We start from the raw sequence: 121,896 nt of genomic DNA, 5'->3' as shown, positions 1-121,896 counted from the left end.
TCCAGTCAGCTGATGTTCTGAAAGAGCTGCAAAATCTGGACCCCTACAAATCAGCCGGGCTAGACAATCTGGACCCTCTCTTTCTAAAATGATCTGCCGAAATTGTTGCAACCCCTATTACTAGCAACCTCTCTTTTGTGTCGTCTGAGATTCCCAAAGATTGGAAAGCAGCTGCTGTCATCCCCTTCTTCAAAGGGGGGGGACACTCTTGACCCAAACTGCGACAGACCTATATCTATCCTACCCTGCCTTTCTAAGGTCTTCGAAAGCCAAGTCAACAAACAGATTACCGACCATTTCGAATCCCACCATACCTTCTTCGCTATGCAATCTGGTTTCAGAGCTGGTCATGGGTGCACCTTAGCCACCCTCAAGGTCCTAAACGATATCTTAACCGCCATCGATAAGAAACGATACTGTGCAGCCGTATTCATTGACCTGGCCAAGGCTTTTGACTCTGTCAATCACCACATCCTCATCAGCAGACTCGATAGTCTTGGTTTCTCAAATGATTGCCTTGCCTGGTTCACCAACTACTTCTCTAATAGAGTTCGGTGTGTCAAATCGGAGGGCCTGTTGTCCGGGCATCTGGCAGTCACTATGGGGGTGCCACAGGGTTCAATTCTTGGGCCGACACTCTTCTCTGTATACATCAATGATGTCGCTCTTGCTGCTGGTTAGTCTCTGATCCACCTCTACGCAGACGACACCATTCTGTATACTTCTGGCCCTTCTTTGGACACTGTGTTAAAAACCCTCCAGACGAGCTTCAATGCCATACAACTCTCCTTCCGTGGCCTCCAACTGCTCTTAAATACAAGTAAAACTAAATGCATGCTCTTCAACCGATCGCTGCCTGCACCTGCCCGCCCGTCCAGCATCACTACTCTGGACTGCTCTGACTTAGAATATGTGGACAACTACAAATACCTAGGTGTCTGCTTAGACTGTAAACTCTCCTTGCAGACACATCAAACATCTCCAATTCAAAGTTAAATCTAGAATTGGCTTCCTATTTCGCAACAAAGTATCCTTCACTCATGCTGCCAAACATACCCATGTAAAACTGACCATCCTACCGATCCTCGACTTTGGCGATGTCATTTACAAAATAGCCTCCAATACCCCACTCAATAAATTGAATGCAGTCTATCACAGTGCCATCCGTTTTGTCACCAAAGCCCCATATACTACCCACCACTGCGACCTGTACACTCTCGTTGTCTGGCCCTCACTTCATACTCGTCACCAAACCCACTGTCACGCTCTGACCATAGTTCTTTTGTGTTTTCCTTGTTTTAGTGTTGGCCAGGACGTGAGCTGGGTGGGCATTCTATGTTTTGTGTGTCTAGGTTGTTTTTCTGTGTTCGGCCTAGTATGGTTCTCAATCAGAGGCAGGTGTCGTTATTTGTCTCTGATTGAGAATCATACTTAGGTAGCCTGGGTTTCACTGTGTTTTTGTGGGTGATTGTATCCGTGTCTGTTTCACCACACAGGACTGTTTTGGTTTTCACATTTATTTTTTTGTATTTTTGTAGGTTTCTCGGTTATCGTCTATTAAAGATGTTTAACACTACCCACGCTGCATTTTGGTCCTCCTCTCCTTCAGCGGAAGAAAACCGTTACACCCACTGGCTCCAGGTCATCTACAAAACCCTGCTAGGTAACGTCCCCCCTTATCTCAGCTCGCTGGTCACCATAGCATCACCCACCTGTAGCACGCGCTCCAGCAGGTATATTTCTCTGGTCACCCCCAAAACCAATTATTTCTTTGGCCGCCTCTCCTTCCAATTCTCTGCTGCCAATGACTGGAACAAACTACAAAAATCTCTGAAACTGGAAACACTTATCTCCCTCACTAGCTTTAAGCACCAGCTGTCAGAGCAGCTCACAGATTACTGCACCTGTACATAGCCCACCTATAATTTAGCCCAAACAACTACCTCTCCCCATACTGTATTCATTTATTTTTCTCCTTTGCACCCCATTATTTCTCTCTACTTTGCACATTCTTCCACTGCAAATCTACCATTCCAGTGTTTTACTTGCAATATTGTATTTACTTCGCCACCATGGCCTTTTTTTTGCCTTTCCTCCCTTATCTCACCTCATTTGTTCACATTGTATATAGACTTTGTCACGGTCTGACCATCGTTCGTATGTGTTTTCCTTGTTTTAGTGTTGGTCAGGACGTGAGCTGGGTGGGCATTCTATGTTGTGTGTCTGGTTTGTCTATTTCTATGTTTGGCCTGATATGGTTCTCAATCAGAGGCAGGTGTTAGTCATTGTCTCTGATTGGGAACCATATTTAGGTAGCCTGTTTTGTGTTGGGTTTTGTGGGTGATTGTCCTTAGTGTCTTGATGTCCTTGTTCTGTGTGTATGTGCACCAGTATTAGGCTGTTTCGGTTTTCGTTACGTTTATTGTTTTGTAGTGTTTGTATTTAGATTCGTGTTACGTTTGTTGAATAAACATGGATCGCAATCTACACGCTGCATTTTGGTCCGACTCTCCTTCACCACAAGAGAACCGTTACAGACTTCTTTTTCTACTGTATTATTGACTGTATGTTTGTTTTACTCCATGTGTAACTCTGTGTTGTTGTAGGTGTCGAACTGCTTTGCTTTATCTTGGCCAGGTCGCAATTGTAAATGAGAACTCGTTCTCAACTTGCCTACCTGGTTAAATAAAGGTGAAATATATATTTTTTAAATGACTGAAAATGTATAAAACACAATTTACTCAGTGGATGAAATATATCCCTGTATCAGTCCTATTTGCTGTATAAACCATGTATTCCATGTTAATAGGCCTAGCTGTTTCTCACTTGTATCCCAACAATCATATGAGGGACTTGACAAAATTCGTTAGAGAAAAATGGTGATGGAGAATGTGAAAAATGCTCCACAAAATGGATCCGTGTAGAACAGTCTGGTTTTCCCTCTCAGCACAATGAGGGAACGAGACTCTGTTCATCTCCATAGTTATTCTGTAGCCGGAGGATGTTAACCTTTAAAACTCTGTCGTCTTGACCTTCACCATGTTTGACGTAAACTGCCCCAGTCTGAGTGTGACCTTACCCTGATGGAATTACTAGAGGGAATAATGGCCTCCACACTCAAACAATTACACACCAAAAATCGAACAGGCTCATATAAGGCACTTAAATATAATGGAGAATGGAAGAGCTCACATATCATTCTCATGTTATTCTCATCCCGAGTCATGGTTAATAGTAGCATATTACATACTATTCTGTACAATGTAACATAGTAATCTGACATTCTATCAGATTGTGCCTCAGTTTTGGATATGGGTCTTTGTAGTTATGTCCCAAATATGCACACAATACAATTCATACATAACAGATGAGTAAGTAAAAAAAGGGGTTTAGTGTTTGCATGCTGGAGTCTCTGCAGAGACTCCTACTGACCACAACACAAGCATGTCTGCAGCTTCCACCCCATTTGTCACATCCACTCCCGCTCCCCCTTTGTCACATCCACTCCCACGGCACTTGACATCACCGGCCTGCTAACCACCGGTCTTGGCGACCCATCTTTACTCACACCTGGCAACCATCATTACGCACACCTGCGTCTCATCTTCAGTCACACCTCCCATTACTCCCTTGATTACTTACCCTTTATATAGCAATCTTTTGTTATTAGTCATCAGGTAGTATTGTTTGTTTCTATCTCAGGCTCTTCTATTGTTTTGTATCGCTCCATGTTCGTTATTAAACTCACTGCACCTGCTTCGTGACTCCCTGTGTCTACGTTACACCATTAGACTCCACACCGGTGGAGGATGCTGAGGGGAGGACGGCTCCTAATAATGGCTGGAGTAGAGCGACTGGAATGGCATCAAACACGTGCAAATTCCGCTCCAACCATTACCATGAGCCCGTCCTCCCCAATTAAGATGCCACCAACCTCCTGTGCTCCACACATCATTATTACCATATAATTGAATGTATCTCTGATTACATTGTGTTTATTGTCTGTGATCAGTCATTTTTATTACAGTAAGCATTATATTCAAAGACCTCGTCTCTCCGTGGTGACAAACAATGCTAAACGTTGGCCCATTCTTTTGTCACTTTGTGATTGGTCTTTTAGACACAGAGCATTGATCATCTGAAGCATTAACCAGTATTCAATGATGGCAGCACAATGGTATATGATACCCAGAACCATATTTAGAGCTACTGTATCTGATGCCTGTTTATTACTGTCGTATCATTTGAGAAGGGCAGCTTTATGGTATGTCTAAAAGGGATAGTGACTAGACGGTTGACAAATCTGTTGGGATGTAAGCGTGCAACCTGAGGGTTGCTGCTGATATCACTGTCTCAGGTGCTATATACTGCCAATGTGCCCTTGAACAAGAAATGTAGCCCATCAACTGCTCCAGGGGAGCATCTCTGTCTGCTTCCATTCTTCCGGCGCCGACAGAGATGGCCGCCTCGCTTCGCGTTCCTAGGAAACTATGCAGTTTTTTGTTTTTTTACGTGTTATTTCTTACATTAGTACCCCAGGTCATCCTAGGTTTCATTACATACAGTCGAGAAGAACTACTGAATATAAGATCAGCGTCAACTCACCATCAGTACGACCAAGAATATGTTTTTCGCGACGCGGATCCTGTGTTCTGCCTCTCAAACAGGACAACGGAATGGATCCCATGCAGCGACCCAAAAAAACGACTCCGAAAAATAGGGAAACGAGGCGGTCTTCTGGTCAGACTCCGGAGACGGGCACATCGTGCACCACTCCCTAGCATTCTTCTCACCAATGTCCAGTCTCTTGACAACAAGGTTGATGAAATCCGAGCAAGGGTAGCATTCCAGAGGGACATCAGAGACTGTAACGTTCTTTGCTTCACGGAAACATGGCTCACTGGAGAGACGCTATCGGAGGCGGTGCAGCCAGCGGGTTTCTCCACGCATCGCGCCGACAGAAACAAACATCTTTCTGGTAAGAAGAGGGGCGGGGGCGTATGCCTTATGGCTAACGAGACATGGTGTGATGAAAGAAACATACAGGAACTCAAATCCTTCTGTTCACCTGATTTAGAATTCCTCACAATCAAATGTAGACCGCATTATCTACCAAGAGAATTCTCTTCGATTATAATCACAGCCGTATATATCCCCCCCCGGCAGACACATCGATGGCTCTGAACGAACTTTATTTGACTCTTTGCAAACTGGAATCCATTTATCCGGAGGCTGCATTCATTGTAGCTGGGGATTTTAACAAGGCTAATCTGAAAACAAGACTCCCTAAATTTTATCAGCATATCGATTGCGCAACCAGGGGTGGAAAATTGTTACTCAAAATTGTTACTCATTGTTACTCTAACTTCCGCGACGCATATAAGGCCCTGCCCCGCCCTCTTTTCGGAAAAGCTGACCACGACTCCATTTTGTTGATCCCTGCCTACAGACAGAAACTAAAACAAGAGGCTCCCACGCTGAGGTCTGTCCAACGCTGGTCCGACCAAGCTGACTCCACACTCCAAGACTGCTTCCATCACGTGGACTGGGATATGTTTCGTATTGTGTCAGATAACAATATTGACGAATACGCTGATTCGGTGTGCGAGTTCATTAGAACGTGCGTTGAAGATGTCGTTCCCATAGCAACGATTAAAACATTCCCTAACCAGAAACCGTGGATTGATGGCAGCATTCGCGTGAAACTGAAAGCGCGAACCACTGCTTTTAATCAGGGCAAGGTGACTGGTAACATGACCGAATACAAACAGTGCAGCTATTCCCTCCGCAAGGCTATCAAACAAGTTAAGCGTCAGTACAGAGACAAAGTAGAATCTCAATTCAACGGCTCAGACACAAGAGGCATGTGGCAGGGTCTACAGTCAATCACGGACTACAAGAAGAAATCCAGCCCAGTCACGGACCAGGATGTCTTGCTCCCAGGCAGACTAAATAACTTTTTTGCCCGCTTTGAGGACAATACAGTGCCACTGACACGGCCTGCAACGAAAACATGCAGACTCTCCTTCACTGCAGCCGAGGTGAGTAAGACATTTAAACGTGTTAACCCTCGCAAGGCTGCAGGCCCAGACGGCATCCCCAGCCGCGCCCTCAGAGCATGCGCAGACCAGCTGGCCGGTGTGTTTACGGACATATTCAATCAATCCCTATACCAGTCTGCTGTTCCCACATGCTTCAAGAGGGCCACCATTGTTCCTGTTCCCAAGAAAGCTAAGGTAACTGAGCTAAACGACTACCGCCCCGTAGCACTCACTTCCGTCATCATGAAGTGCTTTGAGAGACTAGTCAAGGACCATATCACCTCCAACCTACCTGACACCCTAGACCCACTCCAATTTGCTTACCGCCCAAATAGGTCCACAGACGATGCAATCTCAACCACACTGCACACTGCCCTAACCCATCTGGACAAGAGGAATACCTATGTGAGAATGCTGTTCATCAACTACAGCTCTGCATTCAACACCATAGTACCCTCCAAGCTCGTCATCAAGCTCGGGACCCTGGGTCTCGACCCCGCCCTGTGCAACTGGGTACTGGACTTCCTGACGGGCCGCGCCCAGGTGGTGAGGGTAGGCAACAGCATCTCCACCCCGCTGATCCTCAACACTGGGGCCCCACAAGGGTGCGTTCTGAGCCCTCTCCTGTACTCCCTGTTCACCCACGACTGTGTGGCCACGCACGCCTCCAACTCAATCATCAAGTTTGCGGACGACACAACAGTGGTAGGCTTGATTACCAACAACGACGAGACGGCCTACAGGGAGGAGGTGAGGGCCCTCGGAGTGTGGTGTCAGGAAAATAACCTCACACTCAACGTCAACAAAACTAAGGAGATGATTGTGGACTTCAGGAAACAGCAGAGGGAACACCCCCCTATCCACATCGATGGAACAGTAGTGGAGAGGGTAGCAAGTTTTAAGTTCCTCGGCATACACATCACAGACAAACTGAATTGGTCCACTCACACAGACAGCATCGTGAAGAAGGCGCAGCAGCGCCTCTTCAACCTCAGGAGGCTGAAGAAATTCGGCTTGTCACCAAAAGCACTCACAAACTTCTACAGATGCACAATCGAGAGCATCCTGGCGGACTGTATCACCGCCTGGTACGGCAACTGCTCCGCCCACAACCGTAAGGCTCTCCAGAGGGTAGTGAGGTCTGCACAACGCATCACCGGGGGCAAACTACCTGCCCTCCAGGACACCTACACCACCCGATGTTACAGGAAGGCCATAAAGATCATCAAGGACATCAACCACCCGAGCCACTGCCTGTTCACCCCGCTATCATCCAGAAGGCGAGGTCAGTACAGGTGCATCAAAGCTGGGACCGAGAGACTGAAAAACAGCTTCTATCTCAAGGCCATCAGACTGTTAAACAGCCACCACTAACATTGAGTGGCTGCTGCCAACACACTGACACTGACACTGACTCAACTCCAGCCACTTTAATAATGGGAATTGATGGGAAATGATGTAAATATATCACTAGCCACTTTAAACAATGCTACCTTATATAATGTTACTTACCCTACATTATTCATCTCATATGCATACGTATATACTGTACTCTATATCATCGACTGCATCCTTATGTAATACATGTATCACTAGCCACTTTAACTATGCCACTTTGTTTACATACTCATCTCATATGTATATACTGTACTCGATACCATCTACTGTATCTTGCCTATGCTGCTCTGTACCATCACTCATTCATATATCCTTATGTACATATTCTTTATCCCCTTACACTGTGTATAAGACAGTAGTTTTGGAATTGTTAGTTAGATTACTTGTTGGTTATTACTGCATTGTCGGAACTAGAAGCACAAGCATTTCGCTACACTCGCATTAACATCTGCTAACCATGTGTATGTGTCAAATAAAATTTGATTTGATTTCTTGTGTATGTGTAGACTGTGTCCCAGGGTGCTGGGTATTGTATTGTGACAAAACAAATGCACATTGCCATTCAATGAATGATAAATGTCCAAAGGTGCATCATGTTTTGCTTTCTGTTACAGTGTTTGTGTAACAGAGGTAGTTTCTCTGATTCACTTTTATCCCTGAGACCTTAAGACATGTGATAGCTGCCATCTCTTACACCTAGGCTTAAGATCAGTGGGTTAATAGTCTTGAGCTATGTAGATTTCCTAGATTTGATAAACGGTTGGTTAGAATAGTCAGAGGATTGATCTAAGCCTACCAATCAACTAAATGTCAGGCCTTGGGTTTCTCTCCCTTTTATTTTCTGTTGGGTTTCTACCTGGGATTTTCATTGCATTATTGCCCAAAGCAAACTCGTGTGTTTGTGACAGTGCCTTTCTGTAGGCTGCTCTTTGATAAATATGTTATGTGACTATGAGTGACATAAATTCCAAAAAGTACCTTTTACTTTTGGATGAAATCTGTTCCTGCATCAGTTCTACTAGCCATATAGGCAATAGGCACTGAAGCAGTGTCATTCCATAATAAACATATGCAAGAGGGCCATAGGCTTCAGAATTGTTTTTATACATTGAAGGGTAGAACTTTTTTGGGTTCCCTGTAGAATCCTTTTCACAGAGGGTTCTACATGGAACCCAAATGGAACACACCTGGGTGCTCCTGTGGGGATAGCCAAAGAGCCTGTTTGGAACACTTTTTTTCTAAGAGTGTACTACTGTGTTGTGTGTACATTCATAAGCTTTAATGAATGAGCTTTTAGAGGTAAAAGAGTGGACATGTCACATGATCAGTATAAAAGAGATGCAGTAGTGCCGAGGGGGCATGAAATATAATCCAAGACTTAGTGATACACACACACATCCCCCACGCACCAGAGTGTTTTTTTGTTGTCTAAGTTCAAGAGTGGTGCTATGGGTTTCATTCTATGGTGGGATGCCCCTTTATTACACATTTCCCATGAAAAATGATGGTCCACTCATCTGTGTGTGAGGAAGAAAAGACCAGTGAACAAAGCAGTGCTCTTCTGTTTGACTCTATATGGAGAAATGCCCCAAGGTGCCAAAGGAAATGAGGTCACTCTAATATCCACAGCATCTGATTGCAGTGTGGCCACATTTAACTTCAGACTTCCTCTTCATAAGAAAAGATAAAGCCGGCCTCGTATTTCCACTAGCCACTGGCTTCTGTACTGTTTGATGCTTGTCAGTTATGCAGTGCCAGACCAGAGCGGTAACATAAGTTACCGATAGGCAAGAATGTAATTGTCTTGGAACATGTGTTGCAAACATACAGGATAGGTAGCCAAACTATATATTTGGCTCTAAAGCAATACTGTTATGGATCATCATCTTTCTTTGTAACATAGACACCGACAGGGAGATGAAAGGGGTGAGTGGTTTAGGCCTTCTGTTAGTATGGGTGGAATCAACCAGTCTTACAAAGCAACCCAATAAAATAACACATTTCTAATGATGAGAGATGTGTACTCTTTTAGGTTATAATTGGTTGGATGAATAAGTTTACAAATCAGTGAATGCATGTGATATAGGCTACATTTCACATTGACAGGGCTGTAGAAGGGTGGGTCGAGAGTTTCAAGTTCCTTGGTGTCCACATCACCAACAAACTACAATGGTCCATTCACACCAGGACAGCATGAAGAGGGCATGACAACACCTTTTCCCCTTCAGGAGATTGAAAAGATTTGGCATGGGTCCTCAGATCCTCCAAAAGATATACAGCTGCACCATCGAGAGCATCCTGACCAGTTACATCACTGCCTGGTATGGTAACTGCTTGGTATCCGACCGTAAAGAGCTACAGAGGGTAGTGTGTTTCCAAGCTTCCTGCCATCCAGGACCAAAATATTAGGTGGTGTCAGAGGAAGGCCCCCAAAAAATTCAAAGACTCCAGTCACCCAAGTCATAGACTGTTCTCTCTGCTATCGCACGGCGGTACCGGAGCGCCAGGTCTAGGTCCAAGAGGCTCCTTAACAGCTTCTACTCCCAAGACTCCCCCCACTTGGTTTTTACACTGCTGATACTCGCTGTTTATTATCTATGCATAGTCACTTTACCCCTACCTACATATACAAATTACCTCGACTAACATGTACCCCCACATATTTACTCGGTACCGATGACCCCCGTATATAGCCTCGTTATTGTTACTATATTGTGTTACTTTTTATTTTTGTTTTTACTTTAGTTTATTTGTAAGTCTTTTCTTAACTCTATTTCTTGAACTGCATTGTTGGTTTAGTGCTCGTAAGTAAGCATTTCACAGTAAGATCTACAGTTGTTATATTTCGGCGCATATGACTAATACAATTTGATTTGATTTGACCTGCTGCCTAGATCAGAGTTGTCTTTCAGCGACTTCACTGCCATCTAGTGGATAATTGTTTAAGTGTTTTAGTACTGACGGGACACCACCAGCTGACAGCGGAGATGGGAGTCAGACCAAGACCTGACCAAGACCAGACCTGACCTGACCAGACCAAGACACAGCCTCTTGACACAGAGAGACCTACAAGACCCGGTTTATCAAGACAAGACCCAGACTTAGACCTAGAGACCCAGCCTGATATCAAGACTAACACTCTTGACCAGCATGCCATTTATAGTAGAAACATGGTCAAGATTAGTGAAAAGGGGTGACATCCTCAGTTCCAAATGCTCACCAGGCTGTTGTTCATCTTATTAACAAAGAGGTGTAATAGCTTTGCACTCAAAAAGATCAGGGATAGCGTTTCAGCTTTATCGCCTTCTTCAGTGTGTAGGTACAATTTTCTTTGAATTCAAAAAGGCATTTGTAAAGAACCACAGATGAGCAGCAGGTGCTTCTAATCAGGTTTGCCCCTCTTCTGCCAATCAGGCATGTGGTTTTTCTGGAGTACCTGTATACACATTAGTCACAAAGAAATCAAGAATTATAGGGTGTGCAAGGGGCAACTCACAAATCAATCATATTACTACCACAAAGGGACATTGTTTCACAACATGATGGTGCAACTAGCAGTTCAACCTCCTAAAAGTCGGAGTTACTCTCTCAGACAGTGATTTGTTCTCATGGTAACCCCAACACACCTTGTTAGTGTATTTGAATAATGACATGGGATTATGGGTATAGTTTAAACAAAATAGTTTAAAGCTGCAGTTAAATGTTTTGTGGCCAACCCTGTCTTTAGAGGGCTGTGGTTGTGACAACTTTTGTTCCTGCTCAGCACTACTAACACAACTAATCTAAATAATACACTAACCATGGTCAATTAATCATTTATTCAGATGTTCTAAAGCTGGTTTAGAACAAGACTGCACATACTGTGGATCCTCTGGACTTGGTTTATCCACCTCTGCTGTATAGCAAGGAGTTACTGGTCCTGGAGTGAGGGAGAAAAGGGGGTCGAGTAGAAAGAAAGACAGAAGAAATGGATATAGACAGAGCATTGAGAAAGGGTGGAGAGAGATTGTGAGGGAGGGTCGAGAATGAGGAATCTCATCCCTCAGTGGGAAGACTATGTAACCCCTAAAGGAGCCCTAAAGGAAATTGAATAGAAACATATTGGGCTGTCTGTGCATTTCTTTCCACCCTGTGGGACCCTGTGCACATTACACAGACGTCACACACACACACACTCTAGTCAGTCCCACGTGGAGATCATGTTCTCTTGGGAGCATAATAAGTACCACAGTGCTAGCAAGGCACTAATTTAAACTCTCCATTAACCTCACACATACACACATACTGGGGGTGCAATCACTTACTGCTAAAAGAAAGCACAGCTTAACTGGAACCTTAGTGATAGGGTTGTTCACATGGCAAGCCTGTGTATAACTTAACAAGTCTCTTGCCCTGTCTTCGCCCCCTAAGAAACCAGTACAACTCCTATTCACAGATTTAACTCACGGTGTTAATCTCACTAAAAATCACAGACCATCTTTATACTTTATAACAAGTTTGTTTACTCAAACGCAAGTAGACACTGGTATGGTGTTGTAGATAATGAATTTGAGGTCTAAAAGCAGTAAATTGTCCCTTCAGATTATAAATCTGATGAGGGCACAGAAATGTGTGACAACAGAGAAAAAGGAAATGTAAGCCCCTTGTGTTGAGCCCTACCAAGTCTTTGTTTTTGTCTGTGCTCTCTAATCCTGTGTGGTTGCTTAGGAAAATCTTTCCATGTGAGTGGATCGAAAAAATTCTGCCACTTGTTTGCATGTAAGGCCCCATCTGAAATGGAAATGCCATGTAAAGCAAGGAGGAGGATTATGACCATATCTCCCATTGCCTTTTTTTTATATATCTAAGCATTGCACCTGTGTGACTATATCTATGGTGAAGCCATAGATATATAAACAATAGAATGAAGCCACATATTTACACAATATTTAATGGATCTGGAATATGCCATAGCTGCATGTGTGAAGAACTGAAAGAGGCACAGTATTCTGAGCAAAGATGAGATAATCAAACATTCCAAATAGTCAGCCGTGACCCATTAGGACTGTGGTGGTCCACACACCACAAAGAGTTGCTTAGATTGGAACGTCCTTTGTCCATTCTACTCATTCTACTTCTATGATTGAGGTTCACTCTCTCTGTATTCTATGACCCATTAGGCATCTGTCAGGATACAGTCATTTGAATGTCTAATCCCTCTGGATGTGGTTGGAGTGAAGAACTACCCAAGGGTTATGTCCCTTATGACAGGGTCATGTCAGTAGGCAAGGTGTAGAAACAGTGAAACAGGAAGTTAGGCTACTACCTGAACATGTCCAATAAGAAAGCTTATTTTTGCTTTCAACCAATAGCCCTGAATAGCATCTCTGTCTGACAGTATATAGGGCTGCTGTGTATAACTCTTATTATGGCTGTAGCTTTCAATGCAAATCCACTCCTGCTCATAAACTATGTCAGTTACTATGACAGCATAAATGAAATATGAATTAAAATCTCCACAAACACTTGCACGCAAAACATCTACTACGTATGAACACAAACGCACACATTGAATGGAGATTTGAAATTTGGCCCAACATATGACTGTGAAACATAGGCTACCGTCTTCAGATATATTAATATTCAGATGTATTAACACTGTTTTTCAGGGAGTCTTGGGATCCATAAAAACATTACAACGTGTCATCATCTAAATGACTGAGCATCTTGACTGGGCACAATGCCCCGCAGCAGCCAACAAACAAACAAACATCAGTCATGCAAATTAAGGCATTCATTAGTTAACTTAATACCTAATCTCCATTAGTCTCCGTTAACTCTCGATAATCCATTTTAGATTACGGTGGCTAGCCTGTCTGGATCCTCTCCATAGGCCCTACACAGTCAACCTCATGCATTTGACATTATAAAGCTTATAATCACATATCAACACATAATCAACTATATTGTGAATTATTAGCATTTTCTAAATTAGAATTTAACATTGATGATGTTAAATCAATGACTATTAAAGTGCAATTGAACAGGGAAATGGACCCTCATCCAGATACTGTATCTACACTGTTTGTAGGGTATATAGTCAAATCTTTGGGCCAGCTGCCACTGTGCCGACAGAAAATAAAATTTTGAGCAAAGGGCTGCGCGCTATCACGCATGCGCAGACATCGGGTACGTGAACAACGGGAAACAGTCCATTGATCAACAGCTCAAAACAGGCAAAAAAAACGCTGCTTAACCGTTGCTCTTTTTAAAATTGTGAAATGATCATCTGAGTACTTTTAAATCGTTTTTAGAAGATAAATAGAAACCACAACGAAAAGCTTTTTTGAAGGAAAGTAATTTTAGAAGTGAGGCTGAGAAACAATTTATTTGGCTAGACTGGGTGCGAGGCAAGGGCGTGTTTGAATCGCAGAGGGAGACACCCTCCTTGTTTTAGCTTGTGCATGTTATTGCATTGTGTATATTTGGTATTTTTAACTGTTACGTTTTGGGAATCGGCTTGAAGATGGGGTGTACTCTGAGCACGGATGATAAACAGGCGCAGGAGCGCAGTAAAATGATCGACAGAAATTTACGGGACGACGGGGAAAAAGCAGCACGGGAGGTTAAGCTGCTTCTGCTCGGTGAGACCAAGACGGAGTGTTGAACGAATGGTTGAATGAAAAATTAGCTAGTTCGCTAACCTTGGTTAACTAGCTAGCTATATACCCAGCTAATGTTAACTAGTTTTATACAGGTGGTGTACAAGAGTTTGATAGTGCCAATATTGGCAACTTTTTATGAATGGAATAAAAATGAACACATTCAAATTTCTAGCTAACGTTAGCTACTTAGCTAGTCCTGTTGAGTTAGTCCTACTGGCAATGAACTAACTAAACTTGCTAGGTAACTATCCCTAGCCTTATTGGCTGGCTAATCCCTAGCCGACTACAATGGAGTTGAGCGGGGATTAGTGTGAGCGGACTAGAGCTCTGACGTCACATAATTGTTTTATCATATACTATTGTACTGATTTCAGCACCTAAAGAACATCCCGCAAGTACACACAACAATGTCGTGTTTAATTGCGGAAAATTCTTTGGGCGATGAAATCAATAGTTTTTAATAAAACATACATTTTATGTGACGTATGCGCTCCAGTCCGCCTACACGAGTTGCTGCTCAACTCTATTGTAAATGGTGGAATTGAGTTTAAACGCCTAGCTAATCCGTCTAGGTATCTCAGTGACTCAGGTGTCACGGCTAACTAACGTTAATCTCAAAGATCAGATTAACTAGGTGGTTTACATTACCTAGCTAGTAAACCAAAGTATTCAAAGTATCCTGTCTTGATTTGCACTGCCTTAGCAAAGCCGTTTGAAATTTTCAGCTGTGTGTGCACTCAGATAGCTTGAAAAATAATGATTCATAGCTACACTATATATACAAAAGTATGTGGACATCCCTTCAAATTAGTGGATTTGACTATTTCAGCCACACCTGTAGCTGACAGGTGTATAAAATCGAGCACACGACCATGCATTCTCCATAGACAAACATTGGGGGTGGATGGTCTTACTGAAGAGTTAAATGACTTTCAATGTGGCACCGTCATAGGATGCTACCTTTCCACCTGCTAGAGCTGCCCCTGTCAATTGTACGTGCTGTTATTGTGAAGTGGAAATGTCTAGGAGCAGCAGCTGCTCTGCCGCAAAGTGGTAGGCCACACAAGCTCCCAGAACAGGACCGCCAACTGCTGGAGCACTTAGCGTGTAAAAATTGTCTGTCCTTGGTTGCAACACTCACTAGAGAGTTCCAAATTGTCACCACAAGAGCTGATCGTCGGAAGCCTCATGAAATGGGTTTCCATGGCCGGGCAGTGCACACAAGCCTAAGATCACCATACGCAATGCCAAGCATTGACTGGAGTGGTGTAAAGCTTGCTGCCATTGGACTCTGGAGCAGTGGAAACGTGTTCTCTGGCATGATGAATCATGCTTCACCATCCGGCAGTCCGACAGACGGATCTGGGTTAGCCCAAAGTTTTGAAATGAGATGTTAGACGAGCAGGTGTCCACATACTTTTGGTCATGTAGTGTATCTGGCAAGCTGATCTGGCTACAAAACTGCAATGAATTCATCCAATGGTTAAGTAGTCATATAGCTAGCTAGCTATATGGAATTGCATATACAGTAACATAGATAGCTACTAGTATGAGCCATATGACAAATCGTAGTAGATAAAAGTATGAATCATTAAACTCTTGCTGAAAATGGACATGGCTTCTTCCACCCTCCTTTTTGCTGTAATAATAGTTCTAAGATTCCCACAGCATAATAATGTGTCTGTTTGTCAGTCAACTACCCACGTTATTTGTGTGATGGTCAGGCTTTATCATTTATTATGTTTCTCAGTTTGCTTCTCGAATAGATGTATGTTTTGTGTGTACTATTAAAATATTACATGTTTTATTTATTTTAAAGATAGCCAGTAGGGTTGCACATTTTGGGGAATATTCAGAGGTGGAAACATTCTGTGGGAATTAATGGGAATATATGCAAATTAATATTAATACAATTTAAACGTACATGTTTTTTGCATTGCATATATTTACCATACCATATGGAGACAAACAGCAATCTTTTGCCTTATAAGTAGACATAATTGCAAATGATTAAATCCTTCCAATAGAAATAAAAAAGAAACAATTTAGTTACGAATATTGAATGATCCATCGCATCTCCCAAAAATGTTTTCAACATACATCTGTAAAATGATAGTATAGAAACTAAAGCTTTGGTTGTCTTCCTCTCAGGCTTCCATGTTTTCCTCCTCAATGTCCACCTCTTGAACATCTGATTCTGAGGCCTCATCTTCACTGTCACTTTTCAACCTTGTTGAGGATGGCTCGTTGTCAGGCTCAAAAAGCCTCAAATTTGCCCGGGTGGCCCCTAATTTTTCAACCATTGTATTGGTCAGCCTGTTGCGTGCTTTGGTGTGTGTGTTCCCAAACAAGGACCAGTTGTGCTCTGAGGCGGCTGATGTTGGTGGGATTTGGAGGATGATGGAGGCAACAGGGGAAAGAACCTCAGATCCACAAGTCCCTTCCACCAGGTGGCTGATGAGATATGTTGGCACAACTGCCATATTGCATCTCCATCCCAAACCCGAAGTGTATTTCACCAGACTGCCAAGAACCTTGCCCTCATCTAGGCCAAGGTGGCGAGACACGGTAGTGATGACACCATAGGCCTTGTTGATCTCTGCTCCAGACAGGAAGCTCTTGCCAGCATAGTTGGTGTCCAACATGTACGCAGTGGCGTGTATGGGCTTCAGGCAGAAGTCTTCATACTTTTTGATGTATTCCAGAACTGCAGTTTCCTCTGCTTGGAGCAACAGTGAAGTGGGCAGGGTAGTACGGATTTCTTCCCTTACATCTGCAAGCAGAGTCTGAACATCAGACAGGATGGCATTGTCTCCCTAAATCCGTACAATGGCTACTGCTATAGGTTTCAGGCTGCTTACCACTCTCCCAAAATACATCATCCAGGAGGATCCTCTTGATTGGGCTGTCCATATCGGCAGACTGTGATATGGCCAGTTCTTGGAGAGACTCTTTCCCCTCCAGGAGACTGTCAAACATGATGACAACGCCACCCCAAATGGTGTTGCCGGGCAGCTTCAATGTGGTGCTCTTATTTTTCTCACCTTGCTTGGTGAGGTAGATTGCTGCTATAACTTGATGGCCCTTCACATACCTAACCATTTCCCGGGCTCTCTTGTAGAGTGTATCCATTGTTTTCAGTGCCGTGATGTCCCTGAGGAGCAGATTCAATGCATTAGCAGCACAGCCAATGGGTGTGATGTGAGGGTAGGACTCCTCTACTTTAGACCAAGCAGCCTTCATGTTCGCAGCATTGTCTGTCACCAGTGCAAATACCTTCTGTGGTCCAAGGTCATTGATGACTGCCTTCAGCTCATCTGCAATGTAAAGACCGGTGTGTATGTTGTCCCGTGTCTGTGCTCTTGTAGAATACTGGTTGAGGGGTGGAGATGTCGATAATTATTCTTTGCTCACGAACATTCGACCACCCATCAGACATGATTGCAATACAGTCTGCTTTATCTGATTTCCTTGACCTTCACTTGTAGTCTGTTGAACTCTGCATCCAGCAAATGAGTGGATAAAGCATGTCTGGTTGGAGGGGTGTATGCTGGGAGAAGAACATTCAGAAATCTCCTCCAATACACATTGCCTGTGAGCATCAGAGGTGAGCCAGTTGCATACACAGCTTGAGCAATACATTCATCAGCATTTCTCTGACTACGTTCCTCCATTGAGTCAAACTTCTGATTCCGGGAGGACCATGAGCTGTTGCTATCGATAAGGTGTCTGATTCATCATTTTCACCTTGATAGAAGTAGAGGGACTTTTGTCAGAGGTTGCTTGTTGTGAGCGCTGAGGGCACTTGATGTACTTGGCCAGATGATTTTGCATCTTTGTTGCATGATTTGGCACAGTATTTGCAAATGTACACAGATTGTCTTTCTACAATAGCTGCAGTGAAATGTCTCCACACATCATATTGTGCCCGTGGCATTTTCCTGTAAAAAAAAAACAAATACAACTCCATGTACAGATAAATAGTTTAGCAGTTAGATTAAACAACTCATTTGTAAGAAATGTATGGAAGCAGGTCAATTACCACTCAGTTAACAGGCTCAAGCAAGCTAAAAGCCCACATGGTAGCAAAAACTAACAAGTTAGAAATTATTTACACTTTGCTATAGGCTACTATTTACTAGTTAACAAAAAATTATTTATGTCATATAAAATATATTCACCCCACCAAGTATTGTAATCAAAACTTACCCGAAAGCATGTAGTCCTCGGCTCAGACAGTGTAGTAGTGTGTGCTCAATAGCATCTCATTAGTGTGCAAGCTCTTGAGAATCCGCTGTACATGTGATGTAAGAGTGCACTGTGCATGCAGAGGGTTGCAATTCCATTGAATTGGGGATAGTTTAACCAAAATATGCCACAAGACCTAGAATTGCCTTGTGTACCCCACAAAAAAGGTTCACTGTTATAAGCTAACTTTTTTTAAATGAATTTAAGCAAAATTCCCGGGTTAAACTACCCATGGAAAAATTCTGGAAATTCACCTGAGAGTTTCCGATCCTTTGCAACCCTAATAGCCAGCTTCAGTTCGCCTCACATTCCAGGTCAGGCTTCATCCGTACTACAACGGTGGATATTGCTTGGGGCTTGGAACTGAAAGAAAGGGCATCTTTCAAATTCAGCAGGCTATGGTGTGATATAGGCATTTAGAAGTGCTGTCTTTAAAAAAAAATGTGCTCAGGTTATCGTTAATGCAGTCTTTGGTGTGCTTATCAATGCACAAGCACTTTTCCCCCCACTCCTATCTGTGGAACAGCTTGTTGTGTTGTGGCCATAGACGTAATCCATAAAAGGGTTGTGGAACCTGTAACACTAGCACTTTTACTGTTAAACTCATGAGTACGCTAGCAATAGCTGCCAGTCTTGACTTGAATGGGAACTGCCATCCATTATGTCTATATTTGGTTGCCACTGTTGGTTTGGCTTTCTCAGATTTCTAAATACAATCGTGTGAAAACGTAGTAATGACAGCATTTGCTTCCAAACTAAATGTGTAATGTGATAGGTATTTTAACAGTAATATTTTTTTCACACATTTGATTAATAACATATTTAATCTGTTGTCTTTCTCAAATGAACGGGGTGATAATACAATCTTTGTGACCGGGTGGGTATCAGATTTCATTGGTCCTCAACTTGTGTCTCAGGCACTTCATTCAGGATAAGTGGAGTTAGCCCTGTATTAGCCTGCCTCGGAACAGTTCTGAAGTTAGTTCTGAAGGATTCATTGCTATAGAAATGTACCTGGATAAAAGGTGCGCCACTTTTGTGGTACAGGTTATCCCATTTTGAAATCAGTTGACCAAAGTTACTTTGCCAATACCTCAAACCTGATTTGTAGTATAGGGCTCAGGAGTGCTGTCTGTGTGGTGTGTTTACATGCAAAGACTCCGCCTCCACACCCTGGCTTCCCAGAGAATGTCCATTGACAACTCAGGTAGTCTAGTGTTAAAGTTTTATTAGTTATAAACTCAGCAAAAAAAATAATTGTCCCTTTTTTCCAGACCCTGTCTTTCAATGATAATTTGTAAAAATCCAAATAACTTCACAGATCTTCATTGTAAATGGTTTAAACTCTATTTTCTATGCTTGTTCAAAGAACCATAAACAATTAATGCACTGAGTTACAACAGGAACTGCCCGAGTTACACCAGGAACGCACAATCCCTCCATCAGTGCTCAGACTGTCCGCAATAGGCTGAGAGAGGCTGGGCTGAGGTATTGTAGGCCTGTTGTCTGGTGAGGACCTGTCTTACATCACCGGCCACAACGTCGCCTATGGGCACAAATCCACCGTCGCTGGACCAGACAGGACTGGCAAAAAGTGCTCTTCACTGACGAGTCACGGTTTTGTCTCACCAGGGGTGATGGTTAGATTTGCGTTTATCGTCGAAGAAATGCGCGTTACACCGAGGGCTGTACTCTGGAGCGGGATCGAGGTGGAGGGTCCGTCGTGGTCTGGGGCGGTGTGTCACAGCATCATCGTACTGAGCTTGTTGTCATTGGAGGCAATCTCAACGCTGTGTGTTACAGGGAAGACATCCTCCTCCCTCATGTCAGGATGAGCCTGCAGGAAGGGTACCACATGTCCCTCCAGCATGACAATCCCACAAGCCATACTGCTCATTCTGTGCGTGATTTCCTGCAAGACTGGAATGTCAGTGTTCTGCCATGGCCAGCGACGAGCCCATACTCAAATCCACTGAGCACATCTGGGACCCCCCAGAAATGTGGAACTTGCAGGTGCCTTGGTGGAAGAGTGGGGTAACATCTCACAGCAAGAACTGGCAAATCTGGTGCAGTCCATGAGGAGGAGATGCACTGCAGTACTTAATCCAGCTGGTGGCCACACCAGATACTGCTACTTTTGATTTTGACCCCCCCCCCCCCCCCTTTGTTCAGGGACACATTCAATTTCTGTTAGTCACATGTCTGTGGAACTTGTTCAGTTTGTCTCAGTTGTTAAATCATATGTTCATACAAATGTTTACACATGTTAAGTTTGCTGAAAATAAATGCCGTTGACAGTGAGAGGACGTTTCTATTTTTGCTGAGTTCATGTACGGAATATGCATGGTATACATTCAAAAGAATGTACGTTCCGTATTGACAATGCAGCAACAATAAGGAATAGTACATTTTTAAAAATAGGAATACGAACATAGTAAATTGCAGAATATAATAAACATTTTAGCTTAAGTATAGTACAGGAAGGCACAATTTTATAGAACAATATTTACATGTGTATTGGAGATGTGGGGGTCAAGTGTATAATAGGAGTCTGGTAGCAGCAGTTGTGACGTGTGCTAAGGTGCGGAGAATCAGAGCAGGTTGTCGTTCAAGTGTTCAGCAGTCTCACTTGTAGATCATTTTTAGTAACTTTTACATGTTCAGTGGAACTCAATTTGAGACCTGTCTCATTTTATAATGGTACCCTAAGGACCAAAAAATTCATTCGATACAACAACAAATAACTTCAAGATGGCTAAATGCATTGTATCAGGTTATTACAAGTTGTACAAATCAATTGAAACCGTTGCACTCTTCAGTGAACTTATTCAACAAGAGTTTTAAACTGCCCTATCAGCACCAGGAAAATCAGTTTTAATTTGTTTTATAAGGTATTCCATAACTGTGCTGCGTTAACTACCAAACTGTAGAGACAAGCAGGACCTCTCATTCGAACGGGTTTGGTATCTCATATTTTTGTGAGCTATGTTGGAAGCTTGTGGATCAGATTTTTGTAAACGAGAAGGGAGTAATGAGGTGATCTATGGGATAGTGAGGTCTATAGTGAGGTCCAGCAGACCCTCTGATACAGGATGCAGTGATGAGTATCAAAACTGTCACCTGTAATAAAGCGAAGTGCGCTATGGTAGACGGCATCCAAAGGTTTAAGAGTAGTGGCTGCTGCATTCTGGTAAATGGTGTCGCCATAGTCAAGAACTGGCAGGAACGTTGACTGTACAATCTGCTTCCTGCTGTTCATGGAGAGGCAACATTTTATTTCTTAAGTCCACTTTAAATTTGAGCTTCTTAACTAGCATCAGTGTATATATATATATATTTTTTAAACATTAGATCTTTATCAATCCAAACACCCAGATATTTATAGACGGGAACCCACTCGATGAAAGAACCATCCAATGAGTGAATATGTAGCCCATCTGACAAATACTTCTTTGAATTAGAGAACATCTATTTAGTTTTGCCCGCATTAAGTACAAGTTTTAAATCAACAAGGTTTCTGTATGTAACAATCGGATTGCAGCTCTAACAGCTTGGTCAACAAACATTTGGTGCAATGGCATACATAAACTTATCTTCTGCATACAGATGAATATTACAGGATATAATACATAGACCAATATTTATTAAAATTGTGAAGAGAATAGGTTTTAAAATTGACCCCTGCAGTACAACTTTCATAGTAGAGGAAACTGGACTTGACACCATCAGAAAGCACACAGTGTGTCTTGTCTGTCAAATATTTCTTAAACCATTTGCACGACTCCTTATCCAGAAACTGTTCCTAAGCCTGTTTGTATCAGACGTCATGCTCCGATGTTAAGGGAGAGAATAACTTGTTGCTGGGGTGTGGGGGTTCCTTGATGATGCTGCGTGCCTTCCTCAGGCACTGTTTTGAGTAGATGTTCTGGATGGGTGGAAGCACGGGCTATCTTCACCAACCACGGGAGGGCCTTGCGGTTGTGGATGGAGCAAGTCCCGTACCAGGCCATGATCAAGCCGGTCAGGCCCGCTCTCAATGGTGCAGCTGTAGTATTTGGAGAGGACCTGGGGCGGTATGCCAAACTTCTTCAGCCATCTTAGGAAGTACAGACGCTGTTGTCTTCTTGACAAGAGTGGTGGTGGTGGTGTTGGTCCATGATAAGTCCTCGGTGATGTGGAACTTGTGAGTCTCTACTACAGTCCCATTGATGTAGATTGTAACCTCTTCTGCTTCCTGAAATCAACAATCAGCTTTGCCAATCCTCACAGCCTGCAGTCTGCCCGTCAGGAAGTCGAGGATCCAGAGGCTGGTGTCCAGACCCAGGGCTCTGATCTAGGTGTCGATCTTGGAGGGGACAATAGTGTTGAATAGGGATGCACAATATATCGGTGAACATATCGGAATTGGTCGATATTGGCTGAAAATGGCAACAATCGGCCCGATTATCTAGTTTAACACCGATGTTAAAAACTGATGTCAAAGCTACCATGCATACCTATATAACGTACATGACGTAATAACGCCACATAAAATGTTGTGCAACACAGCATTCCTAACCTAGCCCACACAATGTCTGCTGTGTGGCTCGAGTAGTGAAAAAGTCGAGCAGTCATTTAGAAAGAGCAAGAGAAATTCAGCGAGACGACTTGAATGCAAAATCCATTAAAGCCAAGATAATAGAATTCATTGCCCTTGACAATCATCAGTTCTCTGTCGTGGGTGATATTGGCTTTAGCCGACTGGTCGAGCACCAGTACACACTACCACGCTATTTTTCAGATGTTGACCAACCGGAGTTGCACAGTAATATCGTCACTTCTATACTATAGAATGCCGTTTGGGTCTTTGCGTGTCAAAAAAGATACAGTAGCACTGTCAAAGCTGTACAAAAGTCTGCAAACACCGGCCACGAACGATATGTTTACAATACCGTGTTGGTAATAACGCAATTTGTTGGACCGCAACTTCTGGGGTAGCTAGCTTTAGCTTGGTACCTAGCTAGCTCCAATACAACCAGCCTGAAAATAATGACCAGTAGAAACTGCAGTCATTTTCATTATTTTTAGCAATGATTTAGGAATCCTTGTGTGTAAGCATTAGCTAGGTGGCCACTTGTTGTTCGCCTTTTGAAATTGAACTTCAGTTTATGAAAATAAATAGTTAGCCAGTTAACCCTGTTGCCCAAAGCTAACTTTATCTGGCTAGTCAGGCTCGACCGGGTTATGTGTTGTGAAGCTAGCCACAATAAGGATTAGGCAGAATAGTGGAATTTGCAGTTTGCATTCAAAATAAAAGTATGCCATTGACAGTGATGCAAATGAATACAAATAGTATAATTTTATTTTGAAGGCTAACCGCAAAGTCCGCTATTGTGGCTAATCCTTATTGTGGCTAGCTTCACATAATCAAATAAGGACTGTCTTATAAATGAGGGTTATTTTAGGTGACACCTAGATTGTCGTTTTGCAATGTTTTTGGGGAACATTGTTTGCATCCATGAGCTAGCTAGCTTTTTTTAATGACCAGCACTGTAGGTGCACAAGACAACTTTACCAGCATCATAGCATACGTATCGATGAATCGATGTGACATATGGAATACGAGTGATGGTGTAATAACTACGTAAAAAAATGTATGAAAGTGTTAAATAAGTGTTCTATGACACTCAAAGACCCAAATGGTGTTCCATAGAAATCCTGGTTGAGAATGAAACAAATGAACAACAAAACAGCACAGCAATTAAGTGAAAGAAATAGGTTTTGACTATGTTTAGAATCACTCTTGAGAGCCCTCAGCTGGCCACTGACGCAATGTAGTCGTTTATGCTCATCCTTCAAAATAAAGGCCTGAAACTACGTCTAAAGGCTGTAGACACCTTAGGGAAGCCACAGTAAATCTGGTTCATATCCCTTTCAATGGGCAATAGGGATGCATAGAAAGACAGGGGCTTCAAAATAAGAGTCACTTCCTGATTGGATTTTTCTCAGGATTTCGCCTGTAATATCAGTTCTGTTATACTCAGACAATATTCTTACAGTTTTGGAAACTTGAGAGTGTTTTCGATCTTAAGCTGTCAATTATATGCATATTCTAGCATGTGGTCCTGAGAAATAGGCGGTTTACTTTGGGAACGTTATTTTTCCAAAATTAAAAATAGTGCCCCCTAGTTGGGGACATATATACATTTTGGTCAGTGTTTGTGTGTGTAACCTTTTATTTAACTAGGCAAGTCAGTTAAGAACAAATTCTTATTTCAAATGACTGGCCAGACGACGCTGCACCAATTGTGCGCTGCCCTATGGGACTCCCAATCACGGCCGGATGTGATACAGCCTGGATTCGAACCAGGGACTGCAGTGACATCTCTTGCACCGTTTACACGCAGTGCCTTAGACCTCTGTGTCCGTGTGTGTGTTGAGCATTCTAGTACAGTTAAATTGTTAAAAGGCCGCACATTTAAAAAAAATATTGGGTATGTTTTTTTTTTGGCAAGGGAAATATTGGATATCAATATCGGCCAAAAATGTCATATCGGTGCATCACTACTGTTGAATGCTGAACTGTAGTCAATGAACAACATTCTCACAGGTGTTCCTTTTGTCCAGATGTGCTACGGTCGTGTGAATGGCAATGGCATCTTCCGTGGATCTGTTGCAGTGTTAGGCAAATTGGAAGGGGGCCAGTGTACCTGGCATGCTTGCCTTTGAGGGCCATGACGAGCTACATTACACACATCTGTTGCAAAAAGTGCTACCCAAAGCCTCTGTAGGAAATGTCTACCCCAGTCTTTCTTCCCTAAACTTGTGATTTAGGCTAAACTTTGGATTGCCATAAGTATTTTTATTGCATCAAACGAACATTGTACAGAACAATATACAAATATCACAAAGACCAAAGAAAAGTAAATATACTGAACAAAAATATAAACGCAACAATTTCAACGGTTTTACTGGGTTTACAATTCATATCAGTCAATTGAAATAAATAAATGAGGTCCTAATCTGTGGATTTCACATGACTGGCCAGGGGCACAGCCATTGTCGGGCCTAGGCCCACCCACTGGGGAGCCGGGCCCAGCCAATCAGTGTGTCTTTACCCACAAAAGGGCTTTATTACAGATAGCTGATGAAACTGAGGAGTATTTCTGTCTGAGTGATTGGTCTCAAACGATCCCGCATGTGAAGAAACCGGATGTGGATGTCCTGGGCTGGCGTGGTTACACGGTCGTCTGCGTTTGTGAAGGCGGTTAGACATATCAGAGAAATTAACATTTGGTAGAGAAATTAACATTCCATTCTCTGTCAACAGCTCTTGTGGACATTCCTGCTGTCGGCATGCCAATTGCACGTGACTTGTTATGTGACACAACTGCACATTTTTTTGTGGCCTTTTGTCCCCAGTACAAGGTGTACCTGTGTAATGCTCATGCTGTTTAATCAGCGTCTTGATATTCCACACCTGCCAGGTGGATGTATTATCTTGGCCTTGGAAAAATGCTCACTAACGGATGTAAATCAATCTGTGCACAAAATTTGAGAAATAAGCTTTTTGTGCTCATTGGATCTTTTATTTCAGCTCATTAAGTGGTGCAGTGGTCTAAGGCTGTGCTGAGGCAGCCTCCGGTTCAATCCCAGATTGTGTCACAGCCGGCCGTGACCGGGAGACCCATGAGTCGGTGCACAATTGTCCCAGCGTCGTCAGGGTTAGGGGAGGGTTTGGCTGGCCTGGATTTCCTGGACTCGTGCTCTAGTGTCTTGTGGCGCCTGCAAGCTGACATCGGTCGTCAGTTGGACAGTGTTTCCTCCCACACATTGGTGCGGCTGGCTCCCAGGTTAAGCGAGCAGTGTGTCAAGAAGCCGTGCGTCTTGCAGGGTCGTGTTTTGGAGGACGTTTGCCTCTCCCGAGTCCGTAGGGGAGTTGCAGCGATGAGACAAGACTAACTACCAATTAGTGAAATAAAACAAAAACATGAGACACTTCACATTGACTTTTATTTTTGTTCAGTATAATAAATACAACCAGAGACACAAGCATATTACTTTGATCATTTCCTATTATTGCCTTTCAGGGATGTTATAATATTCTATATCAATTAGAAAAATATGTAAGTTTATTTTTTACCCATGAACTTCATTTATATCTTTGAGTATATTGTGTTAGTCACCTCCCTCACCCATTTGGTAGTCCTGTCTCTCCAGTTGGTGGTTGGCGGTTGCTTGGCAACATGCACAGGCTGGTTCACATTACCAGCAGTGAGGTCAACAGCGGGCTGAACAAACGCAACTGGGGCATGATGAACCACTCACCTGACTGCTGCTGGAAGACCTAGGCATTATTAATTAAACTTACCTGGCTCTAAGGCTTGGGGATGAACTGAACTCGCCTACAGTGCCTTTAGAAAGTATTCATACCCTTTGACTTATTCCACATTTTGTTGTTACAGCCTGAATTCAAAATTGATATTTTCTCACCCATCTACACACAATGACAAATTGAATACATGTTTTTAGAAATGTTTGGAAATTTATTGAAAATGAAATGCAGAAATATCTCATTTACATACTGTAAGTACCCACACCCGAGTCAATACTTTGTAGAAGCACCATCGGCAGCGATTACAGATGAGTCTTTCTGGGTGAGTCTCCAAGAGCTTTCCACACCTGGATTGTACAACATTTGCCCATTGTTTTTATTTTCAAAATTATTCAAGCTCTGTGAAATTGGTTGTTGATCATTGTTAGACAATCATATCTTGCTGTAGATTTAAGTCAAAACTGTAACTCTTCCACTTAGGAACGTTCTCTGTCTACTTGGTAAGCAACTTCAGTGTAGATTTGGCCTTGTTTTAGGCAGTGTTGGGGAAAAAGTACTCCATTGTCATAAATAAGTAAAAGATACCTTAATAGAAAATGAGTCGAGTGAAAGTCACCCAGTAAAATACTACTGGAGTAAAAGTCTAAAAGTATTTGGTTTTAAATATACTTAGGAATCAAAAGTAAATGGAATTGCTAAAATGTACTTAAGTATAAACTATTTAAAATTCCTTATTATGCAAACCAGACGGCACATTTTCCATTTTTTTTATTTTTAAATTGACGGATAACCAGGGGCACACACCAACAAACGAAGCATTTGTGTTTAGTGAGTCCGCCAGATCAGAGGCGTAGGGATGACCAGGGATGTTATGTTGATAAGCGTGTTAATTGGACCATTTTCATGTCAAAACGTAACGAGTACTTTTGGGTGTCAGGGAAAATGTATGGAGTACATTATATACTTTAGGAATGTTGTGAAGTAAAAGTTGGCAAAAATATAAATACCACAAACTACTTAAGTAGTATTATAAAGTATTTGTACGTAAGTACTTTACACCACTGGTTTTAGGTTATTGTTCTGCTGAAAGGGGAATTAATCTCCCGGAGTCTGGAAATCAGAATGAACCAGGTTTTCCTCTAGGATTTTTGCCTGTGCTAAGCTCCATTATGTTCATTTTTTTTATCCTGAGAAACTCTCCAGTCCTTAATGATTACAAGCATACCCATAACATGATGGAGAATGGTACTCAGTAATTTATTGGATTTGCCCCAAACAACTTTTTTTCCTGAAAACGGTGTTAATTGCTTTGCTACATTTTTTGCAGTATTACTTCAGTGCCTTGTTGCAAACAGGATGCATGTTTTGGAGTATTTATATTCTCTACAGGCTTCCTTTTCACTCTGTCAATTAGGTTAGTATTGTGGCATAACCGTTTTCTCCTATCACAGCCAATAAAGTATGTTTTTAATTCCATCTGCTTTTTAAAAAGATATGTTAAACACTATTGCACTCATTGAGTCCATACAACTTGTGACTTGTTAAGCACATTTTTACTCCTGAACTTAAGGCTTGCCATAAGAGGAATTTAATACTTATTAACAAGACATTTCAGCTTTCCATTTTTTACTTGTCAAAAATTCTAAAAACATAATTCAATTTTGACTATGGGGTATTGTGTGTAAGTCAGTGACACAAATATTGAATGTAATCCATTTTAAATTCATTTTGTAACACAACAAAATGTGGAAAAGTTTCTGAAGTCACTGTAGCTCTAAGATTGGTGAACCAAACTTACCTGACTGCTGTGAAGTTGCCCCAATTAGCCAGTAGGGTCTCTGGCATTAAAGCAGCTTTTCCCAGCTATTGGGTTCTCTGCATATCGGGCATGTTCTAGGCCAGGGCTTAATTGCAGTATCAGGTGCTGTATCCACAGTGTCTCAAGTATAGAAAATTGGTCATAAGTACTGAGAATAGACATTTTACTTGTATGAGTAAAAATAAAAGCTATGCATGAATCTTTTTAGTAATGAGTTCCATCTAGTCGACATATTAAGTAGGCAGTGAGTCAGTGGTTCCTGCACAATAGACAGACTTTCTTTGTAGTTGTACAATTTTGGGGGGGGTCTTTTGTAATGACGGACCCATAAATAATCTAGGCCTATATGCAACAGTATTTCGCATGAGGCCTAATTCGCATGAAATGCCAAAATACGTATCAACTAGGCTTATTTTGATTATTTCAGTAAACTACATGTTAGTTCAACTTATCCCTTTGGAGTGCAATATCACTTGTATTTTATTTTTAGATGTCTATACTTAGGCCCTAGGATGCTTTCAATTGCCCAATGTTAACCTTTGATTGTTTTCGGTGAAAATGATAAACCTTTCAAACATTTTCTGCAACATTATTGACAAGTGATTTGATGCCTACTGTGCCAAAGTGATTTAGAGTTAGGGTTTTAACAAAATTCTGCCATTAAAAACCATGTATGATTCAGTGCAATATGCCTATCGCATAAAAAATATCAGAATTGGTTAAAAGGTTATTCATGCCAACATTAGGCAAGAAAAAAAGTTATTGTTTTATTTCTAATTGATGAACTCAAATTCTATGTAAATGTGATAAGTATTCAAACCCTTTACTTGGTACATTGAAGCACCTTTGGCAGAGATCACAGCATTGAGTCTTCTTCGGTATGACACTACAAACTTGGCACACCAGTGTTTGGGGAGTTTCTCCCATTCTTCTCTGCAGATGGAGAGCGTAGCTGCACAGCTTTTTTCCGGGCTGTGCCACTCAAGGACATTTAGACTTGTCCCGAAGCCACTCCTGCATTGTCTTGGCTGTGTGCTTAGGATCGTTTGTCCTGTTGGCAGGTGAACCTTCACCCCAGTCTGAGGTCCTGAGGACTCTGGAGCAGGTTTTCATCAAGGGATCTCTCTGTACTTTTCTCCGTTCATCTTTGCCTCGATCCTGACTGGTCTCCCAGTCCTTGCCGCTGAAAAACATTCCCACAACATGATGCTGCTGCCACCGTGCTTTACCGTAGGGATGGTGCCAGGTTTCCTCCAGATGTGACGCTTGGCATTCAGGCCAATATTGATTTCATCATACTCAGAGAATCTTGTTTCTCATGATCTGGGAGTCCTTTAGGTGCCTTTTGGCACACTTCAAGCGGGCTGTCATGTGCCTTTTACTGAGGGGTGGCTTTCGTCTGCCACTCTACAATCAAAGCCTGATTGTTGGATTGCTGGGGAGAGTGTTGTTCTCCCATCTCCACAGAGGATCTCTGGAGCTCTGTCAGAGTGACCATCGGGTTCTTGGTCACCTCCCTGACCAAGCCTTTATCCCCTGATTGGGCAGTTTGACGGGGCAGCCAGCTTTAGGAAGAATCTTGGTGATTCCAAACCTCTTCCATTTAAGAATGATGGAGGCCACTGTGTTCTTGGGGACCTTCAGTGCTGCTGAAGGTTTTTGGTACCCTTTCCCAGGTCTATGCCTGGACACAATCCTGTCTCTGTGCTCTATGGACAATTCCTTCAGACCTCATGGCTTGGTTTTTTCTCTGACATGCACTGTCAACTGTGGGACCTTATAAATAAATAAATAAATAAATATATATATATATATATATATATATATATATATATGTATGTGTGTGCCTTTCCAAATCATGTCCAATCAATTGAATTTAACACAGGTGAAATTTATTGAATCTACTTTGGAATAAGGCTGTAACGTAACAAAATGTGGAAAATGTCCAGGGATCTGAATACTTTCCGATACTTTCCACTGTTTATCAAAAGGTTTACCATTGCAACATTCAATGTACAGTCACATTCACTGTGGTTGTCTAAATTGTGCTATAGAGTTCACATCTGGCAACGCCTCATCGAGTTTGACATTGTTGCAAATGAGGAAGAATAACCAATGACTGCCGTCATCACTAGCTTTCCTTTGCGTTACCTCAAACTGTCGTGATTACTAGCTGAGATACCTTTTTGAGTTGTTTTTAGTCCTGGCTCAGTTTGCCTGAGCAGTGCCTTAAAACATCATTCTAAAACCTACTCTGAGTTGGGATTTTTTTGGGGGGGTTAGCAGTTAAAACAATAGTGTTATCACCACCACTTTGGTAAAAAGCTGAGGGATAGGGCTGGATAAATGTAACCTCTTTTGAATTGTTAGAGCTATGGATGCAAGGACTGATCCACGATATAAAAATGTGTAGTTTTAACCATGTTTTGAGACTATAGTGTTTGTTTACATTTACTTTGTTTCCAAACAGTAAAACAAGCTTAAGTTTTAGTTCTGATGGAGTACGACTGTTGAAATAAGCTCATATCTGCAGGAGCGGCAGGGTAGCCTAGTGGTTAGAGCGTTGGACTAGTAACCGGAAGGTTGCAAGTTCAAACCCCCGAGCTGACAAGGTACAAATCTGTCGTTCTGCCCCACTGTTCCTAGGCCGTCATTGAAAATAAGAATTTGCCTAGTTAAATAAAGGTAAAATAAAAAAAATATCAGAGGGGGCTGCTGAGGGGAGGACGGCTCATAATAATGGCTGGAAAGGAGCTAATGGAATGGCATCAAACAAATGGAATCCTTGTTTTATTTGATACCAGTCCACTTTAGCCGTTAACACAAACCTGTCCTCCCCAAATTAAGGTTTCACCAGCCTCCTGTCTGTAATAGCCAGAGTTTTTTTGTTACAGTGCGTTAGCTAATATGATAACATCATGGTCAGAGTAGGAGACCTTAACATTGCACATTACGCTCACTGCAGCAGCAGTATGGGGATCAGAGAATGTGAGCAGAGCTGGAGCAAAGTATTCCCAATTTGCCTGGGCCAAGAGGCCTATCCATTTTCACTCCAGTAGCGCTCACATCACAAGCTCAGGGCATGTCTGGGCCAGAATGCATTTGTAGTTTATTTCTTTGCTGCTATAACCCCTTGCTTTAGCTATTGTCATGGAGTTCACTAAATGTCTTTATAAAGAAACTGATACAAGACACAGGTGAAAAATCAAGGTGACTTACAAAGATGAGGACTGCCGAGTGCAGTGATGTAGTGTCCAACTATAGAATTGTGGAATCTGGAAAGACCCTTGTCCCGAAAGCATGATGGTGTACTATGTGAACATTCTAAAAGAAAGGAAGGAGGTGGGTAGCTCCTAGTATTTCTTTTTTTCTATTATATAGGCTGTAATTGATTTTGGCCCAATAGGCCTGGCATATTCCCACTTTCAAGGAGCTTTCTGTTTTGTTTGGGTTATTTTGCCTTAAAACCTTTAGGCCTACCTATGTAAAAAAAAATATGCATATCTGCCCAGCCTGGCAAGAGTGTCCCGAAGGGTGTTGAGCATTCCCAGTGGTTCTCCAAGCGTGGAGAGGATGTTCTCCACTGCTGGCCTGCTCTCCAGGCACTGTTGCAAAATAAATTCAAAGACACTGCAGGCTAAGGCATTTTTTGTTTAATTTGTATTTAATTCGAAGTAGGTCACAGCACATATGCGCAATTTATAGACTATAATGATTGAGTTCAATGAAATGCTGAGTGCTTTATGTCCCTACCAGCCTAGTGTCGCACTCGCAAGTGCTTCAGTGTATTTGTTTGTAGGCTATAGCTTTGAAGTAATATAGCCAAAATAATTCATTTTTGTTCCTTCTTAGGCTCCCTATCTGGTTCCTGACTTAATTTAGTGTTTATATGCCGTTTTAATACGACATGTAGCCTATTTGAAATGATGAGCGCTTCTTACATTCACCTTTTCATGTACATTAAAATACTTTTTCTTTCAAATCATATGGCTTGGTTTCAATACTTCAAAACCAAATGGTAGGTCCAGGTAGTCACAAAAATAGATGGGTGTTGGTTAAATTTACATTTTATGAATGGCGTGATTTTGAGTGGCAGTTCTTTTTTTCTTCTCTTTCTTGTGAGCGGAGTGTTTAGCCGAGCGGTTGGAAAGAATGTGGAGCACCAAGCTCCACTCCATGAGTGATGAGTGGGATTTCCGACCTCTCACATACTCTGATGGTGATGTGTAGACTACGCGTCATTTGAGATGAGCCTAATTAGAATTTTTATGGCAGGTTCTTTTCCTCACCCACAGTAGCACCTGCATGGGGCATGTGTGGGGGCTTGGCTGGCTGGCTCTGAGCAGTTCAGGAGCACTCCACAGGAGGGGGTATGTGGACAAGTGTCTTCAACAGAACATTTTGTTGACTGTAATCTTAAATCTTTAACACGTTGATCCACTACAATGCTTTAAATGGGATATCCTTTGTGTGTGTGCAGTCAGACTATGACTCATACACACATTGATTTTCCTATGCCAGGGATTGCGCTGGGGGTGTCTGCATGAATCCTCAGATGAAATCTGTTTTGAATGGGTGGGTCGTCACAGATTGTGAGTTGTCTCATTGTGTATTGTGCTTAGAAGAAATGTTTCTATTTCAGATGCTCAGAAGGACATTTCCGTCCCCTGGGCCAGTGGTGTTCGTGTTGACCTACAATAAAGTCAGCAAAAAAAAGAAACGTCCCTTTTTCAGGACCCTGTCTTTCAAAGGTAATTCGTAAAAATACAAATAACTTCATAGATCTTCATTGTAAAGGGTTTAAACACAGTTTCCCATTCAATGAACCATAAACAATTAATGAACATGCACCTGTGGAACGGTCGTTAAGACACTAACAGCTTAGACGGTAGGCAATTAAAACCTCTTAGAGCTCCCCCCTACTTTGTGCAATTTCCTCCTGAAGACATACCCAAATCTAACAGCCTGTAGCTCAGGCACAGAACCAAGGATATGCATATTCTTGGTACCATTTGAAAGAAAACACTCTGAAGTTTGTGTAAATGTGAATTGAATGTAGGAGAATATAACGCAATAGATTTGGTTTAGATAAAAACAATGAAAGAAAACATGTTTTTTTTTTGTATCATCATCTTTAAAATGAACAAGATAAAACAAACATTCAGGATGATTTCAGTGAAAAATATAAGAGGGCAACAGTACTTGTGCAAAGTTTCAGAATGGTAACATCCAAAATGAATGTGCTACATGACATTTATCATGAAGTCACCCAGGTATCCCACACAAGTAGCCCAAATGTGGCCAAATTGGTGGTTATACATTTTGAAACAAATCACTATATACAAAATACCAAAATGGTATTCTAACCCCCCCCCCCCCCAAAAAAAATGGGGAAAAATATAATTATTGATAAAAAAATATATGGAAAAAAAAAATATATATATATATATATTTACAAAAGAACATGGGTAACTATTTACACACTTTTTCAATATTTGGAAGACCCTCAGTACTCAATCAAATCAATTTATATAGCCCCAGCCTAAAACCCCAAACAGCAAGCAATGCTGTTTCTCTAGAAACCTAGAGAGGAACCAGGCTATGAGGGGTGGCCAGTCCTCTTCTGGCTGTGCCGGGTAGAGATTGTAGAGGGTGCAACAGGACAGCACCTCAAGAGTAAAAATGAACAGTTTAGGGTTCCATAGCCGTAGGCAGAACAGTTGAAACTGGAACAGCGGCAAGGCCAGGTGGACTGGGGACAGCAAGGAGTCATCATGCCAGGTAGTCCTGACGCATGGTTCTAGGGCTCAGGTCCTCTGAGAGAGAGAGAGAGAGAGAGAGAGCGAATTAGAGAGAGCATACTTAAATTCACACAGGACACCGGATAAGACTCCCATTCGGAGTCAGTGTCACTGTGAAAGAAAATGTTCAGTTAGAATAGTTTCACATATGAGCCCTGTATCAACAGGTATAATAACTATATATATATATATATATATATATTCAATATTATTTGTGATTTTTATTTTAGAAGCAATATATTAAGGGGGGAGGGCAGGCCCACAACAATGGCCAAAGTGAAATGGAGACAGTAGATACAACTGGTCCGTTGTAATATAATATATATATATATATATATATATATATATAATATATATATATATTGTAATATAATATATATATATATATTATATATATATATATATATTATATTACAACGGACCAGTTGTATCTACTGTCTCCATTTCACTTTGGCCATTGTTGTGGGCCTGCCCTCCCCTCAACAGCCTCAAATAGGCTATTTCATCTGGGGTGGGGCGGCAGACACGCGCATCTCACATTTCATGACATTACATGTTAATATATTGCTTCTAAAATAAAAATCACAAATAATATTTTATATTATTAATTTCAAACAAGGGCATTAGCATGATAAGAACTTACCAGTCCAAAACGATGTCCTCTCCCGTTCAAATAATATTCCTCCACAATCGCTAAATGATTCATCCTACAACAATCTCTGTCTCACTTTCCCAATCAATTTATTCTAAAATTGTGTGTACATCTGTATATCTATACTTAGATGTAGCTTTCCCTGACTTAGTTGCCATACTGATTGATATATAAAAAGCTGAATCTGCGCGTTTACCAAACAATGCGGTGCGTAATGTGTGTTTCTCCTTCCGGTATGAAACTTCAATAGCGACTGACTCTCGTTACGCTGGAGCTTACTACATGGGTTGGTCTTGCAACACATAAACATGACCTATTGCCGTTTAGCTCAGCTCATTGGCTATCTACCCAGCTAGATTTCAAGACGATCGGTGGTCATTGGGTTAAAAGACAGTCAATCAACAAAACAGTGGGCAAATCATTGGTGGACAATGTTGTCATGACTTGTTATCTTCAAATCGGTTTCTGCGTTCTGCGAAATAGCCCATCAGGTTTGGTTGTGTTACAAACAAACCAGTTGATTGCAGTGAAACCAAACATGACTGGAAAAGTCACGTTCTGTGTGGGTTATTTACCTGGAATGTGTCGTCAAATGGAATGAGACGGAATTCACGACTCAAGCTGTTCGCAAAATGTTTCGTGTTAGGCTATAAAACTGGATTTTATCAAACAAAAGATCATTCATTGCGTCACAATGAGCATTGGAATTGCAAACAGACGAAGATCGTCAAAGGTAAACCATTTATTTTAATGCAGTTTGTGATTATGTTACACCTGTGCTGTTTATTTGTATTTTTATGGGGCTCCATGCTCAGATAATCGCATCGTTTTCTTTCGCAGTAAATCCTTTTTTAAATCTGACAACGCAGTTGGATTAGCAAGATTCTAGGCTTTCGATACATGTGAGACACTTGTATTTTCATGAATGTTTAATATGACTATTTATGTAGCGATCACTGTATGTTGTGGAATTTCAGCCCGCTAGCGGGTTCCGTGCGCAGAGGGGTTAAGGTCACAGTTATGAAAACTTAGGACACTAAAGTGGCCTTTCTACTGACTCTGAAAAACGCCACAAAAAAAGGCATGAGGACTGCAGATGTGGCCAGGGCAGTAAATTACAATGTACATACTGTGAGACGCCTAAGACAGGGCTGCAGGGAGACGGGATGGACAGCTGATCGTCCTTGCAGTGGCAGACCACGTGTTACAACACCTGCACAGGATCGGTACATCCGAACATCACACCTGCGGGGCAGGTACAGGATGGCAACAACTGCCCAAGTTACACCAGGAACTCACAATCCCTCCATCAGTGCTCAGACTGTCCGCAATAGGCTGAGAGAGGTTGGACCGAGGGTTTGTAGGTCTGTTGTAAGGCAGGTCCTCACCAGACATCACCGGCAACAACGTCGCCTATGGGCACAAACCCACCGTCGTTGGACCAGACAGGACTGTCAAAAAGTGCTCTTCACTGATGAGTCGCGATTTTGTCTCTCCAGGGGTGATTCAGGGTCGGATTCGCATTTATCATCGCAGGAATGGGCATTACACCTAGGCCTGTACTCTGGAGCAGGATTGATTGGAGGTGTAGGGTCCGTCATGGTCTGGGGCGGTGTGTCACAGCATCATCGTACTGAGCTTTTTGTCATTGCTGCCAATCTCAACGCTCTGCGTTACAGGGAAGACATGCTCCTCCTTTATGTGGTACACTTCCTACAGGCTCACCCTGACATGACCCTCCAGCATGACAATGCCACCAGCCATACTGCTTGTTTTGTGTGCGTGATTTCCTGCAATACAGGAATGTCAGTGTTCTACCATGGTCAGTGAAGAGCCTGGATCTCAGTCCCATTGAGCACATCTGGGACCTGTTGGATTGGAGGGTGAGGGCTAGGGCCACTCCCCCCGAGAAATGTCCCGGAGCTTGCAGGTGCCTTGGTGGAAGAGTGGGGTAACATCTCACAGCAAAAACTGGCAAATCTGTTGCAGTCCATGAGGAGTTGCACTGCAGTACTTAATGCAGCTGGTGGCCACACCAGATACTGACTGTTACTTTTGATTTTGACCCCCCTATTGTTCAGGGGTGTTAAGTTCGCTGAAAATAAACGCAGTTGACAGTGAGCGGTCGTTTCTTTTTTTTGCTGAGTTGATGTGCAATTTAGCAGACGCTTTTATTCAAAACTACTTAGTTATGGGTGCATGCATTTTTACATATAGGTGGTCCTGGAAATTAAACTCACTATCCTGGTGTTGCAAAGGCTATTCTCTACCAACTGAGCTACAAATTGAGCTACAAGGCCTGCAGTCTTATTTGTCCATCTAGCCAACTCGGTGTGTCTTGGGCTGTGTTTGAGCTCTGACAGACTTTTAGATTAAATAGTAATGTAATCAGTGAGGTTTACTGAGGTGTGTGCATGACATGTGCTTGTGTGTGTTACCTCTGAGTGAGACAGTTAACTGTGCGTTACTTAAGTGACAAATTAGCCATGTGTGTTTCCTATACGGGATGTGTGTGTTGTCATGTGGGACAGCGAGTTGGAGAGCAGTGCTCTCCAGGGAACCCAAGCCCTCAGCAGAGCGGAGGTAATTAAAATGTGTGAGGAGCTCAATACACCAACCAAGGCTTTAGAGGATGAGAGGCCACGCTTCAAGGTTTGCTACTTTATCTTTTGCTTTTATCAGAACTGTTAAAGGATGTTTTAGGTCCTTCAAACGCAACTCTAGACCTCGAAGCCAGTCCTACTTTAAAAAAAATGTATTGTTCCTTTCTAATCAGGGACTGATTTTAGACCTCAGACACCAATTAATAATCAGGTAGAACAGAACCAGCAGGCTCCGGACCTCGTAGGGTAAGAGTAGAATATCCCTGCTAGGTAATATCTGAACTGCACCAACCTTTAATACTGAGCTGTTTCTCTGACTTTACCATACCTTAAATCTGAAAGGTATTGTCGGTATCAAAGCTGATTTTTTTTATTTTTTTCCCCCCCGCCTATCAACCTAGTAATCATTTCGGTAAACATCTGCCTACAGCTTAGTGTGAAACTAATGCTGAAGGTGGCATTGGCACGCACTACGCTTTTAAACTCTTGATGGTTGCTAGGCAGCACCGTCCTCCTTCCAGTTCTAAAAACTTTGAGGCATGTCACTTCTCCCATCTCTTCGCATAGCCCACCACTAAGCATGCACTGTTTTATCACTGAAATATCACTGAATGATGAAAATATTGGAATAAAGTACGCTAATGCAATTGAAGGCATGTATCAAATTATTTCTTACTGAAAATCCCAAAGTCATCCAATCGTAATATATTTGAAGCAATAGCCTACCTGCATGTGGTCAACTAGATGACAATTTCGGCACCGTTTTGATTGGGACAGCGCCATCGGGCTGCTTTGAGACAAGGGTGGGGACTCTTGTCAGCTTTTTGTGTACACTGAATCTCCGTTTGGATATTGGTTAGGCTACAATTAAGCTGGGGAAATGTTAGCTAAGTTGAGGTGAGTGCTGCTCATGATCATCTTATCTAGTTGGCTCAATTTATTAGAAAATTTTGCCAGCGTGTTATGTACACTGAACAAAAATATATGCAACATGTAAAGTGTTGGTCCCATGTTCCATGAGCTGAAATAAAAGATCCCAGAAATGTTCCATATGCACAAAAAGCTTATTTCTCTCAAATTGTGTGCATACATTTGTTTACATACCTGTTAGTGAGCATTGCTCCTTTTCCAATATAATCCATCCAACTGACGGGTGTTGCATATCAAGAAGCTGATGAAACAGCATGATTATTACACAGGTGCACCTTGTGCTGGGGGCCATAAAAGGCCACTTTAAAATGTGCAGTTTTGTTACACAACACAATGCCACAGATGTCTCATTTTTAGGGAGTGTACAATTGGCATGCTGACTGTAGGAATGTCCACCAGAGCTGTTGCCAGATAATTGAATTTCTCTACCATAAGCCGCCTCCAACGTAGCTTTAGAGAATTTGGCAGTACGTCCAACCCAGGATATCCACATCCAGCTTCTTCACCTGCGGGATCGTCTTAGACCAGCCACCAGACAGCTGATGAAACTGTGGGTTTGCACAACTAAAGAATTGCTGCACAAATTGTCAGAATTCGTCTCAAGGGAGCTAATCTACATGCTGGTCATCCTCGACAGGGTCTTGAACTGACTGCAGTTCGGCGTCGTAACCGTTTTCAGTGTGCAAATGCTCACCTTCAATGTGCTCTTCACAGCTGAATCCTGGTTTTAACTGTACCGGCCATACGGCATGTATAGTGTCGTGTGGGCAAGTGGTTTTCTGACGTCAACGTTGAACAGAGTGACCCATGTTGGCGGTGGGATTATGGTATGGGCAGTCATAAGCTACTGCCAATTTTCATGCCATTCATCCGACGCCATCACATGTTTATGCATGATAATGCATGGCACCTTGTCGCAAAAATCTGTACAAGCTGAAAATGTCCCAGTTCTTTGGCCTGCGTACTCACCAGACATGTCACCCCATTGAGCAGGTTTGGGATGCTCTGGATTGATGTGTAATACAGCGTGTTCCAGTTCCTTTATAATATCCAGCAACTTCACACAGAAATTGAATAGGAGTGGGACAGCATTCCACAGGCCACAATCAACAGCCTGATCAACTCTATGGGAAGGAGATGTGCCGCGCTGTATGAGGCAAATGGTGTCACACCAGACTGTGTAGGTCTATTATTTTGCTCGGTCACTTTATAGGAAACTCCAAAGCCCGCAGATGTTGTACATAGGGTTGGAAACTTGGGATGAAATTTCTGGAAATTTTCCATAGGAAGTTAAGCTGGGAATTTTGCTTAAATTCATCAAAAAAAGTTAGCTTCTAACAGTGAACCTTTTTTTGTGGGGGTACACAAGGCAATTCTAGGTCTTGTGGCATATTTTGGTTAAACTATCCCCAATTCAGTGGAATTGCAACCCTCTGCATGCACAGTGCATTCTTCCACCACATGTACAGCTGATTCTCAAGAGTTTGCATGCTAATGAGATGCTTTTGAGCCGACACTACTACACTGTCCGAGCCAAGGACTACATGCTTTCTGGTAAGTTTTGATTACAATACTGGGTGGGGTGAATATATTTTATATTACATTATTTTTTGTTAACTAGTAAATGGTAGCCTACAGCAAAGTGTATTTAAATCATTTCTAACTTAACAATTTCTGCTTGTTTAGTTTTTGCTACCATGTGGGTTTTAGCTTGCTTGAGCCTGTTAACTAAGTTGCTAACTGAGTTGCACTGTTGCTCCATTCACCTGTTTCCATGCATGTTTCATTTAAATAAATAAAAATCTTACTAAAGAGTTGTTTAATCAACTGCTTAACAATTTATCTGTACATGAAATTGTATTTGGGGTTTATTTACAGGAAAATGCAACACAGGTACTATATGATGTGTGGAGACATTTCACTGCAGCTATTGTAGAAGGAAATTCTGTGTACATTTGCAAATACTGTGCCAAATCATCCAAGAAAGATGCAGAATCATCTGGCCAAGTGCATCAAGTTCCCTCAGCACTCACAACAAGCAACCTCTGACGAAAGTCCCTCTACTTCTATTTGAGATGAAAATGATGAATCAGACACCTTATCGATAGCAACAGCTCATGGTCCTCCCGGAATCAGGAGTTTGACTCAATGGAGGAATGTAGTCAGAGAAATGCTGATGAATGTATTGCTCAAGCTGTGTATGGAACTGGCTCACCTCTGATGCTCACAGGCAATGTGTATTGGAAGAGATTTCTGAATGTTCTTCGCCCAGCATACACCCCTCCAACCAGACATGCTTTATCCACTCATTTGCTGGATGCAGAGTTCAACAGACTACAAGTGAAGGTCAAGGAAATCAGATAAAGCAGACTGTATTGCAATCATCTCTGATGGGTGGTCGAATGTTTGTGGGCAAGGAATAATTAACGACATCATCTTCACCCCTTAACCAGTATCTACAAGCGCACAGACACAAGTGGCAACGGACACACCGGTCTTTACATTGCAGATGAGCTGAAGGCAGTCGTTAATGACCTTGGACCACAGAAGGTGTTTGCACTGGTGACAGACAATGCTGCAAACATGAAGGCTGCTTGGTCTAAAGTAGAGGAGTCCTACCCTCACATCACATCCATTGTCTGTGCTGCTAATGCATTGAATCTGCTCCTCAAGGACATCATGGCACTGAAAACAATGGATACACTCTACAAGAGAGCCACGGATATGGTTAGGTATGTGAAGGGTCATCAATTTATAGCAGCAATCTACCTCACCAAGCAAGGTGAGAAGAATAAGAGCACCACATTGAAGCTGCCCAGCAACACCATTTGGGGTGGCGTTGTCATCATGTTTGACAGTCTCCTGGGGGGGAAGGAGTCTCTCCGAGAACTGGCCATATCACAGTCTGCGGCTGTGGACAGTCCCATCAAGAGGATCCTCCTGGATGATGTATTTTGGGAGAGTGGTAAGCAGCCTGAAACCTATAGCAGTAGCCATTGCACGGATTGAGGTAGACAATGCCATCCTGTCTGATGTTCAGACTCTGCTTGCAGATGTAAGAGAAGAAATCCGTACTACCCTGCCTACTTCACTGTTGCTCCAAGCAGAGGAAACTGCAGTTCTGGAATACATCAAAAAGTGTGAAGACTTCTGCCTAAAGCCCATACACGCTGCAGCATACATGTTGGACCCCAAGTATACTGGCAAGAGCATCCTGTCCGGTGCAGAGATCAACAGGGCCTATAGTATCATCACTAACGTGTCTCGCCAACTTGGCCTGGATGAGGGCAAGGTTCTTGGCAGTCTGGTGAAATACACTTCCAAGCAAGGGCTTTGGGATGGAGATGCAATATGGCAGTTGTGCCAACATCTCATCAGCCACCTGGTGGAAGGGACTTGTGGATCTGAGGTTCTTTCCCCTGTTGCCTACATCATCCTCCAAATCCCAACATCAGCCACCTCAGAGCGCAGATGGTCTTTTGTTTGGGAACACACACACCAAGGCACGCAACAGGCTGACCAATACAAGGGTTGAAAAATTGGGGGCCATCTGGACAAATTTGAGGCTTTTTGAGCCTGATAACGGGCCATCCTCAACAGGGTTGGAAAGTGACCGTGAAGATGAGGCTTCAGAGTCTAATGTTCAAGAGATGGACATTGAGGAGGTCCAGGGACAAGACATGGACAACCAAAGCTTTAGTTTCTAGACTGTCATTTTACAGTTGTATGTTGAAAATGTTTTTGGGAGATGCGATGGATCATTCAATATTCCCTTTTGTTGTTCAGTGAAATCATCCCATGTGAAGAGTCAACTTGTTTAATTAAAGTTAAATTTGTAACTAAATTGTTTTGTTGTTCCTATTGGAAGGATTTAATCATTTGCAATTCTCTACTTATGATAATGTAAAAGGTTTTTCTCTCCATATGTTATGGTAAATATATCCATTGCAAAAAACATCTACCTTTTAAAATGGTATTAATATTAATTTGCATATTTTCCTGTTCATTCCCATGGCAAGTTTCCACCTCTGAATATTCCCCAAGATGTGCAAGGCTAGTTGTACATGAGACTCACATGCTTTTGAAAATAGGATTGCTATTATTTTCTAACAGTGTCATGGTGAGGATACTCTCAATGTAAGACCCTAAGCCTGCTCCCTTACAAAGTGGAGTGAGGGTAGGAAGGAGAGGAAAGGTGGATCGAAAAAGCATGGGTTTCAGCTCTGTTTCAAAATATCACTTTTATATGACACCGGTTCCACATGTTCCTGTGACACAAATATTTGTGTTATATTCATACTATAAAATGTGTGTTTACTGTGATCGGGGTATGTGTGTCTTGTCTCTTTTTAATGAACCATTGATTTCATTATTAGTCTTGTTTTAGGACATGCCTAAACAAATTAATAATGGATGTATTTTTGATGGTGTATATTCACTGGATTTATTAAAATAGATGCACACCCACATCTGCACACCACTACTACCACTCATCACCAGCATCCGTATGGGAGATATAAAAGAGGTATTAAAGGCGTATGCAGGCAAGAATGTGGTAAAACTGGGCCGGTTTGTAAGGTGGTCATATAAACATTGGCCATTTTTTTTCACAGCAAAATACCGTAAATCCTAAGTGAAATCAGTTTAGGTCTGCCACGCTGGAGCTATCATCTCATTGGTGGGAGGATCCAGTTGATTAATCCAATTTAAACTAATGCCTGTATAAGAGCTGATCAGACACTTGGTTTCTCAACGTTGTATAGCTTTAGCTACACAGTATCTGGACTGGTAACTCTCGTAGGGCATTGTGTAAAATGTGAGTTAGGCCTACAACAAGTTATGATCAGCCCAATTTCTCAAGTCAAAACAACGATGATTGAATGTGTTGTGTAATGTCTGCCTATCACTCACTAATTTGCCTCTCACTCTCTCAGGTGCTGGGGAGTCAGGGAAGAGTACAATTGTCAAACAGATGAAGTAAGTTTCTCGTTATCTACACAAAGTATTGGGACATTCACACATCATAAATTTTTATTTTGTAGGCACTTTTATTGTAAATAAGAATATAATATTTGTAAACACTTCTACATTAATGTGCAATCTACCATGATTACAGATCATCCTGAATGAATCCTGAATAATGACTGAGGAAAGTTAAACGCACATATCACCCCCCAAAAATGCTAATCTCCCAAGTTTATTTTAATGGTGAGAGGTAAACATGTCTTGGGGGTATGATTTTTCTTTTTCTGGAACTTCCTCATTATTCACGATTCATTCAGGATTATCCGTTATCGTGGTAGCGTCCACATTAATGTAGAAGTGTTTAAACATCAATTCTTATTAACAATGTAAGTGACTCTAAAATGACTCACTATATACTATTAATTTACATATGGCACAAAATTATCTGAAACACAACCAAAACAAACAGCAAATGCTTCGAGCAAGTTCGTAGACTCAAGCTTGATGTAATTAATCATTGCATGCTATGAATATGGGACCAAATACTAAACTTGTGACTACTTTAAAACACAAGTGAATTTGTCCCAATACTTTTAGTCTCCTAAAAATGGGGAGACTATGTACAAAACGTGCTGTATTTTCTAAACAGTTCACCAAATATGGATTAAAATACCCTCAAGTTAAAGCTGACAGTCTGCACCTTAATAACCTTATAGTCATTGTAGCATTTTCAAATCCAAAATGCTTGAGTACAGAGCCAACCCCCCCCCCCCCCCCTCCCTCCCAGGATCATCCATGAGGCGGGCTATTCAGAGGAAGAGTGTAAGCAGTACAAAGCGGTGGTGTACAGCAACACCATCCAGTCCATAATCGCCATCATCAGAGCCATGGGGCGCCTCAAGATCGATTTCTCTGATGCAGCCAGAGCGGTGAGTGGGAGTAGGACACTGGGAGCTCTAGATACTGATCCAAGAGCAGTTTCGTGCTTTTAACTCCTTATAGTTCAGGTTAGGATTAGGGCTAGGATGATGCCAGTATCGCAATATTTTTCCCATGGCTAAAATGAAAACATGAAGCAGACCCCTCTTTGGTCCTTTAAAAAAAAATTCTGTATATAAAATTGTGTGCTATAGTATGGAAAATAAATACATGTGACTCTGGATGACAACATAATGATGTTGGTTTCCAACATTAGGGCTGTTTTCCTAAAGAAGTTAATCCACTTCCTGTTTTGTTTCTTCGCCATGATACAAACAAGTATCGTGATACTGGTATCGTTGGTGAGGGGAAAGCTGATCCTAGATCTGTGACTGGGAGTCGAGGATGTTGTGAGTCAATGGGGTTAAACGGCAGAGGGTAGGGTTCGACTGTAAGAGGCAGGGGTAAGGTTGATTAGGGCGATATGGCCAACATATGTCATATGGTATTTTTGACGGTTTGACATGTTTTTGATTTAATAAAAGTTCTACATTTGCTTTGAGTAGTGTGTGACCCTAGGGTGGCAACACATACACTACCATTCAAACGTTTGGGGTCACTTAGAAATGTCCTTGTTTTTGAAAGAAAAGCAAAAAAAAATCCAATTTTAAAATAACGTCAAATTGATCAGAAAACCAGTGTAGACATTGTTAATGTTGTAAATGACTATTGTAGCTGAAAACAGCAGATTTTTATTTATTTAAATGGAATATATACATAGGCGTACAGAGGCCCATTATCAGCAACCATCACTCCTGTGTTCCAAAGTCACGTTGTGTTAGTTAATCCAAGTTTATCATTTTAAAAGGCTCATTGATCATTAGAAAGCCCTTTTGCCCCGCGATCTGAAGCCATTCTTGTGATTATTGTGACTTTGCCATTGTAATTGTTTGTAAACTTGTGTAGTTAAATTAATCTATGATCGTATGCTATCCATTTGTTGTTTGTATGCTGTTCTTTGTATGACATTTTAATATTTGATTATTAACCAATGATATTAGGCCTTGGCCATGATTACAGACACCTGTGTCTTTTGACACTATATAAACGAGTGTTTGTGATTATACCAAGATGAAGACAGCTTGGCTGTCGAAACGTTGGTATTACATTTTTGCATCTGAGCTCCTAGAGTGTGCGGCTCTCTTTTATTTTCAAACAGCCACCACTAACATTGAGTGGCTGCTGCCATACATGTAAAAACAAATGCATCACTAGCCACTTTTATATGTTTACATACCCTACATTATTCATCTCATATGTACAGAAAAGCAAAAAAGTATTTAGTCAGCCACCAATTGTGCAAGTTCTCCCACTTAAAAAGATGAGAAGCCTGTAATTGTCATCATAGGTACACTTCAACTATGACAGACAAAATGAGGGGGGAAAAATCCTGAAAATCACATTGTAGGATTTTTAATGAATTTATTTGCAAATTATGGTGGAAAATAAGTATTTGGTCAATAACAAAAGTTTATCTCAATACTTTGTTATATACCCTTGGTTGGCAATGACAGAGGTCAAACAGTCTTCACAAGGTTTTCACACACTTGCTGGTATTTTGGCCCATTCCTCCATGCAGATCTCCTCTAGAGCAGTGATGTTTTGGGGCTGTTGCTGGGCAACAAGGACTTTCAACTCCCTCCAAAGATTTTCTATGGGGTTGAGATCTGGAGACTGGCTAGGCCACTCCAGGACCTTGAAATGCTTCTTACGAAGCCACTCCTTCATTGCCCGGGCGGTGTGTTTGGGATCATTGTCATGCTGAAAGACCCAGCCACGTTTCATCTTCAATGCCCTTGCTGATGGAAGGAGGTTTTCACTCAAAATCTCACGATACATGGCCCCATTAATTCTTTCCTTTACACGGATCAGTCGTCCTGGTCCCTTTGCAGAAAAACAGCCCCAAAGCATGATGTTTCCACCCCCATGCTTCACAGTAGGTATGGTATTCTTTGGATGCAACTCAGCATTCTTTGTCCTTGTAGCAGGAATTAAATAACTCTGTTTTAACACCCAATTAAAATTAAACACTCTGTCAATTCATAAGGATTTGTAAGACTCTTATTTTATAGTAATGGACAGAGCCCAGTCTTAAAGTCAAACAGCAGATTTTATTCACGAGAGTACTGAACACGATACAGTTTACCACAGGTTATAAACTGAAAATGACGTCATTAGTTCCAGTACCAACCCGTGCCATCTCCGTTCTAATACAAAGGCTGCATGGTTCTCACATCGTCTCTCCCTATTAAGATAATATACGACCTGAGCTCAGGACAGCTTCTGAAGATAAGCCTTCTGGTGATATAGTTCATTCATTTCTACCAAGGAACAGACAGTCATTGTTCTAATTCTTGATTATATTTACACACATTATATTCAGTACTAGGATTAAAAAGAAAATTCATACATGTAGTAACATAATAGTATTCTGATTAGTACATATACAGTAACATAATAGTATTCTGATTAGTCAGTCCTGATTGAAATGTATACATAATTAGTCATCATTGATTAAAATTCCCTTAACAGTCCTCCAAACACGACGAGTTGAGTTTCTACCAAAAAGTTCTATTTTGGTTTCATCTGACCATATGACATTCTCCCAATCTTCTTCTGGATCATCCAAATGCTCTCTAGCAAACTTCAGACGGGCCTGGACATGTACTGGCTTAAGCAGGGGGACACGTCTGGCACTGCAGGATTTGAGTCCCTGGCGGCGTAGTGTGTTACTGATGGTTCGCTTTGTTACTTTGGTCCCAGCTCTCTGCAGGTCATTCACTAGGTCCCCCCGTGTGGTTCTGGGATTTTTGCTCACCGTTCTTGTGATCATTTTGACCCCACGGGGTGAGATCTTGCGTGGAGCCCCAGATCGAGGGAGATTATCAGTGGTCTTGTATGTCTTCCATTTCCTAATAATTGCTCCCACAGTTGATTTCTTCAAACCAAGCTGCTTATCTATTGCAGATTCAGTCTTCCCAGCCTGGTGCAGGTCTACAATTTTGTTTCTGGTGTCCTTTGACAGCTCTTTGGTCTTGGCCATAGGGAAGTTTGGAGTGTGACTGTTTGAGGTTGTGGACAGGTGTCTCATATACTGATAACAAGTTCAAACAGGTGCCATTAATACAGGTAACGAGTGGAGGACAGAGGAGCCTCTTAAAGAAGAAGTTACAGGTCTGTGAGAGCCAGAAATCTTGCTTGTTTGTAGGTGACCAAATACTAATTTTCTACCATAATTTGCAAATAAATTCATTAAATATCCTACAATGTGATTTTCTGGATAATTTTTTCTTCTCATTTTGTCTGTCATAGTTGAAGTGTACCTATGATGAAAATTACATTCCTCATCTTTTTAAGTGGGAGAACTTGCACAAGTGGTGGCTTACTAAATACTTTTTTGCCCCACTGTATATACTGTACTTGATACCATCTACTGCATCTTTCCTATGCCATTCTGTACCATCACTCATTCATATATGAATGAGGTGGGGGGCAGCATATATCTTTATGTACATATTCTTCATCCCTTTACACTTGTGTGTATAAGGTAGCTGTTGTGAAATTGTTAGGTTAGATTACTCATTGGTTAGATTACTCGTTTGTTATTACTGCATTGTCGGAACTAGAAGCACAAGCATTTCCCTACACTCGCATTAACATCTGCTAACCATGTGTATGTGACAAATCAAATTTGATTCCCTACTATTCCCTTCACAGAACAGCGCAAATTGGCTCTATCCAGAATAGAATGGCCCTTGATCAACATCATAAAACATTAATTTAAAAATAAATATTTTCCTGTAGTCCCACCCATATAAGTGCAACAATCAGTATCACTCAACATACCAGTTACAGCCAATAAGAACTGCTAACAGGTGTACAAGGTCTGTCTGCCTGCCTATTAGCTCTTTCACCGCAGATGAGATCACTACACTGCCTGATACCAGAGTGTGCTTTACACTTTACTCAGTGGTGAGTTAGCCATAACTGAGTCCATGGTGTTTATAATAAACTGTGTCCAATCCACATCTAGCCTTCAACATTGCTTGTTTTGTAGTCTGCTGGGCATCATGATCTACCTTTACATAATGTTCAGTGGCTAAGCAAGGGTAATAATGCTTTCGAGAGCAGCCTATGTGAGCTTAGGGAGGAGGTGCTTTTCTCCGCAATTGCCGCCAAAAGACAGCCAACGCACATCTAGCAAATGCTTGATGAGTTTGTATCAGATGTTTTTATTTTTTTAGTGACATTTTCAATCAATTGAATGGACTACAGGGGAAGTTTAAAACGGTTATTGACATGATTGAAAAACAAATGTTATTTTCTCCTCTGATTTGAGCCCAAACAATACTGAATTTCCTTAACTATATTCAGCCATCAGTACAGATCACTCCCGTGATGTCAGAGTTTTTTAGATAAACTCATCAAATCTTGTTGCAAAGTTAGCTTTCAGTTTAAATCCCCACAGAGGTGGTGCAGTTTGTTTATAGGGACCCGTTCTCTACTGATGTGGGGGGCGAGAGACTTCTTTGCAAAAGCTAGTCAGCTGAGATATGCAACGCATAAAAGGTTTCTGTGTAAAATATATATATATATATTTTTTTTTCTATTACCTTTCTATTTAACTAGGCAAGTCAGTTAATTAAGAACATTCTTATTTACAATGACGGCCAAACCTGGATAACACTGGGCCAATTGTGCGACGCCATATGGGACTCCCGATCACGGCCAGATATGATGCTGGTCAACTGAGAAATGTCATGCGTTAAAGGTTTCCTGTGTGTAAATAAAAACTTAGATTTAAGTTATGTAAAACAGACATGTGATGTGATAGAGGTCAAGTGTGTAATCAGTACAAATGTGTTCCACTATTTAAACAATTTGATGCACAGAATTAGGCTAATTGTAAAGCACTTATAGCAACATTTAATTTTAATAAAAGTGCTTTATAAGATTGTAATTTGTGCATTGTTTTATATACCGGTTTTAGGAAGTGTAATCCCATGTAGAAAATATCTGGGCCCCCCAGTTAATAACCATTTTAAAATCTAGCCCCTCTACGAATATAGTTGAATAGCCCAAACTTCACCCAGCTAGGGTGGGAGAGGCTCTGCAAGTCATATTAGGTTTAAAACAATAGTGAGAATGTCAGAATAAACCCTACCTTACTGACTGCTTTTGCCTCCTAACCGTTGGTTGTGTCTCCTGTCCCCCACCAGGATGATGCTCGTCAGCTGTTTGTGCTGGCGGGATCGGCAGAGGAGGGCTTCATGACCGGCGAACTGGCCGGAGTCATCCAGCGCCTCTGGAAGGACGGGGGTGTCCAGTCCTGCTTCAGCCGGTCACGAGAGTACCAGCTTAACGACTCTGCCGCCTAGTGAGTAACACACACACACAACAGAGTTCTGCCCCAAGGTTCTTTAACAAGGTGGTGAAGATGAGTAACGAGGTGGGGGGCAGCGCGTTTTTGAACCATTCTATAACTAGAGACCCCTATGAGTGATGGTACTTATCTTTTTGCTCGCTAGGTCCGTCTACGTTATGTGCTGCCTGTCTTCCTAGAGGCCTACTTGGTGTGTGGACTACTTACTGCTCATAACTTGCAGATGATTGACACATCAACCAGGATTAAGGGGCAGGGCAATTTGTGACTTGTTTGGGTTATCAGTGGCTGTTTAGGAGGGGGAGTAGTTTCTCCTCTCCTAGGCAATCAGCAATAAGTACAGGGAGGTGTCCTCTTCACCTCTGCTAGGCAATTAGTATTAGTACTTCAGTCTCCCCTGGTTTTTCAGCAGCAGTTGTGGCGGTCACGTCTGTGGCGGTCTTGTCGCCAAAACTAAGACTGTTCTGACAAGTTGTTCTTTGAGAAAGGCACCACACCAGTATCTTACCTAGTTATTTTTTAATCTAATTTAGCTCTTTTGTAGCTTTGGCAACCGTTTTTCTATACCTGTTTACTCCTCTCCTTGTAGGCTTTACAGACACTCCCCATGCCTTGGCTGCAACCCTTCTAATTTAATCTACTCTGCACGCACAACTCCAGTGGAATTCCGTATCTCTGGCAGCGTTTGGAACTGCCGATCTGTGGTGAAGAACACTGAGTTCATCTCAGCCTATGCTGTCATTGTCCCTTGACTTTTTGGCCTTGACGGAGACCTGGATCACCCCAGAGAACACTGCTACTCCATCTGCTCTCCATTTGACTACGTTTTCTCTCATAGTCCAAGAGCATGTGGTCGTCGCAGTGGTGGCACAGGGCTACTTATTTCTCCTAACTGGAGATTTTCTCATCTCACTCTCACCTGTCCATCCTCATTTGAATTCCATGATGTCACTTCTCCACTCTCAACTTTGTCATCTATTGCCCACCAGGTGCCCTTGGAGAGTTCCTCAATGAGCTTGACACTTTGATAAGCTAATTTCCTGGATGTGTCTGCACCACATACTCTCACTACTGGTGTCCCCCAGGGCTCAAATCTAGGCCTTCTCTTCTTCGCTCTATACACCAGGTCACTCGGCTCAGTCATATCCTCACATGGTCTCTCCTATCATTGCTATGCGGATGACACTCAACTACTTTTGTCCCCCCCCTTCTGACACCCAGGTGGCGACACACATCTCTGCGTGCCTGGCAGATATCTCAGCTTGGATGTCGGCCCACCACCTCAAGCTCAACTGCAACAAGACAGAGCTGCTCTTCCTCTCGGGGAAGGCCTGCCCACCCAAAGACCTCCATCATTGTTGACAACTCCAGTGCCGCCCTCCCAGAGTGCGAAGAACCTTGGTGTGACCCTGGTAGGGCTGACCCTAATTAGTCGATAGGCTGTTGGCCAAAATATTTTTTGAATTTATATTTTTGTCCAGCAGAACATTTATATATTTTATGGCACACGAGACACCTGTCTTATTCGAGCCCATCTCACTTAACTAATCCATTGCGGAGGCCACGGGATGGCACAGTCCAAGAAGAAAGGAAGTGAGGCTAAAATGCACAATGTATGTCTCTCTCCAGAATTCGCTCTCTCCCACCAATTTGTACACATACATTTCTTTTAACTTCCTTGTGTGAATTGTTTGATTGTTAGTCAATCAATTTCCTAATTACACACATCAGTAGTAGTATATTTACCGTTCCTTTCTTTAATTTCTAATCTACAATGTTTGTTTTGTTACGGTCGTTTCTGTTAATGCATTCAATATATTATTATTCCAGTCTTTTACCAATCTCATTGTCGGAGTGGACACATTGTTTGCAGAACGTATGCTAACACTTGTGAAAACAAGTTTTGGTTTATTTCATTCCATTTATGAGTTTTGTGAATTTAGTCATTGTCTTTCGTTTGGAGCGCTCCTATCAATGTTGAGTAAGGATTGTGTATAGAAGTAGGCCTATAGGCTGCATGGCCTGCTCACAAATGTAGGCATATAAATGTGCCCATTTGGGGATCTGATAGTATTTCTGATTGGCTTAACGCACCACTACTAATGAGCTGTGTTTACTTTGCTCATACTTGATGTATGAGGCAAAGTAAGTCTGTTTTTACATCCATTGAGAATGACAATTGCTCCTAAATGTATTTGAAAAATATTTCCAGCTCTCTCCCTTTCGATAACCACTCAAGGGGGAAAATGTCATGCTCTGATCCAGTGGAAATGTCATAAAATAGGCCTACCTGATTACTTCGCAAGTTGCCTACGGCTGTGTCTGTCTCGAGCTCACTGGCGCTGGAAACTGAGGGCCCAGGCCCAAGTTAATAGTTGATACAATGTTTCAAGTTTGTTGCGGGCTGCCGCAGGCTGCAATGTTTTTATTTCTTGTCATTTTTGGTTATTTTTACATAGTTGACAATAGAAGTTACTTTTTAGGTTTATCATTTTCATTTATATATTGATTAACCACCTACCCATGATTTTGAGATATGAAGATGATATTATAAATTCAAGTGAAAAATGTGCATATGAAAACTATTACTTGAACTCAGATCGGTAGAAATGGTAAGATAAATTGGCATTCCACATGAGATGTTGCAGACTCCTCGTGTAACCTGTTGCCGGAAACTTCAGGAGCGTAACGGCAGAATCTACGAAAGCCAAGAGGAAGAGGGTCAGGTTAAGGATTTTTTCTTCTGGTTGTCTTGACTCAAGGAGGGAGCCAGAGACCATTTGAGACTTATTTCATCAGTGTGTGTGTAAAGCATCAGACGAGCTCAATGCATATAGTTTATTTGATTAAAACACAAAGGGTGTGTTTTATATATGGAAAAATCCAAGTTTAAAATTTTTTAAATCAAATTGATTGGTCAAAAGAACAAGGAACGTCCTGTCGACAATATATATTTTTTGCCGGGGAAAACCTTAGACACCACCCTGTCGTTCTCTGCAAACATCAAAGCAATGACTCGCTCCTGCCGGTTCCTACTCTACAACATCCTGTCTGGACTACTGCATCTCGCTGTTGGATTGGCTCCTCGCTTGTGCCATCAAACCCCTGCAACTTATCCAGAACACTGCAGCCCGCCTGGTTTTCAACCTTCCCAAGTTCTCCCATGTCACTCTCCTCTGCACACTCAATTGGCTTCCAGTCGAAGCTTGCATCCACTACAAGACCATGGTGCTTGCCTATGGGCAGCAAGAGGAACTGCCCCTTCCTACCTTCAGGCTATGCTCAAATCTTACACCCCAACCCGAGCACTCTGTTCTGCCACCTTTGGTCTCTTGGCCCTACCACCCCTATGAGAGGGCAGCTCACGCTCAGCCCAAGCTCTTCTTAGTCCTGGCACGCCAATGGTGGAACCAGCTTCCCCCTGAAGCTAGGACAGCAGTCCCTTCCCATCCCAAAGCACCTGAAACCCTATCTCTTTAAAGAGTATCTTAAATAATCCCCTTCCTAACCCTCCTCTCCTAAACCAACACTTGCACTTGACAAATGCAAGATGAGAGAAACTTAAGTGTAAATGAACACCTGTAACTGCCATTTCCTGTAACCTAAAGCCTTAAATGATAAATAAAGTAGCAAACAGTGATTAAGTGCAAATACATAATTTAATTTCTTTATTGAAATATTTTCCACAGTATATACTTTTTTTAATAGCCAATTAAGTTGATTCGGGCAAAGAAAACATGTTCTGTTAAGAAAAACGTGTGGAAATTATTTTTGTGTTCCATTCCTTAAGTGTGAGACAGAAAATCTGACTGCCGATAGGTACTTATCATAGGAGGCAATTAATTATCTTGCTAGAACGAAATATTTACTGCTGCATACCGATCTTGTAACAACGAACCTGCTGTTTCTACTTGTAGAATCGCAATGCTCGGCAGTCGGTAGTGGACGACAACTTTACTTTCAGCCAATTGGGGAGCCGACATCAGAATTGTTGGAACTTGGGGCCTCCCGACTAGGGCAGCGGTCTAAGCCACTGGTTCAATCCCGGGCTTTTCATAAGCCGGCCGCAACCGGGAAATCCATGAGGTGGTGCACAATTGGCCCAGCATTGTCTGGGTTAGGGGAGGGTTTGGCCGGCCGGGATGGCCTAGTCCCATTGCGCTCTAGCGACTCCTGTGGCCGGCTGGGTGCATGCATGGTCCTGCTGGCTTCTGGGTTACGCAAGCTGTGTCAAGAAGCAGTGTGGCTTGGCAGGGGATGTGTTTCATGGCTCTCCCCAGTCGGTACGGGAGTTACAGCGATGGGACAAGACTAACTACTAATTTGAATATCAAATAGCATTTTTTAAATGTAAACAATTTGTTTTCCCTTAAAAGCTTCTGTAGCAAGTCTTTACATATTTTACATCTAGCTAAAGAGTTTTGTGCTTGAATAAAAACATTTTTTTGTTAGGTTTAATAATGTGCATTAGCTTGTTAGTTGGCTAGCTTGCTAACTGAGCAAGGCAGTCACACACACACCTCATATGAAACTTCATACGACACCGTTCTGTATAAATCTGGTCCTTCCTTGGACACTGTGATAACAAACCTCCAAACAAGCTTCAATGCCATACAACACTCCTTCCGTGGCCTCCAACTGCTTTTAAATGCAAGTAAAACTAAATGCATGCTCTTCAACCGATTTGCTGCTCGCACCCGCCTGCCCGACTAGCATCACTACTCTGGACGGTTCAACTGCAGACAACTACAAATGGCTAGGTGTTTGGTTAGACTGTAAACACTCCATCCAAACTCACATTAAGCATCTCCAATCCTTAATTAAATTTAGCTTCCGATTTCGCAACAAAGCATCCTTCACTCATGCTGCCAAACACACCCTCGTAAAACTGACTATCCTATCGATCCTTGACTTTGGTGACATCATTTACAAAATAGACTCCAACACTGCTCAGCAAAATGGATGTAGTCTATCACAGTGCCATCCGTTTTGTCACCAAAGCCCCATATACAGTGGGGCAAAAAAGTATTTAGTCAGCCACCAATTGTGCAAGTTCTCCCACTTAAAAAGATGAGAGGCCTGTAATTTTCATCATTGGTACACTTCAACTATGACAGACAAAATTAGAAAAAAAAATCCAGAAAATCACATTGTAGGATTTTTTATGAATTTATTTGCAAATTATGGTGGAAAATAAGTATTTGGTCACCTACAAACAAGCAAGATTTCTGGTTCTCACAGACCTGTAACTTCTTCTTTAAGAGGCTCCTCTGTCCTCCACTCGTTACCTGTATTAATGGCATCTGTTTGAACTTGTTATCAGTATAAAAGACACCTGTCCACAACCTCAAACAGTCACACTCCAAACTCCACTATGGCCAAGACCAAAGAGCTGTCAAAGGACACCAGAAACAAAATTGTAGACCTGCACCAGGCTGGGAAGACTGAATCTGCAAGCAGCTTGGTTTGAAGAAATCAACTGTGGCAGCAATTATTAGGAAATGGAAGACATACAAGGCCACTGATAATCTCCCTCGATCTGGGGCTCCACGCAAGATCTCACCCAATGGGGTCAAAATGATCACAAGAACGGTGAGCAGAAATCCCAAAACCACACGGGGGGACCTAGTGAATGACCTGCAGAGAGCTGGGACCAACGTAACAAAGCCTACCATCAGTAACACACTACGCCGCCAGGGACTCAAATCCTGCAGTGCCAGACGTGTCCCCCTGCTTAAGCGAGTAAAAGTCCAGGCCCGTCTGAAGTTTGCTAGAGAGCATTTGGATGATCCAGAAGAAGATTGGGAGAATGTCATATGGTCAGATGAAACCAAAATATAACTTTTTGGTAAAAACTCGTCGTGTTTGGAGGACAAAGAATGCTGAGTTGCATCCAAAGAACACCATACCTACTGTGAAGCAAGGGCATTGAAGATGAAACGTGACTCTGTCTTTCAGCATGACAATGATCCCAAACGCACCCGCCCGGGCAACGAAGGTGTGGCTTCGTAAGAAGCATTTCAAGGTCCTGGAATGGCCTAGCCAGTCTCCAGATCTCAACCCCATAGAAAATCTTTGGAGGGAGTTGAAAGTCCGTGTTGCCCAGCAACAGCCCCAAAACATCACTGCTCTAGAGGAGATCTGCATGGAGGAATGGGCCAAAATACCAGCAACAGTGTGTGAAAACCTTGTGAAGACTTACAGAAAACGTTTGACCTCTGTCATTGCCAACAAAGGGTATATAACAAAGTATTGAGAAACTTGTTATTGACCAAATACTTATTTTCCACCATAATTTCCAAATAAATTAATTAAAAATCCTACAATGTGATTTCTTCTCATTTTGTCTGGCATAGTTCAAGTGTACCTATGATGAAAGTTACCGGCCTCATCTTTTTAAGTGGGAGAACTTGCACTATTGGTGGCTGACTAAGTACTTTTTTGCCCCACTGTATATCTCCCTCTCTAACTTTAAGCATCAGCTGTCAGAGCAGCTTACCTGTACACAGCCAATCTGTAAATAGCACACTCAACTACCTCAACCCCGTATAGATTTTTATATTTTTGCTCTTTTGCACCCCAGTATCTCTATCTCTTGCACATCTATCACTCCAGTGTTAATGCTAATTTGTAATTATTTCACCTCTATGGCCTATTTATTGCCTTACCTCTTAATCTTTTACATTTGTACACTCTGTACATAGATTTTTCAATTTTGTTATTGACTGTACGTTTGTTTGTAACTCTGTTGTTTTTGTTGCACTGCTTTGCTTTATCTTGGCCAGGTCGCAGTGAGAACTTATTCTCAACTGGCCTACCTGGTTAAATAAAGAAAACTAATCCAATCAAAAATGCGCTGAATACAATGGGTGTAGACCTCATTGTCGTTGGTGTGGCAGGTAGCCTAGTGGTTAGAGCGTTGGACTTGTAACCAATAATGAACCAGATAAGTGGAGGTCTACAAAAAAATATGTATTTTTGGCTGATTCCTTTTTAGTTTCCCATGGTGTCAAGCAAAGAGGCACTGAGTTTGAAGGTAGGCCTTGAAATACATCCACAGGTACACCTCCAGTTAACTCAAATGATGCCAATTAGCCAATCAGAAGCTTCTGAAGCCATGACATTTTCTTGAATTTTCTAAGCTGTTTAAAGTTAGTCAATTTAGTGTATGTAAACATCTGACCCACTGGAATTATGATACAGTGAAATAATCTGTCTGTAAACCATTGTTGGAAAAATTACTTGTCATGCACAAAGTAAATGTCCTAACCGACTTGCCAAAACGATACTTTGTTAACAAGAAATTTGTGGAGTGTTTGAAAAACAAGTTTTAATGACTCCAACCTAAGTGTATGTAAACTTCTGATTTCAACTGTAAGTGTTCCTTTTGTCCATGTGTGGAGTACGATTGAGATTGTGTCATCTGTGGATCTGTTGGGGCGGTATGCGAATTGAAGTGGGTCTAGGGTTTCTGGGATAATGGTGTTGATGTGAGCCATGACCAGCCTTGACTGGCTACCGACATGAGTGCTACGGGGTGGTAGTCATTTAGGCTGGTTACCTTCACTTCCTTGGGCACAGGGACTATGGTGGTCTGCTTGAAACATGTTGGTATTAGACTCCGTCAGGGAGAGGTTGGACATGTCAGTGTAGGCACTTGCCAGTTGGTCCGCGCATGCTCCGAGTACACATCCTGGTAATCCATCTGGCCCTGCGGCCTTGTGAATGTTGACCAGTTTAAAGGTCTTGCTTCCATCGGCTGCGGAGAGCGTGATCACACAGTCGTCCGTTAGATCTTTTTCTCTCATGCGTGCTTCAGTGTTGCTTGTCTCGAAGCAAGCATAAAAGGCATTTAGCTCGTCTTGTAGGCTTGTGTCACCGGGCCATAATAATTTGCAAGCACTGCCAAATCCGACGAGCTTCAGAGCTGGTGTAGTTTTGTTCAATCTTAAACCTGTATTGAGGCTTTGCCTGTTTGATGGTTTGTCTGAGGGCATAGTGGGATTTCTTATTAGCTTCCAGATTAGTGTCCCGCTCCTTGAAAGCGGCAGCCCTAGCCTTTAGCTCGGTGTGAATGTTGCCTTTCATCCATGGCATCTGGTTGGGATATGTACGCACGGTCACTGTGAGATGACTTCGTCGATGCACTTGTTGATGAAGCCGGCCAGCATCCCAGGTTCTCCTCTTCACTGTTGACGTTGAGACTGGTGTTTTGCGGGTACTATTTAATGAAGTTGCCAGTTGAGGACTTGAGGTGTCTTTCAGGAGTGCTAACATAATTGAAAAAGGGTTTTCAAATGATCAATTAGCCTTTTTAAAATTATGAACTTGGGTTAGCTAACACAACGTGCAATTGGAACACAGGAGTGATGGTTGCTGATAATAGGCCTCTGTAGATATTCCATATAAAATCTGCCATTTCCAGCTACAATAGTCATTTACAACATTAACTATGTCTGAAATGTATTTCTGATCAATTTGATGTTAATTTAATGGACAAATAATGTCCTTGTTTTTGAAAGAAAAACACATTTCAAAGTGACCCCAAATGTTTGAACGGTAATGTACATAATGGTCTGGGGCTGTTTTTCATGGTTCAGGCTAGGCCCCTTAGTTCCAGTGAAGGGGAATCTTAATGCTACAGCATACAATGACATTCTAGACGATTCTGTGCTTCCGACTTTGTAGCAACGGTTTGGGGAAGGCCCTTTCCTGTTTCAGTATGACAATGCCCATGTGCACAAAGCGAGGTCCATACAGGAATGTTTTGTCTCGATCGGTGTGGAAGAACTTGTCTGGCCTGCACAGAGCCCTCGACCCCATCAAACACCATTTTGGATTAACATTTTGGATTAGCGCTTCAGTAAGGTCATTCTACTGCCAAAGTTTGCCTATGGAGATTGCATGGCTGTGTGCTCAATTGTTATACACCTGTCAGCAATGGGTGTGACTGAAATATCCAAATCCACAAATTTGAAGGGGTGTCCACATACATTTGTTTATATACAGTGCATTTGGAAAATATTCAGATCCCTTGACTTTTTCCACATTACATTACAGCCTTATTCTAAAATGGATTAAATACATTTTTTTTCTCAAATCTACACACAATACCCCATAATTACAAAGCAAAAACAGTTTTGTAGACATTTTTGCACATTTACAAAGAAAGATACCTTATTTACGTACGCATTCAGACCCTTTCCTATGAGATTCGAAATTGAGCTCCAGTGCATCCTGTTTCCATTGATCATCCTTGAAGTTTTTACAACCTTGATTGGAATCCACCTATGGTAAATTCAATTGATTGGACATGATTTGGAAAGGCACACACCAATCTATATAAGGTCCCATAGTTTAGCAACAACCAAGCCATGAGGTCAAAGGAGTTGTCCGTGGAGCTCATTGACAGGATTGTGTCGAGGCACAGATCTGGAGAAGGGTAGCAAAACAATTCTGCAACATTGACAATCGGGGGGGGGGGGCCTTGGTCAGGGAGGTCTTGGGCAGGGAGGTGACCAAGAACCCGATGGTCACTCTGACAGACTTCTAGAGTACCTATATGGAGATCAGGCCTTCATGGTAGAGTAGCCACACGGAAGCCACTTTTCAATAAAAAGTACATGACAGCCCGGTTGGAGTTTGCCAAAAGGCACCTAAAGGACTCTGACCATGAGAAACAAGATTCTCTGGTCGGATGAAACCAATATTGAACTCTTTGGCCTGAATGCCAAGCGTCACGTCTGTAGGAAACCTGGTACCATCCCTACGGTGAAGCATGGTGGTGGCAGCATCATGCTGTGGAGATGTTATTCAGGGACTGGGAGACTAGTCCTAGGATCGAGGGAAAGATTAATGGAGAAAAGTACAGACAGATCCTTGATGAAAACCTGCTCCATGGCGCTCAGGAGTTCAGACTGGGGCGAAGGTTCATGTTCCAGGAGGACAACGACCCTTAGCACACATGAGTGGCTTCAGGACAAGTCTCTGATTTTCCTTGAGTGGCCCCGCCAGAGCCTGGACTTGAACCCAATCGAACATCTCTGGAGAGATCTGAAAATAGCTGTTTAGCGATATTCCCCATCCAACCTGACAGTGCTTGAGAGGACCTGCAGAGAAGAATGGGAGAAACTCCCCAAATACATTTGTTCCAAGCTTGTAGCGTCATACCCAAGAAGATTCGAGGCTGTAATCACTGCCAAAGGTGCTTCAACAAAGTACTGAGTAAAGGGTCTGCATACTTATGTAAATGTGATATTTCCATATTGTTTCATGTATATTTTTTGCAAAAATGACTAAACCTGTTTTTGCTTTGTCATTATGGGGTATTGTGTGTAGATTGAGGGGAAACAATTTCATCAATTTTAGAATAAGGCTCTTAAGTAACAATGTGGGAAAAGTCAGGAGGTCTGAATATTTTCCGAATGCACTATATATATTGTATTTTCATATTTGTCTTATTTTTATATACATACACACAACCAGTCAAGTTTGGACACCTGCTCATTTAAGGGTTTTCTTATTATTTTTTTTTACCATTTTCTACATTGTAGAATAATAGTGAAGACATCAAAACTATGAAATAACACACATGGAATCATGTTGTAACCAAGAAAGTGTTAAACAAATCAAAATATATTTGAGATTCTTCAAAGTAGCCACCCTTTGCCTTGATGACAGCTTTGCACACTTTTGGCATTCTCTCAACCAGCTTCATGAGGTGGTCTCCTGGAATGCATTTCAATGAAAACGCAAACCATGCGATTATCTGAGGACAGCACCCCGCATACAAACACATGAAAATCATATTTCAATCAGGCAGGTGCTACACAAAAATAGCGATATAAAAAAATGCCTTGCCTTTGATCTTCTACTGTTGGCACTCCAAAAGGTCCCAGTTACAACACAAATGGTCATTTTGTTCGATAATGTCCTTTATATCCATAAAAACTCAGTTTAGCTGGTGTGCTTCAGTCAATAATCCACTGTTTTCCTCCATCAAAATGCATACAAAATTAATCCCAAACGTTACTAATAAACTTTTTCAAGCAACGTTTATAATCAAACCTTAGGTATCCTAATACGCAAATAAACTATAAAGTTTAAGACTGAGAATAGTATGTTCATTACCGGAGATAAATAAGAAAGAAGGAGCTTTCCTCCACGCGCTTGGAAACACAACAGCCAAAATGGGAGCCACCGAGAAAAACTGCAATTTCTGGGTCATTTTTCCAAAAAACAGCCTGAAACTCTTTCTAAAGACTGACATCTAGTGGAAGCCTTAGGAACTGCAATTTGGGAAGACTTGGATTTATAATTATGGTACTAGCCATTGAAAATAGTGGTAAGCTGAAATGTTTATTTTTTGGGGATGGTTTGTACTCGGGGTTTCGCCTGCCAAAACAGTTCTGTTATACTCACAGACATAATTCTATATAAATCTACCAATTATATGCATATCCTAGCTTCTGGGCCTGAGTAACAGGCAGTTTACTTTGGGCACGCTTATCATCCGGATGTCAAAATACTGCCCCCGACCCCAGAGGTTAACTGCACCTCAGATTGCAGCCCACATAAATGCTTCAGAGTTTAAGTAACCGACACATCTCAACATCAACTGTTCAGAGGAGACTGTGTGAACCAGGCCTTCATGGTCGAATTTCTGCAAAGAAACCACTACTAAAGGACACCAATAAGAAGAAGTGAGTTGTGTGGGCTAAGAAACATGAGGAATGGACATAAGCCCAGTCCAAATCTTTGCAAGATGCAGAGCAGGTGAACGGATGATCTCCACATGTGGTGTTCCCACCGTGAAGCATGGATGAGATGGTGTGGTGGGCTTTGATGGTGACACATTATGTGATTTATTTAGTATTCAAGGCACACTTAACCAGCATGGTTACCACAGTATTATGCAGCGATACTCCATGCTGGTTTGCACTTAGTCACACTATCATTTGCTTTTCAGCAGGACAATGACCCAAAACACACCTTGAGGCTGTGTATGAGCTTTTTGACCAAGAAAGAGAGTGATGGTGCTGCATCAGGTGACCTGGCCTCCACAATCACCCGACCTCAACCCAAGTGCTATGGTTTGGGATGAGTTGGCCCGCAGAGTGAAGGAAAAGCAGCCAACAAGTGCTCAGCGTGTTAGAACTCATTCAAGACTGTTGTAAAAGCATTCCTCATGAAGCTGGTTGAGAGAATGCCAAGAGTGTGCAAAGCTGTCACCAAGGCAAAGGGTGGCTACTATGAAGAATCTCAAATATAAAATATATTTTGTTTTGGTTAACAATTTTTGGGTACTACTTGATTCCATATGTTATTTCATAGTTTTGATGTCTTCACTATTATTATACAATGTAGAAAATAGTACAAATAAAGAAAAACCCTTGAATGAGTAGGTGTGTCCAAACTTTTGACTGGTACTGTATATTAGAAATGCAGGGCACTTTCGGACATTATCTTTTTCAGAGGGTAGGTTTTTACATGGTGGCGCAGCCAAGTCCACAAGGAGTCGTTGTGCCCCTCTTACATTCTTTGGGGAGAACCTTGCGCACACACTCCTGCTTCAGAGTACACTAACATCCTTCATACAACTACAACAGACAGACCTCCCTATCCCCCCCTCATCTCACTCCCACTCTCTCATTCTGCCTTTTCTCTCTCAGTTATCTGAATGACCTGGATAGGATAGCCCACGGAGCATACGTACCCACCCAGCAGGATGTGCTGAGGACCAGGGTGAAGACCACTGGCATTGTGGAGACGCACTTCACCTTCAAAGACCTCCACTTCAAGTGAGACACAGTCTCTAGTGTACCCACTCTAAGGGTCTATCTCAATAGTCTAAGCCAACTCACAACACCCTCTGGGTGTGTCACCCTCTATAGTCAAGAGTGTTCAATTCAGGGCTGAAGTTTGCTGGCTGTAGTGTTAATGAGTAGTGTGATGTTTGAAAGTACTTTGAATTTTCATGTGTGTTTGCGCGTACATGCTAAGTCTGTATTTATATTTTCTCCCCAGGATGTTTGATGTGGGGGGTCAGAGGTCCGAGAGGAAGAAGTGGATCCACTGCTTTGAGGGAGTCACTGCCATCATCTTCTGTGTGGCGCTGAGTGACTACGACCTGGTGCTGGCCGAGGACGAGGAGATGGTGAGATTCATCCCTCTCTCGCCCTCATTCTATCTCTCTCTCTCAGCCCCTGCGCATCAGTCTTTGTTATTGTGCACTCTCCCTCTGTCATCCTTGTTCATTTTCATCCTTTCCTCATCCCCCTCCTACTCTCTCATGCTTTGCACATTTGTCATCTCTTACTGGCGGGTAGGAGCGTTGGGCAAGTAAACGAAAGGTTGCTGGATCAAATCCCTGAGCTTCCAAGGTAAAAATGTGTCGTTCTGCCCCTGAACAAATCAAATCAAATGTATTTATATAGCCCTTCATACATCAGCTGATATCTCAAAGTGCTGTACAGACACCTAGCCTAAAACCCCAAACAGCAAGCAATGCAGGTGTTGAAGCATGTTGGCTAGGAAAGGCAAAAACCTTGGAAGAAACCTAGAGAGGAACCAGGCTATGAGAGGTGGCCAGTCCTCTTCTGGCTGTGCCGGGTGGAGATTATAACAGAACATGGCCAAGATGTTCAAATGTTCATAAATGACCAGCATGGTCAAATAATAGGTCTGGGACAGGTAGCCCGTCCGGTGAACAGGTCAGGATTCCATAGCCGCAGGCAGAACAGTTGAAACTGGAGCAGCAGCACGGCCAGGTGGACTGGGGACAGCAAGGAGTCATCATGCCAGGTAGTCCTGAGGCATGGTCCTAGGGCTCAGGTCCTCCGAGAGAGAGAAAGAAAGAGAGAATTAGAGAGAGCATACTTAAGTTCACACAGGACACCGGATAAGACTGGAGAAATACTCCACATATAACAGACTGACCCTAGGCCCCCCAACACATAAACTACTGCAGCATAAATACTGGAGGCTGAGACAGGAGGGGTCAGGAGACACTGTGGCCCCATCCGATGATACCCCCGGACAGGGCCAAACAGAAAGGATATAACCCCACCCACTTTGCCAAAGCACAGCCCCCACACCACTAGAGGGATATCTTCAACCACCAATTTACCATCCTGAGACAAGGCCGAGTATAGCCCACAAAGATCTCCGAAACGGCACAACTCAAGAGGGGGGGCCAACCCAGACAGGAAGATCACATCAGTGACTCAACCCACTCAAGTGACGCACCCCTCCTAGGGACGGCATGGAAGAGCACCAGTAAGCCAGTGACTCAGCCCCTGTAATAGGGTTAGAGGCAGAGAATCCCAGTGGAAAGAGGGGAACCGGCCAGGCAGAGACAGCAAGGGCGGTTCGTTGCTCCAGAACCTTTCGTTCACCTTCACACTCCTGGGCCAGACTACACTCAATCATATGACCCACTGAAGAGATCAGTCTTCAGTGAAGACGTAAAGGTTGAGACAGAGTTTGCGGCTCTCATGGGTAGGCAGACCATTCCATACAAATGGAGCTCTATAGGAGAAAGCCCTGCCTCCAGCTGTTTGCTTAGAAATTCTAGGGACAATTAGGAGGCCTGCATCTTGTGACCGTAGCGTATGTGTAGGTATGTACAGCAGGACCAAATCAGAGAGATAGGTAGGAGCAAGCCCATGTGTCTCCTGACCCCTCCTGTCTCAGCCTCCAGTATTTATGCTGCAGTAGTTTATGTGTCAGGGGGCTAGGGTCAGTTTGTTATATCTGGAGTACTTCTCCTGTCCTATTAGAGAGATGGGTAGGAGCAAGCCCATGTAATGCTTTGTAGGTTAGCAGTAAAACCTTGAAATCAGCCCTTGCCTTGACAGGAAGCCAGTGTAGGGAGGCTAGCACTGGAGTAATATGATCAAATGTTTTGGTTCTAGTCAGGATTCTAGCAGCCGTATTTAGCACCAACTGAAGTTTATTTAGTGCTTTATCCGGGTAGCCGGAAAGTAGAGCATTCCAGTAGTCTAACCTAGAAGTAACAAAAGCATGGATTCATTTTTCTGCATCATTTTTGGACAGAAAGTTTCAGATTTTTTCAATGTTATGTAGATGTAAAAAAGCTGTACTTGAAAGAGTCTTGATATGTTCGTCAAAAGAGAGATCAGGGTCCAGAGTAACGCCGAGGTCCTTCAGTTTTATTTGAGACGACTGTACAACCATTAAGATTAATTGTCAGATTCAACAGAAGATCTCTTTGTTTCTTGGGACCTAGAACAATCTTCTCTGTTTTGTCCGAGTTTAAAAGTAGAAAGTTTGCAGCCATCCACTTCCTTATGTCTGAAACACAGGCTTCTAGCGAGGGCAATTTTGGGGCTTCACCATGTTTCATTGAAATGTACAGCTGTGTGTCATCCGCATAGCAGTGAAAGTTAACATTATGTTTCGAATGACATCCCAAAGAGGTAAAATATATAGTGCAAACAATAGTGGTCCTAAAACGGAACCTTGAGGAACACCAAAATCTACAGTTAATTTGTCAGAGGACAAACCATTCACAGAGACAAACTGATATCTTTCTGACAGATAAGATCTAAACCAGGCCAGAACTTGTCCGTGTAGACCAATTTGGGTTTCCAATCTCTCCAAAAGAATGTGGTGATCGATGGTATCAAAAGCAGCACTAAGGTCTAGGAGCACGAAGACAGATGCAGAGCCTCGGTCTGATGCCATTAAAAGGTCATTTACCACCTTCACAAGTGCAGTCTCAGTGCTATGAAGGGGTCTAAAACCAGACTGAAGCATTTCGTATACAATGTTTGTCTTCAGGAAGGCAGTGAGTTGCTGCGCAACAGCCTTTTCTAAAAATTGAGAGGAATTGAAGAATCGATATAGGCCGATTTTAGTTTTTATATTTCCTGGGTGAAGGTTTGGCTTTTTCAAAAGAGGCTTTATTACTGCCACTTTTAGTGAGTTCAAATCCAATTTTATTTGTCACATACACATAGTTAGCAGATGTTAATGCGAGTGTAGCGTAATGCTTGTGCTTCTAGTACCGACGATGCAGTAATAACCAACGAGTAATCTAACCTAACAATCCCAAAACTACTACCTTATACACACAAGTGTAAAGGGATAAAGAATATGTACATAAAGATATATGAATTAGTGATGGTAGAGAACGGCATAGGCAAGATGCAGTAGATGGTATCGAGTACAGTATATACATATGAGATGAGTAATGTAGGGTATGTCAACATTATATTAAGTAGCATTGTTTAAAGTGGCTAGTGATTGTATTTTTACATCAATTTCCATCAATTCCATTATTAAAGTGGCTGGAGTTGAGTCAGTGTGTTGGCAACAGCCACTCAATGTTAGTGGTGGCTGTTTAACAGTCTGATGGCCTTGAGATAGAAGCTGTTTTTCAGTCTCTCGGTCCCTGCTTTAATGTACCTGTACTGACCTCACCTTCTGGATGATTGCGGTGTGAACAGGCAGTGGCTCGGGTGGTTGTTGTCCTTGAATATCTTTATGGCATTCCTGTGACATCGGGTGGTGTAGGTGTCCTGGAGGGCAGGTAGTTTGCCCCCGGTGATACCAGGCGGTGATACAGCCCGACAGGATGCTCTCGATTGTGCATCTGTAGAAGTTTGTGAGTGCTTTTGGTGACAAGCCAAATTTATTCAGCCTCCTGAGGTTGAAGAGGCACAGCTGCGCCTTCTTCACGACGCTGTCTGTGTGGGTCAATTCAGTCTGTCCGTGATGTGTACGCAGAGGAACTTACTACGCTCTCCACTACTGTCCCATCGATGTGGATAGAGGGGTGCTCCCTCTGCTGTTTCCTGAAGTCCACAATCATCTCCTTTGTTTTGTTGACGTTGAGTGTGAGGTTATTTTCCTGGCGCCACACTCCGAGGGCCCTCACCTCCTCCCTGTAGGCCGTCTTGTCGTTGTTGGTAATCAAGCCTACCACTGTAGTGTCGTCCGTAAACTTGATGATTGAGTTGGAGGCGTGCATGGCCACGCAGTCGTGGGTGAACAGGGAGTACAGGAGAGGGCTCATAACTCACCCTTGTGAGGCCCCAGTGTTGAGGATCAGCGGGGTGGAGATGTTGTTACCTACCCTCCACACCTGGGGGGGGCCCGTCAGGAAGTCCAGTACCCAGTTGCACAGGGCGGGGTCGAGACCCAGGGTCCCGAGCTTGATGGCGAGTTTGGAGGGTACTATGGTGTTAAATGCTGAGCTGTGGTCGATGAACAGCATTCTCACATAGCCATTCCTCTTGTCAAGATGGGTTAGGGCAGTGTGGTTGCGATTGTGTCGTCTGTGGACCTATTTGGGCGGTAAGCAATTTGGAGTGGGTCTAGGGTGTCAGGTAGGGTGGAGGTGATATGGTCCTTGACTAGTCTCTCAAAGCACTTCATGATGACGGAAGTGAGTGCTGCGGGGTGGTAATCGTTTAGCTCAGTTTCCTTAGCTTTCTTGGGAACAGGGACAGTGGTGGCCCTCTTGAAGCATGTGGGAACAGCAGACTAGGATAAGGATTGATTGAATATGTCCGTAAACACACCAGCCAGCTGGTCTGCGCATGCTCTGAGCACGTGGCTGGGGATGCCGTCTGGGCCTGCAGTCTTGCGAGGGTTAACACGTTTAAATGTTTTACTCACGTCGGCTGCAGTGAAGGAGAGTCCGCAGGTTTTGGTTGCGGGCTGTGTCAGTGGCACTGTATTGTCCTCAAAGCGAGCAAAGAAGATATTTAGTCTGTCTTGGGAGCAAGACATATTTATTTTTGTAATCCGTGATTAACTGTAGACCCTGCCACATACCTCTTGTGTCTGAGCCATTGAATTGCGACTCTAATTTGTCTCTATACTGATGCTTAGCTTGTTTGATTGCCTTGCGGAGGGAATAGCTACACTGTTTGTATTCGGTCATGTTTCCGGTCACCTTGCCCTGGTTAAAAACAGTGGTTTGCGCTTTCAGTTTCACGCGAATTCTGCCATCAATCCACGGTTTCTGGTTTGGGAATGTTTTAATCGTTGCTATGGGTACGACATCGTCAATGCACTTTCTAATGAACTCGCTCACCAAATCAGCGTATTCGTCAATGTTGTTGTTGTTGGACTCAATGCGGAACATATCCCAATCCACGTGATCGAAGCAGTCTTGAAGTGTGGAATCAGATTGGTCGGACCAGCGTTGAACAGACCTGAGCGTGGGAGCTTCTTGTTTTAGTTTCTGTCTGTAGGTTGGGAGCAACAAAATGGAGTCGTGGTCAGCTTTTCCGAAAGGAGGGTGGGGGAGGGCCTTATGCATTGCGGAAGTTAGAATAACAATGATCCAGGGTTTGGTACACATCCGGTGGATAGAGAGCCGTTTTATTATGTTCAACATAGGAGGGCCAAGCATAGGAAGCAGCTCTTTCAGTAGTTTAGTTGGAATAGGGTCCAGTATGCAGCTTGAAGGTTTAGAGGCCATGATTATTTTCATCATTGTGTCAAGAGATATAGTACTAAAACACTTGAGTGTCTATCTTGATCCTAGGTCCTGGCAGAGTTGTGCAGACTCAGGACAACTGAGCTTTGAAGGAATACGCAGATTTAAAGAGGAGTCTGTAATTTGCTTTCTAATAATCATGATCTTTTCCTCAAAGAAGTTAATGAATTTATCACTGCTGAAGTGAATGCCATCCTCACTTGGGGAATGCTGCTTTTTAGTTAGCTTTGTGACAGTATCAAAAATAAATTTAGGATTGTTCTTATTTTCCTCAATTAAGTTGGAAAAATAGGATGATCGAGCAGCAGTAAGGGCTCTTCGATACTGCACGGTACTGTCTTTCCAAGCTAGTCGGAAGACTTCCAGTTTGGTGTGGCGCCATTTCCGTTTTCTGGAAGCTTGCTTAAGAGCTCGGGTATTTTCTGTATACCAGGGAGCTAGTTTCTTATGAGAAATGTATTTAGTTTTTAGGGGTGCAACTGCATCTAGGGTATTGCACAAGGTTAAATTGAGTTCCTCAGATTTTTGTCCTCTGACGTCCTTGGGTAGGCAGAGGGAGTCTGGAAGGGCATCAAGGAATCTTTGTGTTGTCTGTGAATTTATAGCACGACTTTTGATGCTCCTTGGTTGGGGCCTGAGCAGATTATTTGTTGCAATTGCAAACTTAATAAAATGGAGGTCCGATAGTCCAGGATTATGAAGAAAAACATTAAGATCCACAACATTTATTCCATGGGACAAAACTAGGTCCAGAGTATGACTGTGACAGTGAGTAGGTCCAGAGACATGTTGGACAAAACCCAGTCGATGATGGCTCCGAAAGGCTTTTGGAGTGGGTCTGTGGACTTTTCCATGTGAATATTAGTCACCAAAAATTTGAATATTATCTGCTATGACTACAAGGTTTGATAGGAATTCAGGGAACTCAATGAGGAACGCTGTATATGGCCCAGGAGGCCTGTAAACAGTAGCTATAAAAAGTGATTGAGTAGGCTGCATAGATTTCATGACTAGAAGCTCAAAAGACAAAAACGTCGTAATTTTTTTGTAAATTGAAATTTTCTATGGTAAATGTTAGCAACACCTCCGCCTTTGCGGGATGCACGGGGAATTCATCAGGCTTAAGAGCCATGTTTCAGTCAGGCCAATCACATCAGGATTATGATCAGTGATTAGTTCATTGACTATAATTGCATTTGAAGTAAGGGATCTAACATTAAGTAGCCCTATTTTGAGATGTGAGGTATTACGATCTCTTCCAATAATGACAGGAATGGAGGAGGTCTTTATCCTAGTGAGATTGCTAAGGCGAACACCGCCGTGTTTAGTTTTGCCCAACCCAGGTCGAGGCACAGACACGGTCTCAATGGGGATAGCTGAGCTGACTACACTGACTGTGCTAGTGGCAGACTCCACTAAGCTGGCAAGCTGGCTAACAGCCTGCTGCCTGGCCTGCACCCTATTTCATTGTGGAGCAAGAGGAGTTAGAGCCCTGTCTATGTTGGTAGATAAGATGAGAGCACCCCTCCAGCTAGGATGGTGTCCGTCACTCCTCAGCAGGCCAGGCTTGGTCCTGTTTGTGGGTGAGTCCCAGAAAGAGGGCAAATTATCTACAAATTCTGCGAGGGGCAGAAAACAGTTTTCAACCAGCGATTGAGTTGTGAGACTCTGCTGTTGAGCTCATCACTCCCCCTAACTGGGAGGGGGCCATAGACAATTACTTGATGCTGACACATCTTTCTAGATTATTTACACGCTGAAGCTATGTTGCACTTGGTGACCTCTGACTGTTTCATCCTAACATCGTTGGTGCCGACGTGGATAACAATATCTCTATACTCTCTACACTCGCCAGTTTTAGATTTAGCCAGTACCATCTTCAGATTAGCCTTAACGTCGGTAGCCCTGCCCCCTGGTAAATAGTGTATGATCGCTGGATGATTCGTTTTAAGTCTTATACTGCAGGTAATGGAGTCGCCAATGACTAGGGTTTTCAATTTGTCAGAGCTAATGGTGGGAAGCTTCGGCGTCTCAGAACCCGTAACGGGAGGAGTAGAGACAAGAGAAGGCTCGGCCTCAGGCTCCGACTCGCTGCTTAATGGGGAAAAACGGTTGAAAGTTTCTGTAGGCTGAATGAGCGACACCAGTTGAGCATTCCTACAGCATTTCCCTCCAGAAACCATGAGAAAGTTGTCCGGCTGCGGGGAACGTTACTATCTGTACTTACTGGTGGCACAGACGCGGTTTCATCCTTTCCAACACTGAAATTACCCTTGCCTAACGATTGCGTCTGAAGCTGGGCTTGAAACACCACTATCTTCGCCGTAAGGCGATCGTTTTCCTGTATATTATGAGTGCAGCGACTGCAATTAGAAGGCATCATGTTAATGTTACTTCTTAGCTTCGGCTGTTGGAGGTCCTGACGAACCACGTCCAGATAAAGCGTCCGGAGTGAAAAAGTTGAGTGAGGGGAAAAAACTAAAATATAAACGGTAATTAAAAAGTAAAAACCTTTTAAGTTGTCAGGTAGCAAAGTAAGGTTGGCAACAAAACGCACAAAACGCACAGCAACACGTAAACAAGTCTGCAAGTTGTGACAAGGTAGTTAACCCACCAGGACACCTACACCACCCGATGTCAAGGAGAAACATTTAAACGTCTTGGAATGGCCTGGTCAAAGCCCAGACCTCAATCCAATTGAGAATCTGTGGTATGACTTAAAGATTACTGTACACCAGTGGAACCCATCCAACTTGAAGGAGCTGGAGAAGTTTTGCCTTGAAGAATGGGCAAAAATCCCAGTGGCTAGATGTGCCAAGCTTATAGAGACATACCCCAAGAGACTTGCAACTGTAATTGCTGCATAAGGTGTCTCTACAAAGTATTGATTTTGGGGAGGTGAATGGTTATGCACGCTCAAGTTTTCTGTTTATTTTTTGTCTTATTTCTTGATGGTTTCACCCAAAAAATATTTTGCATCTTCAAAGTGGTTGGCATGTTGTGTAAATCAATTGATATAGACCCCCAAAAAATCTATTTTAATTCCAGGCTGTAAGGAAATAAAATAGGACAAATGCCAAGGGGGTGAATACTTTCGCAAGCCACTGTATACGGTACACCATCCAAGCCTAGACTAGCCTGCCTGCTCCCAGATCTGTTTGTGCTGTCTTGCTAATACAATGGTCATTTTTCCAGCAAGTACGTTCAAACAGATCTGCTACCAGGCTAAAATGGGATCACTGAACATGTAACTAAAAGCATTGTGTGGTTGTCTTTCTGTCCCTCAGAACCGGATGCATGAGAGCATGAAGCTGTTTGACTCCATCTGCAACAACAAGTGGTTCACAGACACCTCCATTATCCTCTTCCTCAACAAGAAGGATCTGTTCGAGGAGAAGATCAAGAAGAGTCCTCTTACTATCTGTTACCCAGAGTACGCAGGTAAGAGACACACACACACACCATCTGTTACCCTATCTACAAATCATCTTGAATTCCAAATTCTGGTGAATCAGAAGTCTTGCTCGGGTCAATCGGCTCGAACACATAGCGCGTTCCAAGTTGTCTTAATTGCAGTCGCGTTGTGCAGATTATTAGATCTTGCAACACCTGGAAAAGTGTTTAACATCTCAGGAACTCCTAATGGTTAAGGAAAAACAGACAGTACATCCCCCTCTCTCCTTGCGCCGTCTCTCCCAGGTTCCAACACGTACGAGGAGGCGGCGGCCTACATCCAGTGTCAGTTTGAGGACCTGAACAAGAGGAAGGACACCAAGGAGATCTACACCCACTTCACCTGTGCCACCGACACCAAGAATGTGCAGTTTGTCTTCGACGCAGTCACCGACGTCATCATCAAGAACAACCTGAAGGACTGTGGCCTCTTCTAGGGTAGGCAAAACATAATTATTAACTGGGTGGTTCGGCCCTGAATGCTGATTGGTTTAAAGCCATATATCAGACTGTATACCACGGGTATGACAAAATATTTATTTTTACTGCTCTAATTACTTAGGTAACCAGTTTTTAATAGCAGTAAGGCATTTATAACATTCGGGACGTGATGCGTCGTGCCTAAGAACAGCCCTTAACCGTGGTATATTGACTATACAGTGGGGCAAAAAATTATTTAGTCAGCCACCAATTGTGCAAGTTCTCCCACTTAAAAAGATGAGAGAGGCCTGTAATTTTCATCATAGGTACACTTCAACTATGACAGACAAAATGAGAGAAGAAATCCAGAAAATCACATTGTAGGATTTTTTTATGCACATTGTAGGATCTTTTTATGCAAATTATGGTGGAAAATAAGTATTTGGTCACCTACAAACAAGCAAGATTTCTGGCTCTCACAGACCTGTAACTTCTTCTTTTAAGAGGCTCTTCTGTCCTCCACTTGTTACCTATATTAATCTCTTGAACCTCTGGGGGCAGTATTTCATTTTTGGATGAAAAACGTTCCCGTTTTAAACAAGATATTTTGTCACGAAAAGATGCTCGACTATGCATAGAATTGACAGCTTTGGAAACAAAACACTCTAACGTTTCCAAAGCTGCAAAGATATTGTCTGTGAGTGCCACAGAACTAATGCTACAGGCGAAACCAAGATGAGATTTCATACAGGAAGTACGCCAGATTTTGAATGCGCTTTGTTCCAAGGTCTCCTTATATGGCTGTGAATGCGCAAGGAATGAGCCTACACTTTCTGTCGTTTCCCCAAGGTGTTTGCAGCATTGTGACGTATTTGTAGGCATATCATTGGAAAATTGACCATAAGAGACTACATTTACCAGGTGTCCACTCTGTGTCCTCCGTCGAAACTATTGCGTAATCTCCAGGTGCGTGCATTTTTCCATTTTGAACAGAGGAGAAACCAAACTGCCACGAATGATTTATCATTGAATACATATGTGAAAAACACCTTGAGGATTGATTCTAAGCAACGTTTGCCATGTTTCTGTCGATATTATGGAGTTAATTTGGAAAAAAAGTTTGCGTTGTAATGACTGAATTTTCAGGGTTTTTTCTTAGCCAAACGTGATGAACAAAACAGAGCGATTTCTCCTACAAAAATAATATTTTTGGAAAAACTGAACATTTGCTATCTAACTGAGAGTCTCCTCATTGAAAACATCCGAAGTTCTTCAAAGGTAAATTATTTTATTTGAATGCTTTTCTTGTTTTTGTGAAAATGTTGCCTGCTGAATGCTAGGCTTAATGCTATGCTAGCTATCAATACTCTTACACAAATGCTTGTGTAGCTATGGTTGAAAAGCATTTTTTGAAAATCTGAGATGACAGTGTTTTTAACAAAAGGCTAAGCTTGTGAGCCAATATATTTATTTCATTTCATTTGCGATTTTCATGAATAGTTAACGTTGCGTTATGGTAATGAGCTTGAGGCTATAATTACGCTCCCGGATACGGGATTGCTCGTCGCAACAGGTTAATGGCCCCTGTTTGAACTTGTTATCAGTATAAAAGACACCTGTCCACAACCTCAAACAGTCACATTCCAAACTCCACTATGGCCAAGACCAAAGAGCTGTCAAAGGACACCAGAAACAAAATTGTAGACCTGCACCAGGCTGGGAAGACTGAATCTGCAATAGGTAAGCAGCTTGGTTTGAAGAAATCAACTGTGGCAGCAATTATTAGGAAATGGAAGACATACAAGACCACTGATAATCTCCCTCGATCTGGGGCTCCATGCAAGATCTCACCCCGTGGGGTCAAAATGATCCCAAGAACGGTGAGCAAAAATCCCAGAACCACACGGGGGGACTAGGTGAATGACCTGCAGAGAGCTGGGACCAAAGTAACAAAGCCTACCATCAGTAACACACTACGCCGCCAGGGACTCAAATCCTGCAGTGCCAGACGTGTCCCCCTGCTTAAGCCAGTACATGTCCAGGCCCGTCTGAAGTTTGCTAGAGAGCATTTGGATGATCCAGAAGAAGATTGGGAGAATTTCATATGGTCAGATGAAACCAAAATATAACTTTTTGGTAAAAACTCAACTCGTCGTGTTTGGAGGACAAAGAATGCTGAGTTGCATCCAAAGAACACCATACCTACTGTGAAGCATGGGGGTGGAAACATCATGCTTTGGGGCTGTTTTTCTGCAAAGGGACCAGGACGACTGATCCGTGTAAAGGAAAGAATTAATGTGGCCATGTATCGTGAGATTTTGAGTGAAAACCTCCTTCCATCAGCAAGGGCATTGAAGATGAAACGTGGCTGGGTCTTTCAGCATGACAATGATCCCAAACACCGCCCGGGCAACGAAGGAGTGGCTTAAGAAGCATTTCAAGGTCCTGGAGTGGCCTAGCCAGTCTCCAGATCTCAACCCCATAGAAAATCTTTGGAGGGAGTTGAAAGTCCGTGTTGCCCAGAAACAGCCCCAAAACATCACTGCTCTATAGGAGATCTGCATGGAGGAATGGGCCATAATACCGGCAACAGTGTGTGAAAACCTCGTGAAGACTTTCAGAAAAAGTTTGACCTCTGGCATTGCCAACAAAGGGTATATAACAAAGTATTGAGAAACTTTTGTTATTGACCAAATACTTATTTTCCACCATAATTTGCAAGTAAATTCATTAAAAATCCTACAATGTGATTTTCTGGATTTCTTTTCTTCATTTTGTCTGTCATAGTTGAAGTGTACCTATGATGAAAATTACAGGCCTCATCTTTTTAAGTGGGAGAACTTGCACAATTGGTTGCTGATTAAATACTTTTTTGCCCCACTGTATACCACAAACCCCCGAGGTGCCTTTTTGCTTAAATATAACTTAGCGTGTATAACGTAATTTTATAAATACTCTGTTCATAAAAGGCTATTCATTACGTGCAGTAATAACAGAAAGGTTGTAATAAAGGTCCCGAACAGTCAATATGTTTTTCATGATATTTGATGATACTTGGAAGACACCAGATCAAAGTATGAGCAATTACTGTTGCTTCTACACTGATAAAGTTTGATCATAAAGTTACTGGTTCCCTACCCCATGTCAAACACTTGGAATAAGTACCGCCTTGTAACCAACATCTCAGAAGGCGTGTTCGCAAAGGGGCTTGGTTTACATAGCTAGTAGCTAGTGTATTGGTTTAAAATTTGACTTCAGCGTGTCAGTAAATATAATTATAAGGTTTCCTCTACTCATCTACAGTACCTTCAGAAAGTATTCACACCTCTTTACTTTTTCCATATTTTGTTACTACAGCCTGAATTACATTTAGATTTTGTGTCATTGGCCAACACACACATACCCCATAATGTCAAAGTGGAATGATGTTTTTAGAAATTTGTACAAATTAACAAATGTACAGCGGAAATGTCTTGAGTCAAATTTGCTTAACAAGTCACATAAGTTGCATGGACTTTCTGTGTGAAATAATAGTGTTTTAACATAATTTTTGAATTACTTTTTCTGTACACCACACAGAGTCCCTCAGTCGAGCAGTGAATTTCAAACACAGATTCAACCACGAAGACCAGGGAGGTTTTCCAATGCCTCGCAAAGAAAGGCACCTATTGGTAGATGGGTTTTTAAAAAAGCATACATTGAATAGCCCTTTGAGCATGGTGATGCTTTTAATTACACTTTAGATGGTGTATCATACACCCAGTCACTACAAAGATACAGGTGTCCTTCCTAACTAACCTTTCCTGCCAGAAAGGAAGGAAACTGCTCAATGATATTCCCACGAGGCCAATGGTGACTTTAAAACAGTTAGTTTAGCTGTGATAAGGTGTATTAGCATCTTCTCCTTCCGTTCCCTCCGGGCTCAATGATTGTTTCGATCACCCCTGGAACTTTGGTGCAGTGGTTTAGATGTTACCACGTGGTGCTTCCTTCCACCTATTCGTGTTGCTAGGACCACCTTGTAGGGACCCTCTCGCCTTGGCTTGTTCCACTTCCTCCGGAACACTCGGATGTAGACCTGGTCCCCTGGGATCGCCGGACCGGGAACCTCTCGTCTTGGTTCAGGTTTTCACCTTCTTTTCGTGAGGTTTAAAAACTCAGAGACTTATGGCCTCTGTATGGTGTGATCATAGAACAATCATATTTCTATCTCTCATCAAACAACAGAATGATATTCCATCTGAAGCTGGTGACTTCCTTCACTTCAGTTGAGCTGCTTTTAGTTTCTCCGCTTTCTCCTTCTGGTTCCCAAGAGAGTGATAGCACAAGACTTGCAAAGCAATGAGAAATACAAAACATAAGTATTAACCTCTCTAGGGTACATGGGACGGTAGCGTCCCACCTCATCAACAGCCAGTGAAACTATAGGGCGCCAAATTCAAAACAACAGAAATCCCATAATTAAAATTCCTCAAACATACATGTATTTTACATCATTTTAAAGATACACTTGTTGTAAATCCAGCCACAGTGTCCGATTTCAAAAAGGATTTACGACGAAAGCAAACCAAATGATTGTTAGGTCAGAGCCAAGTCACAGAAAAACAGCCATTTTTCCAGCCAAAGAGAGGAGTCACAAAAAGCAGAAATGGAGAGAAAATGAATCACTAACCTTTGATCTTCATAAGATGACACTCATATATGTTACACAATACATGTACATTTTGTTCGGTAAAGTTCATATTTCTATCCAAAAATCTGAGTTTACATTGGCGCGTTATGTTCAGTAATTCCAAAACATCCGGGGATTTTGCAGAGCGCCACATCAATTTACAATTAATTTATAAAGCAGTAACCACAGATTTATTTTTTTGTCTGAGCTGTCCTCAATTAATTTATAAATGTATAAAGTATTGCAGGCCGAGCAGGTTCATGAAGTAACTCCCTTTTCAGCCTTGGCACACACTTTATACAGGTTTCATCCTTCATCCTACACGTCTCACACATAGTAACTCTTCTTTATGTTAATGATTTAGCCACCATTATCTTTTTGCCTTGCACGAATTGTAGTTTGGTTTCACATTAGGGCATAGAAACATGCCATAGCAATGGTACAAAAATAAACAGACATGCCCACTCCCCAGACAGGTGCATGTCCAATGGTGTTGTCTAATGACCTAGACACACACACACACAGAGTGCACTTATCCTGCTGACTACTACAAAATGTATAATGGGCACATATGTACTGGAAAATTTCCAGTAATGGGTGAGAAAAAAATACAATGTATTCCATTTAGAATTTAGGCTGTAACAACACATTGTTGTACTTGTTACCCCCTTTTTCTCCCCAATTTCGTGTTATCCAATTGGTAGATAGTCTTGTCCCATCGCTGTAAATCCCGTACGGACTAGGGAGAGGCATGCGTCCTCCAAAACACGACCCTGCCAAGCCGCACTGCTTCTTGACACCCTGCTCACTTAACCCGGAAACCAGCCGCACCAATTTCTCAGAGGATACACAGTACACTGGCGACCGAAGTCTGCATGCACTGCGCCCACCATCGCTAGAGTGTGATGAGAAAAGGACAACCTGGCTGGCCAAACCCTCCCCTAATTCAGACAACGCTGAGCCGATTGTGCGCCTCCTCATGAGTCTTCCGGTCGCGGCCGGCTGCGACACAGCCTGGGATCAAACGCGGGTCTGTAGTGATGCATCTAGCACTGCAATGCAGTGCCTTAGACCGCTGCACCATGAACACTTTTAGGGTTCCACTTTCATCTGGGTCAGGTGTTCGCTTGTTATTGGCTAGCTAGCTCTTCAGCCTGCATGGAACAAAAGCGGGGGAAGGGTTTCTAGGAACGTTGGGTTAACTGCCTTGTTCAGGGGCAGAACGACAGATTTTCACCTTGTCAGCTCGGGGGATCCAATCTTGCAACCTTACAGTTAACTTGTCCAACGCAATAACGACCTGCCTCTCTCGTTTCACTCCACAAGGAGACTGCCTGTTACGCGAATGCAGTAAGCCAGGGTAAGTTGCTAGCTAGCATTTAAACTTATCTTATAAAAAACAATCAATCAATCACTAGTTAACGACACATGGTTGATGATATTACTAGATATTATCTAGCGTTGCATATAATCTGACTGAGCATACAAGTATCTAAGTATCTGACTGAGCGGTGGTAGACTGAGGCAGGCGCGTAAACATTCATTCAACTGCACTTTAGTGCGTTTTGCCAGCAGCTCTTCGTTGTGCGTCAAGCATTGCGCTGTTTATGACTCCAAGCCTATCAACTCCCGAGATGAGGCTGGTGTAACCGAAGTGAAATGGCTAGCTAGTTTGCGCGCGCTAATAGCGTTTCAAACATCACTCGCTCTGAGCCTTGGGGTGGTTGTTTCCCTTGCTCTGCATGGGTAACGCTGCTTCGATGGTGGCTGTTGTCGTTGTGTTGCTGGTTCGAGCCCAGGGAGGAGCGAGGAGGGGAGGGGGGGGGGGGGGGCTATACTGTTACACTGGCAATACTAAAGTGCCTATAAGAACATCCAATAGTCAACGGTTAATGAAATACAAATGGTATAGAGGGAAATAGTCCTATAATTCCTATAATAACTACAACCTAAATCTTCTTACCTGGGAATATTGAAGACTCATGTTAAAAGGAACCATCAGCTTTCATATGTTCTCATGTTCTGAGCAAGGAACTGAAACGTTAGCTTTCTTACATAGCACATATTGCACTTTTACTTTCTTCTCTAACTCCTTTGTTTTTGCATTATTTAAACCAAATTGAACACGTTTCATTATTTACTTGAGGCTAAATCGATTTTATTGATGTATTATATTAAGTTAAAGTAAGTGTTCATTCAGTATTGTTGTAATTGTCATTATTACAACAAAAAAATATATATATATTGACTGATTAATCGGTATCGGCTTTTTTGGTCCTCCAATAATCGGTATCGGCGTATCTTAATATTGTCTGACAGTCAATATACTGTATATATGTCATGTACCCTGACTTCACCCTGCAAATGTTCAACTAAAATTGTCCAAGATGAGCTAGCTAGCATGATAAGCAGTGCTGACAATTCCATTTGGGCTACCTAGCAAAATGATATAGCCAATTGTCTATATTGATGCTGTTAGAATAACCAAACAGTTGGATAAACAAATCATGTGTTAAACCTTATGTGATGTATGACAGGATTGGACGATGTATGCAATTGTAATGTTTGTTGCTTTGTGTATCAGCAAATTTGCTTGAAATAATCTCACTGCAATACTGCTCACCATAGTTCTTCTCTGACAGAAAACACCTGCCTTTTAGCTCCCCGCCCACTCAGTCTTTCTTTTCAGACTTCCTGGTAATTTGACATACGAGAAAGTAATAAAAATAAAAAATACAAATTGAGTATTTTTATTGTGAAAAATATTTTGGATGATTGTTTCAGTCACTCAAAAGGCTATTTTACGTGGGAATCGGAATAACTTCGGGACCTTAAGACTTTCTGGAGTCAGGCCTGGACAGATGCTCAATTGCCCAGATACCCAAATATACCCCCCCTAACCTGGTGTGTATGTCTGAAGGGATTGTATCGGCATTATGACAAGGCACCTAGCATATCAGAGGTGTTATCTAAACATTTTGTTTTACCCTCTTTCTGTACAGGCAGTGTGGTGGCCAGAGTGCGCTCAGTGACTTTCTTGGGGACGTCTGTGACTGGAGGGGGGCGGATCATAGACACTTTGTAAAGGACGTCTCTTTTAACCTCTTACCTTATGTTGATCTCTGAAAGGTTTTAAAATGCCTTGTAGAAAACGTTTGTGTAAAATATTTGTACAACTGTCACTAAGGCTGGAGTTTTTCACTGTTTTTAAAATGTTTTTGTTTTAAGAGGTCAAGGTTTTATTTTTTATTTTTTTAAAGGGGGGCCTTTGCATTTTGTTTCTTCTTATTCTCGGAGAGAAATGGACGCTTTTTTTCTATTTGTAGGTACTTGTGCCTTTGCATGCCTTAGTTGCAGTGTGTTTGTTTTTGTTAGCTAAATTGTAATAGATGTATTTAGATGTTATAATTAATTACACCACCCTCCCCAAATATCTCTATTTGGTTCCAAATATGGTTTCCATGACTGACATCCCAGAATTATTGCATCCATGGAAATGATGGAATAGGCCAATTAAGACTAACTTGCTCTCGATAGACCCACTCACTCTTACATACTGAGAGCTGTGTGTGTGTCTTTGTGCATGACTGTGTGTGAGTGCCTTTGCTGCATGACTGTATGCTTGAGTGAGTGAGTAGCATGCATGAATGTGTGGATATAAATACAAAGGGACTCTTTTTACTTGTCATCCTCTTTCAGTCTGGTTTTCTGGAACATGTACCAAAAAGGCAAATTTATATTTAATGCGACGTCACATGGTTGGTGTGACATTGCGGATGGTAACATTCCTACACCAAATCATTATTTTAAAGAGAAACTTTGAAAAGAGGATGACAACTACAGCCTTGTAGCAGACGAGGGGGACAAAGGGAGGCGAATGGGTGTATTTGCACTGTTATGATGTTGACGATAAGTTTCATAATGGTTTCAGGTTACATATCCCCCTAACCCCCAACCCTTCTGTTTCCATTGGATGGGGACTAATAGTGGACTAATTTCCATTATTTTGCTAATAAAATAAATGCTGTGGTGAAACGACGACATCCTTCAACAATGATGGCCTCAATTTCTTTCTTGTGATGATTTTGGACTAATATTAGTATTTTCTGCCACCCTTGACACTACATGCCAACGCGCACAAGCACTCATGCATACATGTGGTTTTACACGTGCTTATACACCCAAGCATTGTTCACCTGACAAAACAGGTTAAACTCACACCGTCTTGTGACATCACTCCAGGTATCCATGACAATGGACTGACTGGAGGTTCATCTAATTTGCAATGGACAATACATGTGGTGACTTAAACCAATAAGACATGCATATTAAAGGTTTAAGTAGTAACATTTATTCATGACGTGTATTCACAACTCATTCTAGGTCATGATGGACTGTCTAGGCAGCCCAATTTTGATATTGGTCTTTTGACCAATCACATCTGATCTTTTCACATCACATCATTTTCAAAGCTGATCTGATTGGTCAAAATACCCGTTTGAGAGGAAACATATCTGAATTGGGCTGTCTGTCTAAATGCAGCCGATGGCAGGCTCAGCGCACCTCAATCTGTCTGTGTAGTTGAATAGTTGGCTCACAGCACCCTCTACAGCTAATGAGTGTGTAATAGTCTTGCTTCTGCAACCAACCCGGGCTTGAATCAGGGACCATATAAATACAAAGTTTGTCACGTGCGCTGAATACGACAGGTGTAGACCTTACAGTGAAATGCTTACTTACAGGCTCTAACCAATAGTGCAAAAAAGGTATTGGGTGAACAATCTGTAAGTAAAATAAAAACAAAGACAGGCTAAATACAGTAGCGAGGCTACATGCAGACACCGGTTAGTCAGGCTGATTGAGGTAGTATGTATATGTAGATATGGTTAAAGTAACTATGCATATATGATGAACAGAGAATAGCAGTAGCATAAAGAGGGGGTAGCGGGACACAATGCTGATAGCCCGGTTAGCCAATGTATGGGAGCACTGGTTGGTCGGGCCAATTGCGGTAGTATGTACAGTGGGGCAAAAAAGTATTTAGTCAGACACCAATTGTGCAAGTTCTCCCACTTAAAAAGATGAGAGAGGCCTGTAATTCATAGGTACACTTCAACTATGACAGACAAAATGAGAAAAAAAATCCAGAAAATCACATTGTAGGATTTTTAATGAATTTATTTGCAAATTATGGTGGAAAATAAGTATTTGGTCACCTACAAACAAGCAGGATTTCTGGCTCTCACAGACCTGTAACTTCTTCTTTAAGAGGCTCCTCTGTCCTCCACTCGTTACCTGCATTAATGGCACCTGTTGGTATTACAGACTCAATCAGGGAAATGTTGAAAATGTCAGTGAAGACACATGCCAGTAGGTTAGCACATGCCCGGAGCACATGTCCTGGTAATCCGTCTGGCCCCGCAGCCTTTTGTATGTTAACCTGTTTAAAGGTCTTACTCACGTCGGCTACGGAGAGCGTGATCACACAGTCGTCCGGGAACAGCTGATTCTCTCATGCATGCCTCAGTGTTGCTTGCCTCGAAGCGAGCATAGAAGTGATTTAGCTCGTGTGACTGGCTGTGCTTCCCTTTGTAGTCTGTAATAGTTTTAAGCCCCGCCACCTAAGACGAGCGTCGGAGCCGGTATAGTATGATTCAATCTTAGCCCTGTATTGACGCTTTGCCTGTTTGATGGTTTGTCGCAGGGCATAGCAGGATTTCTTGTAAGCTTCCGGGTTAGAGTCCCGCACCTTGAAAGCGGCAGCTCTACCCTTTAGCTCAGTGCGAATGTTGCCTATAATCCATGGCTTCTGGTTCGGGTATGTATGTACAATCACTGTGGGGACAACATCCTCGATGCACTTATTGATAAAGCCAGTGACCGATGTGGTGTACTCCTCAATGCCATCGGAAGAATCCCAGAACATGTTCCAGTCTGTGATAGAAATACAGTCCTGTAGTTTAGCATCTGCTTCATTTGACCACTTTTTTAAAGACCGAGTCACTGGTGCTTCCTGCTTTAATTTTTGCTTGTAAGCAGGAATCAGGAGGATCGAGTTGTGGTCGGATTCACCAATTGGAGGGCAAGGGAGAGCTTTGTACGTGTCTCTGTGTGTGGAGTACAGGTGATCTAGAATTTTTTTCCCTCTGGTTGCACATTTAACATGTTGATAGAAATTTGGTAGAACTGATGAGTTTCTCTGCATTAAAGTCTCCGGCCACTAGGAGCGCCGCCTCTGGGTGAGTGGTTTCCTGTTTGCTTATTTCCTTATACAGCTGACTGAGTGTGGTCTTCGTGCCAGCATCTGTCTGTGGTGGTAAATAAACAGCCACAAAAAGTATAGCTGAAAACTCTCTAGGCAAGGTAGTGTGGCCTGCAATTTATCACTATATACTCTACTTCAGGCAAGCAAAATCTAGAGACTTCCTTAGATTTTGTGCACCAGCAGTTTACAAATATGCACAGACCCCCCCCCCCCCCTTACCGGAGTGTGCTGTTCTATCTCGCAAGGCTGCTGATCCAGACGGCATCCCTAGCCGTGTCCTCAGAGCTTGCACAGACCAGCTGGCTGGTGTGTTTACGGACATATTTAATCCGTCCCAGTCTGCTGTCCCAACATACTTCAAGAAGGCCACCATTGTTCCTGTACCAAAGAAGGAAAAGATAACTGAACTAAATGACTTTCGCCCCATAGCACTCACATCTGTCATCATGAAGTGCTTAGGAGACTAGTCAAGGATCATATGACCACCTTACTTGCCACTCTTGACCCACTTCAGTTTGCATACCACCCCAAAAAGGTTCACAAACGACGCAATCGCCATCACACTGCCCTATCCCATCTGAACAAGAGGAATACATACAGTTGAAGTCGAAGTTTACATACACCTTAGCCAAAGGTTTAATCCTAGTAAAAAGTCCATTTTAGGTCAGTTAGGATCACCACTTTATTTTAAGAATGTGAAATGTCAGAATAATAGTACAGAGAATGAATTATTTCAGCTTTATTTCTTTCATCACATTCCCAGTGGGTCAGAAGTTCACATGCTACCAAATACTAATTGAGTGTACGGCCTTTAAATTGTTTAACTTGGGTCAAACATTTTGGGTAGCCTTCCACAAGCTTCCCACAATAAGTTGGGTGAATTTTGGCCCATTCCTCCTGACGGAGCTGGTGTAACTGAGTCAGGTGTGTAGGCCTCCTTGCTCGCACACGCTTTTTTAGTTCTGCTCATAAATCTACTATGGGATTGAGGTCAGGGCTTTGTGATGGTCACTCCAATACCTTGACTTTGTTGACCTTAAGCCATTTTGCCACAACTTTGGAAGTGTGCTTGGGGTCATTGTCCTTTTGGATGACCCATTTGCAACCAAGCTTTAACTTCCTGACTGATGTCTTGAGATTTGGTTAGAGCGTTTGGCCAGTAAACAAAAGGTTGCTGGATCAAATCCCCAAGCTGACAAGGTAAAAAATCGGCCTGTCTGCCCCTGAACAAGGCACTGTTCCCCAGGTGCCGAAGACGGGGGGGTTAAATGCGGAAGACACATTTCAGTTGAATGCGTTCAGTTGTACAACTGACTAGGTATCCGCCTTTTCCTCATGGGTTTTCTTAAGTACCCCCAGGTTCCTAGTACTCCTGGTTAGGATTCCACTGCTCTAACCCACATGCATGTCAGTTGCAATGGTTGGTTGGACTTTGGTCCCTAGCCTAGACCCTTTCCTTGCACCTACCTACCACTCCTGTGTTCACATAAGAGTCTCAACAACGCCTTGCCCATGTTGCCATTGTGTAAGTTCCACTTCTCAGGAATCACATTGATATAGAATTCTGCATGCACACATCAATAGATTGCTATGATACTGATGTGGTTCCTGAGAGTTTAAACAATTTTGGCTATCTAAAACCAGACCAAGTCCATAAAAACTATAATTTCCAAGATTCCATGCATACCTTACTTCCTAGTAAACACTTGCGCTCATGCCTCAAGGTGTTCCATGGTGTTACGTACGCCTCTAGGAAGAGGGAACACAACACCCTGCTACAACTCAGCTCCCTGTGGAGCGAAAGAGGTATGGGATTGTAGGTGCAAGTAAGGATGACAAAGCCAAAGAATTACCGTTTACTGGGAATTTATTCTGTCCCACGGTAATTTGGGGAAAGGGGGCTGGACGGAACCAAAGCAAAAAAAGTAAATGTCAAAGGCCCCTATCCTACCTTACCTGCCTACCCACCACTAACCTAACTTAGCGCCACCTGGTGCGCTAACCAAAATACAGGGGTGGTCCACCCAGGTCTTACCTAGTGTGCTTAGACAGTGAATACGACGGGTTATGTATGCCCGCAGGCCTCTTGCCTAAGCACTCCCTAGGTGCCTTTCCCTACCCCCCTGGGAACAAAAACAGAATACAAAACAATTTCAGTAATTAGAAACACTGCCTCCTATGGAGACACATACCTTAAAAGCAGCAGCTACAAAGTACTTAACAAAGTCCTGTCTCTCAGCAAAAACACACCTCATGTAGTCTGGCCCATATGCCTATATGTTTTAATAAGGTTAGTATCACACCTCATGTAGTCTGGCCCATATGCCTATATGTTTTAATAAGGTTTGTATCACACCTCATGTAGTCTGGCCCATATGCCTATATGTTTTAATAAGGTTTGTATCACACCTCATGTAGTCTGGCCCATAGGCCTATATGTTCTAATAAGGTTAGTATCACACCTCATTTAGTCTAGCCCATAGGCCTATATGTTTTAATAAGGTTTGTATCACACCTCATGTAGCCTAGCCCATATGCCTATATGTTTTAATAAGATTTGTATCACAACTAAAGTGTCCAAATAACTTCTTAAAATTAAGCACATTATTCTGCTTTACAAGGGGTGTAGAGCCTAACTGGCATACATAAGCAGTGTGTGAGTTTGGGGAAGATCATTTCCCCATAAAAATGCACCTTTATAAAAAAAGCATTACATGCATAATCACATTTGGGGAAGATCATTTTCATAATAAAAATGCACCTTTTATAATAAAAGCATTACATTCATAATTGCATTTGTGGTCACTTTTGATAATGGTGTTTTCCGCTAATTAGCCTACTGCATTGTGTGCATTGCTGCCCTTATAATGTGAAGAAATATCCTAATCGTTTATCAACATTTTAAGCTAAATGTTCTGATCTGTTGTTAGCCACATTGCATAAAGACGGGTTTTTTTTATGCTAGTGGTTGTATTAATTTGGGATCTATTGCACCCCACAACTGTCCCAGACTGTTTGGAATATTGATTTATTGCACAGAATAGAATAGGTCGACTTTTGTACTATGGGGGATAGTAGATTGACATAGGCTAGTGCTTTTGCTGTTCGTTAGGCCTACTCATCTTGTTGGCTGACATAAAGTAAGTGTGGACAGTTCATCCAATATCTTCAATATGCACCTCAGAATTGGATGAGGATGCGCTGTGAGAAAGACCCAATCACATGACGGAGAGCAGTGTGAGTGAGAGACACTTCGGATTGCACAGCACACTCAGGGAGAAGGTCACAAAGCAGCACTCCCGCCCACAAAAGGCATGGATTTTTTTAGGGTGCATTACGACCACAAAGGGGATGCCAACGTGAAATTCAAGGTATTATCAAGTGCTTGTCTTATTGTGAATGAGAGACTACTGTAGTGTGTATAGCTTGCAAAGAAAACAAAGCAGAGCTCATGCCTTTCAAGCGACTTTTTTCAAATCATCATTAGAGTCTCATGCAGCCTTAAAATGTATTAAACATCAAAACATATAGGCCAACGGTTGAAGAACAACTAAAGTTACATTAACTCTAAATTAAGCATATAAGAGTACCTGTTTCTTTGTTAACCGCTCAACACAGAATAGCCGCATGTGCGCACTCCCTTAAATCGTTTGGGGAAAATATTTATATTTTATTCAGCTTTGTTCAATTGTATTCTTCATAATATAAAATAATACCACAGAATTATAAGCAAATCTTGTCTGCTAAATAAACTAGTGTAGCCCACAGCCATTTAACATAGCCACATCAGGACCTAACATAATCAGGACCTAACATAAAGACAACTCAGAGTATGCTATTCTTTTCTGCTGAAATAGACTACATTTTCTTGATATCATACTTCTTTAGACCTGTGTAAAATAATTAATGGATTTATTATGAAGGTGTAGGCTATATTACAGGTATTTATTATACTTCACTATGTGTGAAAGCCAGGAGATGCTAAATGTGTTTTTGTTCATTAACGGTCAATTACCGTGAGACCGCAGTTATTGGCTTGACTATCGTGACCGCCACAGCCCTAGTCCCACCTGATCTCACTTCCTCCCACCTGTATTCCATTTTTGAGGTTATGTATTTCCATTGTTAGAACGGTCACTCGACTATCTTGTCGATATAATATATCATCTTTGTTCTCACCAACTGAACCATACAGCCATCACCTGCATTGTGGGAAGCACTATTTGTCAAACAATCATTAGTGTTTTGGTTGACCCACACAAAAGTGTCCAAAGATGTGACTGAAACAGGAACCAACTATGCAGTGATTCTAAAGCTAGCTACAGGGGATACTAATTAAAGTGATATTTGAGACCTCTCTCTAAACTATTAAACTATTAATTGTACACACGTTATGCTTTCAGTTTGAGAGTGTGTGATATGGGGGTATAGAAAAGTTTATTTTGATATTTATAAAGACAAACTGTTATAAACAATAGCAGCTACACTATATATTCAAAGGTATGTGAGCACCCCTTCAAATGTGTGGATTTACAGAAGAGCTCAGTGACCTTCAACGTGGCACCGTAATAGCGCTACAGCATTCAATGACATTCTAGACGATTCTGTGCTTCCAACTTTGTGGCAACAGTTTGGGGAAGGCCCTTTCCTGTTTCAGCATGACAATGCCCCTGTACACAAAGTGAGGTCCATAAAGAAATGGTTTGTCGAGATTGGTGTGGAAGAACTTGACTGGCCTGCACAGAGCCCTGACCTCAACCCCATCTTACATCTTAAGGATGAATTGGATCGCAGACTGCGAGCCAGGCCTAATCGCCCAACATCAGTGTCCAACCTCACTAAAGCTCTTGTGACTGAATGGAAGCAAGTCACCTCAGCAATGATCCAACATCTAGTGGAAAGCCTTCCCAGAAGAGTGGAGGCTGTTATAGCAGCAAACAGGGACCAACTCCATATTAATACCCATGATTTTGGAATGAGATGTTCTTCGAGCAGGTGTCCATGTATGTTGACACTGCCATGTTGATCTGAGCCTTGCTGTTGGAAAACCACTACACTGCTCAAACACACCCGTTGACTTTTGTGCTTTTTTCCCAGGTCCATCACCCCGACCCAGAATTCCACAGGAGCCCACACAACCAGGGACTCCCTGGAGCAATGGCTGCTCTTGCCCAGCAGCCTAAACAAGCACCTATACCTGCCTGCTGCAGAGGTGAGTGGCCCATCTTTATGCCTTGGTACAGATTGTTATGTTTGATTAGATTTTATTTGGATCTCTTTTAGTCCCCATTTGGACTAATCTTTCAAGAGTCCTTAAACATTAAAATACATTTATAATACAAACACATTTTCACAAAAAACACACTATTACAAACATACATAATATACTAACATAAGGACCTAATAAATACTCAATCTAAAAAATATTGATTCTTCATCTACTATAGTCCCACAACATTTCTATGTATTACATTTAAATGGTTTTAAAATCATGTTTAAATGTATATATTGAAAGGTTTCTGGTTTGCTCAGTTAATTTATTCCATTTCTTTATTGCTCTAAATCAAAATGTTATTTTGCCTATTTCTCTTTTCTGTCTGGACAACACATAGATGGTGGACAATCTATTCCTAGTATTTACGGAATGTCTGTCTCTTACCAACTGAATACCATTGTGAATAGAACTTGGCCATTTTAAATGATGTATATTATGAAAAAAATAAGCATTTTTTTTCAATTATCTTGTCGATTGATGACCAACCAAGAACACTGCGCATGACTACAACAGAAGAACCATATCTCTACCTTAAAACAATCCTTGCTGCATTGTTATGTGCAATCTGCAGTCTAACTTCACTTGATGATGCATCTCCCCAGACCACAGAACAGTAGTTCACCTGACTCTCAATTAATGCTTGTGTTATTTGCTTAAGAATTTTTCCTGGTAAATATTTAGCTATCCTTCTGATTATGCATACTGTATTAAGATTTGTTTTTACATAGATTAGTTATTTGAGACAACCATGATAAGCAGATGTCTAGCTGCACTCCCAATAGTTTGGTTTCTGCCACTTCTTCAATTTGTACTCCTCCCATACTTAATTGTATCCCATGCTTTTTTGGCCTTTTCCTAGTGGAACAGACCAACATAACTTTGGTTTTCTTGGTGTTTAAAACAAGTTTGTTCTGGCAAACCCACTCCCTAATATTCTCCAAATCTCCTTGTAAAGCTTGCTGTACCCGTTGAACCGATTGTCTTGCTGCATAAATTGTAGTATCATCTGCAAATATAGTAGCTTAAGTTTCAGCTAAGGCATAGGGAAAGTCATTGGTATATATTAAATGAAGAAGTGGCCCAAGGCAGCTGCCCTGCGGTATTCCACAGTTTAACACGAGGGGTAGAAAATGAACCATTGATATAGGTGGACTGTTTCCTGTCAGTTGGATATGACTGTACCCAATTCAAAGTTATTTCATGATCCACTAAATCAAATACTGCACTGAAATCTAAAAATAGTACACCCACAAACTTGCCATTATCCATAGCATTGAGCCACTGGTCCGTCATGTCAACCAATGCAGTTGAAGTGAAATGTTTTTTGCAATAAGCATGCTGATTGGCTGTAATCAAATCATTATTTTCCATGTACTCCCATATTTGTTTACTCACAATACCCTCCAATATCTTACTGAGTGTAGGGAGTAGACTAATTGGTCGCCTATTGGCAGGAGTAATGGGTTCTTTGCTGTCTTTCAGAATAGGACACAGTTTTGCATTCTTCCATACATTTGCAAACATCCCCTTTTCCAGTGTCCAACTAAATATGTATCTCAGTGGAACTGCAATCTAGGGAGCAGCACAGCAAAGCAAAATAATTGTCCATCAGACCATAACCTGTAGATTTGCTATCAGGTAATGACTTCAATAGGTTTAACACCTCCTCCACTGACATTGTTTGCAGACTAAAAGAGCAGATCTTGTTGCTCATAATATGATCATCAATCCATTGGAAAATAGCTTTTTTGGAAGAATGTATGTTTACATTGTTGCTCAGTAAATAAATTTTCTTTGTAAAAAAAATCTGCAAAATGATTGGCAATGTCAACTGGTTTTGTTACTATTCTCCCACCAACTCCACACTAGATGGGCATGATGAGATAAATGTACCAAGTAAGCCCTTAACTGTGTTCCATACCTTTTTAGATTTTTTTTTACAATCAATAAAAGCATTGTTGTAAAATAACAATTTTTTCTTTCAATTAAATTTAACAGCATAATTACGTAATGTTCTATAATTCTGTTCATCAATTTCTAATTTTGACTTGGCTGCTAAGACTTTTGCCATATTTCTTTGAGAAAAAGCCTCACCCAGTTCATCATCAATCCATGGAGATGGACGAGCACCAACTGTACTCTTTTTTTATAGCGGCACGATGGTCCATTACCTCAGTGAGCAAATCAATAAAACATTCTGCAGTGTGATTTAGTTCATCCTCTAGATAAATCAGCTCCCAGGGTACAGCAGCCAAATTATTTAGAAATAGCTCATGATTAAATGATTTAAAAATGTTCTTGACCACAATCCTAGGGGGTTTCTTTGGAACCTTGGTGTTCATGGTTATGGCCACAATATCATGGTCTGGTGAGGGCAGCAAAGAGAGTAACGTTCCCATTGTCTGTCTGTCATTTGCAGATTCTTCTTCCTGGAAGGTGGCAGACATCCCTACTGCCTGAATAACAGGAGTTGGTGAGCCGGGCCCTGTTTCAGAGGGACAGTTCCGGAAACATCGAGTTCATTCTGAGACCAACCAAGAACTGCCACTAACCTCACCTGCCCCCTTCTTTGCAACACGTTTTTCTTGTGGATGCCCCAACGCATGTGGCAATTGAAGCTGTTATGCTCCAGTGCCAAGGCCACCTGTTCTCAGATTGTGGACTGTATAAGACCGTGCGGAGGAATCTGGACATTGAGAAGCCGTATTACATGGCCACAGAGTGCCTTGAATGCAGTCAGTGTTAGAGGGAAGGGAAGGGTGGTTTCTGAATGTGTTAAATCAACTGCCTCCAGGTTGTCACCTGTAGTTTGCAGCAATCTTTACCTCCTGGCAAGTTTATCCTTATCTGGTCCAGATGGCGATGAACTAAGTATCTAGAGAGAAGAAGGGGAAGAGAGAGGATCCATGGTCCTCAAAATTGAACAGGAAAACAAGAAGAGCAATAAAGACTTTCATTGCATCTTTACCCATCTAAAGGTTTGACTTTTTCAAACTGGAATTGACCAACCACAGACAGAAACCAACTATATATCCAATCAGATCAAACCACAACCAAGTCCCCTCAAAGAGGGGTCAAACCTTACTGTGATAAGTAGCCTAGGTGTACTGCTTGTATGAATTTGGGATGGTTTTTGTTGTTTTAATTTAACCTTTATTTAACTTTATTGGCTTGACGTCATTTCCGGTCACAACTTGTAGACTTCTTTATGTGCTGCAGTGCGGTTTGTTGCTAACCTTACTTTGCTACCTGCCAACTTTATGTTTTTTAACTTTTTAATTACCGTTTTATATTTTTCCCTCACTTTACTTTTTTCATTCAACTTTTTCACCCCGGACGCTTCATCTGGACAGGGTTCATCAGGACCTCCACCAGCCGCAGCTAAGTAGTAGCATTAACATTATGCCTTCTAATTGCAGTTTCTGTGCTCATAATATACAGGAGAACGATCACCTTATAGCGAGGATAGCTTTGCTGCAAGCCCAGCTTCAGACGCAATCGTTAGGCAAGGGTCATTTAAGTGTAGGAAGGGATAAAACAGCGTCTGTGCCACCAATATGTACAATTTTCTCATGGCTTTTGGAAGGAAATGCTGTAGGAATTCTCAACCGGTGTCGCTCATTCAGCCGACAGAAACTTACGGCTGGTTCTCCCCATTAAGCAACGGTCAGAGGCCGAGCGTAATCTGGTCTCTAATCCTCCCGTTACGGGGTCTGAGACACCGAAGCATCCCACCATTAGCTCTGACAAATTGAAAACCAACCATAGTCATTGGCGACTCCATTACCCGCAGTATTAGACTTAAAACAAATCATCCAGCGATCATACACTGTTTACCATGGGGCAGGGGTAAAGACGTTAAGGCTAATCTGAAGATGGTGCTGGCTGAAGCTAAAACTGGCGAGTATAGGGATATTGTTATCCACGGCGGCACCAACGATGTTAGACTGACTACGCAGTGAAATCTATGTTATTCAATTATTGAGTCAAGGAGGATCTGCGTTGCCAAGGGCTAAAATAGAATCAGTTCTATTTCTGACGCAGATCTTGCTGCAAGTCCTGCCTCTCTCATCTCCTCATTGGTTTATAGAAGCAGGTACCCACGTGCCATCTCCTCATTGGTTATACCCACGTGGGTGACTGAAAGACGAATGAGGTCAGTGGCGGTAATGCCCCTAATTTATGAAAGTTGCCAACCGCAATATAAAGTCAAGAGAAGAAAAGGCGTGGAAGGAAGAGAGATGACTAGAAACGATTCAGTTGATCGTTTTATGTGTGGATTAATTGGCGGAGTAGAGGACCTTGTGCTTTTCAGGTAAAATAACAACTCAATGTTTATATCCCAGGACAAATTAGCTAGCAAGTGCACGCTAACTAGCTAAATTGCCATAAATGTTTAATGCTTTTCGATCTGTCACCAAATTATTATAATTGGTTTAGACTTTTTGATATTTTAACCTAGGTGCCGCGATCGTGTTTGGTGTGAGGGGAAAAAATTAATTCATGCACGATGGCTTGGGTTCCGTGTTACATGCTGACCAGACCGGACACGACGCGGGCGCGAGCGTCGCAAAATACATTTAGAAATCCATGTAATTCAATTATTGCATCCACACTGCTCGCGCGCGCCAACGAGCGTCTGCGACGCCAAGGGCTAAAATAGAACTCATTCCTATTTCTGAAGCAGATCGCGCTGCAAATCCTGCCTCTCCCATCTCCTCATTGGTATGGCAGGTACGCCGTGCCATCTCCTCATTGGTTATACCCATGTGGGTGATTGAAAGACAAACTGTTTTGCCGATAGTCGTGGTAATGCAATGAAAGTTTAGATGCGATCACCATATAAATTAAACGATGAAAAAGCCTGGAAGGAGGAGAGATGACTAGAAACTATTCGGTTGGCCGTTTTTATGTGTGGATTAATTGTCGGAGTAGAGGTCTTTGTGCATTTCAGGTAAAATAACAACTCAATGTTTATAACCCAGGACAAATTAGGTAGCAACAGCAAGCTAGCTAAATAGGACAAATTGACGTTAGCTAGCAAGTGCAAGCTAGCTAAATTGCCATACATGTTTAATGCTTTTCGACCTGTCCCCAAATGAATGTCATTGGTTCAGAGGTTGTTTTGATATTTTAACCTGCGTGACATGATCGCGTTTGGTGTGGGGGGGGGGAATGAATTTATGCACGATAGCGCTTCGGTTCCGTAGGATGAAACAGTCAGTGGTCACCAAGCGCAACATAGCTTCAGCGTGTAAATCATCTAGACAGATGTGTAGCCATCAAGTAATTGTCTCTGGCCCCCTCCCAGTTAGGGGGAGTGATGAATTCTACAGCAGTCTCACAAATCAATCGCTGGTTGAAAACTGTTTTCTGCCCCTCCCAAAAGATAGAATTTGTAGATAATTGGCCCTCTTTTGGGACTCGCCCACAAACCGGAACAAGCCTGGCCTGCTGATGAGTACCTGGAGGGGTGCTCTCATCTTATCTACGAACATAGACAGGGCTCTACATCCCCAAGCTCCACAATGAGAGAGGGTGCAGGCCTCGTTAGCCAGCCTGCCAGCTTAGGGGAGTCTGCCACTAGCACAGTCAGTGTAGTCAGCTCAGCTATCCCCATTGAGACTGTGTCTGTGCCTCAATCTAGGTTGGGTAAAACTAAACATGGCGGTGTTCGCTTTAGCAATCTCACTGGAATAAAGACCTCCATTCCTGTCATTATTGAAAGAGATTGTGATATCTCACATCTCAAAATAGGGCTACTTATTGTTAGATCCCTCACTTCCAAGACAATGATAGTCAATGAACTGATCATAATCTTGATGTGATTGGCCTGACTGAAACATGGCTTAATCCTGATGAATTTACTGTGTTAAATGAGGCCTCACCTCCTGGTTACAATAGTGACCATACCGCAAAGGCGGAGGTGATGCTAAAATTTATGACAGCAAATTTCAATTTACAAAAAACCCCTGAAGTTTTCGTCTTTTGACCTTCTAGTCATGAAATCTATACAGCCTACTCGATCACTTTTTATAGCTACTGTTTACAGGCCTCCTGGGCCATATACAGCGTTCCTCACTGAGTTCCAATCAGACCTTGTAGTCATGGCAGATACTGTTCAAATTTTTGGTAACTTTAATATTCCCATGGAAAAGTCCACAGACACACTCCAAAAGGCTTGCGGAGCCATCATCGACTGAGTGTGTTTTGTCCATGTCTCCGGACCTACTCACTGCCACAGTCATACTCTGGACCTAGTTTTGTCCCATGGAATAAATGTTGTGGATCTTAATGTTTTTCCTCATAATCCTGGACTATCGGACCACCATTTTATTACGTTTGCAATCACAACAAATAATCTGCTCAGATCCCAACCAAGGCTCATCAAAAGCTGTGCTATAAATTCTCGACAACCCAAAGATTCCTAGATGCCCTTCCAGACTCCCTCCACCTACCCAAGGACATCGAAGTACAAAAATCAATTAACCACCTAACTGAGGAACTCAATTTAACCTTGCGTAATACCCTAGATGCAGTTGCACCCTTAAAAACAAAAAACATTTTGTCATAAGAAACTAGCTCCCTGGTATACAGAAAATACCCGAGCTCTGAAGCAAGCTTCCAGAAAATTGGAATGGAAATGGCGTTGCACCAAACTGGATGATTTCCGACTAGCTTGGAAAGACAGTGCCGTGCAGTATTGAGCCCTCACTGCTGCTCGATCATCCTATTTTTCCAACTTAATTGAGGAAAATAAGAACAATCCAAAAGGTATTTTTGATACTGTCGCAAAGCTAACTAAAAAGCAGCATTCCCCAAGAGAGGATGGCATTCACTTCAGCAGTGATAAATTCACGAACTTCTTTGAGGAAAATATAATGATCATTAGAAAGCTAATTTCGAACTCCTCTTTAAATCTGTTCAGTTGTCCTGAGTCTGCACAACTCTGCCAGGACCTAGGATCAAGGGAGACACTCAAGTGTTTTAGTACTATATCTCTTGACACAATGAGGGAAATAACCATGCCTCTAAACCTTCAAGTTGCATACTGGACGCTATTCCAACTAAACTACTGAAAGAGCTGCTTCCTATGCTTGTCCCTCCTATGTTGAACATAATAAACGGCTCTCTATCCACCGGACGTGTACCAAACTCACTAAAAGGGGCAGTGATTAAGCCTCTCTTGAAAAAGCCAAACCGTGACGAAGAAAATATAGTAAAAATCTATCGGTCTATATCAACTCTCCCATTCCTCTCCAAAATGTTTGAAACGCTGTTGCGCAGCAGCTCACTGCCTTCCTTAAGACAAACAATGCATACGAAACGCTTCAGTCTGGTTTTAGACCCCTTCATAGCACTGAGACTGCACTTGTGAAGGTTGCAAATTGACCTTTTAATGGCGTCAGACCGAGGCTCTGCATCTGTCCTCGTGCTCCTAGACCTTAGTGCTGCTTTTTATACCATTGATCACCACATTCTTTTGGAGAGATTGGAAACCCAAATTGGTCTACACAGGCAAGTGCTGGCTTGTTTTAGATCTTATCTGCCGGAAAGATATCAGTTTGTCTCTGTGGATGGTTTGTCCTCTGACAAATCAAATGTTCCTCAAGGCTCTGTTTTAGGACCACTATTGTTTTCACTATATATTTTACCTCTTGGTGATGTCATTTGTAAACATAGTGTTAACAGTCACTGCTGTGCGGACAACACACAGCTGTACATTTCAATTAAACATTGTGAAGCCCCAACATTGCCCTCCCTAGAAGCCTGTGTTTCAGATATAAGGAAGTGGATGGCGGCAAATGTTCTACTTTTAAACTCTGACAAAACAGAGATGCTTGTTCTAGGTCCCAAGAAACAAAGATCTTCTGTTGAATCTGACAATTAATCTTGGTTGTACAGTCGTCTCAAATAAAACTGTGAAGGACCTCTGTGTTACTCTGGACCCTAATCTCTCTTTTGACGAACATATTAAGACTCTTTCAAGGACAACTTTTTTTCCATCTACGTAACATTGCAAAAATCAGAAACTTTCTGTCCAAAAATGATGCAGAAAAATTAATCCATGCTTTTGTTACTTCTAGGTTAGACTACTGCAATGCTCTACTTCCGGCTACCCGGATAAAGCACTAAATAAACTTCAGTTAGTGCTAAATATGGCTGCTAGAATCCTGACTAGAACCAAAACATTTGATCATATTACTCCAGTGCTAGCCTCCCTACACTGGCTTCTTGTCAAGGCAAGGGCTGATTTCAAGGTTTTACTGCTAACCTACAAAGCATCAAAATCAAATCAAATGTATTTATATAGCCCTTCGTACATCAGCTGATATCTCAAAGTGCTGTACAGAAACCCAGTCTAAAACCCCAAACAGCAAGCAATGCAGGTGTAGAAGCACGGTGGCTAGGAAAAACTCCCTAGAAAGGCCAAAACCTAGGAAGAAACCTAGAGAGGAACCAGGCTATGTGGGGTGGCCAGTCCTCTTCTGGCTGTGCCGGGTGGAGATTATAACAGAACATGGCCAAGATGTTCAAATGTTCATAAATGACCAGCATGGTCGAATAATAATAATAAGGCAGAACAGTTGAAACTGGAGCAGCAGCACGGCCAGGTGGACTGGGGACAGCAAGGAGTCATCATGTCAGGTAGTCCTGGGGCATGGTCCTAGGGCTCAGGTCCTCCGAGAGAGAGAGAGAGAGAGAGAGAGAGAGAGAGAGAAAGAAAGAAAGAAAGAGGGGACAGAATTAGAGAACGCACACTTAGATTCACACAGGACATCGAATAGGACAGGAGAAGTACTCCAGATATAACAAACTGACCCTAGCCCCCTGACACATAAACTACTGCAGCATAAATACTGGAGGCTGAGACAGGGAGGGGTCAGGAGACACATGGGCTTGCTCCTAACTATCTCTCTGATTTGGTCCTGCCGTACATACCTACACGTACACTATGGTCACAAGACGCAGGCCTCCTAATTGTCCCTAGAATTTCTAAGCAAACAGCTGGAGGCAGGGCTTTCTCCTATAGAGCTCCATTTTTATGGAATGGTCTGCCTACCCATGTGAGAGCCGCAAACTCGGTCTCAACCTTTACGTCTTTACTGAAGACTCATCTCTTCAGTGGGTCATATGATTGAGTGTAGTCTGGCCCAGGAGTGTAAAGGTGAACGGAAAGGCTCTGGAGCAACGAACCGCCCTTGCTGTCTCTGCCTGGCTGGTTCCCCTCTTTCCACTGGGATTCTCTGCCTCTAACCCTATTACAGGGGCTGAGTCACTGGCTTACTGGGGCTCTTTCATACCGTCCCTAGGAGGGGTGCGTCACTTGAGTGGGTTGAGTCACTGATGTGATCTTCCTGTCTGGGTTGGCGCCCCCCCTCTTGGGTTGTGCCGTGGCGGAGATCTTTGTGGGCTATACTCGGCCTTGTCTCAGGATGGTTGAAGATATCCCTCTAGTGGTGTGGGGGCTGTGCTTTGGCAAAGTGGGTGGGGTTATATCCTTCCTGTTTGGCCCTCTCCGGGGGTGTCATCGGATGGTGCCACACTGTCTCCTGACCCCTCCTGTCTCAGCCTCCAGTATTTATGCTGCAGTAGTTTGTGTCAGGGGGCTAGGGTCAGTTTGTTATATCTGGAGTACTTCTCCTGTCTTATCCAGTGTCCTGTGTGAATTTAAGTATGCTCTCTTTCTCTCTCTCGGAGGACCTGAGCCCTAGGACCATGCCTCAGGACTACCTGTCATGATGACTCCTTGCTGTCCCCAGTCCACCTGGCCGTGCTGCTGCTCCAGTTTCAACTGTTCTGCCTGTGCTACCTGTCCCAGACCTATTATTTGACCATGCTGGTCATTTATGAACATTGGAAACATCTTGGCCATGTTCTGTTATAATCTCCACCCGGCACAGCCAGAAGAGGACTGGCCACCCCTCTCTAGGTTTCTTCCTAGGTTTTGGCCTTTCTTAGGAGTTTTTCCTAGCCAACGTGCATCAACACCTGCATTGCTTGCTGTTTGGGGTTTTAGGCTGGGTTTCTCTACAGCACTTTGAGATTTCAGCTGATGTACGAAGGGCTATATAAATACATTTGATTTGATTTAAGAAGCGAGGTTAGACAGGTCGTGTTTCGGAGGACCGACCTTCGTCTCTCTCGAGCCCGTTAGGGAGTTGCAGCGATGAGACAAGATTGAAATTGGATCGCAATTGGGGAGATAACGGGTGTTACGAATAACTATGAGTGGTGGGTGGAATCAGGCGCAGAGAGCAGGGTTCTGTCGTTTATCAAATTTATTTCACCGGTGCAACCAATACGATCACGCCAACACACAGGGCGTATATAAGTTGCCAGTCCAAAACAACAGGACAAAATAAACCGGAGAATAAAGATACGAAAACAAATCACACCATCAAACACAGAGTAACAATTAACAAGCCCGCACAAATACCCAGCGGGCCTAGTGCCCTTAAATACCCTACAAACAAACCCTAATACAAAACAGGTGTACCCAATTAACCAATAACCAACACAAACGGAAAAGGAATCGATGGCAGCTAATAGGCCGGTGACGACCGCCGAGCCCCGCCCGAACAGGAAGGGCACCCTCTTCAGCGAGGTTCGTGACAACGGGGGTATAAAAAAAAAGCATAGGCTTGTGGTCTGTTTCAAAATATAACTTTTTTTACATGACAGCGTTTTCACACGTTCCCGTGACACAAGTTGTTTGGGGAAAATATTATTTGTATTTTGTTATATTCCATTAGGCCTATATTCTTACTACAAAATGTGTGTTTACTGTGATTGGGGATGGTATGTATTTTCTGTTTAATGAACAAATAATGAACTATTGATTTCATTTATTTGGAGATAACATAGTTAAACTCCAAACATGTCATTCTATTGTTTAGAAAATAAAACAAAAGGAAACCAGATTTGACTGCACTGACCCTTTTTTTTTAGATAAGAGCTTTATATAGCATGAATGTGTCCAACTTTACTATAGGGTCCAAAAAGTTAATGATTTAATTCTGAAATACCATTAATGAATGCATATATCAATAAGCCATTAGTAAAGTGAGAAGAAAAGGTGACACTTCACTTTAAATTAACACTGGTAGTTTGTGAGAGTGTCTTTGTTAATAGTGCAGTAAACATTGATTAATGCTTTGTAAATTGATGTATTCATGTTAACTACTTCATGAACACATGTTGATTAATGTATCCTTACTGTAAAGAGTTGCTAATAGTTTTTGTCTGAAAGGAAAAAGATGGAGGCAATAATGTGGGAAAGAAGCATAAAGGAAATTTGGAGAAGATGAGGGGTGAAAATGAAGCATAATTAATGGATATACTGTAAACTCAAATTATTGTATAGAAATATACTAACCATCACATTTAGCGGGTCTAGAGTGTACCAGGATACTCAACACAAAATAGTGTACATATGCAAAGGATATACCAGAAATATTAAACCATATGGTACTCACAGAGTAGAGCACCATATGAAGTGCACTCCATTTTGCTGGGTCTGAAGTTGACTGTCACTAAAATGAATGTGGGTCTATTTTATAGCCTCCTATCAACTTCCTGTGTGCAATGACACAGATCACACGTTTGAGAGAGTGAGTTCCAGGTCAGTCTTTGAATTCAGAGATAATTAAATTCCTTTAAATTGCAACGTTAAGTAAATTCCAATAATTAAATTCCGAATCCAATATTATACCAAACAATTCCACAAATTCCAATTTGAATTAAATTCTCTCAGGCTTTCAGTCTGATCATGTCACTGTTCAGACAGCCTAGCTATACTGGAAATACAAGTTGAAATTATTAAAAACTAATCCTGTAGTCCATGTTGATACTAAGTGCATTCATTCCGTTAACTGGGAAATGTAAAAACATTGAATTCCAATTCAATGTAATTCCATAAATGAAGTTCCCTCAGCAAATAAAAGTGATTTTAATTCAATTGAACTTGAATTTAATTAGATTGAAATTCATCCCTTTTGTGATGCTTTACTTGTTAGGCTACCTGGGAAACAAGTATTTAAATTCTAAATTCTTTAGAATTCAAGTCAGTGACCATCGCACTGGTATAAAATGCATGTCGGCCATGTGGGGAACATTTTTAGAGGTGTCAGAGCTGGGACAATCATCCCTGCGTCTCTGCAGTATAAATTCATCTTTATTATAACCATCCGGAGGTGTGACTTCTTGAAACCAGAGCTGACCAACCACAGAGACCGAAACCAACCAATATATCCAATCATATCAAACCAACCAACTTCCTCAAAGACCTAGTGTGATAACCTGCGGGGGTAGCCTGAGTACAATAGAGGTTCATTGTAGAAAAACACAAATTACCACAGATATATGAAATATCATACATCCAAATAAATTACATCAAAGTTCTCTTCACAGCACAAGGTTTGGATAGGTACCAAACATAGATGCAAATTCAAAAAACACAAGTGCAGTGGTGGACTTACCATTAGGCAGAAGAGGCAACTTCCTCAGGCCTCACATCATCAATGGGCCTCATAAGATGGGCATAAAAATATAAAATAAAATATCTCCGCTTCAGGCCCACCCATTCTCTGCTTGAGTCACAAAGAGATCGGCACGTGGACCTACTACAGAACGTGAGTGATGATGACGTGAGTGATGATGCATATGTAAAATTTTTATATATAGATAACTTGGTTCAGTCAAAGTAGAGGGATCTAGGACATCCAGCTAGATAGGTAAGAGCTCACCAGCATTGCCATTATGACCCAGGACCCAGTGAAATTGGGCATCAACTCAGACCAGGGTTCTATAGTAAGTACACATAAAATTTGTTTTCAGTCTGGTATAAAAAGTTTAAAAGACTTTGCAATTGATCTCTCCCCTTCTCCATTTTCTCCCTGCCTCTTTTTCCTTCCCTCCTTCTCTCTGCAGATTTTTCAGATGCAGGAGGATGTCAGTATGGTTGTGTTCCTCCCTGATGAGGTCACTGCCAACATGACCCTGGTGGAGGAGAGCCTGATGGCCGAGTTTGTCCAGGGCCTCTCCATGACCTTTCAGCCTGTGAAGGTGACCCTCACACTGCTTTCCTAGAGTTCAGCTACTCCACTGACTTGCTGCATCTGCTCACTGACCAGGGTGAGTACTCAATCATCCCACCTCATCCTGTCTTTGAATTGTTGTCTCCCTCCTCCTCCTCTGCCCTCTTCTCAACCCTTAGGACCCATAAAACTCAAAACTTTAGGAGTAAAGGAAAATAACTATTATAAAAAAATGTGTAAGGATTCTTGTGTTCTTGTGGACAATCTAGTCCATTTTCTACAGTATTTGATTGCAGGAGTGCATTTATCTCTCTCTCTGTAATTTACATATGCTCTTATTCAGAGTGACTTACAGGCACAATTAGGGTTAAGTGCCTTGCTCAAGGGCACAACGTCAGATTTGTTTTCGCCTAGTAAGTTCAGGGATTCAAACCAGGAGCCTTTTGCCTACTGGGCCAACGCATTTAACCGCTAGGTTACCTGCCACCTGTATCGCACTCTCTGTATATCTCTGTCTGTATCTCTCAACTTTAGAGTAAAGTAACTTCAATAAAAAAATATGAGGGAAGATACGTATAAGGGGTAAATATCAGAAGTGGAGGGAATAATCTCTGTTTCTTACTTGTCAAGTACCTTCTGCCCTCTCCCTCTCTATCTTGATTGGTTGCAGGACACAGACCTGATGAAGATCACCACTCAGGCAGCAAAGCACACACACCAAGCAGCACTTAAGAGGATCCAACATCTGCACTGTGCTAAAGGGTAGAGCTGCTGCTTTCAAGGAGCGGGGCTCTAACCCGGAAGCTTATAAGAAATCCTGCTATGCCCTCCGACGAACCATCAAACAGGCAAAGCATCAATACAGGACTACAATTGAATCGTACTACACCGGCTCCAACGCTTGTCGGATGTGGCGGGGCTTGCAAACTATTACAGACTACAAAAGGAAGCCCAACTGGGAGCTGCCCAGTTACACGAGCCTACCAGATGAGCTAACTTACTTCTATGCTCGCTTCAAGGCAATTAACACTGAAACATGCATGAGAGCATCAGCTGTTCCGGATGAATGTGTGATCACGCTCTCCGCAGCCGATGTGAGTAAGACCTTTAAACAGGTCAACATTCACAAGGCCTCAGGGCCAGATGGATTACCAGGAAGTGTACTCCGAGCATGTGCTGACCAACTGGCAAGTGTCTTCACTGACATTTTCAACCTCTCCCTGTCTAAGTCTGTAATACCAACATGTTTCAAGCAGACCACCATAGTCCCTGTGCCCAAGAACACTAAGGTAACCTGCCTAAATGACACCGACCCGTAGCACTCACATCTATAGACATGAAGTGCTTTGAAAGGATCAACACCATTATCCCAGAAACCCTAGACCCACTCCAATTTGCATACTGCCCCAACAGATCCACAGATGATGCAATCTCTATTGCCCTACACACTGCCCTTTCCCACTTGGACAAAGGAACACTTATGTGAGAATGCTATTCATTGACTAGAGCTTAGAGTTCAGCACCATATTGCCCTCAAAGCTCATCACTAAGCTAAGGACCCTGGGACTAAACACCTCCCTCTACAACTGGATCTTGTACTTTCTGATGGGCCACCCCCAGGTGGTAAAGGTATTGCTCAGTCCTTTCCTGTACTCCCTGTTCACTCATGATTGCCTGCATGGCCAGGCATGACTCCAACACCATCATTCATTTTGCAGATGACACAACAACGACGAGACAGCATATAGGGAGGAGGTCAGAGACCTGGCCGTGTGGTGCCAAGCCAACAACCTCTCCCTCAATGTGATCAAGACAAAGGAGATGATTGTGGACTACAGGAAAAGGAGGACCGAGCATGCCCCCATTCTCATCGATGGGGCTGTAGTGGAGCAGGTTGAGAGCTTGATGTTCCTTGGTGTCCATATCACCAACAAACGAATATGGTCCAAGCACACCAAGACAGTCGTGAAGAGAGCACGACAAAACCTATTCCCCCTCAGGACACTGAAAATAATCGCCATGGGTCCTCAGATCCTCAAAAGGTTCTACAGCTGCACCATCGAGAGCATCCTGACTGGTTGCATCACTGCCTGGTATGGCAACTGCTCTGCCTCCAACCCCAAGGCACTACAGAGGGTAGTGCGTACGGCCCAGTGCATCACTGGGGCCAAGCTTCCTGCCATCCAGGACCTCTATACCAGGCGGTGTCAGAGGAAGGCCCTAAAAATTGTCAAAGACTCCAGCCACCCTAGTCATAGAATGTTCTCTCTGCTAAGTCTAGGTCCAAGAGGCTTCTAAACAGCTTCTACCCCCAAGCCATAAGACTACTGAACATTTAATCAAATGGCTACCCAGACTATTTGCAATGCCCCCCTCTTTTACGCTTCTGCTACTCTGTTATTATCTATGCCTAAGTCACTTCAGTAACTCTACCCATATGTATATATTACTTCAATTAGCTCGACTAACCAGTGCCCGCACATAGACTCTGTTCCGTTACCTCCTGTATATAGCCTCGCTATTGTTATTTTACTGCTGCTCTTTAATTATTTGTTACCTTTTTTTCTTTTTTTTCTTCTTTTTTTTCTTAAAACAGTATTGTTGGTTAATAAGGGCTTGTAAGTAAGCATTTCTCTGTAAGGTATTTGGCGCATGTGACAAATACAATCAGATTTTATTATGTATGAATATTTTTAATGAGGTTTTACTTTCTCAACTTCTGTAAGTGAGAATGAGATGGTAACACTTGTAATCTATGCAGTGATAAATGTACACGTCTCCAAAGCTTTCAGTGTTTTAAATCAGACCCTGGAACGCTGTTTTATATTTGCTTAGGCTTACTTTATAATAGGTTATGCATTATATAACGTTGGCACAGACATATGATTAGGGGTAGTTCATAGGCCAAAATTGTGGGGTTGCTGTGTTCTGTGTGGTTTCACACTTTAATTGCAAAATGAAGCAGTTCGGGCTAGTTTGAAATAGAATATGTTTACCAAAGATGGTAGGCCTAGTAGTATTTTGTGGCCTAGATGCTTTTAGTAGCCTACCCTTTGGGACCTCCCTTACTGAGCATACTAAAAGAAAGCATCGCGCACAACCTAACCAATCGAATTCGTCTATTTCTCGACGGAGCCTTCTTCCCTACTGCCCTTGTGAAAAACCCTCCTCCAGGGTGAGTGGAATGAATATATCCTTCCTTTTTATTTGATCAGTCCTAAACATCGGACTGTAATCAGATATATGTAAATCATTAATAGTAAGAAAACCCGTATATTATTGGACTTTATTGTGGATTATATAAATAGGGCACTTCACGAAGGAGGACTAGGCGGGTGCGACGAGGGATCGAGGGACGCCGCCATATTTGCTCTTGCTAGCTAGTGCACTACGAGATACGTGCTTTGTTTCGTGTACCCTTCATTTTAGTACCCTTGTATTTGTTCATGATGGAAGCGATGGATAAAAGGCCTTTTGGTTCAGAATATAACTATAAAAGTAAGTTTTATGCCAACCACGAATGGCGTTTTCTAAAATTTGTGTTAACCTAATTGTTTATGTTAAGCATAGGGTATTATTTTGCGACGCCGACTTGGGAGTCTGTTAAAGTTATCAAAGTTATTTGTTTACTGCTGATGATGGATATACTAACATTGTTGTATTTTTTACCCAATAAGTGTCGGAAAATGACATATCCAGATTGATAAAATTGCGTGCAACGAATGACGCCATCTTCACTGGGAAGAGAAACTCTGCCATGCCTGCCTGGAGGTGAGTGAGTGATACAATGTCTGATACTCAAAACAAAAGTGGATGTTTGATGGCTTTGATCATGTCAATTAGTTGTGGCTTTCATCTATATGCTTACCTCAAAATAAACTATCTTATGCCACTTTATTTGATATGAGAATGTTATATTTGATCAATTTTGTTGATAAATCAATGTTGAATCACTGATGTGCATTTCCTAACAAAAATATAATTTGAAAAACATGTAGGCCTATTATAAGAAAGTCAGTGTTTTAAGAGCTAGTTATGAAGATGAAACCCTATCTATCTGACTTAACTCACTTTGATTCTGCAGAGCAATGTTAGTGGAGTTGGGTCTCGAAGGAAAGCTGACAACTGGGCAATTGAAAAAGAAGTGGGAAAACCTTAAAAAGAAATATAAGGTAATGATTATGAATGCAATTGAGTACAGGAAACAAACACCCTTGGCCTTAACTCAAGATGTATTATCTTCTATTTGAATCACGCTTGAACACAGATTCTAGGCTTTGGTTCTGGCCCAGTACTAACCCGATGTAACTAATCAAGGGCTCAAGGATGCATTTAATCAAGTGTGTGTCGAAACCATAAATCCTACAAAGACAAGTAATAGAACATTAACCTGATTGTACCCTCTGTCATCTTTCTTTGTAGGATTTTAAGTACCCTCCTCTTGGCATGGAGAAAGTCAATCCAATGTCCTGGCGTTGGTTCCACCTCATGGACGATGCCATCGAGGGTCGCCTATCTGGGTCTGCCCGTATCCTAAACCCTTCACTGTTTGATTTTGGGGAAGTTGGGGACGTTTCATTTGCGTCCTCTCCCACTACATCTCCCATAGCAAACAAGAGACTTTGTATGAGGCCGGAGGGGGGTGAGGGGACAAACATTTTTGAGTTCTGGGCCAAAGCACAGTTGGGGGAGAGTGTTGGGGCTGCGAGCACGGTAGCAGATGGACAAGTGGCGTACACAGACGCAGCTACAGAGGAGATCCGTAGGGCTGCGGTGGAGTGTGAGAGGGCCCTGCGAGAGGAGGGCAGGGGTGGGGGTCAGAACGAGAGGGCCGCACCTGACAAGATGCCAGTGGGTGGATACGGGAGGACCATGGCTGAGGATGTAGAGACCATAGCTGAAGACGGAAGAGCCATGTTGGTGAGAAATCCTGGCAGGAACATTGAGAGGGAGACTGCTGAACTAGAGAGACAGATAGCAGATTTGGAGAAGGAGAGGGAAGTGTTAGAGAGGGAGCAGGCTGATTTTGACAGGGAGAGGTTGATATTGGACAGAGAGAGGGATGTGGTGAACAGAGAGAGGGTGGCTGTTGAGCGAGGCAGAGCATCACTGGACAAGGACAGAGCGGCGATGGATAGGGAGCGAGCGGCGATGGAACGAGAGCGAGCCATACTGGACAGGGATAGGGCGTCAATCGAGAGAGAGAGGACAGAGCTGCAGAAAGAAAAGGAAGCCCTAATGAAAAGCAAAATTTCCAGGAACAATGGCTCTGCTGATGTAGAACTGGACTCATCTACTATAGAGAAGAGAGAAAGACTGCTTTCCATATTTGAAAGACTTGTTGATAAGCTGTGAAAATGAAACATCATTCAAAAAAAGTGTCTAGGATACTATAGGTGACAGTGCGTACAAGACATGAACAGGTTTCTATGTCACCAGGCCCCTTATCATTGTGATCATTTTCATAAAGTTAACTAGTGGTGGCTCTGAGATCCTCCCTGCAGACACTGGGAGTGCAGTGATTTAATTAGTGCTTGGTGAAATGAGCATTGAGTGTGAGGTTTCACCTGGAAAAAGAACCTGCTACGATGTTTGTTGCGCTTGTTCTGTTTTTAATTTTTTTGTAGCTTGTTTACCATTAAATGTCATCCACTATTTAAGTATAGGTTTACACTACGAGAAATGACAAGAATTTCTGTTCCCTAAATGCATTTGTTAAACTGCATTTGACCATTATTTATGATCTGTTCGATCTGTCAGTACCAGTGTAATGCTATACTGTTAATAAAGCCCACTCTTTTTTTTTCTTCGTTCCTCTAGTTGTCATATACTGCCATTACTATGTAATTACCCTCTACCGAGGTAGTAAATATGCATGAATACATTCAGTTGTACAACTATAGTCTTACAATAAGCACTATGCAACTGCCTATATTTACATACCTGGTACAATGTAATGCTCCTCTATGACCCTGGAATAATACCTATAACATAATGACATAGCCTTCCTCACTGCCACCATGTCAATGTTATGATCATTTTATTTACTTTAAAAAGGTGTGCTTGAATCATGCAAAGACAGTCAGATTAATGTTATCAGGTTTCCAGATATTTATTTATCCAGTCAACATTTTCAGAAAGAAATAATCTCAAAAACATCTGTCAGACAACAGTCAGTCCATAATTATTCCATCTGTGCCTAATGGACAGCTCCTGAGATACTATTGTACAGCATTACAAGTTTAATAAAGTCAAAAAGGTAATGAGGTTTTCTGAACACCAAAGGCATTAGTGCTTGTCACACCTTTTTGGCTTTGTGCAAAATCTGTGGCATTAGTGCTTGTCACACCTTTTTGGCTTTGTGCAAAATCTGTACGATTCCATTGGCTGGAGACTTCCAGTGGTGTCACGTGCCCTGCAAAAGGTTTGTACATGTTAGCATTTTAAAATGCTCACATACAAAAAAACTAGAGAAAGTTGCCAGTCAACTCAACACTCATGACCTTTTCTTGACAGACAGCTGGTTGCCAGGCCAGGGAGTGTCCATTGGTTGGCTGTGGTCACCAGGGCCTGAGAAATCCTGAAGTCAGTGGCCTAAAAACATTAGGCCACTCACAAGAGTGATGTGCCTAAACAAAACATCTGGGATACCTTGTCACAGCATAGATGTTCGTTAGAGGAAATGCCTGTATCCAACATGTGACACAATTACCTGACAGTGGCACGACGTGCCAGTGAAGACACTGACTGACTTCAAGGGGAAAGACCAAGCAAAACAGGTGCATGGCTGTGGGACAGAAAATCCAAAATAACTCAAAAAATTCCCCTCCAAGAGGAAATAGAGATGTGCATGTGATAATCCAACATGCATTAGCAGTACAAACTCTGAAACATCAAAATAACTATAAACACTTGGAAGGAGTCATCAGACAGAGAAGAGCATACAATATACAAAAGATTGAGCTCTATAAAATGTTGGTCATTTTTTATGTTTACTGCACACCTTGATGCCTGTAGTCGGTGTGTGCGAAGTTCAAATGTGTGCCAGTCATGTTGAGAGTGCATAGGGTGCTTTGTTTTTACACTGATGCTACTCGCTGTTTATTATCTATGCACTCTCAACATTTATCTATCACACGGCAAACTACCAAATTACCTCGACTAATCTGTACCCCTGCACATTGACTTAGTACCGGTACCCCCTGTGATATAGCCTTGTTATTGTTATGTCATTTTCTTGAGTTACTTTTTTAGTTACTTTTTTGTTTGTTACTTTTTTTGTTTATTTAGTAAATACTTTGTTAACTCTATTTCTTTAACTGCATTGTTGGTTAAGGGCTTGTAAGTAAGCATTTCACGGTAAGGTATACACCTGTTGTATTTGGCACATGTGACAAATGTAATTTGAGTTCAGCCACACCCGTTGCTGACACATGTATTAAAATCGAGCACACAGCCATGCAATTTCCATAGACGAACATTGGCAGTAGAATGGCCTTACTGAAGAGCTCAGTGACTTTCAATGTGGCACTGTCATAGGATTCCACCTTTCCAACAAGTCAGTTCGTCAAATTTCTGCCCTGCTAGAGCTGCCCTGGTATGTGAAGTGGAAACGTCTAGGAGCAACAACGGCTCAGCCTCGAAGTGGTACAAGCTCACAGAACGGGACCGCCATGTGCTGAAGCACATAGTGCTTAAAAACCACCTGTCCTCGGTTGCAACACTCACTACCGAGTTCCAAATTGCCTCTGGAAACAACGTCAGCACAAGAACTGTTTGTCGGTAGCTTCATTTAAAGGGTTTCCATGACCGGGCAGCCGCTCACAAGCCTAAGATCACCATGCGCAATGCTAAGCGTCGGGTGGAGTGGTGTAAAGCTCGCTGCCATTGGACTCTGAAGTAGTGGACACACGTTCTCTGGAGTGATGAATCACGCTTCACCATCTGGTAGTCCGACAGACGAATCTGGGTTTAGCGGGTGCCAGGAAAACGCTACCTGCCGGAATGCACAGAGACTGGCCTGCAGAGCCCTGACCTCAACCCCATCGAACACCTTTGGGATGAATTGGAACACCGACTATGAGCCAGGCCTAATCGCCCAATGTCACCAATGCTATGTGGCTGAATGGAAGGAAGTCCCAGCAGCAAAGTTCCAAAATCTAGTGGAAAGCCTTCCCAGAAGACTGGAGGCTGTTGTAGCAGCAAACGGGGACCAACTCCATATTAATGCCTATGATTTTGGAATGAGATGGTCGACGAGCAGTTGTCCACATACACTATAAGACCAAACGCGTCTTAAGTGTGTTAAGTCTAAAGACAAGTCAAACGCATTATCTGCTGATATATGCATGTCCTGTGGCAAGAAGGAAAACGCTTGCAGAAAATTATCTGGGGTTATTTAACTGTAGAATTGACACTTCTTTCAGAATCAATGGAAATATCCTAGTAGACAATGTTCATTAAATATTGGGTAGTATTATTCGTGGCCATGGTTCCAAGGGGCGAAGTGAAAGGCCCACATTGTACGCCCAATTTCTTCTCGTCACACTGAGACACAATAATAAACATCTCGGTGATGGCAATTCTTTGGCCTGTTCTTTCATGATATTGCTCTAATGGCGAGTAGTTTTGTCTCTGAAGTTTCAGATTGCTGTTCAAAGGACCTTGTTTTCCCTGGCAACATCGTGGCTTTTCCACCGACTTCCGATAGCAAGGACTGAATGTTCGTGGTTATTTTAAAGCCATAGCATCAAAACACATAGCTACCAAATTGTTGTTTTTTAATATCATGGAAAAAAAGTTATCTATGTTTAGGACGGTCCTTTCTGTCAAATGGCTATTGTAGCTAGCATATCACAGAATTGACATCTACAGAAAATATTTTTGGTAAAATGTTTTGGTTTAGTTGAAAAGATTGAATATCCTCGTAATATGCAAGAAAAAAAAAAAAATATTAAAAGCGCCGATGTGTCAACTATAAACTGCTGCAGAATTTGTGAACAAATATTTGGATCCAGGTGCGTTGTTTTTCTACCCCATGTTACACGGTTACGACACAGGAAACAACCAATCATATTGGTTGAAATACATGACACTAATCAAATTCATACGGATCGTCTATAACGTCGAAGTATATGCATATACTGACAAGATACTTGTCACAATGGGAGTAGTTGTCCACAAAGCGGCACCTGTGTCAAGCTCCCGCCTATTCCTTTCTTTGGATTGGTGGATACATATATTTAAATACATGATTTAGTATTCGATAAGGCTTGATGACGTCAACAGCCTGTATTCAATTCGCATATGCTATTTTCGCCTTCACCTGCTCGTCGCAACTAGGAAACTCGAAAATGTTCAGACTTGCTAAGTCATTGTAGTCAACAACCGCGTTCATCCAGTTAGCATTTCGGAAATGTCTGAGTTTTCTAGTTCTGACTTGCATGTGAACGTGGCATAGGCTAGTAGACTATGCTAGTCGTCTCATTTAATGAATGCACCATGCCATCACGAGACAACTCCGAAAGTGTTTTCCCCCCAGGACGTCACGTGACCATTTATTTATTTTTATTGAACCTTTAACTAGGCACGTCAGTTAACAACAAATTATTATTTACAATGACGCCCTATGGGACTCCCAATCACATATTTTATACAGCCTGGATTCGAACCAGGGACTGCAGTGACGCCTCTTGCACTGAGATGCAGTGCCTTAGACAGCTGCACCACTATATCAGTTCACTCATAACAATCTAAATAAACCTTACGTAGCAAATAAGCCATACACTTTTTTGTTGACCAAATTCCACTCTCTCATTGACCTCCATGCAAAACAAACGAAACATCGCCTGCTGGAGACAGATTTTTTTCCCTCTGGCTTCGCCTCTTCCTCGCTGATTAAGTGTTCACTGAGGGGATTCTATTAAACTGACCCAGGGTGCACTGGGCTATGGACCAACACGTGACCGGCCGAAGGTTGTGAGGGAGGCGCGCCCTTTTTCTTTGGAGTTTAACGGCGGTTGGCATCCAATATGTTACATTACCGCACCCAACGGGACTATAAAATAAATATATTATGCTTTGAAATACAAAATGGGAAAAGAAAGAAGTTAAAAAAATTATTATAATAATAAAGATACCCTCCCTTCAAACTAACCCTACACTCATTAAAAACCCACTACCCCATTCCCTACTTTGACCCTATCAACTCCTGCACCTTGCCAAAGGCCTGGGAGGACGGGACACCACCACTCAACATACCCTGTAACTTCTGAGGTCAAATCTCGTATACCAAAATACTTCTCTGCAGCTACCACCACAATATCTATTTTCTGTGGTTTATGCTCCATTTCTGCGGTACAGTTGATAACCATTGCTATGAACACTAAGAAGCCAACCTTACTTAAGTGATAATGCCCTCAAAGCCAGTATTTGTAAGATATATTGGCCAATATATCTTCCAAACACCAGCTTTGAGGGCATGATCACTTTTATACAACGGGTTACCAACATATTCAAATAATGATTTACATATTTTCATTACATATTTTATTTTTATGAATTCATTCTTCCTTCAACAAGATGTAGTCTCGACACAAATCTAGGGTTGCTACCCTAACTGGTTGGTCGTTCATTCTAACGGTTTGTTTGCCAGAGACGCGACCCAGTCGTTAAGTATTTTTGTTCTGCATCTATGGACCCAGTCGTTCAATCTAAATGTTCTGTTGCCATACTGGCTGGCAACGTTCTTATCCAATGGTTGCTAGCTAGCCAACTATGGCTAATGTACAGTCACGTCAAACAGTGCAGCCAGAATAACACCACTCGCCTCAGTTATGTTGTCAACAAGGTAGCCTGATCTGTTGTTCAGAAACATAACCGAGGTAAAGACAGTTTCAAATTGGATATTCGCACTTTCAAACCACTTGAGCCACAGACTCCAAATAAGTGTCAATATGTTGGAAAAATTGCACAAAACACTGCACAGGTCTTATTTTCACGATTTGGTCATTCATTCCCTTTCCAAAGCTAATAAACATTTGGAAATGTGAGCAGCATTAAGTATTCCTAGTTGAATTAGTTAGGGAGTGTAAACAAAGTAGAAACTTTTGTTACTTTTGAATTTCAATAGCTCCTTGGTCATGTGACCTACTGACCTCAACCAAGGTTCAGAATGTCCACTAACTACACTTCTATATTGCACACCCTTTAGTTTGTCCATTTTCCCCTCACTCAATTTTACACAATTTTTTTTCAAAATGTAAAATTTCATGTGATCTACTGACTTCAGACAAAGTTCAGAATGTACACTCAGTGAGCCTACACATTGCACACCCTTTAGTTTGTCCATTATTTCACACGTTTCTACATACATTTTTCAAACGTTCTATTTTCAAGAGCTCCTTTGTCATGTGACCTACTGACCTCAAACAGGGTTCAGAATGTACACTCAGTGGGCAAGTCAGATCTGTAACTGTGGGATAAGGATTGGCTCTAAGGGCTGAGTCGGTCAGGCTTGGTGACAGTGACTCTGGACGTGCCCCGGGCCCTTCTTGCGGATCTCCCCAGCTACGGTGCTAGCTGGCCCTTAGAAGCTGACTTAGAACTGGTATGGACCTGGGGAATCCGACTGTTTAATTAAAACAAAGCATCACGAAGGCCCGGGGTGGGGGATTTCTGCCCAGTGCTCTGAACAAATTCAATGAAGCGCGGGTAAACGGCGGGAGTAACAAGGACTCTCTTAAGGAATCCTTAGCCTTAGTAAGGGAGATAACGAGGTAGCCCTCTAGTAGGGCTCTTCCAATCCCCCCTGTATGTCACCTGTTTTCAGGTGTCGCTAACATACGCAAAGAGAGTCCTGCAGATGGTGATGGCTGTTGAACGTTAACGGAAGGCGGCAGTCGGTCCTGGAATATGGGACTTTCGGTCGAGCATGAAAATGTGACGGCGGTTCCACCAGACTCATTGATTTGCTGCGGGGCTCTTGTAAACTAATCCTGACCTTGACAGGAAGCCAATCAGAGAATGATGGCTCAAACCTATCCCTGGCTTTGGCTGGGAGGGGGGGAGTCAAGTCCTGGGAGACGGCTGATGAAAGTGTACTACTGGCATCAGTCTTATCACAGAGCGGCTGTGGTGAAACGTTTAAACACGCGTCCCTGTATACTTAGCTAACTGTAAACCCGCAAAAGTGTGAATCGAACACTGGCTTCGGCTGGACCCACTAACAGTGGAGCATTAAATGGAGATGGAATGTGCATAGCGGTTATGGACACTGCCAGGTCTCAGGTCCGCCTGGGTGCGGGACTCCACACATTCTATGTGGGAGCTCTCCTCCACACTCCTTGGAGCATGTAGTGGAGATGGCGTGTGCCTTACCATTAGCTGACACTACCAAGCCTCAGGCTTGCCTGAGTGCGGGACACCACACATTGTAGGTGGGGAGGTCTTCTTTACGCTCACTAGACTCTAGACCCATTGGCCCCGCAGTGATAGGGCATTGCATGGATCTGGATCATGCCCTACGAAGTGTGGAGAGGTATCTCCAGCTTGTCTGGGGAGGGAGGCCTACATCTGATGTGGGTAGTACCATCCACGCCCATTGATTTGCTGCGGACCTATAAAATGGACGGGTGAAGCCTAGGTTCCCACTGGGCACGGATCACTGAATGTCAACTTGATGAAATTCAAAGGAGTATACCCCTCCAGTATTTATGCTGCAGTAGTTTGTGTCGGGGGGCTAGGGTCAGTTACTTCTCCTGTCCTATCCAGTGTCCTGTGTGAATTTAAGTGTGCTTTCTCTAATTCTCTCTTTCTCTCTTTCTTTCTCTCTCTCTCTCGGAGGACCTGAGCCCTAGGACCATGCCCCAGGACTACCTGACATGATGACTCCTTGCTGTCCCCAGTCCACCTGGCCGTGCTGCTGCTCCAGTTTCAACTGTTCTGCCTTATTATTATTCAACCATGCTGGTCATTTATGAACATTTGAACATCTTGGCCATGTTCTGTTATAATCTCCACCCGGCACAGCCAGAAGAGGACTGGCCACCCCACATAGCCTGGTTCTTCTCTAGGTTTCTTCCTAGGTTTTGGCCTTTCTAGGGAGTTTTTCCTAGCCACCGTGCTTCTACACCTGCATTGCTTGCTGTTTGGGGTTTTAGGCTGGGTTTCTGTACAGCACTTTGAGATATCAGCTGATGTACGAAGGGCTATATAAATAAATTTGATTTGATTTGAACATAGAGCTAAATCACTTGCAGACGGCCTGATTCTGGGTCGGGGTTCCATACATAGCAGAGCAGCTCACTCGCTGTGATCTATTGAAAGTCAGCCATCGATCCAAGCTTTTGTCGGGGACAGAAGGCATCTTCCTCCACCATCCTCCTTCTTTACTTATGGGTTACCAGATGTATGCAGAAGGGCCAGGGGCCAAAGGCCAGACACAGAGTGTGAGAGAGCCCAAGCAGGCAGGTAGAAGGCATAAGACATTGACATGGGGCTCTGGATAGGTAGGGGGCTAGGTGGTGGTCACCCATCCACCCCCCCCCATCCACTCCACCTGTGAGTCAGGTTGGGACTCGCTGTAGAAGTCAAAGGGTCACCAGGTGTACGAGGAGGTGCACTCAGGTGCACTCCAGCAAGGCAGGGGGCACTCAGAGTCCGAGCAGGGGCGGCCGGACACGGAGGCCATGGAGTTTATTTGACTAGGCAAGTCCGTTAAGAACAAATTCTTATTGGGACTGTTTGGGACAAATTCTTATTGCATGTTTGGCCCTGTCCAGGGGTATCGTCGGATGGGGCCACAGTGTCTCCCGACCCCTCCTGTCTCAGCCTCCAGTATTTATGCTGCAGTAGTTCATGTGTCGGGGGGCTAGGGTCAGTCTTATATCTGGAGTATTTCTCCTGTCTTATCCAGTATCCTGTGTGAATTTAAGTATGCTATCTCTAATTCTCTCTCTCTTTCTCTATCTTTCTCTCTCTCTTTCTTTCTCTCTCTCTTGGAGGACCTGAGCCCTAGGACCATGCCTCAGGACTACCTGGCCTGATGTCTCCTTGCTGTCTCCAGTCCACCTGGCCGTGCTGCTGCTTCAGTTTCAACTGTTGTTCCTGCGGCTATGGAACCCTGAATTGCTCACCGGACGTGCTACCTGTCCCAGACCTGCTGTTTTCAACTCTCTAGAGACAGCAGGAGTGGTAGAGATACTCTGAATGATCGGCTATGAAAAGCCAACTGACATTTACTCCTGAGGTGCTGACCTGTTGCACCCTCTACAACCACTGTGATTATTATTATTTGACCCTGCTGGTCATCTATGAACATTTGAACATCTTGGCCATGTTCTGTTATAATCTCCACCCGGCACAGCCAGAAGAGGACTGGCCACCCCTCATAGCCTGGTTCCTCTCTAGGTTTCTTCCTAGGATCTGGCCTTTTTAGGGAGTTTTTCCTAGCCACTGTGCTTCTACACCTGCATTGCTTGCTGTTTGGGGTTTTAGGCTGGGTTTCTGTACAGCACTTTGATATATCAGCTGATGTAAGAAGGGCTTTATAAATAAATTTGATTTATTGACAATGACTGCCTACCCTGGACCAATTGTGCGCCACCCTATGGGACTCCCAATCACGGTGGATTTGATGCAGCCTGGATTCGAACCAGTTACTGCAGTGACACCTCTTGCACCGAGATGCAGTGTCTTAGAACTCTGCACCACTCTGGAGCCACACTCAGAGTCTCTGAGTGGTAAAAAGTGGACAGGTCAGAAACTGCACAGAGACTGTTTCGGGATACAAGGTGCACGTGCTTCCTGACAGCGGAAATATAGACATCTTGGTGTCCGGGGAGGGATGCTTAAGTGTGGTTGCCTAGTGGGCAAGGTTATGGAGATGGCTGACCCTGGCCGGGACGCGGTGATGGGTGATGCCCAGTGAGAGGGGTGTTGACCGGATAGGGAGAGTAGGTGTGGATGCCCGGAGGTCTGTAGTTCCAGGGAGTAAGCTATACACTCTCAGCCCCAGGGAGAGGGCAGGCAGGCGGCAGGGAGTGTAGGCATAGAGGCCTGGAGTCAGAGGTCACCAGGTCAATGGGTGCCTGCCTGGAGGTCAGGAAGGCCCCAGTGAATAGGTGTGTGAGTGACACTGTCCTTCAGGGGAACAGAGCAGGCAATTAATGTAAAACTGTGTGAGATGAAAATGGACAAACGAAAGGGTGTGCAATATAGAAGGGTAGTCAGTGGATATTCTGAACCTTGGTTGAGTCCAGTAGATAACATGAACAAGGAGCTATTGAAATGAGAACATTTGAAAAATTAATGTAAAATCTTGTGAGATGAAAATGGACAAACTAAAGAGTGTGCGATATAGAAGGGTAGCTGGTGTACATTCTGAACCTTGGTTGGGGACAGTAGGTCACATGACCAAGGAGCTATTGAAATTAGAAAGTTTGAAAAATTAATGAAAAAATCGTGTGTGATGAAAATGGACAAACCAAAGGGTATGCAATGCGTAGGCCAACTTAGTGTACATTCTGAACCTTGTTTGAGTCTATATGTACATATTCTTATTCCATCTCTTTACTTAGATCTGTGTATTAGGTAGTTGTTGTGGAATTGTTGGATTACTTGTTAGATATTGCGGCACTGTAGTAAATAAAAGCACAAGCATCTGCTAACCATGTATGTGACCAATACAATTTGATTACTCCACTTTTGTTTTAAGCCGACATCACTTTCGGGCAGAACGGGGCAGCCGGCTCATGCCCGGGAGACAGCCCGCTTCCAAAACGAATGCAATCATCTTCCACGCTTTGCAAAATACGCCTGTCCGGGCCAGATGAATAGAATCCCCTCACTAGCCAGCTTGTTAAATGGAAGAAAAACTGCATAACATCTCGTTAAATGTTGTACATTATTGTGCAACATGTTCTATTTGGTACCAACTCGAAATATTCCTAACACATGGACAAATTTACTGAGAGATGAAAGGAAGAAATTGTTTTGATTGTTATTCTGTTAGTGGGTTGGGTTATCTGAGCTAGCTGCTTGCTACCAAAACGTTAGCGGCCACTATTGCCTGCCTAGGCTACGAAAACGTTAGCTCCTAGCTAAACAACGAATCGAGCGCTGGCAAATCCAAAGTTCTTTGTTTCAACAAACTGCACCTTGAAGAGAAAAATATTATCAAACTCAACGATATTCTGGCTGCAGGATAGCTACAACTATCTACTCAGCTATTCTTATAGTAAGCTCACTGGATGGAAAGCTTGGGCACGCTTCCTTCCTGTAAGTGTTCACTTCTCCATTCTTTAGCTGGGGCAAATGGTGGACCCACTTCCCGTCACGGATAGCTCTTATAAAAGTGAGTAGCTAATGTTATTAGCTAATTTCCCTTGTCTAATTTAGTTAGCTTGCAGAAGGTCAATTGTAACGTGTGCAATTGCAGGTTGTTTTACTAGTAAAGTCATTTATTATGTGGATTGTTTTTATCAGCTGTGCCTCCATCCTGATCTCTAGCTTGTTATAGACAAGGAGATAGCAATACATTGTGTTTTGTTTACGGTATCTGAAAAGGACATCAAGAGGTTAATAGAACTCTATTCCTCCAATGAGGTTATTTTCACAGGACAAATAAATGCTGCCAAGGTTGCCTGGAATTATTTATATATTTATTTCACCTTTATTTAACCAGGTAGGCCAGTTGAGAACAAGTTCTCATTTACAACTGCGAACTGGCCAAGATAAAGCAAAGCAGTGTGACACAAACAACAACACAGAGTTACACATGGAATAAACAAACGTACACAATATAAAAATATACAGTGTGTGCAAATGAGGTAATGCAATAAATAGGCCATAGTGGCGAAATAATTACAATTTAGCAATTAAACACTGGAGTGATATATGGCAGAAGATGAATGTGCAAGTAGAGATACTGGGGTGCTAAGGAGCAAAATAATTATAATATGGGGATGAGGTAGAGGTCGACCGATTATGATTTTTCAACTCAACTCGATACCGATTGTTGGAGGACCAAAAAAAAGCCGATACTTTTTTAATATACATATTTGTAATAATGACAATTACAACAATACTGAATGAACAATGAACACTTTTATTTTAACTTAATATAATACATCAATAAAATCTATTTCGTCTCAAATAAATAATGAAACATGTTCAATTTGGTTTAATAATGCAACAACAAAGTGTTAGAGAAGAAAGTAAAAGTGCAATATGTGCCATGTAAAAAAGCTAACGTTTTTAAGTTCCTTGCTCAGAACATGAGAACATATGAAAGCTGGTGGTTCCGTTCAACATGAGTCTTTAATATTCCCAGGTAAGAAGTTTTCGGTTGTAGTTATTATAGGACTATTTCTCTCTATACCATTTGTAATACCTTTGACTATTGGATGTTCTAATAGGTACTTTAGTATTGCCAGCCTAATCTCGGGAGTTGATTGGCTTGAAGTCATAAAAGAGCTGCTGGCAAACGCAGTAAAGCGCTGTTTGAATGAATGCTTACGAGCCTGCTGCTGCCTACCACCGCTCAGTTAGACTGCTCTATCAAATCATTAGACTTAATAATATAGTAACACACAGAAATACGAGCCGTAGGTCATTAATATAGTCAAATCCGGAAACGATCATTTCGAAAACAGAACGTTTATTCTTTCAGTGAAATACGGAACCGTTCCGTATTTTATCTAACGGGTGGCATCCATAAGTCTAAATATTGCTGTTACATTGCACAACCTTCAATGTTATGTCATAAAATTCTGGCATATTAGTTTGCAACTTGCCAGGCGGCCCAAACTGTTGCCTATACCCTGACTCTGTTGCACAGAACGCAAGAGAAGTGACACATATTCCCTAGTTAAAAGAAATTCATGTTAGCAGGCAATATTAACTAAATATGCAGGTTTAAAAAATATATACTTGTGTATTGATTTTAAGAAAGGTGTTGATGTTTATGGTTAGGTACACATTGGTGCAACGACAGTGCTTTTTTCACGAATGCACTTGTTAAATCACCCGTTTGGTGAAGTAGGCTGTGATTCAATGATAAATTAACAGGCACCCTGCAATGCAGGGCAAGCTAGATAAACTAGTAATATCATCAACCATGTGTAGTTAACTAGTGATTATGTTAAGATTGACAGTTTTTTATAAGATACATTTAATGCTAGCTAGCATCTTACCTTGGCTCCTTGCTGCATTCGCATTACCAGTAGTCAGCCTGCCACGCAATCTCCTCGTGGAGTGCAATGTAATCGGCCATGATCGGTGTCCAAAAATGCCGATTTACTGATTGTTATGAAAACTTGAAATCGGCCCTAATTAATCGTCCGACCTCTAGTTGAGTGGGCTATTTACAGATGGGCTATGTACAGGCGCAATGATCTGTGAGCTGCTCTGAAAGCTGATGCTTCAAGTTAGTGAGGGAGATATGAGTCTCTAGCTTCAGTGATATTTTTTTGGGCAGCAGAGAACTGGAAGGAAAGCCAGTCAAAGGAGGACTTGGCTTTGAGGGTGATCAGTGAAATATACCTGCTGGAGCACGTGCTACAGGTGGGTGCTGCTATGGTGAACAATGAGCTGAGATAAGGCGGGGCTTTACCTAGCAAAGACTTACAGATGACCTGGAGCCAGTGGGTTTGGCGACGAATATGAAGCTAGGGCCAGCTAACGAGAGCATACAGGTCGCAATGGTGGGTAGTATATGGGGCTTTGGTGACAAAACAGATAACATTGTGACAGACTGCATCCAATTTGCTGAGGAGAGTGTTGGAGGCTATTTTGTAAATGACATCGCCGAAGTCAAGGATCGGGAGGATAGTCAGTTTTACGAGGGTATGTTTGACAGCATGAGTGAAGGATGCTTTGTTGTGAAATAGGAAGCTGATTCTAGATTTAATTTTGGATTGGAGATGCTTAATGTGAGTCTGGAAGGAGAGTTTACAGTCTAACCAGACACCTAGGTAGTTGTCCACATATTCTAAGTCAGAACTGTCCAGAGTAGTGATGCTAGACGTGTGGGCATGTGCGGGCAGAGATCGGTTGAAGAGCATGCATTTAGTTTGACTTGCATTTAAGAGCAGTTGGAGGCCACGGAAGGAGAGTTAACACAGTGTCCAAAGAAGGGTCAGAAGTATACAGAATGGTGTTGTCTGCGTAGAGATGGATCAGATAATCAGCAGCAAGAGCGACATTGATGTATACAGAGGAAAGAGTCGGCCCGAGAATTGAACTCTGTGGCACCCCCATAGACTGCCAGAGGTCCGGACAACAGGCTCTCCAATTTGACACACTGAACTCTGTCTGAGAAGTAGTTGGTGAACCAGGCGAGGCAGTCATTTGAGAAACCAAGTCTGTTGAGTCTGCCGATAAGAATGCGGTGATTGACAGAGTCCAAAGCCTTGGCCAGTTTGATGAATACGACTGCACAGTATTGTCTTTTGTCGATGGCGGTTATGATATCGTTTAGGACCTTTAGCGTGGCTGAGGTGCACCATTGACCAGCTCTGAAACCAGATTGCATACCGGAGAAGGTACGGTGGGATTCGAAATGGTCTGTAATCTGTTTGTTAACTTGGCTTTCGAAGACCTTAGAAAGGCAGGATAGGATAGATATAGGTCTGTAGCAGTTTGGGTCTAGAGTGTCTCCCCCTTTGAAGAGGGGGATGACCACGGCAGCTTTCCAATCTTTGGGGATCTCAGATGATACGAAAGAGAGGTTGAACAGACTAGTAATAGGGGTTGCAACAATTGCGGCGGATAATTTTAGAAAGAGAGTTTCCGGATTGTCTAGCCCAGCTGATTTGTAGGGGTCCAGATTTCGCTGCTCTTTCAGAACATCAGCGATCTGGATTTGGGTGAAGGAGATGGTGGAGGCTTGGGCAAGTTGCTGTGGGGGTGCAGAGCTTTTGACTGGGGTAGGGGTAGCCAGGTGGAAAGCATGGCCAGCCGTAGAAAAATGCTTATTGAAATTCTCAATTATAGTGGATTTATCGGTGGTGACAGTGTTTCCTAGCCTCAGTGCAGTGGGCAGCTGGGAGGAGGGGCTCTTATTCTCCAAGTATGTCAGGGTTGGTGTATGAAATTGTATACACCAGTATACCACAACCAGGTTTATATCTATCTTTTAACGGTGCAGTGCAATTCTAAGGGGATTGGGTCTTGATGGAAAGCTGACAGCTGACCAGATTGCCAAGAAGTTGGAAAATCTGAAGACCAAATACAAGGTAAAGTGGGCTTGTGTTCTTAGAAGACTTGAGATTTCGGACTTCTAAAATAAGTGTTTACTGATATTGTCAATATTTACTGATCATGAAGTCAAAACAAAAAAGCCTCATCCCAGCCATAGTCACACTTTTGTATTTGTCTTTTAGGACTTAATACATTTTTCTTGGCAAGGACACTGTTGCTACCAGCATAGCCTCCTGGCCCTGGTTCCAATTTATGGGCGAGGCCATGGAAGGACGCCTCTTCAACAGCGCCCAAGTTTTGGCAGTGGCATCTTTGGCT

General features: G+C 42.5%; 3 protein-coding genes across 3 annotated transcripts in view; all 3 read left to right on the top strand.

Annotated features, from left to right (window-relative positions):
• Window positions 1–13,580: 13,580 nt before the first annotated feature.
• On the top strand, window positions 13,581–80,851 carry LOC109867420 (guanine nucleotide-binding protein G(i) subunit alpha-1). The gene is made up of 9 exons (XM_020456573.2): window positions 13,581–14,062; window positions 43,385–43,427; window positions 44,203–44,344; window positions 49,613–49,770; window positions 62,448–62,576; window positions 62,803–62,932; window positions 71,539–71,692; window positions 71,951–72,142; window positions 79,799–80,851. Exons 1-8 carry the CDS (start codon window positions 13,945–13,947, stop codon window positions 72,139–72,141), a joined length of 1,065 nt encoding a protein of 354 aa, XP_020312162.1. The 5' UTR covers window positions 13,581–13,944; the 3' UTR covers window position 72,142; window positions 79,799–80,851.
• Window positions 80,852–104,468: 23,617 nt separating this feature from the next.
• LOC109867561 (uncharacterized) lies at window positions 104,469–107,189 on the top strand. Its single transcript, XM_031801803.1, has 5 exons — window positions 104,469–104,551; window positions 104,685–104,874; window positions 105,054–105,147; window positions 105,461–105,548; window positions 105,799–107,189. The coding sequence occupies exons 2-5, from the start codon at window positions 104,823–104,825 to the stop codon at window positions 106,729–106,731; spliced, it is 1,167 nt and encodes a 388-aa protein (XP_031657663.1). The 5' UTR covers window positions 104,469–104,551; window positions 104,685–104,822; the 3' UTR covers window positions 106,732–107,189.
• Window positions 107,190–117,208: 10,019 nt separating this feature from the next.
• LOC109867289 (uncharacterized) overlaps window positions 117,209–121,896 on the top strand; it is a 16,297-nt gene continuing 11,609 nt past the window's right edge. Inside the window, exons 1-3 of the mRNA XM_020456368.2 lie at window positions 117,209–117,730; window positions 121,526–121,613; window positions 121,761–121,896. The exon at window positions 121,761–121,896 is cut by the window's right edge and continues 214 nt beyond it. Of these exons, the coding sequence (XP_020311957.1) occupies window positions 121,831–121,896 (66 nt within the window). The 5' untranslated portion in view covers window positions 117,209–117,730; window positions 121,526–121,613; window positions 121,761–121,830. The remainder of the gene's footprint in view (window positions 117,731–121,525; window positions 121,614–121,760) is intronic.

Source organism: Oncorhynchus kisutch, linkage group LG22 (assembly GCF_002021735.2).
Source record: "Oncorhynchus kisutch isolate 150728-3 linkage group LG22, Okis_V2, whole genome shotgun sequence".
NCBI classification, from domain to species: Eukaryota; Metazoa; Chordata; class Actinopteri; order Salmoniformes; family Salmonidae; genus Oncorhynchus; species Oncorhynchus kisutch.
Note: the sequence above shows the minus strand (reverse complement) of the source record. Positions and strands in the feature narration are given on the sequence as shown.

What these genes read in the sequence shown, in the direction of transcription:
- LOC109867561 (XM_031801803.1), top strand. Translation starts at nt 104,823, where the DNA reads ATGATGGAAGCGATGGATAAAAGGCCTTTTGGTTCAGAATATAACTAT. An exon ending in TTCAGAATATAACTATAAAA is followed by an intron (nt 104,875 to 105,053) that starts GTAAGTTTTATG and finishes TTACCCAATAAG; the next exon opens with TGTCGGAAAATGACATATCC. An exon ending in TCTGCCATGCCTGCCTGGAG is followed by an intron (nt 105,148 to 105,460) that starts GTGAGTGAGTGA and finishes TTGATTCTGCAG; the next exon opens with AGCAATGTTAGTGGAGTTGG.
- LOC109867420 (XM_020456573.2), top strand. Translation starts at nt 13,945, where the DNA reads ATGGGGTGTACTCTGAGCACGGATGATAAACAGGCGCAGGAGCGCAGT. An exon ending in TCTCTGATGCAGCCAGAGCG is followed by an intron (nt 44,345 to 49,612) that starts GTGAGTGGGAGT and finishes GTCCCCCACCAG; the next exon opens with GATGATGCTCGTCAGCTGTT. An exon ending in TGGCCGAGGACGAGGAGATG is followed by an intron (nt 62,933 to 71,538) that starts GTGAGATTCATC and finishes TCTGTCCCTCAG; the next exon opens with AACCGGATGCATGAGAGCAT.